A 144,179-nucleotide genomic window follows, 5' to 3' on the forward strand; every position below is an offset into this window, starting at 1 on the left:
CTTTTGGACTGGGGGAGGAAACCGGAGTACCCGGAGGAAACCTGAGAACATGCACACTTCGCACACACAGAGTAATGGCGGGAATTGAACCCTCAACCCTGGTGGTGTGAGGCACCGTGCCCCAGAGTTCTATACCACTGACAGTGATTTTCAGAAATAAAACCCATTCCCCATTACATCCATTCCATGGCTATTAGTATGCTTAACTCTTCACTGGTAAATTGGGGAGTTTATATATCTGCATGTGTTTTGGAGGAAAGGAGATAAAAAAAACAAAACAAAATGGAATTTAAAAAAAAATGTCTGACCATTTCACTAACACTTTTAAAACAACATATGAAATTTCAGCAGTTCTTTAACAGTCAGATTGTCATCTTTATTTGCCTTCTCAAATAGTTCCAGCACACAGCTTTCAAGATGGAGCCAAATACGAATGGGTGATGGCTGAAAAGCTTAGTTTCTGGCTTGGATTTGCACACTTATTATCATTACCGCAAACTGTAATTCACATGTCACTCACGGCCACATCAGCACAGGGGTTGACTTGGCGTGCCGGCAGTAAGCTTTTCTGAATGCTTCCAGGCCTTCATCTAGTTTCCATCATAAATACAAGACAGGGCTGAGCAACATAATAAGAGACAGGGAGAAAGAGAGATGAAGAGAGAGAGAGAGAGAGAGAGAGAGAGAGAAGACAGAGGTAAGCACGGCAGCAACGTTATCATCTCTATCAAAAATAGGCATTATTCTGTTTCGTAATTGTCATACTGTAGGTCCCCCTTCCATAAAACTCCCATTTAAGGAACTATGTTCATATACCAGAAGTTCTTCTTTTCCCTTACTTTTTTTTTTTTATTAAACTGCAGACATTTTTCAAACTCCAGAGACTCTATAATTTAACTTTCCCCAAAGCAAGAACTCATAGACAACATGCTATTTCAATCAAAGACAGTGCCAGTCCCATCACATTGGCTGACAGCATGTGGTTTCTCTCCATGATACTTTAATTCCTCACGGTTCCTTTCCTTTATCAGGGCCACGCAAAATGATTTATTAGAGCAGTCCAGATTATATTTTTAGGAAACGATCCCCCTGTCACTGTTAATAAAGCTGTCTGTTCCAGAGTATGGTAGAAGTCTCGTTGGAAAATTAATCTTTTCACAACGGCCTCTTTATAGGATCAATGTTAGAACCAAACAATGGGATGAAAGCTTCAGACCCAGCCCAAAAATAGACGCTTTGGTTGTAAAGTGATTTCTGGAGGACGCTAGCCAAGCCTCGGACCTCCACGAACTGTGGAAATAATCACCTTGCATACTTCCAATTGGCAAAAGTCCATCTATTACGACTATCATTTACTTCATTTTCGACAAATATCCTCGTTACCTTTGTTTGCTTATTATTTATTATTATTATCCTCCAGTGGCACACTGCAGAGCGTTTTATAGAGGTTAAATTAGGCAGTCTGCTGCCTTTTATTACAAAATTTCAGAAGCTGTTGGGGAGCGTGGTATGTTTATAGAGCCAAGTTTCTGTGATGATAGATGGAGAAATATGAGCACATGGTCTTGCTGTGTTTTGATGAATCGCTCCCCAGCGATTTAAGCTACAGATCCAGAAAAATGATTATAGTGCTTATAAATATAACCTTGAAATCACAGTGACAATACACAAAGCATCGCTGTGACCCCGTAATTACCAAACGAATAAATGGATCAAAGAGGAAATTAGGATATCGGGAGCCGTTTAAAACATATAAAAATTCCTCCTACGGATTGGAGGGAAAAAAAAAAAACCCATGAAAGAATGAAATGATCAGCCTATTAGTAACTATGGTCCGTACATGCAACCGTTCCATATGTTCCACTTGCAGATTTACTAATACAGCCACTACAATAACGCCGTAAAGGATCACTTATCACTACCTACAGTATGCATCACCACGGGAGTTGTTTATCTTTCCTGCAAGAGATGTCTTTCCAGTTCTGGGACAATTCAACAGTAATGAACTTACCATTAATGACATCTCTGTATGGATTGCTACAGCCTCAGGAACACTTTGTGTCATTTGTCTGAAACCTCCTGTCACTTTGGAAACATCGTGTCCTGCAATTAACTTTCACTCCATCTACAATCTTTACTGCAGCTACACTTCCAGATTCTTCTTCAGGCAAATAAAAATATACACTGGTACTTGAAAGTTGAACGAATTTTCTATATTCCTGCATAATTATGACCTAAAACATCATCTGATTTTCACACAAGTACTAAAGCTAGACCAAGAGGACCCAATAAAATAGATGAGACAAAAATATTATACTTGTTCATTTATTTATTGAGGAAAATGATCGAATATTACATACCTGTGAGTGGCAGATGTATAGCAGTTAATTTGAAGGTGAAATTAGATTCGAGAGAAAGTAGGAAACCCACCGACATTCCAGACTTGAAGCTGTTCTGTACTGAGGAACGGGCTAAAACGCGTCCAAGGACTGATCAACAGTTACTGGGAACGTCTAGTTGCAGTTATTTCTGCGCATGGGGGTCACACCAGATACTGAAAGCGACGGTTCACATGCTTTCACCATTCATAGAAAGGTAATATTGGATCATTTTCCTCAATAATCCTGACACAATTCGTAAGCCACGGTAGACTAGAAGTGTGTTTTCAGAATTATCCAATTTATCAAACATAATCAAATGGATTTATGTTCTTCTACGTCCCAAAGAAAAACAGCACAGGGTTGCAGGGGATCCTGGAGCCTATCCCAGGGGACTCAGGGCACAAGGCGGGGGACACTCTGGACAGATCTGGTTATGTATAAAATATTTTTGTACTGTCAAAATTGCATTTGCCAAATGAATGGCAAAAAAAATTGCATATATGCGTACAACCGTCATTCTAGAGAAAAAAAAAAAACCCTCTTTGTACAAAACAACAAACTCTATTTTAGTTTTAGTTGAAAATGGCATTAGAACTAATTCTGTTTAAAAAATACTTGTATGGAGGTGTGTGAATGATGCATCGATGAATGGGTGCCATTTAAAATGGGTGCCAGAAAACCATCTAAAAGAGCTCCACACACACACACACACCCCACCTAATCCTTCCTCTCTTCAACCCTAGTGATTTTCCCTTTCTGAACTTTGGTATTAGAGAGGCAGCGTCAAAGATTTCATCAATTTTGCCGGCCTTTGCCACTCTCCTCTGGTTGCATATCATCGGGTATCACTTTCCAAACTCTTCAAAGATGGCCGGTGTGCCTCTGTCTCCCGAGACTCAAAGACAAATCACCCTCGAACATCAAATGCAGTGGGTTTAATGGGTCATCATGTACTCAGGTATCCGTGATGTGAAATGAGACAAAGAAAAATGCGTGCTTCAGGCATAAACCTCACCGATCACGTTTCAACCAACTGCAGGATCAACCAAATGAGCACAAATAAAAACAGCTATGTAGCTCCGTGGTGGAGAGGCCATCTTTCCAAGGACTGGAAAGAGTTAGAGGGGTCAGGACCTCTGGTTGAGGTTTGCTGTTTTAAGCCTTGTAGTCGACAGGTGGGACGCACAGCCGCGCGTACACATGCGCCTCACAGCATCAGAACATCTTTGACTGATCTACGAGGAGGAAACAAATCATTTAAGCTCCCAACATGTTTTCACGATCAATCAGGGTACATGTAGGCTTAATAGAAGCAAATTAGGAAAGTATTAGACTTTTCTTGAATTAGAAAAGGCTTGCAAATTGTTGATACGATACAAATAAAACTAAAACAATCAATACCATAGTGTAAAAGAAAACCCTGGGTTAAAAAGACAATTGTACAAATTGCTTGATTATATAGAGTATAGACTATTAGGTGAAACCCATATTAAAGTAATCTATGAAATCACCACTTCAAGTGCGTGAGCAGTATGTTTTACTGGACCAGTAGTACTGTAATATATATATATATATATATATATATATATATATATATATATATATATATATATATATATATATTCAGCATTCAGCCTCAAGTCTTCCAAAGCTCTGGAAATATCCCACTAGCACCATTGGACTTACAATCAAAGTGTGCCATTTATAATAGTGTCTGAGCTCAGCCCTTGCCCCCAAATCTAGTGTTGCTCATAATTTGTCCCCTGCTGGTTGGTTTTCTCCAGCAAGTCCCTCGACTCATTGTCTGCACCACTTGTACTGTGAACCTGAAAGCGATGAAACCAGACTCAGAAAGGCTGAGGGTCTGGAAGTGATTTCATTCAATTGCAACGCCGATGAATTGGCTCCAGCAGCGTAAAGTCAACATGGTTGCATGTTGGCCACGCCACAGTCTTCGCGCAATGGTCTGGAGCAGCTTGGTGATGAAGTCATTTCCCTTGAGCTTTGCACTTCGAAAACGTAAAGGCCATTCCTCTTGGACTCTTGGCAAACGTTCCTGTCCCTTTGGTTTTTTTTTTTTTTCCCCCTCCCTCTTTTCGCCTGGTCTTTTGCCCTGAGCCATCCTTTATGGCTTGCACATGCCTGCCTATATGATACAGTAGACATAAAGACTCAAATGGTACACAACATGGTAATTGTTTTCCCAAAAAGTACAAATGTCTATGGGTCTGTGTTCACACTTCAACACCCTCTGAAATATTTATTTCCTCTTTTGCTGTTTCTTCAAAAGTCAGCTGCGGATCGCGTCATACAGCCATCTGTGGCTTCTGTAAGTCATTATCAGAGATGGGTGCTGATGGGAGGATGCTTTGCTTGGCAAGCTCGGTGCTCTGTGGCTGCATTTGATGCTTCTCAGGGCTCAGAGAGCCCCCTTTTTAGGACCTTCAATACACCAACAAGTCTGTTCCCTTCCCACTCTTACAACATCCTTCATTCACTATAGCTCATGCGTTCGTTTAAAATGAAACACAGGAATCGTTTAAGTTATAGGTGTTGATACTCCTGTCAATTACTGCGTCCTGCACACTAAAGGCTCTTTCTGTGTCTAAGATTTCATAGAGTTGTTCATTAATTTGATCTTATCTTTATATAATACCTGTTTTGGTATCTGTTTCGTTGATCCTAATTAAAAAGTATAGGCAAAGTATTTTCTCCATCTACCTTTATTGTACAAAACAGCCTCACTAAGGAATCATTACACGATCACCAAGGAAACATTATGTTTGTTTTGAGAATTTGATATTTAAGACATTGCACTATAAGTCATACTGGCCCGGGACAGAGTTTGCATGATTTTATTGTGGCAATCATACGGTTCATGACATGACACTCAAGAAGTCCACTCTAATAAAACGGCTGGTCCTGAAGTCTGCAGAGGTCTATAAAGACCCTGAGGTTACAGCAAATGGCATGCAAAGTTGCTCCGAATAAACCACATGCTCCGAGTTCCCGTCTTCCTCTATGAACTGAATGGTTCACTGCGAGGTTTACGGCAAACGTAAATGAACAATGAAAAGGGCATTTATGTCTGACCATACACACATGCAAATGTACACACACACACACACACACACACACAGATTCCACAGAACAAGCCCAGTTACACTTCAGACACTAAGATTTTATTCTCATAATGCTCCTGGAAAAGTGACAAAATAATAACTGGTCAGATAATTACATCTTAATAATCATGAATGTACAAAATCATATTTCAGTGGTCATAAATACTGTATTTAGGCATGCTACTTAATATATAGTATGTGTTATGGGGCACAGTTTTGATTATACAGTCCTTGAATGTGCATTGACTTGACATTAATATGCATGGTGAGACGATAGAGTACATCACCTTTATTAATAGGTACTGTTTCAAAGAGGATCAAATGTTTGCTTGTCCAAATATGTCAAAAGAGCCAACAAAAAGGGTGTACTTATTTTTTGTTTTTTTCCCATTACTGTATCTGTATAAATATGCCCTAAAACATCATCAGATTTCCACACAAGTCCTAAAAGTACAAAACAAAAACCCAATTAAACAAACGAGACAAAAATATTATACTTGGTCATTTGTTTACTGAGGAAATTGATCCGATATTGCATATCCGTGAGTGGCAAAAGTATGTGAACGTCTAGGATTAGCAGTTAATTTGAAGGTGAAATTAGAGTCAGGTGTTTTCAGCCAATGGGATGACAATCAGGTTGACAAGAACAGGGATCTATCAAAGTCTGATCTTCACAACATGTTTGTGGAAGTGTATCATGGCATAAACAAAAGGAGATTTCTGAGGACCTCAGAGAAAATGCTGTTGATGCTCATCATGATGGAAAAGATTACAAAACCAGCTCCAAAGTGTTTGGACTCCACCAATCCACAGTCAGACAGATTATGTACAAATGGAAGAAATTTACAACCATTGTTACCCTCCACAGGAGTGGAGACCAACAAAGATCACTCCAAGAGCAAGACGTGTTATAGTCCATGAGGTCACAAAGGAACCCAGAGGTAACTTCTGAGCAAACTGCTGATCACATGGACAAGCCAGAAGGCTATTGGAAAATGTTTTGTGGATGGATGAGACCAAAATAGAACTTTTTGGTTTAAATGAGAAGTGTTATGTTTGGAGAAAGGAAAATATTGCATTCTAGCATAAGAACCCAAAGAACCCATCTGTGAAACATGCTGGTGGTAGTATCATGACTTGGGCCTGTTGTGCTGCATCTGGGCAAGGACGGCTTGCCATCATTGATGGAACAATGAATTCAGAATTATACCAGCGAATTCTACAGGAAAATGTCAGGACATCCGTCCATGAACTGAATCTCAATAGAAAGTCGGTCATGCAGCAAGATAACGACCCTAAACACACGAGTCGTTCTATCAAAGAACGGTTAAAGAAGAGTAAAGTTAATGTTTTGGAACGGCCGAGTCAAAGTCCTGACCTGAATCCAATATAAACGTTGTGGAAGGACCTGAAGCGAGCAGTTCATGTGAGGAAACACACCAACATCCCAGAGCTGAAGCCGTTCTGTACTGAGGAACGGGATAACACTCCTCCAAGCAGATGTGCAGATGATCAACAGTTACCCCAAACGTTTATCTACAGTTATTACTGCACAAGGCAGTCACACCAGATACTGAAAGCAAAAGGTTCACGTACTTTTCCCACTCACAGATACGTAATATTGAATAATATTCCTCAATACACAAATAATGTGTATTATATGCATTTGGTAATAATTTGTTTAGGTTGTACTAGCTGTTCCAATATTAAAATGGTCTCTGGTAATACACTTGTTCACGCATTAAAAAAAAAGAGAAAAAGATCTCATTGTGGCCAGACCTGGAGAAAAAAAAAAAAACATCAACACTGGTTGTTACGCCTGATGAAAATTCCATCAGTGTTTCATCATTAGACACGATCTAATCAGCAATATTTCGAGAGTGTTTGAATGTCAGCATACCATCTGTGAATGATTGGAAAGCTAACACCTCAGCCTTGCTTTCCAGTTGATTCAGTGGTCCCGTCCACGTAATTCCCTCGGGCTGGATAGCCCTTTCCGAGCTGCATGAGCTCATCCAACATTCTCTGAAGCAACACACACAACATCTCACCCCATCTCACGGCATATTATTTTGACTGAAAAGCTCATCGATCTTACTGTCTAGCTACAGTAATTTTCTGAATAAGACTGATTGAAGTGCCTATGCAACTACACCGCATTTGTTTCTGCTATACTTAGCAGGTCCACGATGAGTAGCGTCTGTCATAAGCGATGGCCATTCTTACGATTCAGAAATACAAACTAAATAAATAATATGATTATGAGACCGCAGGAAGTTATATTCTACATTCTGGGGGCAGATCCATGAAATGAGAAACCTGTGGTGAAATTTCTGAAATAAGGAAGAGGAGTCAGTGCATTAGTGTAACAACTAAGATGGGAAGTATTTTGACAGAACATTCCCATTCTTCAGAAACGTCCTGATTATGTGCCTCCTTGAGCTTTCCTCGAGAACTTGAAGCAATTACAGAGATGCACACGATCCCAGGTGTATGCACAGATTCCGATGACAAACTGCAAATGATGTCTGAAATATCAATCTACAAGCAGCTAGCATGATCAGATTATGCACGAATGTCCTCAGACAGAAAAATGTGGCGAGCACTGTCTTTTGAAAGTGATACATGCACAGTACAGCCATTTTTCTTCCTTGTCTTCACTTGTCTTTTGGGGAATCATTACCTTGCATCTCAGATATCTGTTCATATGCTCTTCCTTGGAAATGCACAATATCAAACACATGTCGTCTCCAAATCTTAGAAGAGTTCATGGTAAGCGTAACGCTTCGGTCACGACCGTTTTGTTTGTTTACATGTACGTATTTTATATGGTACCTTTCCCACATTTCCTTTTTTTGTCGTTGTAATAAGAGTGTTTTTGTGGACTTAGGGCTAACAAATCAACGATTGCTTGTTAGTCTGGCCATTTTTAAACTTATCTTCAGTCTCAGTAGGTGCTGAAAAGGCAATTTACAAGATAATTTCCAAACGTTTGCTTGCAAATCTGGCCTTTAAGGGCAGGAGAGTATCCATTCCACTTGGGAAGACACTGTTCTCGTTTCTTCTACCATAATCTAATCAGGTAATCAGAGACAATGCAGAGTTGGGGCCAGGCAGCAGATGAAAAGGCTAAACCGTCCCATTTGTTTATGTGGTTTCACATAAACAAAAATGCAGAAGATCTCAGAAAGTTTATTCGAATTAGTTTAGTCTAATAAACATTATATTAGATCATACCAAATTTACAGCCAGCACCTCATACCAAAGTAGGACTGCTAAATATTAGATTCAAAGCACATTTTTTAATAAATAAAACTCCAACTGTTCGAGGATTTAACGTACGTAGTTGAACAGAAACGCCAATGAGACCAAATTAGTATATAGTTTTACATGAAACTAGCCATCCTAGACACAGCTATATACAACGACCTTAGCTAACTGGCTGAGAGGTACTGCAACTATTTGTAACAATACCGATGATCAGTCTGAAATCATCGCTTATCAGTAACTAATGTAATTTAACATGCACTCATAATACACTACATGCACTTTACCTTGCTGCTGCCTCAGATGTATAATCATTTCACCTAGCCTGCTTTATTGAACTTTGATTTGTTTATACTTTACATTTATGGCATTTGGCAGACACCCTTATATAGAGCGACTTACGTTTTATCACATTTTATACAACTGAGCAGTTGAGAGTTAAGGGCCTTGCTCAAGGGCCCAGCAGTGGCTGGGATTGACAGGTAGTGCTGGGATTAGAACTCACGACCTTCTGATCAGGAGTCCACTGTCTTAACGTCTGAGCTGCCCACTGCCCCCTATACTTACTTACTCATCTCATTTGGCTGACGATTTTGTCCTAAGCGACTTACAACCGAGACAGTATACAACTGGGCAGTTGTGGGTTAAGGGCCCGACAGTGGCAGCTTGGTGATACTGGGATTTGAAATCACTACCTTTTGATTAGTAGCCCAGCAGCCCCAAGCCTTAACCCAGGGGTGTCCAATCTTATCTGGAAAGGGCTGGTGTGGGTGCAGGTTTTCATTCCAATCAAGCAGGAGCTACACCTGATTCCACCTGTTTAACCAGTTGATCTTGGCGTTCAATAGACTCAGGTACTGAATGGCTTCTGCTCCTTTGGAACGGAAACCTGCCCCATATCGACACCCCTCCTTAATCTCTGAGCTCCCACTTCTCTCAGGGTTGCCCTCTGACCCTACAGAACTTGATGAAGTGTCTAAGTGAGTTAACATTTCACTTGTTATAATGTTTACTACTCAAGTGTTGGAGCATAAATGACTTCATACCGTATTCCACATTTCATTGTAAGAGAGCCTTCGTAACTGTTGAAAGCCTCTTATTAAACCTGCTGCTACATCAGCTTATCTCTCCACCCTGAGCCGTTACAAAGCACTTTACACTGGTTCTCATTCACCCATTCACACACTCACTAATGGTTGTAGAGCTGCCATGCAAGGCGCTAACTTGCCATCGGGAGCAACTTGGGGAAAACATTAGACAGAAAATTCAGAGTATTAATTTAGTCAGGAAATTTGATGACTCGTTTTGGACCAACATCTGTATAGCATCCTTCACCCCAATCCAACAGAATACATTTCACTGATTTCCTCATCAAAATCAAAAACCTGTGTACTAGAAGTTGCCTATGCATTTTCTTAAACAGATACAACCAGGTGGAATTGAACCTGACCATTCTGCTCTGACATCATCATCATCATCATCATCAAGGCTCTTCCATCTGCAGAACTGCTGTTCACTGGAAGTTTTTTGTTGTTTGGACAATTATGTGTAAAATCTAGAGACAGTTGTGTGTGAAAATCCCAATTTCCTGAGATGCTAACCAGTGACTGGGGATGCCAACAGCTCTGCTGGTGGACTTCCACCACTGCATTACTTGGAGCATTCTCAGCTTTGGTATCGTTGACTACGTTCACATGCACATCAAATTCCATTTAAGGTCTATATTCGGGTTGCAGCCATATTCCAAATACGTTTCATGTTTACAGTATATGTGTACAGGCATTGGGATATTCTGTATACGTGCTTGTAAGTATATAAGTATGCCTGAGTTGCCATTCCTAAATACCTAGCCTACAGCTAAGCATCTGTTAGCACCCACAATTCCTTGCGGACTGAGCATGCGCACATATCTCCTTTCAGTGGATATTCTGAAGAAATATGCCGATTAAAACAGGCATATTACAGGGGTGGGAATGAGAATTTGGGAATATTGTCTTAATCTGAATCGGGCGATTGAATTGTGGCATTTACATGACTCAATAATAGAATATTGCTCAATTCCGATTGATATTGGAATACTGATGTGCATGTAAACGTATTCACGGTGGGGTTTGGCAGCACCACTGCCAGGGAGAAGAACTGTGTGCTCAGTGCAGAGGATAATAGGCTGCAGCTTCACTGCTACAGGACCATACAAGACATCATCAATGACACTAATTACCCCAGATATAAACTTTTCACCCCTTCACCATCAGACAGGCACACAGATACTTACCACCAGACTGAATGACAGCTCTTTCCGCCCACAGACGTCACCACTGTCTAATAACACACTCTACTTCCCACCGTTATACACAATAATTTAATTTGGAGCATTATGGAATGGTTGTTTTCACATATTTCTTGCTTTATGTTAAACCTAGGGTTATTATATTATGAGATGGTACTCTTAGTTCACTTTCTTTGTTCTTCTCGTATGGGTTGTGTGTGAGCAGGTGTGGTAGACATCCTTGCTGCGTTCTGCCAGCTCAGCAATATTTATAAAGATTGCTGGAAGTGTACGTCGGTATTGAGAGCGCCTGGAGCTGGTCGTTACAATACGTGGCGTCGTTGTTGTTTTAGTGCCAGAGTATTTCATTAACTGCTACTATAGACCATCTACTGGGATGCGTACTTTTGATTCTTCATGGTCAGGGATCTAAATCTTTGTTACATGTGGATTTCTGACAATATAATATTGAATTTAAAAGAGGCGTGTAAGTGAAGAGAAGTTTTCAGGGGACCGTTAATTCCATGAATTTACTCCCACCCTGTACAATTTGGCATCGTCACAATTACCTAACCAAATGAATTGCTTTATTTATTATTATTTCGTTCCCTACTTCTAGGGAAATATGGCAGATGGCATATATGAACCTCGTTCCTTTTGTCCAAGCTGGCACACTTAATTTGTTGTTAATTAGCTCCATAGTAAACCAAATCACGCATCAGAAAACACAATATTATTGCATTTGCCTCTGAGTGTATATACATAAGACCTCTTTGTGTGCCTTGTATTATGAAGGTTGACAAATGCAGAGCATTTTTAAAAAAAATTTTTTTTTATTTTTTACAAGCGTCCTCTTTTAAAATGCAGTAAGTTGTTCCGTAAGATACAAGGTACATACCTGATTTTTTTTTTTTTTTTGTTCCTTTTCATAAGTGCCTGTTAATCCTTCCTTTTTGGTGTGTATGCAAGCAGGATTAACAAGTTCAAGCAAATTGTAAGTTGAGCCTATACACAGCCCTTCAGGACCACTTTACCTTGTGTGCATTGGAGCACGTGAGAATGAACGTGAGACAGCAAAAATCAGCTCCTTTGTTTATTTGCAAGCCAGTTGTAATTACCGGCCACGGTTCTCCTGTTAAACACGGAAACGTCAAAGTCCAGTGTGTGTGTATAAAAAGATACGATGTCAGATGTACAGTAGAAAGGTCGAATAGCCAGGTCTGGGGCTCGCAGCAAGTGTTCTCGACGTGTTTATTTACCTTCTAGAATCAGGAAAGTAAAACCAGAGGACCACCTTGAACTCTAGCAGTAATTTTATATTGATGTTTAAAGATTTAAGACTTTTTTTTAAATTTTATTTTATATAGACCCAGAGTTCCCAATTCATCCTCCACAGGAAGTAGCACATGAGTAGGCCAGCAGATCATTTATATTTTTTCTGCAAACAAGAAGGCACTCTGTCAGATTTTAATTTTGCCACAAGCTAGCATGGCTATAGCCACAACTCCCACTGTGCTATTTATACAGCTCACGTCTACAGACATATTAAAGGCACTGCTGAGTACCTGGAGCGTAGGGCTTGTAGGAGACCAGGCATATTGAACTTAATGAGAAGCAACAGATGGAATAGAGTACTTTAACACTATAAGGTATGCAGAAATTCAGTATGGAAAGCAAAAGTAGGAGTATTTATACAAAATATAAAATATATGGATGAAATTATATCAGCAAAGCTTGAACGGTGGAATAACGGATGGTCGGGTTCAACTGCTATGATTATAATTCGAGCAGCATGTTGTTGATTATCTTCTGAGTGAAGGTATTTTTTAAAAAAAGACTGATTTGTTGGGGCTTCATTTTTTTTTTTTTTTTATCACTGTAGAAAAAATCAATAAAACGATGGAAATATTCCGATACACAGAATTTACTGCGATACCGAGTCTAACCACTAATTTAATTTCTCTTTCATTTAATTTTCACAACTCTGTGTGAAAATCTCCAGGGTAGAAAAGTGATTCGGGACCATTTGTGATATCATTTTATGATAGAATACATTTTACAGATCTTCTGAATTCGCCCAATTCGCTCCAAGAGATTCGGCTTGTATTAGATGAACAAAAGTATTGAAAGGATTTTCGGCAGCTGAGAAAGTACATTGTATGTTCGTATATACCATACAGTGACGTCCACACAAAAAAAGTATGTATTCATAAGTATATAAAAAAAAGATATGTTTAACAAACAAAATTGATAGGGGGGAAAAAAGTCTGGTCAGAAATAATGAGATTTTTTGCAGCATTGCTCATTTTGCAGCGTTTGGCTCATTCCTCTTGGCAAATCATCTTCATTTGCCCAAGGTTATAGGGGTCCCCTGTTTGACTCAAAGTCAAAATTCATTCATACATTTTCAATGGGATTCAAGTCAGGAGACTGGCTCGGCCACGCAAGGCCTTCTTGAATTAATTTGACTGTATGCTTGGGGTCATTGTCTCGGTGAAACATCCATCGCCTCCTCAGATTCAGTTTCTCCTCAGATTTCTTATCTCTCTATTCTGGTACATCTCTCTATTCATGTTTCCTTCAATGACATATAATGCCCCAGAACTATTTGCAGAGAAGCAGCCCAATACCATGATGCTCCCATCACAACTCTTTGTTCTCCAAACATGACAAGCTGTATTGCTAAAAAGGCCTATTTTTGTTTCGTCTGGCCAAAGTATACTGTTCCATGAGAGTTCAGATCGGTCTAAAAGATTTGAAGATTCGTCTGTGAGGTGTACGAACTGACATTATTGCGGTGCAGTTCATTGCTTATTGTTCTGTGTGTGCCTATGGTTCCTGCTGCTTTCAGGTTGTCCTGCAACTCTATTTTGAGTGACTGCTGTCTTCTCTCTTACTTTTCTTATCATTAGTCTGACAGCACGTTGTAAAATATTGCGTTGCGCACATGTCCAGGGATAATTAGTTGTAGTTCTTTGAACTTCCATCCATCCATCCATCTTCTATACCGCTTATGTTTCCTTCAGGGTCATGGGGAAACCTGGAGCCTATCCCAGGGAGCATCGGGCACAAGGCGGGGTACACCCTGGACAGGGTGCCAATCCATGAACTTCCCACCTGCGTATTATTGGACCAGTTATACTGAAAGAGATGTTTATGATATTTGCTATGGCTCTGTAGCTTTTTACACTCAAATGTAGTTAAATAATGTTGACCCTGAGAACTTTAAGAAGCTTCTTCCCCCATTACCATTACCATTATGAGGTTCAGCCACATTGAGAGGTCTACCAATCATCATATGGAGAAGCCATGTGCATGGGCATGACAAGCAAAGGGCATACTGTCCAAGGAATATCGAGATTTCTATTCTTTGCCGAACACAATTGAATGAATCTGCCATAGGATCCCAGTGAAGCCGTGCGTCAATAGAGTTCGATCCATGGTGCATCTATGGGCTTCAAAGAAGCTTTTCATGCAGGCTGTGCTGTTCACAGAGAACAGTTTGCGTTAATGAACGAACAGTGTTATATTGCCGTGAGACATTTTAGGGGAGGCCATGCTTCCTATGTATTCTTAAAGCAATCGCCTATGGTTCAATTGACATCTGAGGTGGTTAACCAGGGAGAAATAACAGGTCATAAGTCATTAGTCATAAATACACTATATTCATGGGGAAAAGAAAGTACAACGCCTACCGTTCTATGTTTTTATTTATCAGGGTTAGGGTCAGGAATATATCGGCAAAAATACCAATCAGCCATAACATAACCAGCCATAACCACCTGCCTAATATTGTGTAGATCCGCCTTGTGCCACCAAAATAGCTGTGATCCATCGACTCCACAAGACCTCTGCTGTGGTATCTGGCACCAAGATGTTAGCAGCAGATCCTTTAAGTTCTGTAGGAGATGGGGTCTCTATGGATCGGACTTGTTTGTCCGGCACATTCCACAGATGATCGATCGGATTGAGATCTGGTGAATTTGAAGGCCAAGTCAACACCTTGAACTCGTTGCCATGTTCCTCAAGCCGTTCCTGAACAATTTTTGTGGTTTGGCAGGGTGCATTATCTTGCTGAAATAGAGCACTGCCATTAGGGAGTACTGTTGCATTGAAGGGGTGTACTTGTCTGCAGTAATTTTTAGGAAGGAGGAATGTGTCAAAGTAACATCCAAGTGAATGCCAGGACCCAAGGTTTCCCAGCAGAACATTGCCCAGAGCATCACACTGCCTCTGCCGGCTCGCCTTCTTCCCATAGTGCATCGTGGTGCCATCTCTTCCCCAGGTAAGCAATGCACATGCAAATGTGATTCATCAGACCAGGCCACCTACTTCCATTGCTCCATGGGCCAGTTCTTATGATCACGTGCCCATTGTTGGTGCTTTTGGTGGTGGACAGGGGTCACTTCTGTGGTATCGGACCAGACGGGCTATCCTTCGCTCCCCACGTGCATCAATGAGCCTTGGGCACCCATGACCCTGTTGCTAGTTCACCGGTTGTCCTTCCTTGGAACACTTTTGCTAGGTACTAACCACTTGCATACCAGGAACACTGCACAAAACCTCCCGTTTTGGAGATGCTCTGACCCAGTTGTTTAGCCATTACAATTTGGCTCTTGTCAAAAGGGAGTCGCGGTAGCTTAGTGGTTAGCACACTTGCCTCGCACCTTCAGTGTTGGGAGTCTGATTGCTGCCCCCGCCCTGTGTGCGCGGCGCTTGCACGTTCTCCCCGTGCTTCGGTGGTTTCCTCCGGGTACTCCAGTTACCTCCCCGAGTCCAAAGACGTATGTTGTAGGCTACATTGTCCGTAGTGTCTGAGTGGGTATGTGAGTGTGTGTGCGATTGTGCCCTGTTACAGTATATCTGCAGTACGTGTATATTATTCTGTGATATTATTACCTGACAACCATTCTAAAGGGTTCACAAACTACTAAGCACCACTCTATGCAGAGCTTTTTACTTTTTCAGATAAATGTAGCGATTGCCCTTCAGATCGATGATATTTATTTAGTTATTCTAAATTATGTCATACTGCAACTGCAAAAAACAAACAAACAAACAAACAAACAAACACCCCCCCCCCACACACACACACACATACACATTGAAAAGTGTTACTTGATCCCATCAGTGGTGCTTTACCTACTGTGATTATTGCACAATCTACTGAATTTTTAGAAAACATATGAATTTGGAGTATTTCGCAGACTTTCTAAACCCTCTTATTGTTGTTATTGCTGTAAAACGGCTTTCAGTCCGTTTTGATTCCAGTGTAAGCCATGCTTCAGAATACTCTAATTGTACTAACCATCCTAATTTAATTTTAGTGGCCAAAAAGCTACTTGACAAATGCATCACTTGTCTATTAATATCCTAATCCTAAGAGTTTATGGAAAATTAATAAGGATCCCCCCCCCCCTTCTTTCCTTATATGGAAAACCGGAACCGGAAGTCTCGCGTGTAGAATCGCAAACAAAAGTGCGTCACCACAACACTGCAGGACTGTCGCTACACGGTTGTGTTTTGGTTACGACAAAACCGAATATAGAATTTTACTTGGTATTTGTTGTTGCACTGGTTTAAGAATATGGTGAAGATAGCGTTTAATTCCGCTCTGGCGCAGAAAGCGCTTGGAAAAGAAGTACCGGTCTCAGAGAAGGTGAGATTTTTTTCCTTTGGCTGCAGACGCTTGCACTGTCATTCTTGGGGAATTTGATATTTTTAGGCTTTATTGTTGACACCGATATATTGTGACCTTAAATATAGATATACATATCGGTTTATATCAAAAACCGAGTTAAACGGACGCATTTGAATGTCGTTGTTGCGTAAGCCGTGCGCACATAAACGCTAAAGCCGAGGCTGAATTCCAAATGGAATATTCTACACTACTTAGGCGCACTACATAGGCTGTGAAATAACAGGTTGTACACTCGCGCTAGTGCCCTTCGTGCTCAATTGCGAGCCGATTGGAACACAGTCTGAGCGATGAAGTTGACTAGGTTTTGGTCCTCCATTTTAAACTGCTGCCAGTTGTAGTGAAACCTTGTTCTCTATCACGGCCTCCTCTGTCGCCAAGTTAACTTTGTTTTTTTTTTTTTTTAAATAAAATATATATTTTTTAAATGCTCGAACATTTCAGTCAGTTCATCATTCATCTGTGTAAAATCAGATAGGTTGATGGGATCAAACACGACATGAATATCTATTAATCTAACCTAAAGTTTGGTAATCACTAATTCACAATGCCTGTAGTACAACTTCACATACAGGATTAATTTATAATTTAAAAAAAAAAAAACACAACGTAGTTTAACATGTCGAAATGGTGCATATTTATTAGGGCCGAGTTTTAAAGGTAGAATACATGTACCGTGTGTTTCTAGGTAAAATTTTGGTGTTGGCTTGGGGACGAGTACAGTTTAATACCCTTTGGCTGTTTAACTGTTTGTTTGTTTTCCCCGGTGTTCTGAGTCTGCTGTAATGCTTGCTGTATTTCTTTTTCTTCATCCACCAGATGTCTTTCTTTGAATGACAAATTCCCAGCACAAAGATACAGACTCATCAGCCAGAAGCTGAAATAGTTCTCATGACATCTCTGTACAACAGCGAATACAAGACAGCCATGCGATCGATTTCAGTTTATTGACTAATTTGTATTTGTTTTGTGACGTTTAATGGCCAGGACCCTGAGACCGGCTCGGTGTACAGCAGCGAGAGTTCCACCGGCCGCTGTCTGCTCACTCTGCTCGGCCTGGCCTTCATCATTTCAGGCCTCGTTGTCGGCGGAGCCTGTGTGTACAGGTATTTTACACCCAAGGTACGTCTCCATCGAGGTTCCTCGTGCACGTATTCCTTTGCACGTGTTCTGTCAATTTTGGAAAATGTCTTTCTCCGCCGTGTTTTTGAGTTCGTGTGCGAATGTGTCTCATGTGGATCGCACGTCTGCAAGAGGATCTCAGGAAATCATACGGGTAAACGGAGGATGTTCAGTTTCCTGGTCCAATACTGTTGGGCGGAAAAAATAATAAATGAATATACATTATTGGCGTGGGTAATGGTAGAAGTATTAAAGATACAGGATGTAGGCCTGAGTTTTACTTGCTCTGGTAGAGTCTTTCAAGCTACTTGGAGATGTTGTGCTGTATTAGGATCATTCTAGGATATTTATTTACTTATTTATTATTATAAATTTTTCTGGTAAATGGTCTGCACTTATATAGCACTTTTCTTTATTTTTTTTATTTTATTTAATTTTTTTTAACCTTAGAGGTTCTGCAAAGCGCTTTACACTGGTTCTCATTCACACACATTGGTGTGTACCAATGGTGTGCATCGGGAGCAACTTGGGGTTCAGCGTCTTGCCCAAGGACACTTCGGCATGTGGAGTCACGTGGGCTGGGAATCGAACCGCCAGTGGACAACCCGCTCTACCACCTGATCCAGAGCCAACCACTTTTTTTTCTTTTTCTTTTCTAATTTTACTAGGCAGGGGCAGAACCTTGTGTTTTCCTTAGTCAGATACACATGAATCTCGATTATAATAAATGAACTCGCATATTAGCTTATTTGGTGTGCAATAAAATAAGTGAGTTGTGATAATAGAAGAAACCCGAATCAGGTAGTCACTTTTAGTATGTTGTGCAATTAGCGCCCCCTTCTGCATATAAAAAAAAAAAGAAAAACGAACAGTTAACGGAGCCGAGTCTGCTTGATGGGTTGCTTGGTTTCTCTTTTAGTGATATAGATTTTTATAACGTGTGGGCTTCGTTTGCATGTTTCGGGGAGTACGTGGATATGACTGTACTGCGTTATAAAGACCGGTTTGATCCAGGTTCCTCTTTCGCTGTCACACTTGAAAGTGTGAAAACATGATCATATATTCTGTCGAAGTTGCACTTCCTTTCCTCGCTTCTAACCTTGTGCCATTTGTGCCATTATTGACTTATCTGGTCTCGTTATCTGCTCTGCAGAAGCTCTATCACGGATCCATGCAGTTCACGGATATCGACAGCGCCGATATGCCCATGGACATGGAGGCCCACGCGCCTTACTACCTACCCCGTGTTGACGAGGACGTGGAGATCCGTGACAACGTGGCCATCATTAACGTCCCAGCTCCTCGCTTTGGGGCTGGGGATCCAGCTTACATCCTGCATGATTTTAAGAGGGTAATCAGTGCAGCCAGGTTGCTAGCAATCAATTGTATGATCTAGTCGATGTTCTAAAGCAGGCGTCAGGCTTTGTAGTGCACGAGTAATGATTTGTATTTGGGGTGGGGGTGGGACTACTAAGCTGCGGTGGTATGGTGGGAGGACCTGACTTATTTAGTATACTTCAATTCATACACTTGAATATTAAATGTGTTGGGCCTGCATATGTGAAGTTGGCCTGTGTTTGTTGTAATCGGTAATTACTGTCACTAGCTGCATGTGATTTTCTGTCAACAGAAGCTGACTGCTTATTTGGACCTAACTCTGAAGACGTGCTTTGTGATCCCACTCAACACCTCTGTGGTGATGCTGCCCCAGGACCTCTTGGATTTATTCTTGCAGCTCATGGTGCGTGCATACGGGGGTGGGGGGTGCTTAAGCAGCTTTTGCAGCTTTTGCAGCTTAAGTGCAAAAGCTGTAAAGAAAGGTGAGAGTGGGGAGAGAAAAAAACAAACAAACATATAAAACTTGTTAACGTTTTCATAAAACACTGACGCTTTGGTCACTTTTGCAGTTTACAGGATGTGAAACTGAGAAACCATACAGTGCTGATAACTTTACCACTAGGTTACACAAGGCCTCTGTGCATACTGAGTCATGGTGCTGCTCACAAACCAGTATATGTGAGCCATATCCATATCCCTGTGTAATAAGATATCACACACGACAGTTTTAGGATTCAAAAATTGCTCTGATTGGTGGATAAAGTAGACCAGGACACGACCCGTCTGGGATGTTTAATGCCATAATTATATGTAAACTGGTTAGCTTTACCCCACATGATATATATAAACAGGTCCGGATCAAATCCTCCAACAAATATCGGTATTTGTCATTTTGTGTAATTACTGAATTACTTGGATAGAGCTACAGTTATTTTATTATTAAAAAAAAATAAATAAAAAATCATTACCTGATCATGTGATGTAAATGGATTTTTGTTCTCCGTTTTCCGTCATCAGTCTGGCTCGTACAAAACTCACTTGGTGCATGAGGATCTGGTGGTGACCGAGCGTATTGACGACCTCACCCCCTTGGGCTATTATATTTACAGCCTGTGTGAGGACAGGCCAACATACAAGATGCAACGCCGCAGCGAGATAATGGGTAAAAGGCTTTGACTGTTTATTTTAGGTGTTGGTGGTTTTTTGGTGTTGGTGCCAACTAACATCCCCACGCCCGCCCCCCTTAGGCATCCGAGTATGACCCGGCACACCAAGTTAAAAACGTATGCGTCATTACATTTATTCATGTATCCTGCAAAATATCCTTAAAACAATATAGAAATACACCAGTCTATTTAATAATGTATGTAAGCACTTATTGAGGGATTTAATTTGGGACACATTGAAGGGTTTCACTGATCATAAAGTAAAATACTCTGGTTAACTCTGGAATGGGACTGGAAGCATATGGGTGTGGTGGTCTGGTGTCCACATACATTCAGCCATATAGTGTAAATCCATCAAGATATAATGGATAAATAGATACGTTATAGATGGATAACTTCTTAAATATCTTAACAGATTTGTTGCCTAGTTCATTTATTTGTTCGAGGATGTATTAAAGATTGAATTGTGTATTTAACGATGGACGTATTTAATTTGGCGTGCTCTGTTGCCTAGCTATACCTAATGCAATATTTTTTTGGGGTCTAAATTGTAATGTTGGTATCTGTTGCAGGCTTCCAGAAGCGCTCCGTGGAGGATTGCAGCATAATCCGCCACTTCGAGAATAAATTCGTCACCGAAACAAGGATCTGCCGAGCCTGAGCAAGCAGGGAGTCAGGAGGGGACAGACATCCAAACACCCCCCCCCCCCCTTTCATTGCAGGGTAGAGAGATGTGAAGTGAGCTGAAAGAGGGAGCAAGGGAGGTCTGAGAGGAAAGGGCCTGTCTTCCATCTCCTGCTGTAGTGTTTAGCATAGGGTGTCTTTTTTTGTATTAATTTCGAGACGGCAGACGTTTCTCTTCTCCCCCTTTGCGGTGTAGTGATGTAGCTCTCCTAAAGCAGTTTGCGATTTCTTACACGTTTGTCACTGTACACCATGATTCCCTCTTCAGCCTGCCTGCAGCTCAAACCTTGTTTTTAGTGTGTGTGTGTGTGTGTGTGTGTGTGTGTGTGTGTGTGTGTGTGTGTGTGTGTGCGCGCGCGCCTTCTTTTCTTTGTCACCATTTTTTTTGTGGGTAATGATTTGTGAACTGTGCAAAATGTTAACCTTGGTGAACTTTTTGTTTTGTTTTGTTTTTTTTCCTTCTGCAGAAGTATTTCTATCTAAGCACACGGCGATGCACCTCTAGTCTAATCTTTTTTTGCTATTTCCCGGTAATTACTTATCAGTGTATAAAGACCCACTTGGTCTCTAGAGGTCTGATCAGCTTGCAGCTCTTAAAATGCGACCCTTTTGCGTTCATGTATTTTAGGAACAAACCACATATGATGTAAAGTGTCATTTCCGCATGTTTTTTTGTTTAAATTTTATTTATTTTTTTATTTTTTTTGGATCTAGCAGACCACTGTAGCGCTGCTTCCTAATAGTGTCCCTGCTACCGTTTATCTATACACGTTATGGTGTCCGTTAGACATGGCTCGATTTTTGTCAATTATACCTCTCGATCCAAATTCTACATGCCTCATAATGAAGGCTAGTCAGTACAAATGCACTACGATAAGATTTTTTTTTTTTTTTAGACGTTTCACAGATTAGGACCGTGAACGGCTTCCTTGCATGATTTCACACATGGTCTAGCCTGACCATCTTTGTCGTCTTGCATCGTATCTCACGAACTCTGGCCTAAAGAATTCTTGTGGTATCACGTTGTAAAATGTCACTGCTGGGGCACAGTGGTGTGTTAACAATCACTCGACTGATCAGCAACTTGAACCCACTACTCAGGCCTTTTAAAAAAATAATAATAATAATAATAATTTTGTTTTGTTTTGGTGTAGGACTTGATGTGCATCCTTCAGCAAAAGGATGTAGCATTGACATGTTACAAATAATTACCAACAGGTTCACCCAACCCACCCACACAGGTCAATATAAACATGTGTTCACTCCGTATTGGTGTAAATATACCCAAAGCCACCAGACCTGTCACCTTTTTTTTTTCTTTTCTCCCCACAATAGTTTTCCATTGCAACATTCTGTCTACTCCCCGCACGGCACCGTGGTTGTTCAATTGTTTTGAAATTCCCCGTGTTCTAAAAAAAAAAAAGTTACATGTATATTTTGGAAAGATCCAGTAGTTTAACTGCTGCTCAGAAAATGACAATCAAGACTGGAGTCTCTGTTGCTGTTTTTTCTGCTCGACCCGATTCAGAAAAAACCGGACGCGAAAGATGCTTGACTGAATAAAAATAATGTACTACTGAAACGTTAAACTGCTGACTGAAGTTTGTTTGGAAATAAAAAAAAAAAAAAATGCATTGCTTTACTTCAAGAACTCTGTGTTCATTGGTTAGAGTTTGGACTGTCATCTGAACATGAACGCATTTCATCAGCAAATCATTTCTTTTTACGTTTATTTACATTTCACTAGGCTTTTTGTAAGCAATCCTTAAATCTTTCAGACATTGGAGCTGTCATTTAAGTTGTTTGAAATTAGTAACTGCATAGCAGAACTACATTTTTGAAAATACCCGTGTGTGTGTGTGTGTGGGTTTTGTTTTTTTTTGTTTTTTTTTTTTCTCCATTCACTTTCATGGAAGTGCAGTAGCCACTAACTTCCTGACAAGGTTGTGTGTGAAGACTAGCCAGCTCTTTGTGGTCAGCCAGCTTCATGCAGAGCTCTTATTGCTCTCTGATCTTGCATCGACTTTGCTGGGCTGTTGACATCAACAACCAAACGAGCACAGGCCCGCTTAAATGAACTGAATAAACCAGCTCTGACAACTGGAGTAGGAGAAAGTCCAATATGTACCTCCAATCAAATCCTAACTTACAGGACTGTTTGTCCGGCACATCACAGACACTCGATCGGATTGAGATCTGGGGAATTCGAAGGCCGAGTCAACACCTTGAACTCTTTGTCGTGTTCCTCAAACCGTTCCTGATCAGTGTCTGCAGTGTCTCAGGGCGCGTTATCCTGCTCAAAGACGCAACTGACGTTAGGGAATACCGTTGCCATGAAGAGGTGTACTCGGTCTGCAGCAATGTTTAGGTAGTAGGTGGGACGTGTGAAAGTAACGTCCACGTGAATGCCAGGACCCAAGGTGTCCCAGCAGAACATTGTCCAGAACATCACACTGCCTCCACCGCCTTGCCTTCTTCCCCAGGTGAGCGACACACACGCACCCACAAAACAACATTTGGTAAGTACTAACCACTGTATACCGGGAACACCACACAACACCCCTGCCGTTTTGGAGATGCTCCGACCCAGTCGTCTGGCCATCACAATTTGGCCCTCGTCAAAGTCGCTCACGGCATTACACTTGCCCATTTTTCCTACTTCCAACACATCAACTTTGAGAACTTGACCGTTCACTTGCTTTCTAATATATATATATATATATATATATATATATATATATATATATATATAAAGTAGTATCCCACCCCTCGACATTATAGGTGCCACTATAATGAGATAATCAACGACATTCACTTCACCTTTCAGTAGTTTTTATGTTCTGTCAGATTGGTGTATTTCTACGTTTATAATATTTACGCCCCATTCCAGCTACAACGTTAATTGCGTAAGTACTAAATAAGCAGGGAAAAAAAAAAATGTCCATGACTGAAAACCTCATACTGAACACTCGTGTAGTCAGAATTTTGCATATCTTTATTGCACCCAGTTTCAGTTTGTCCCTGGTTATTTCCTCCTCCTTCACTTTCCTATTCTTTTCTATCCCTCCCCCCACCCCCATTATTTAGTCGTATATAAAATGTGTCCTAGCTCTAAACCTCCGCACGTTGTGACATTAACTTCAAATTCCCTCAAAGATCCATTTTCACGTCTTCTACCCAAGCGCTAATTTTGAAATAAACACGTACTCCTTCGTCTGAGCATGTAAACTAACTACCGTTGGGTATCTTTTTTTTTTTTTTTTACCACAGAACATCTAGTGAACATTAACAGCCAGTAGACAGTAGTGTATTTTCGCAGTAGCTATTTCATTAGCTTGTAAGAGAACAAGAATATATCCAACGCATTGCAATTGTAGTTCAGCCGTTCACGTGTGTATTTGAATGAACTTTCACAGAATTTAATCGTCACATTTCTTCAGTATTTTCCCCATATTTACAAAAAATGAATATTTGTCTTAGTATTGAAACATCACATACTGTTCACAGTCATCATACGATTCTCGAAATACGCGTGAATCAATCTGCTTTAACAATAATACATAGCTCACACTACACCGTGCAATTATCAGGCCATGACAACATTCAATCATAAATTATTTAACATTGGCTATATTCAGTATTACATTATTGGGCTCAGTGCAGGTTATTCATATTTTTAGGCCTTCATCATAGTCCTTTCCATTGATAAGGACAACGCCGATCCGTTTTAATCTTTGGGATTTATTCTCATTGTTTGTCTACAGTCTTTATGGGATCATACTCTCAGTGTTAATGACAACAGTAAGGCCTTTCCTCTTGTTAAAGAAGTTCACGTCTTCATATTTCATCATCTTGCTCGGACCGCAAAACTTTCACCTCGGTTGTTGAACACGATATCCTGCGGTGCAAATGGAAGCTTTCGGGCAATTCTGGCCTCGAGAGACGCCTCTTGAATTCATCAGTGGTGAAGTAGTACATCACCGGGTCCAGGCAGGAGTTAAAGCTGGCCAGACACAAGGTGATAGGATGGGAGCGTTGGACGGTGTTCTTAAATACGCAGCTCATTTGCTTATTCAATTTGGTTAAAAAGTCCAAAGGAAAGGTGATGTGATAAGGCATGAAACAGAACAGGAAGACACCTGCACAGCTCAGCACCATCTTGAGAGCTTTGCGCTTTTCACCAGCGTCTTGAAGGACACAGTTTTTTTCTCTCAGACTTGCGGCAGTTAACCACGTGCAAGTGAGGACCACTGCTAGAGGTAACAGAAAACCGATGAGTTCTGCCAGTGTGACGAGAGTCACTCCGCTTGCCAAGGATAGAGACACCATAGGTAGCTCTGAGAAGCAGATGGCAGATTCTCCTGACTTGGAGGAGTCGATGTTTTTTCTCAGCAGCGGAAAGGGCAGGCATCCAACACACACGATGAACCAGCCTATCGCGCACCACGTGCGGTCTCGTCGTCGTTTCGTTCCTTTGTATCGCAGTGGATAGATGATAAGCAAGCACCGTCTTATGCTTATGCATGCCAGGAAGTAAATGCTGGCGTACATGTTGACATATTTCAGGTAGAAGCAGAACATGCAGACAGCATGGCCAAAGGGCCAGGATTGGTTCAGGTAGTAGTAGATGCGCAAAGGCAATGAAAGTACTTGGAGCAGATCAGCAATGGCCAGGTTGATCATGAAGATCACAGCTTTCTTGGTTTCCTTCACATACACATGGAAAACCCAAAGTGCCAAAACATTACTGATCAACCCTGGGACCAGGATTACTGTGTAGATGATTGCATAGGTGTAACGCTGGTATTCTTTAATATCCTTGTATATCGTGTCATTTTCACATGCAGGAGTGCTCTCATTCATTTTCCTGTCATTGGTCCCGGTCTGAATGTCTGCTCCAAAGCACTGACGGACGTCAATCCTTATTTGTTTACGCCGCGCTCCTCAGACACCCGTTGTCCCAAATATATTATCCAAACTCGGTGCAAAAAAACTCACGCTGTTCCATTAGGTTGCCATTCGGAGGAAACGAGCAGTCGTCTTAATGTCCTAGAAGTACCATGGTGTCACGTTAGTGTATCCAGTCCTGAAAAACAACATACGTTGACAGATTAGGAACAGTTTGTCTGCAGGGAAAGGAAACCAAACTCCTTGTATGGCCAGTCACATATGCTCTAAACCCAGAATTTGCATAGGTGATGGTTAAATAAGAGCTGGTGTATGTTTCTGAAGAAGGATCGAGGTACGGATTGATACGAATGGCCGATCCATTATTTGCATCTTCTTTTCATATTTCACAAGGGGGGAGGGGGGGGAACATAACACATACTGAGCTCGTGTACATTACTCACATTCTAATATTTACTCGATTACTAATAACATCATGCTTCAGTCATAGCAGACATCACGACACCCTGAGAATTCAATCAAGTATAAATCCAAGCCCCAGTGAGGAAGTGCTGACCTGCACAGACAGTGACACAGACTGTGAATTTAATACACACGTCTGAGAAAACGATCCTAGATATCGAATCAATTCAGCTTTAATGTTAAACACGTCGAGCCGCAGACTTTGAATAGTTACGCCCTGTCGATAGGTTTTAAAAAAAAAAAAAATTAAAATAAATTCAAGTCTATCTTGTAAATAATTAACCAACCAACCAGCTATCGTTTTCCTGTTACAACTAATGTATGCACTCGCGCTGTTAAGAGTAAGAAAGAATTCAGCGGAGGTCCATTTGACTTCCAGTTAAATGGTTTTCTCATAACGAATCTTACTGTTTGTCAGCTTGTGGGCTGTTAAAACAAGTGTTCTTTAAAAAAAAAAAAAAGTAAGTCAGGCTCCTACACTTCACACCTCAGCATAATGGGGCTTTCCATATTCACAGCTGCCTGTACCAATTGTGTTTTTTTTTTTTTTTTTTTTTTTTTTTGCAACCACATGCTCTGCACGTGCTGAACAATATGTTTGGTGGTTGTGGTTGCATTACAGAATTGTGCATTGAAGAGTGTGCTGAAAAGGTGGCGGGACAATAAGGACAACGTTGTGTACTGAACCATTTCGGAATGGAAGATTGGTTCAATCTGGGTGATCTCTTTTTCTGTATTTGGTTATTCGCTATTCGGCACGAACCTACGTTAAATCAAGAGCTGGAGAAAGTCGAGCAATTTGGATGCTGAAATGAAAGAATTGCTTCCGCTTTCTTCGAGTATCACGGCACGAACTATGTTAAATACGTGTGAGTGAAAGCAAACATGGGTCTACCTAATAATCAGCGACGACTAGAGCGCTGTCTCCAAAAATCATCAGAAATTTAAGTTGAACTGGCACGTGGTGCTTGCTTTGACGTTTAACATAAAATTCTGTTGTGATGACCAATGAGGTGGGTTTAAGATGTTTAAGATGGGGTATATCATGAGAATTCTGAAGAATAATCCAGAAACCGATTTAACAACAAGCTCACAAATGCTTAAAGATTACACCACAAGGTGTGAACGTCTCCGCAGCCTACAGCAGATTTCAAGCATGGCGTATTTGAAAGGTCAATCTATCTCATCAGTGAGAACAGATGGATATTGATGCATATTAGACACATGTTGTGGTCTCTGATCAGAGGATTTTTTTTTGGCTCTACGTTGAAACGAAACTGAATTATAATCGATTATGTTGTCTTATTTACTAGATATTGCTCTGGAATCTTTATGGTGATGTTTTACTCTGCACAAAATAACCCAAAATATCGCATTAAGGAAACTGGGGCGTAGTAAAATGGGGGAAAGTGCAAACATGACGATTTACAGTCCGAAGATGCGACAGCTGATTTGATCAGGTGTCAAGTGTAACACCATTTTAGAGTCGTGTTTTGACACTTTTGACCTTCCACACACATACATACATACATACACTCATACATACATATATACACACACATAGCTGATAAGTTAAGCCTAGGAGTAAAGTTTTTAAAGCAATTGGTTATTAGAGCAATGTTTTCTCGTAGTTTGCCCATTAGATTGTACACGCTGGAAAAAAAAAATATGCAGAAGCACTGCATCATTTATGTTAGATTTATATTAACAGTGCTGTCAGTCGAGAAAGATTTACACATGTTTTAGTAAATAATGAAAAAATGCGTCTCATTTGCTAGAGGAGCCTGAAGTCAGAAATCAAACAGAGCAGAGAACCAAAGGTGGAAGGTTGTTCGAAACATTAAGCTGCCTGGTTTAATTCTCTTTTACACCACTTTGCTCAATTTCAAGTAAGTTTACAACGAATATTACAACATTTGAAGATATTTTAAAGAAAAAAAAAATGCTTAACTTATACCGTAAGAGATGATTATATGTATGGTGGCCTGGGAAAGCACTTCACACTGCCCTTTTTTTTTTTTTTTTTTTTTTTTTTTTTTTTTTTTTTTTTTTTTTTAAATGTGAGGTCCATCTGTTGAAGCGAAATTGGACCTTTCAACAGGATAATGATCCTGAGCACACGAGCAAACCCACTGAGGAATGGCTCAAAAAGAAGAAATGGATGGTTACGGGATGGCCGAGTCGAAGCACGGATTTGAATCCGATTGAAATTTTGTGAGGGGATTTGAAACCTGCAGTACATGTAAGAAAACTCTCAAACATCTTGCGACTGAAAGAATATTGCATGGAAGTGTGGTCAGAATTTCCAGACAGCGTGGTGGACAGTTATGCAACACGCCTAAAAGAAGTTATTTCTGCTAAAGGGGGCGATACTAGCTTCTGAGCCAAGGGTGTACTTACTTTTTCCACAGAAGAAGGTCACAATATCTATTGATATTTCTGTTGAATAAATGATTGAAGAAGCTAATTTTCCTTGTGGATTTGTTCAAGTATATCAACTTTATTAATAGGCACCGTTGCAAAGATGATCAAACGTTTGCTTGTTCAAATATGTAATAATCATAATAAAAAAACCGACCATTTCCATGGGGTGTACTTATTTTTTCACACGACTGTATGTCCAGGCACTTCTTGGTTTTTAGTTATTGTCTTCGTGTCACTTTTACATGTGACACACGTGTACCTGTTTACTGTGGGGAGTATGAAATAAATAAATAAATAAATAAATATATACAGTGCGTCACTTTTTCCAAAATGGATTCAATTCATTATTTTCCTCAAAATTCTCAAAAAAACATGAAAGAAGTTTGTTTGAAATCTGTGCAAATTTATTTTAAAAAAAAAAAAAAAAAAAAAAAAGCACATGTACATAAGTATTCACAGCCTTTGCGCAATACTTTGTTGAAGCACCTTTGGCACCTTTCCTGCAAAGAAGAATGGGAGAAACTGCCCAAAAACAGGTGTGTCAAGCTTGTAGCATCATTCTCAAAAAGATTTGAGGCTGTAATTGGTGCCAAAGGTGCTTCAACAAAGTATTGCGCAAAGGCTGTGAATACTTATGTAAATGTGCTTTTTTTTGTTTGTTTCTTTTTTATTTTTAATAAATTTGCAAAGATTTCCAGCAAACTTCTTTCATGCTGTCATTACGGGGTATTGTTTGTAGAATTATGAGGAAAATAATGAATTGAATCCATTTTGGAATAAGGCTGTAACATAACAAATTGTGGGAAAAGTGAAGCGCTGTGAATACTTTCCGGACGCACTGTATATATAATTTAAAAGAGTGACTCCCCAAACCTGCTTGTCTACAACCACCATTCTCAAAACATGGCAGAAGCACTAGTGTTATATTGGCTATCCATCCATTTTCTGTACTGCTTGTCCTGCACAGGGTTGAGGGGAGCCTGGAGCTTATCCCAGAGGACTCAGGGAAGGAGGCAGGGGACACCCTGGACAAGGTGCCAACGCATCACAGGGCACAATCGCTCACACGGCCATTCAGACAAGTTAGAAACTCCCAGACTACTGGGAGAACATGTAAACTGTGTGTGTAGAGGCAGGAATCAAACCCCAATCTCAGATTTGCAAGGCAAACATGCTAACCATTATGCCACTATGCCTCCCTTATATTGGCCAATATTTTTTTTTAATGAAAGTATGAATAAAGAGGTGGCACGCTGGCATAGTGGGTAGTGTTGCCATCTCACAGATCCAGGGACCCTGGTTCAATCCTGATCTTAAGTTACTGCCTGTGTGGAGTTGAACGTGTTCTCCCCATGTTCTGGGATCTCCAGTTTCCTCCATAGTTTTAAATCATTTTTGCTGTCATAAATGGTTATGCCGGATGTGACCACAGAGCCAGTGTTGTCTTGGGTTTGAATTGGGGTCCCTGTGCCACATTTGGGTCAGATATTAAAACTAACATTTGAGTCTTCACCACCTTTGGACCAGCTCTAACAACATTCTTTGTTAATCTACTCCGGTGTTGAACATGGTTTGTGTCAGATCTGTAAAATAATCGGTTTGTGCTATGTGAATCTGGAGAACATGCAGTGCTACATTTGGCCTTCATCCAGCGCAATGTACATTTGTTTTCTAGGTACAATAATACTATAAAAGTAAACAAATAGAAACACACAAGAAATTGAACACTAATGAGGTTGGGTTTGTATGCAACTCATTGGCCAAGGATCTCCACTGGCAAAGAAAAAATATATTGCAAAATGACGGCCTATAATGTTGTGTAGGATTGTTGTACAGGACATGTAGAAATTGTCATTTGGTATGCTAGATTTAATATGTAACATGTATATTTGATCACTAGTAATGGTATATTGAGGCATATTCAATATATTGTATATACTATGTATGGGCTGGAAGGAAAATAAAGCCATCAGGACAAGTTATTAATGTAGATTTTAGATGTTGTACAGAACTGAGCAGACAGTTAAAACACTGTCTTTAGTAAGTGTTGTTGAAAATACTGGGATGGGGGCAATGGTGGCCCGGTGATTAAAGGCTCTGGGGTACTGATCAGGAGTTCATGCCCCAACACTGCCAAGCTAAATCTGTTGGGCCCTTGAGTAAGGCCCTTAACCCTCAATTGTATAAGTGTCAAGATCCCAGGCTGTTTTAGCTGTATAAAACATAAGAAATATCAAAAATTTTTACATTTCTATTTGTTTTGGTTGTTTTGTTGGGGTTGCTATAACATGCTATCATTTTATAATGTTCACTATAATTTTATATATTCACTATACCAGTTGCAATCAAACTTATTCAACTCCCAGTGCAAATCAGGTTTATTGTGAAAATGTACAGACTTTCAGCTGTGTGCGATGAACAAATCAAACAAAAGCGATTGAAACGGACGCTTCAAGTGGTTTCAGTAAATTCAACTGAAAATGCAACTTATAATGACTTCTCCAGTTTCAAAATGATTCAACCCCCTGAATAGAATCCCTCACAACAGCACAAATATGCAAAACAGGTTTTGTCTCATGCACACCTGATGCTAAACTAATCAAGGGCTTCATTAGTTGCACCAGGTATGCCTGAGGTGAAACATATGAAACACCTGAACTGGCTCGGGGCAGGAAATTGATGAAATAGCTGGACGGGGCAGAAAAAGGAGGCTATAAATGGCTGCAGACTGATTTCTGAGAAGGCAGGTTGTGAAAAACCCTCGCGCGACTGCAAGAGACCTGCAGCAAGACTTGGTGTAACAGGCACTGAGGTTTCAGTGAGCACAGTAAGGCGTGTACTAAACGCAGAAGGTTTCCATGCCAGAACTCCAAGACGTTCACCACTACCGACCCAAAAGCGCAAAAAAATTTGCCTCAAAATCATATAAATAAGCCACAGAAGTTTTGGGATTCTGTTCTGTGGAGCGATGGAGCAAAACTGGAACTTTTCGGCACGATGGATCAGCGGTATGTCTGGAGGAAGAAGAATGAAGAAAGAACACTCTGTCCACAGTCGAGCATGGTGGTGGCTCGGTGATGCTCCGGGGCTGCTTTGCATCCTCTGGCACTGGAAAACTGCAGCGTCCGGAAGGCGAGATGGATTCATTGACGTATCAGGAAATCCTAGGAGAAAACGTCATGCCGTCTGTGAGGAAGCTGAAGCTTGGACGTCATCGGACCTTCCAACAGGACAATGATCCCAAGCGTACCTCAAATTCCACCAAGGCTTGGTTGCAGAAGAAGTTCTGGACAATTCTACAAAGCCATATGGGGACTTGAACTCCATAGAAAATCTCTGGTGGGATTTGAAGAAGGCGGTTGCACCACTCAAACCCAAGAATATTACTGAACTGGATGCCATTGCTCATGAGGAACGGGAGAAGATTCCTCAGGAACGCTGTAGAAGCTCTGCATCTTGTTTACAGAAGGTCATAACAGCAAAAGGATGCTCTACTAAGTACTAAAGATGCTCGCCATGAAGGGGGTGAATAATTTGAGACTGGAGAAGCCATTATAAGTTGCATTTTCAGTTGAATTGTGTAGAATTTAAAATCGGGAAAAAAGTATCATTTGGACTACCGCAGCTACTCAGACTATTAACTGAGTACAATTTTGGCACCTCACAACTCCTCAGTTTGCTCACAATCTGACCAGCATGTCATCTTCCTACAGCAAAAACTAGATGTTTTTCTTATTAATGCTCTGTGCGTGGAATATTTCACGAACCTCCCCTGCCCTTTAATCCAGAGGTGTTGTTTAGTTTAGGCAACAGCGATGAGCTCTCTAGTGTCCCGGAGGACAGAAGGCCTTTCACTGATGAAGGATACTCTGGAGAATTCAGAGGGCCAAACAGATTGAATGTGGGGGAAAGAGGAGCCAGAAAGGATGTTTTAAGCAGACTCCCCGGAGCTGAGTTACTGAAGGCTGCCAAAAAACATCCAGATCATTCTGAGAAGCAAAGTGCTCTCTCCTCTACATGTCAGAACAGCGAAGAACTACATTCATTGGTGGTCACATACACACACCCCTTTGGCATAAAAGTTTGAGGCCTAATTGATCTCAACAAGTTGTCTGTGGGAAATCCCTTGCAAACCGTGTTACTTTTTCTGTGGGAGTCTGACACATGTACTCTTTAAATGAATCACCTTTCTTTCCATTTCTGATTACTAGAACAGTACCTTTTTTTTTTTTTTTTTGCTATGGAACATGATATGATAATGAGTTTGTTTGTTTTTTTGGTTCTTTTTTTTGGTTGGGAGGAGGTGACCAGTTCTACTTTCCATCACTGTGTTATAAGCTTTAAAAATAAAATTGGAAATTCTATTTCTATTATACATTAACATTATATGGACTGAATCACCTCTGAAATGTTTAGCCCGTCACAGACAGGGTCTGAATTCATTCTCAGATTTAAGTACAATGGAAATGTCTGACATTTGAAAGGATATGCTGTTATACCAAGGCCTTTCAGGCCTAAAGAAAACACAATGGCATTATTTATTTTCTATTTGTCAGTTGTCAGTAAAATCCTTCACATATAGAGTCCTTCACTTACAAAAAGAATGAAAGAAATGAACAATGAACAATGTTGCCTAAGCGCTTATTCTCAGTGGGGTTGTTGGTGTATCCATATCTCGGCTGTTTCTTGGCCAGTGTCAGATCCCATCCCTATCTCCCCCACTCCCTGCTTCTTCTCCCCCTTAGTACCCAACTCCTGGGGTGTACTGAAATGTTTAGGATTCTTTAGTTTTTTTTGTGTGTGTAGAAAAACCTCAAAAAAGGCCATGGCTCTCCTCGTCAGACCGTCCTCACACAACCTCATTTGTTCTAAAACAGTAACTCTTTTAAAAGTGTAGTGTCTTACCGTATCGCTAGTAGAGCAGAGGTGTTTCGGTTGTTATCGAACAGTCGGTGGGAAAATACGGTGCAAGGTGACATCCATCCATATGATCTCCAACCAGAACTGTAACTGCACGATGACTGAGGCAGTCAAGTCCTTTAGTTTTTTTTCTCTCTCTCTCTTTTCTTCTTTCTCACTCACACTTCCTCTTTCAATTGATATTTGGGTTTCTGGTTGTTGTTTTTTTTTTTTTTAATTATTTTTTTATTATTTTTATATATTTGCTTTTCTGTAATATTTTCAATCTTTTAACTTACGGTTGCCTTTCTTTCTGTTCACCCCTGCGGTTTTCTGGTGCTGTTTGTTGCCTCACACTCATTCGTTTATCACTTCTGATAGAGTTTCCTGCCTCGCTGTGGGGGCGTTCACTGAGGGACGTGACGCTTGCTCGAACTCTCCTACTTCTGCTATTTCTTGATACCCATTTCTTCCTTGTTTGAAAGATGCTTTTCCATGTTTCCTATCACTTAGTAAAAGAAATGTCTCTTGTACCGAGCCATGAATGTGTACTTACATTACGAGAGCAGAATACTGTAAATCAAAAAAGAGCGTTCCTCAAACGTTCCTTTGATCATTACTCCAACTGCTGCTTTAATTCATACGGGGGCTATAACTCCAAACTCAAACCCACTCCGAAAAGCGAAACCTTCTGTTTCAGAGAGAGCCGATTTTACTAAAAGTGTTTAGTGCACAAGTCTTATTTGTAGTCTGTTATTGTTTCTATAGTAACAGCTCCTTCACTGGGACTTGTATAATGGACACTCTACATAATCTATGAAAAAAATAGCTCATTTTAAAATGTTTTCTTAACAAAGAAACTGTTGATATGGTAAAGTTTTATGATATACATGCATCCCATCCCATCCATCTTCTTCCACTTATCCTTTTCAGGGTCACGGGGAAACCTGGAGACTATCCCAGGGAGCATCGGGCACAAGGCGGGGTACACCCTGGACAGGGTGCCAATCCATCACAGGGCACACAATCACACACACACATTTACACACTACGGGCACTTTAGACGCGCCAATCAGCCTACCGTGCAAGTCTTTGGACTGGGGGAGGAAACCGGAGTACCCGGAGGAAACCCCTGCAGCACGGGGAGAACATGCAAACTCCGCACACACAGGGCCACGGAGGGAATCGAAACCCCCGACCCTGGAGGTGTGAGGCGAACGTGCTAACCACTAAGCCACCGTGCGCTCTTGATATACAAAAATTGTATTACTATTATTATGATGATTATTGTTGTTGTTTGTTTGTAATAATTTATAGAAGGAGTCACCTGTGTTAGCACTTCAGTACGTTTGGACTAGGGGAAAGTCTTCGAAATAGAGGACTTTGCAGTTTACGGTTCCTCAGTAACACGACAAGACGCTCTTTTTTGGTCTTATTAACTTCAAGAGCTAGGTGAGGAAACCTATGGTGCAGGAACAACGGTCTATAGCACTGACGAGTGATAACAGGAGCTAACTCGTTTTTGCAGACATTCCACACTATTAACTATAAACCTGATAAAAGATTGCATAATTCTTTAATTAATACAAAGTTTAACTGTTAGCAAATTGTTTGTGGTATAAGAGCTATAATTAAACACTATAGGATGTGTTGGAAATGACATCCCCAAATGTTTTATTTATTACACAATTATTAAACCTGATAAACCTGACCAGGAAAAAGAAGATCAATTAGTGGATAATTCTTATTCATTTATTTAAGTAAGGGTATGTGTATGACTTAAATATGCGAGTGAATGGTCGGAGTATTCCCTCATCAGCCCTACTGACACCCAGAACAACTCAGGACTAATTTTTGGAACGCTTCTTTATTTCAGCCACAAGATGCCGCTGCAGGTCCTTACAGCTAAATTTAACACCTTAGCCTTTACAAACTTGAATTATATTCCAGTGATGGGGAAAAGTTCATGCATATATTCCTGGCTCAAATACAATTAACCTTTTTTTTTCTTTCTTATCCATTGCCCTACACACTGCATCCAAAGACTTGTATTTGATAAAGACACAATGTAACTTTTTGTATATTACCTCTCTCTCTCTCTCTCTCTCTCTCTCTCTCTCTCTCTCATATTCATATATATATATATATATATATATATATATATATATATATATATATATATATATATATATATATATATTCTCCTTGACTACTTTTAGGACTTATGCGAAAAGCTTATGATGTTTTAGGTCATATTTATGGAGAAATATAGAAAATTCAAATTTTCCAGCTCTACTGTATATACACTGTTCAGCCATAAACCGCCTGCCTAATATTGTGTACGTACTCCTTGTGCCACCAAAACAGCTTTGACCCTGTGAGGCATGGACTCCACAAGACCTCTGAAGGTGTGCTGTGGTATCTGGCACCAAGACATTAGCAGCAGATCCTTTAAGTCCTGTAAATCGCAAGGTCGGGTCTCCATGGATCCGACTTGTTTGTCCAGCCGAACCAACAGACGCTCGATGGGATTGAGATCTGGGGAATTCGGAGGCCAAGTCAACACCTTGAACTCTGTGTCACGTTCCTCAAACCGTTCCTGCTGAAATTGGCAAGTTCTTCCACTCTAACCTTGGTCCATGTTTTCATGGAGCTCACTTTGTGACTTTTTGGACCTCACTTGTCATGCTGGAACGTAATGCTACAGCATACAAAGACATTTTATATAACTGCCTGCTTCCAACTTTATAGCAGCAGTTTGGGGAAGAACCATAAAAGGGTGTGATGTTCAGGTTGGCCATATGTCACATGTATTTCATCATTTCTTTCTCAGCTAGTATGTCTTCTGATGCGCTGATTGCAGTGGATCATTACATGTCAAAAGTGTTTATTACAGTTAATATTACACTTTTCATTTTCAAGCCGTTGGGTTATTTCAGAGAATCAGCAAAAAACGATCAGATACTATTTATCTCCTCATACCTTTCCTGTTGAACATACCATCATTTATTTTGCTCACAGGAGGTAGGCAGAAGTGAAAATGAAAGAGTTTTTTTTCTTTTTCTTTTTCTTTTTTTAAACTGTAAGATACTTTCAGATCATCATTTGTTTCATCTGTAAACTTTGTGGCTAAGGTTATATTGTATAGACGTGACAGTGGTTTGGCATTACACAATAGGATCGAAAACATATCACAAATTGTCATGCGACTTTTTTGGAGGTCCGTCAAGCAGCTTTACGATGCCACAGTTGATCAGTTTAATTAAAAGTCAGTGATAAGGGTGGCCGTGTGTGATTTTTCATCTGTTGAAGACAGAGCAGTTCATAGCAGCTTAACTTGGTAAAACTTTATGTTGTTAGATTTTGTTTAACCCTTTAAACCCTCTGTACACACAGGGTCCTTACTCTTGTAATATGTTAATTCACTGTTACTGAATATATATATATATATATATATATATATATATATATATATATATATATATATATATACACACACACACACACACACATTTGCTTCATTTATTCAGTTTAAAGTACATTATTCATTAACACACACACACACACACACACACATATATATAACACCACTGTTTACTGTGTCAATATGGTGCATGTGAGCAAACCAAGTTCATTATTTGCCTGTGTGTGTGTGTGTGTGTGTGCTTGTGAAGTGACAGTTTAACTGTAAACCTCAAGGCTTGGCTCATGTTCAGCTGTTACATGCATGAGTTTACTTTACACAGTCAGTCCTACACAGTTTGAAGTGAAATATGGCACATTTCAGCAATGCGCATGGTTTGCCCACACATTTCCTCCACTTGCACATGTTACGATGTACATGTACACGAAGCAAAAACAAGCGGATGAGTGAGTCACAGCAAAGATCTCAGTAATATCTCATTTTCTATTGAACGCTGGGGTAATCTCCTGAGACAGGTTGGTGGAAAGTACACTCAGGAAACCTGCACCACATTAGAAGCCGATATCTGAGCCTTAATAAAGAACCCAGACAGATGTATCAGCGTGTATTTATCAGATACGTCGGACGAGAAATCACGTATTATATGACAGAAAATCTGGATGCACTGCTTGATTTTATTTACACTGATGCTTACAACCATTTCAGTTTTGATTCATCATTTCAGATAAAGATCTTTGTGCATTTTAAACCGCCTTTCGGTACACGAGCAAAACACTAAACACGACATCAAAGTGACTCTACGGAAAACATTTCCATTTCAATTCACTACTGTCAGTGATTTTATGACACAAGATATGACTATATTCAGCTTTGTATTATCGGAAGCATGTATACTTTCTACAAGTCCTTATTTACAGCACGCTCGTTTATACACGTGCAGTATTCAGAGCACATTTGATCAGGGTTGCCATTTGATGTCTTTCGATCCCTTTAAAGGATGCAATGGATTGGAATATGGAAAAGTCCTTAAAAGCCATGCATTTTAAAACAGAATTGTTTTTCAGTATGATCTATCTGATAAATCCGACCGTGTCTGGCTTTGGTCCTGTGGTTTCCTGCGTCTGTCTCTGTGACGCACTGTGACGCGGTATGACGATATGGTGAAGCATATTGCAGATTAGTTCCTGTACGGTTCTTGCGCAAGACTTTGTTTGTTTGTTGGTGCGCCTACTTTTCAGCAAGTAAACAGTCAATATCTGAGCTTAATCTAATCACAGTATTTCTTCAGTTTTATTGTTCATTGCAAAAAATGTTTTCTCTTAATTCCTTTTGTGTTGTACTTCAATCAACACCATCTCTTTTTTTTTTTTTTATATATATATATAAGGGAGGTGTTCTGTGTGGGGCAATGTGTAGCAGTGAAGGCTCTGGGTGACTGATCGGAAGGTCGGGCGTTCAAGCCTCAGCACTGCCAAGCTGCCACTGTTGGGCCCTTGAGCGAGCCCCTTAACCCTCTCCGCTCCGGGGGCGCCGTATCATGGCTGACCCTGCGCTCTGACCCCAGCTTTCTGACAGACTGGGGTATGCGAAGAAAACAATTTCACTGTGTATTGGTCGCTGTATATGTGACCAATAAAGACTCATTATCATTATCATTCTCCGCCTCTTCATCAGGAAGTTCTTGTCTATATAAAAAGGTGCTCTTAATGCTCATCAGGGAAGTGTTTCTCTATGGGAGGAGATCCTCGCTATGTTCCTCAAAGAAGTGCTTTTCTGTAGGAGGAAGTGCTCTCCATGGCCATCAGGGAAGCGCTTCTCTATACGAAGAGGTGCTCTCCATACTCATCAGCCGCCCTCTTAATATAGAGCTGCCCTGGCGACTGAGCTGCTGCTGGAACTCTGTGGTCAGGAAGTAGTATATGAGTGGATTCAGGCAGCAGTTGAGGCTGGCAATGCACAGTGAGATTGGATGGAACTTGTTAACCGCCTGCTGCAAAGGACAGTGGGTAATGAGGCCCTGAGAAACCATCATGTACATTAAGAAGTTGATATGGTAGGGGGCGAAACAGAAAAGGAACACGCCGGTACACACTAAGACCATGCGCAGGGCCTTTCTCACGTCGTTGACTGAAATACCCGGCCTCGAGCTCTGCTTCAAAGACTGAACGATGAAGTAGGAGCATAAGATGATGATGGTCAGCGGGACCACAAAGCCCAGGAGCTCGGCGAATGACATTATGGCCACTGCCTTTCCCAGGTTCAGCTTCCGCGTGGGCAAGTCCTTGAAGCAGCTTTCAGTTTTATTTGTGTTTGACGAGGAGCTTCTCATCAAGATGAAAGGACTGCAGCATAAACCAACCACCAACCACACAGCTACGCTAATGCGAACATCATAGCGCCGCATCCACCGTCTGGCACAAAAGGGGCGCATCAGAAAGGCACACCGTTGGATACTGATGCAGACCAGGAAGGCAATGCTAGCGTACATGTTAAGATATTTCAGGTAGAAGCAGAGCAAGCACAGCCCCTTTCCAAAAGGCCAGGTGCCGTGGATGTAGTAGTAGATGCGCAACGGCAGGGACAAGACATGGGCCAGGTCAGCAATGGCCAGGTTGATCATGAAGATGATGGCTTTGGTCTTCTTGCTGTAAATCATAGAAGCAACCGAGTGACTTTCTCATATATGATAGTGTAATACTGTCATTAAGTGAATAAAGTGTATCAAACATCATGAGTCAAAATGTTATTAGGAGGCTTAGTCAGGTTTACAGTCATTGAGTAAGTGAGTCGCGGGTGTACGAAGTAGTTCACACGGCAGATCTTTAATATGATTGAGAAGAATCATCAGAAAGCAATTTAAGAGAAACTGACCTTATAAAGCGACACAGCACCCAGAGAGCAAGGCTGTTCCCTATCAAGCCTGGGATGAAGATGAACAGGTAGACGTAGGTGTAGAGCGTATTCATGCTCTCTTGCCACTGTTTATCTGCCGTTTCATTCGTACAATTGGAATCGATGACCTCTATATCTGAGGCATTCGTGGAAGACATCATGACACTGTAGAGTCATTTATCAGAGCTCTTTCGTGATAGCTGGAAGTGCAACAAAAAAAAAGATATCTTTTTTTTCTCATTGCTGCCCCACACAGATCGACATCATTTCATCAATTACACAGAGAAGACTGAGGAAAGTTGCATGAGTACAAGAAGACAACGTAATTATGCAAAAATATGACTATTCATAACATATTGTATAATATCTGTAGAGCAACATTCTACTGAAGTGGTTCGTTTCTAGCGGCTGTATGAAATTCATTCCAAACGAAACATCTCAGAAGCATCTAAAATATAATATTGTACGCCAGCTTATTTATGATGACGTCTGAGAGCTGATGAGACGAGAGAATCCCGTGAGAAATATCTCGTTTGGAACGGAAATATTTCTTTTCCAGTTCCAAAAGTCATCGGTTGAAACGTTTACCTTTGAAATGTAACAGAATATTTGTTGTAGCTTTTGATGCAGAGCGAGAATACAGCGCGGATTGTTCAAGTGTGGTTTCCGCATGCAGTGGAGAACATGTGGGTGTGCTGGCCCTCATTAGCGTGCAGGGACTGTTGTTGAAGTTTAATGTTTTTCTCGTCTTAGTCGGTACATCTTAGACTCTATGAGCATTCACTTTTAACTACTGCTAGGAATGCATTTTTATTTTATTTTTTTTAAAATGTTACTTTTGCAAGGCTCTGGTGTTTCTGTGACATTTTCAGAACAGAATCATGTATACAGTGGAATAAAAGTAATGAATAATTCATAGTAAATGAACGAATAAAAACTGGTTTGTAAAAGGTATTAGTGATTAATGAAAGAAAAGTTAAATAAGCTAAACTAAAAAAAAGAAAAAAAAAATTGTAGTAATGTTGCGTTACAGGATGTTCAGAGTTTTTTTTTTTTTGTATAACCAGTCCTGGCTGAACTTTGTCCATGATACCGCCTTGGTCTCGGTCTCCTCATGGTGCTGTTTGCTGGAATGTTCTGAGACTTAGGAATAGGTATGTTCATACTGGGATCACATGACCCCTTTACTGTGCACTTTGGAATGGTGGTGGGATTGGATTTATGCAATCACAAATATCAGTATTATGGGCACTTTTGTGTAGATTCACAGCATGTAATCTCATATAAACCTTCTGAAAGAACAAAACTGCAGTTTGTTGAGGATTTCGTGGTGCGATGCTAAAACAAAGTCATTTCTAGCTGTCATAAAAACGATTAAGAAAATGATTTGAAATGTCAGACGGACAGTGACGGTTCCCCTACTAGGTTTAAAAGACTTGTTCGCTACAACAGTTTGTGTGATTTGTTGGTTTGTTCTGAAACAATATTTTGTCCTGATTTCATTGGTTAAATGTTCCCTTGCAATTTAATAAGCAATAGTCATAAGCCTATATAGTCTATATGTGGCAGGGTAAGTGATTTGGCTATCCTATTGGCTCTGCTCGGGGTATGGCTTCGGCAGACCAATAGGGTGGGAGCTACCTGATTATTTATGGACCCTTATTAGCTCCCACTGTATTGGTCTGCCGAAGCCATACCCCGAGCAGAGCCAATAGGATAGCCAAATCACTTACCCTGCCACATATAGCAGAGGTTTTCAATAGTATCCACAACGAGCAGGCTTTCATTCCAACCAAGCAGGAGCCACGCTTCATTTCAGTTGTCTACAGTTTTGTTTTTGTTTTTTTTTTTTTGTTTTTTTTTTTTACAATCGCTAGGACTCATTTCTCAATACCTAAGCCACGTTTTCAAAACTCTTTACCCAGCGAGCACAGCAGCAGTCTACATGGGGTAAACTGTGGATCATTTTTCATCCCTTTTGGCACAAAATGCATTCCATGACTACATGTTTCTAACGACATGAATTCTTTTCTCACTTAAACACAACCATCAGCAAAACTCTATTCACCCACAGGCCAATTTGCACATATTTACGTAGGCCTACTCTTTTCAAAACTGTTCAACTTTAGTTCAAAACCCAACACGAACCTGAATGAGACAGCAATTCGCTACATTTCTGTATCGAAACATCCATACATCTTCTATACCGCTTTATCCTTTTCAGGGTCACGGGGAAACCTGGAGCCTATCCCAGGGAGCATCGGGCACAAGGCGGGGTACACCCTGGACAGGGTGCCAATCCATCGCATTGTACAATCACATACACTCACACACCCATTCATACACTACGGACACTTTAGACACGCCAATCAGCCTACCATGCATGTCTTTGGACTGGGGGAGGAAACTGGAGTACCCGGAGGAAACCCCCGCAGCACGGGGAGAACATGCGAACTCCGCACACACAGGGCCACGGTGGGTATCGAACCCCCGACCCTGGAGGTGTGAGGCGAACGTGCTAACATATATTGAAACATATACTCGTATTGAACGTATTGAAACATATACTCTAAATATATATATATATATATATATATATATATATATATATATATTTAGAGAAAGAAGTGAAAGAAGTACACTGAGCAAAGCCTCCAAACCCACTTGCGTGTAACTGCGTTTGTAATTCTGCTCAGGACCTAAGCAGGTTGGAGGTTACAGTCAGGGTTAGGGTTAACCCTAACCCTAACCCTAGCTAGGATGTTCACTCATGTACAGGAAGCTGCACACGTTGAAATGGTCATAAAAACAGTGGCGTAAAACTTATTGAACCATGTCTGATTAATTCCTGTAATATATATTCTGCAGTGAATTTGAAACAGTAAAGAGTGTCATTCTTGTTTTGCAATGAAATTTAAAACAAACAAACAAACAAACAAACAAAACATTGTGTGATGCTCTGTGTTATTAGCGTTTTTTAGGTCTTCGTTTTACGAGTTTATCATTGTGCACGGGTTAAGTCTATAGAGTGCGAAATGTGTGGATTTATCTACTGTATCTATGGCAATGTTTTGCTTGTGTGAGGTGTGAATGTTGATAGCACTATGTGTCGTGTGAACTGAAGTGACATAGGCTGTTGGCCACATTCTACAATCGTTTCAGGTCTTTTGAGTGACATTTGGGTTTGAGTTTGCTTTCCAAACCCTTGCCCACCCTGTTTAACCCTGGCCCACCCGCTATTCCATTTCTGGCCACTCGCCACTCGGGTAGTCCAGTGTAAGATTGATCATGTATACACTACGATCACATTTTCAAGTGTAATGTGCTGGTAATCACTCAGTATGAGTAATGAGTTGATAGCATCATCAAGTTGTAATGAAAGTGTCGCTATTTATTATAACGCCATGTGCTGTGCTGTACCAGGTCTTGTCTGCCCCTCACAGCAGAGGTCCCTCCTCCCCTGAGCTTTACTACCACACCGCTTCCTGTTATCATGAATATGCATAAAAGGACTATAAATAGATGCACACACTTTGTTTTGAACAAACCTGTGCACAACAAGCTGATTTAGAATTTTGTGTTTCCATGTTACATTATAAGAGAAATAATACAATTCTGATTTAAATAACATTTCATAAATCATTAGCTTCTTAGCTATAGCTTACATAAAAATAAGGAATCACTTAAGGGATTCACTTTATTCAGGCATTTTACATTTTGATCATTTTTTAATTATTATTATTTTAGAATTATTAATAAATATTACAGTTGCTTAATTACTATTCACAAGTCGTTATTCAGGATAAACTTCGTGCAGTACAACACATGGTTTTAAAATGATTAATGACACAATGAGTTTATTTATTTATTTATTTATTTATTTCTTTTCAATGCTTGCAAGGAATCAATGATTCTTGTTCAATCGGTTATCGAGCTGTTAAATGACACTTGGTTACCCGATCCGGACGATTTCTAGATGGAAACTGTAACGGAACGGACGCCGAGCACAAACGACTTTTCTTTTTACCGCTCACAACGAATTTACCATGGTCATTTTGAATGGTTTGCGAACAGAGATCGGTTCCATCACGTATGCAAACCCATGCAGCAAAGCAAGGTTACTTTCATTCAACAGAAGCCTTAAATCATATTTCGCAACTGCCAACTCCCTTCCTGCACTGGTTTCAGAAAGGAGGTTTCAGAGCAGTCGGGCAACTGCAGTGTGGCATGAAGAAAACGCACAAGAACATAACCATGCACTGAACATGTATTGCTAGTGTAATGCTCTTGCATTTGTTTGTCATAGTAACGGTGTGTGGTGTGATGACTGCTACAACGCATGGCGCTATTTTGAACTCCTGTTACTATACTGTATTTAAACCATGACAACATGATGCTACAAGACGGTTTCTCTTACTCAAATCGAGCGTTTGATTGAGGTTGTACTGTACACAAGATGTGTGTTTTGCCCAGCCACTGACCTGATTGAGGAACTTGCTCTTCACACAAGCTAACGTCTACTCTCTGAACTTTTGACAATCATTGCTCCAGATTTCAAAGCATTTCTACCCAAAGCCATCTTCTACAGGTGTGCTATCAATTTACTTTTGGATCGACTTTAAAAGGTTCACGTTACGCACTTCGCCATGTATTCATTCGACTGACGTGGACGAGTATGAACGTTATTGAAAAATACCTTGCTTATGAATACACGATTTTGAACTCTCTGGACGTTTTCTCATCGCAGAAATACTCTGTGTCTCGACAAATTTCTGTTCTAAGGCGTTAAGCTTTTTTTTTTTTCTCCTCTCCGTCTTACTACACGTGACTAGAATGAGCAGGTTACCGCAGAAAAAAACAATAACAACAACAACAACAAAAACAAATCATTTTCGTTTACGCCTTCAATCAAAAGATTGATGAATGACGGCTACTTTTAACCTAATCCGCTTTGTGAAAATGGTCGTATGTTCAAATAAACAAAGAATACACAATCGGTTCCCTTTTTAGCTTTAGTTGGTGCTGTCGTGTGTGGTGGAAGCCCTACCTTTCAGGTGCAGAGAGTGCAGAATTCAGAGACTGTGGCTTCCAGCAGTGTTGATGTCAAACACTTACGCGCGAAAAATGCTACCGTTTTCTCTTCACCTCCCCAAAGAGGAAGTGGTGTGTTATCAGATTTACCCCGTATGTGCTGTCTGATGCAGTTTTATTATCTTCTCGAGTGCGTTTTCGTATTAGCAGCCATTGTCCGCAGAGACTGAATAAACGGTACTCCAGAATTCAGCTCCTGCCTCTGCGTGGACCTTCCAAAGATAGAGCACAAATGCCTTTTTAGAGTCTTTATCTCCGAGTGCTCGTGTAACGCCATGTAACTCCCTGCTGCTCCTCAAAGCCTGGCTTTGTTTGTGTCATTGCCTCTGAGCTTTGACTGCATGGCTGTAAAACCGGTTACTAGTTTGTTTAAGTCTCCCACTTGAGTTGTGAGTCACACTCATGAAGGTGAAATACATAAATAATTGTGATTTCTCTGTTCCTGGGACAGGCTTGGAAGCAGCTTTATTCTGTAATTGACAAGACATGATGTCAGAGGTTCAATCATTTTGTCTGAACGCTAAGTGTCGTTGGCAGGTCAAATGGTCAGATTACAAACTAAGCACAGCATTAAAAAGCAAGTCTTTTTCTCATTGGTACATGGTCTCAGACAAGTGATCGCCTTTACATCCATCCATCCATCTTCTATACCGCTTAATCCTTTTCAGGGTCACGGGGAAACCCGGAGCCTATCCCAGGGAGCATCGGGGACAAGGCGGGGTACACCCTGGACAGGGTGCCAATCCATCACAGGGTACAATCGCATACACACTCACACACCCATTCATACACTACGGACACTTTAGACACGCCAATCAGCATACCAAGCATCCTTCCTGAGGGAGGAAACCGGAGTACCCGGAGGAAACCCCCGCAGCATGAGGAGAACATAAATAAGTAAATAAGTCATCATTGCGTTTTAATATGTCAACGATGCCCTTACACGTTATTCTGAGTATTCTGACATCTTGAGTTTAATACAAAGCTTACTGTAAAACATCCAAAGATCCGGCTAGCTATTCTAGCTCGCTCAGCTAGCGAAGGGTTTATCTGTACACCTTTCAGCTATTTAGATGTCGAACCGGGATATGCCGACGTCTCTACTCTGGTTTTGGCCAGCGTCATTTGCAGCTCATTACCATTCTGGGTTTTTTTTTTGTTTTTGCAATTTTAACTGAAGATACCCGATAAACTGAGCATCAACATCCGTCTCCTCTATCTCAGATGTTTCTGCCGATTAAGCATTTTGGCTCCTGAAGTGTCGACTTTCGACATGACACTCCGTTATTTTGATCAGGTCACGAAATTGAATTATTTCAAATGTGCAAATACAGTCTACTGGTGTGACATGCATTGTGTGTATATATATATATATATATATATATATATATATATATATATATGTTTTTTTACTGTAATGGTGTGGGATTTTATTATTTTAAAAACTCAAGTAAAACTACTGTGGTTCTTTATACTATTAAAGAAATACAGATGCAGTGAACCATGCATACTGAAGTACTGTAATGAGTGTGAGAGTGTGTGCTGTGCACTTTACCACCAGTTATATGTGAGCACCTCAGTTCTTCATTTCTAATACTGTATATCAACCTGTTTTATTTCCCTGCTCTTTTGCATTATTAAATAATCAAAGAAATTCCCAAACGTCATGGATTCTCTCGCATGGCAGCCTGAGATACCTCCATTGTATACACTGCAAGTATACACTCACTAGGCTTGCAATAAAGTCTATTTCCTATTGTATTACCGCGATGTAATTCAAGCAAACGAGTCATATATCAAGCTCATGTTGATTGAAATCCTCGTTGTAGAGTGGAAGCTATTTCGACCAGGTCCCGTGAGTATTAAGAACGTCAGAGCCACTACGCTCCAGTATAAAGCCAACGCAATCGTTTCACTGTGTTGACATTCAAATCCTTATAGTGTGGATATAATAAGGCACCGGTGAGGTAGTTCATGTGCTTTTCACTTCATTCCAAAGCTATTCCAATGAAGTGAGGCTTGAGGAAATATTCAGCTCTGTGATGGATAGTGAAGATTAGAAAATTAGACTGTGCAAGAGATGATCTATGACATCACATCCTGCTGTACGTATCTACCGGTAAAGGGTAAACATAGTCACATACAATGAAAATGTATGTGTTAAAAAAACACCAGTCTAACTTATTAGCAGAATGAATCCAAGGATTCATTGGCAAGTCGTTTAGAGCGAATTATGAATGTGTGTGACTGTAGCAACGTTTGTTTTGATGATAACGCAGCCACAGTAGCACATGATCACTTGCCATGTGCTCGTTCTTAGCTGAAAAGTGTTCGACGCAACATGTTCTTTATGTGCTGTAGCCTCTTCTCAAGACCTGATGTGTTCTATATCCATATTGTTATTTTACTATTATAAATATATTATTAGGAATATATCATTCAGAATTCATTGTTCCATCAATGATGGCAACACTTCTCATTTAAACCATTAAAAGTTCTATTTTGGTCTCATCCATCCACAAAACATTTTTCCAATAGCCTTCTGGCTTGTCCACGTGATCTTTAGCAAACCACAGAGGGGCAGCATTGTTCATGTTGGAAAGCAGTGTTTTTCTCCCATGCACGCCATTGTTGTTCAGTGTTCTCCTGATGGTGGACTTATGAACATTAACATTAGCCAATATGAGAGAGGACTTCAGTTGCTTAGAATTACCCGGGGTACCGCAGACTATTATACGTCTTGCTTTTGGAGTGATCTTTATTGGTCTTCACTCCTGTGGAGTGTAACAACGGTCTTGAATTTCCTCCATTGCTACACAATCTGTCTGACTGTAGATTGGTGGAGTCGAAACTCTTTAGAAATGGTTGTGTAATCTTTTCCAGTCTGATGAGGTCCTCAGAAATCTCCTTTTGTTTATGCCATGATACACTTCCACAAACACGTGTCGTGAAGATCGGACTTTGATAGATACCTGTTCTTTAAATGCTCACACCTGATTGACACACCCGAGTGTGAAAAGCTGGTGATGTTTCGGGTCATATTTATGCAGATATATAGAAAATTCTAAAGGGTTCACAATATCTCAAGCAAAACTGTAGCCTTATGTGTTAAGAATGTTACGGATATAAGCCTGTTCTTACTGAATTCTGTCAATACTGTAGTACCTTGATTTGGGCCATAGGCAGCAAGACGTAAGATTTCTGATTAATGTATGAACTCTTGAATTCAGTTACAGCCTATGCGGCAGTAAATGGCCAGTAAAATTTGACGACCAAATTCACCATGAGTTTTGCTTTATTTCTTTCTTTTTTTTTTTTTTACAGCAGAACTTCCCTAATTCTGGTATCTAAGGAAGTTATGTATGCTCACAAACAAGAACAGTGATGTTTAATACTAATACATATACTGTACAAAATAATATACAGCCCCTCCAAAAGTTTCAGAATGGCAAGACCAATTTTTCTGAGACATTTGGGTGTGAGATCAAACAGATGAATATCAGACGATAGATCAGAATATCAGCTTTCTTTTCCTGAAATTTACATCTAGATGTGTTAAACAGTTTTAAAACATGGCATGTTTCGTTCGAACCCGCCCATTATTCAAGTGATATGAGAGGTGTTTCTTGTTGCCCAGCTTGATTGATTGCTTAAATAATTAACAGTTCTGAATGTCTGCTCTTGCTTTGAGCCCTTTGGTTTCACCTGTGAAGACTGCATTTGCTGTTAAAAAAGGATAAACCAACATGAAGATCAGAGAGCTGTCTATGGGAGAACAGCAAGCCGTTTCTGAAGCTGAGGAAAGAGGGAAAATCGATCAGCAACACTGCACAAAAACTGGCATAGCCGACACAACCATTTGGAATGCCCTGAACAAGAAAGAAACCACTGGTGTACTGACAACCAGACATCGAACAGGCTGGCCAAGGAAACCAACAGCAGTTGATGAGTGAAACATTGTGAGAGCTGTGAAGATAAACCCCCAAAACAACAGTCACTGGCATCACACCCAACCTCCACAGGAAGGGCGTGTAAGTATCACAAGCCGCCATTCAAAGGGAAGTTTCACAGCAGAAATATAGAAATGTAAAGAATTAATAACCTAGTTTTCAAGATGACAAGTTTAAAAATAAATAAATAAATAAATAAATAAATAAATAAATAATCTCATCCTTGCAAACTACTCTTTCATTGCGCAACAACTGAACATTGTGGTGTGAGACAGCAGAAACACACTTCTGAGTCATGTCTGGAAGAGCGCAAGTGCACTACTTTTAGAAGTTTGGGGGCAGGGTCTTTTCAAGCTCGGTGGTATTTCAGATGGCTCAGGCGCAGATGTAGATGTAGATGTTTCAACAGGTTGCATGTTGAGCTGTAATATACTCATATGGCCACAGTATGTGTGTGTGTGTGTGCGTTGCGGGGTATTTACCTTACAAGAGAACCAAAACTGAAATCTTTGCAAAACCTGATGTGGGTGTAAACTTTCCACTTGCCTCAGATTGTCAAATATTCTCACGTGAACCTCCCAAGGAGGAACTGTACAATTTTATTTAAAACAACTTGTCTAATGATGGTGCATTTTCACTCCGCCTGCCCTGGAATGTCCGTGTACTTTCCTTCCTACAGATTAGCGTATTCAGTATTTAAGCATTGAGCTACGAAAGATTCAGTTTTATTGCATTGTTGCCAATTACCATGTCAACAATGGCAATTTCCTACGTATCTGATAATACTCTGCCTCTTACTGCTGTTGGAGGCAACCTGAATGTGGGATCCTAACTGAAAATCGCAAAACAATCAATATATTTCAAAATGTCAGTACATGTATAAAAATAAATAAATAAATAAGTGAACACACTGTAATATGTAGTTCAATTATCACTGAAGGGTGCACATCTCACCTGTTTTGCCGGAAAACCTGTACTACTGATGCAACGTGAACGCTGCGGATTCGGTTGCATCCGTAAATCTCTCAAAAAGAGACCACGGTTTACAACATGGTCAATAATTGTGCCCCTTATCTCATCAGAGATAAGACCACTGCTCTTGGTCTTCCTCTCCTTTGTCCTCCATGTATTCTACCTCTCCCTCTCACTCTTCTTTCCACACTAACCTGTTTGAGATTTTCTAGATATTTCGCTCCGGTTACTGCAGAAATGCCCGACATATTGGTCATCGTTCTGTTTTGAATGTGTTTTTAAGAGTTTTTGGGAACCGTGTGTTAGCGTTTGAAAAAACGTGGTGGGGTATGAATGAGAACGCAATGAAAAACGACTGACGGTTTGGTCCGCATACACTTCAGTTTCGCTGACTGTGTGAAGTGTTTTGACAATGTGACTTCAGTTTTGACCGATGCATGTTAGCAATTGGAAACGAAAAAAAAACCAAAAAAAAACCTGTCACATACAAATGTTGGTATAAAAATTGTACAGAACTACATATACGTGTAAACGCAGCATTTCAATGTGAGTCGGTGGTGTCTGCTTAGCTGCAAGCTAACCACAGGATTTCAGTGCTGACATATTTGTGTTTTGTAACCCCCTGTCTGTTCAAGAGAATCAATAAACCGCAAGGTTGCCCAATACTTCTGCGTGTCATGAAGATGTGAGGGCAAAATGACACATTGATTATTATTCATAATTGCATTTAGCGATGCATTATATCGTGTAGAAATGCATAAAATGCTAAGACATGTGAAGTTAATATTCCAGTCGATGATTGAGCTTGATGTAAATAACTTCCCTTCACAACAATGCGACTCAAATTTGAATATCAACTGGTTTCACCTGCTGCAAATTCAGAAGCACTTTGCTTTTTTTTTTTTTTTTTTGGAATGTACTAAGAAGAACATTTTGCACATCAAAAATTTGAGAAACTATTCACCTTTCCTCCAAGAAAGCATATTTCTCATTGTTCTTAGCAATAGCAATGCAGAATCTTTTTTCTTCCTTTGACCTACTCTATTGACCAAATATGTTGTTGCACACATGTACAAATGCAATTGCAGTGCGTTACCAAGGAGACGTTCGACACAAACAAGACATGAGTTTGTTGCTGAACAGTGCTCTATCACTCTATCTATCTATCTATCTATCTATCTATCTTTCTAGACAGTTCACTATATATTTAACCCACAAATTCAAATGGATACAGTAGATAGATTCAAATAGATAGATAGATAGATAGATAGATAGATAGATAGATAGATAATATTTTTGTCTCAATGGTTTTATTAGTTGATTGTTGTCTACATTTAGGACTCGTGTGAAAATCTGATGACGTTTATTGGTCATATTTATGCAGAATTCGAGAAAATTCTAAGGGGTTCATAAACCTTCAAGCACCACTGTATGTAGACTTAAGACAACAATGTAAATAAAAGAAAATAAGAAATTAGGAATCTGTACGGATAAAAAAATTATTTTGTGCTATGAATAGCATTTGATTGTTGGAAAACAGCGCCTCCTACTGACGAGAGAGATGTAATGGAGCTAGAAGGCTTTTCCCATGGCCAATTGTATGATGAAAATGGAAGCAGAAGAGGTGGGGCTAAAACCATCGCTATCTCTAAAAGGTTCTGAATAGGAGAGAAATGATTGTCTTTCAGCCACCAATTAGGGCTAGCTTCAAAATAATCCTTTGGTTTTAATGTATCGGTTCCTGAAAAGGCCTAGAGCTCCATTAAGCTTGGTTTCAGTCTTAAACGTGTTTTCAGCTTGTGAAAACGATTTTCTCACAAATGCTGCTAAGCAGCTTCCTCTTCCAAACCAACAGATGGCGCTATCGGTCAATTTACACTAGTCTCCCGGGAGAAGCATTACACACATTACATTACACCATAATAGAGTAATAGAGTACAGTAATACAGTTTTAATATATATATATATATATATATATATATATATATATATATATATATATATATAAAGAGAGACCATGTTGTAGGCTAGAGCAGAAAATTGTATGCACTCAAGTGGTTATTGGTTATTGGTTACATGGTTATTTCTGCCACGCCCCTATTGATGGAGCCTCTGTTGGGCAACATCTTCCATCATTGATGTTTATGTGTGGTGTCAGGCGGCTGAGACACATCAGCAGATCACGCATCCCTTCCTGGGACCTGTCTGTGGTCCTGGAAGGTCTGTCAGGTGCCCCATTTAAGAAGTATGAGAGCTACAAGCTCTCTCTGTTGCCTCTTCATGCCTTGACTTTGCCCCTGGATTAGCCAAGGCCTTCCTTCTCCTGTCTGTCCATCACAAATTCTCAGGAACCCAAAGTGTTGCTCTCTACTGTCACACTAGCTGCTCTTAAAACCTCCTGTATGGTCGGTGAATTTCTTCCATAAAGCTCATATTTCCACACGAAACACCCTTCTAGTGCGTTTGTAATTTAGCAATGCACGTATACAGATGTGTGTGTCACTCAAACACGAATAAGGTCAACTGATATCAGGTTGCTAAACACCGAGCCAGATATGGATTTTTTTCTTAAGATAAGTTTAGGAGAGTGGGTGGTTTCGTCCAATTTCACTAAGCACTTCGCTCATGTGACTTCATCCAAAGCTCAGAGCAAGTAAAGCATTGTTTTTGGGGCTTACTATGTAGGATCAAACCTGCAGAAATGATAAATAAATAAATAAATACATACATGCATACATACATACATACATATATAAATAACTAGATAGATAAATAAATAAATAAAGGAATAAACAACTTGATAAATCAAATATAATTCATTTTTAATTAAATTTAATCCTACAAGTATTTTTTGTATCACTTTTTTCCTTCATTTATTATTCTTTTATTCTTATTTATTCTTATTTATTCTTTTTTTTTTTTTTAAATCCATTTATTTTTAATATGTATTTATTTATGCGTTCATTTATTTTTACTTTTACCTGTACAATATGGAAATGAGGGAGGCGGTCCCTGCTTGATCAGAAGGTCTGGGGTTCAAGCCCCAGCACTGCCAAACTGCCACTGTTGGGCCCTTGAGCAAGGCCCTTAACCCTCTCTGCTCCAGGGGGCGCTGTATCATGTCTGACCCTGCACTCTGACCCCAACCTCCTAACATGCTGGAGTGTGCGAATGTGCTGTAATGTATATGTGACCGATAAAGACTCATTATCATTGGTCGAGAGCTCATGTATAAGCGTCAGGTCTAAGAGAATGAATCACAAACTCATTATTAACCACACAACACAGACAGAAATGAACACGAATACATGTGAAAGTTGCTGGAAAAAATGGCGCTGGAGAGTTCTTTTCACATCCACCAAACACTGCAAAGTTTCCAGCAGTTTGACGCAGTGAGAGATAAGTTTCAGTAGTGCTTATCCTAAGTAAATAAGAACGACTCGAACTGAACAGATTCTGAATATACAGGGCAACAGTTCAGGCTGTACTTCGACGTTCATATGAGCACACAGCTCTCCTAAAACATCAATAAGCACCTCTACTCTAAATAACACAGTCATCTGATGCCTGGTTATCCACTTCGTCTGCTAAGGGTTGCGCAACTCTCTAGCTATTTGCTATAACTCTCTAAGCGTCCGCCCCGGCGTCACTCCAAAACAAGTGAAGACCCATCGAGCGCACACTTCACTCTTCACACACTTCACGATGGAAGGCAAGACCAACCCACCTAATTACCATACAAGACACAGAAATGTAAGAATAAATGCAAAAACAAATAAAAAATGTTGAAATAAATAAATGCATACATAATCAAAATTGGTGGTGGATGGGGGGGGGATACATGCGGGAGTCAATAAATATCAAAATAAACGAATGCATAAAGAAATATAAAGATAAAAGAATAAACAAATAAAAGTTACAAGGAAATACAGAAAAAAAATAAATGAAGGAAAAATACATTTAGGATTCAATTGAATTAAAAATGATGTATATTTGTTTTATCAAGTCATTTATTCCTTTGTTTGTTTTCCTATTACATTTATTTATTTATTTATTTATTTATTTATTTTTAATTTCTGCAGGTTTGGTCCTCCATAAGCTTTCAGTCATTCTGTTGAAACGTTTAAGTGACCGGACTGTTATAAACTTTTTTGTTATAAGACAAAAAAGTCTTCAGGATTATACCACATGACTCGCCAGTAACTGACGTTAAATCTTTACTTCCTTTCTTCACCCTTTAATATGTGACTTTTCTTCACTCAGTCAGCTCTTACATGTTTAACCAGAGAGCTTGCAGTCCTCCTGGTGTTCGTGTGTGTTCGTCTGGTTCAATAAATAATCATTTACTTGGAGACCGCATGCTAATCAAGTGCAGGGTACGTGCCTGAAAGCACCCATAACAACACGATTAAGAGAATTAAGGCAGCTCCTTGAATCTCAGCACGACTAATCCCAAGACAATAACCCATTGCTGGTATCTTAATAAGCATTTGGGGAACACTGAACTTTTTCCCTTTGCTTTGCAGAAAGCCTGTTATTTATTTATTTCTAATCTCCAACATACACTTGCATGAGTTAGCCATTGTAGAGTTTGTCCTCTGAGCTCTCTTCGGGAAACCTTAAAGTCGTACGATTTCTCCCGGCTTTGCCCTAGATCGGCACACTGGGGGTGGGGATAAGCCTGGGAGTCAGCATGTATACGGATAAAAAATTTTTAAGTGGGCCCCTTCTGCAGCTGCTGGGTGAAGTCGCAGTGATTTAGCTTAGGAATTTCAAATCACAGTTCCTGAACGTATTCGATCTTCACGCTGTAGCGGAATGATAAGACAGACATAATCAGTCTTAAACCTTTTAATTGCCTGAAAACCTACAGCATCTACAGTAAAAAGACATTCAGAGATCCCACGTGTAAAAGTGCTGCTTTGTTAGGAGCCGACAGTTCTTCAATCCTATCTCTCATACAAAAACGTTGATCAGAATAAAAAAATAAGGAACATTACTTCAGTGCATCCGTGCGTGTAAGTGCACACCAACATATTTAAATGTTTAGCGGTTAACAGTCACACACTCTTCATGTATACATGTCTATCAGTTAAGTTAAGGAGTGCTAATTCGTTTAAAAGAAAGAGAAAAAAAAAACGATCGACTAAATATAATCATTAATACACAGCGCCCTCTAGTAATATTGGCACCCTTTTGGTAAATATGAGCAAAGAAGGCTGTGAAAAATTGTCTTTATTGTTTAACCTTGTGATCTTTTGTTCAAAAAATTCACACAAATACTCCGCTCTCACGGATTTCAAACTGATATTTACCAAGGGTGCCAATATTAGTGGAAGGCACTGTAGCATTCGCCACTACTTGTGTGGAGCCACTTTATTCAACATACAGTTGGATGGCATAAAACAGTGTTGGACCTTTACAGTCAAATTTAAATACGGATCTCTGTAAGCATTCAGCCTGAGAGCTTGAAGGCTTCAAATTCCAGACATTTCCTCTGGCTGAGCAAAATACTTAGTGCTAAGTCCTCAGCAAAGCTCCTCTTAATTACTGGTGGATACTGGTGCTGTTGTATATTCCGTCCACTCAGAACTGAGTCTCTGTAACCTGTTCTTTTCCATTGCTGGACACTCTGTTAGCTTCTACTTTTTCAGTCTCTATGTTCTCTTTGCTAGACACAGGCCCTTCAGTGCGTGGTGTACTTTCCAGCTTATTTTGACATTTCCCTGTGGTCAGAGACTTCTTAAAAGACTCTGAGGTGAAGTAGTATACCACTGGATCAAAGCAGCAGTTGAGGGTGGCCACACAGAGCGTTACAGGATAAAGAGTTCGTGCCAATCGTTCGAGCCAGCAGCTTGCCAAGGCTTGGGTGCGCACCATAGCGTAAACAAAAAGAACAGAGTTATATGGCACAAAGCAGACGATGAAGATGGCTAGATGCACCACGATCATGCGCAGGACACGTTTCTTGTTGGTTCCAATTTGGCAAAGTGTAGCCGGCTTACGCAGTGTTCGTAGCACCATGGACGAACAGGCCAGGTTGATGAGCAACGGAATGAGGAAACCGACTACCTCAATGAAAATGGTGATCTTAGACAGGTAGGTCTTCCAGGTTTTCTGGGAGAAGCCCTCGAAGCAAGTGGTGATGGTTTTGGCCTGGTTGGTTGCAGAGAAGAAGGTCACAGACATGCCTCCACCCAGGATCAGCAACCAGATCAGAGCGCATACAATGCCAGCGTTGCGGCGAGTGCGGATGGAGCGCGATCTAAAGGGGTAAACTATAGCCAGGAAGCGGTCCACACTGATGCAGGTGAGGAAGAGCATGCTGCCGTAGATGTTGGTGATGAAGGCTCCTCCGGAGATCTTGCAGAGCCCGTCGCCAAACGGCCAGTGGCGCCTGACGTTATAGTAGATTTTAAAAGGTAGAGTAAATACAAATATCAAGTCCGATAATGCCAAGTTGGTCATGAAGAGAGTGGTCTCGTTGCGTATCTTCATACGACAGCAGAAAACAAAGAGTGAAGCACAGTTGGTGATGAGGCCCAACACAAAGGCAATGCTGTACACTACACCGTACAAGTTGTACTTGAAGGAGTCGTCAATTCCGCAGTCCTCCAGCCCAGTCTCGTTAAGAGCCAGACTTGCCATTGTGGCATCAGAGGACGGTGGAGGAGTTTTGCTTCTGGCGAATTCCCAGCTGTCAGAAAGTGTATTAGCGGCAGTGTACTTCCCAGCCCATCATCGACACACACTCAGATGCGCTCTTATCATCTTTAGTGCGCGTAGACGGTCACTTTTTGCTTTCTGTAGGAGGGAACAAAACAACAAAAAGGACAACTTTAGTAAGTACGCTGAACATGAGCATTCTTGGAAGAATTATGATGTCTGGCCATCTGTGAATTCCCCCCCCCCACCCCCCCACCCCCTATTTACAGAATCATCAGCGAAAGAAGACAGTCTCAAATCTGTCGCGGACAGTATGTTTTAAAGTAATTATTCAAAACTATAGAATAGAATTAGAAACATGACTGAATATGACTTTGGTCCAAGCGTGTTAAGGCCTCAACACTGCAGAGTTTCAGATTCCACTTCATTTAACAAACCAGATTTAACTCATCACCTATCTAAGGCTGTCTTAGGTGGAATTTGGTGTATTAGAAAAGGGAATCAGTGTACGGGAAACTGCTTTAGACTTGCTTTGATCGTTTACACTCATCATCCACTTTATTAGGAACACCTGTACACCTTCACATTCGTGCAGTGATCTATTCAGCCAATCGTGTAGCAGCAGCGCAATGGGGAAAAAAAAAATCATGCGGATACAGATCAAGAGCTCACAGAGTGATCTCTGTGACTTTGATCATGGCATGGTTGTTGGTGCCATGTTGATGGGCTGGTTTGAGTATTTCAGAAATGGATGATCTCCTGGGGAGAGGCTCCAGGTTTCCCCATGACCCTGAAGAATGATAAGCGGTATAGAAGATGGATGGATGGATGGATGGATGGATGGATGATCTCCTGGGATTGTCACACAACACAGTATCTAGAGTTTATACAGTATGGAGCGGGGGGGAAAAAAACATCCTGTGAGCAGAGGGTCTGCAGGCTGAAACACCTTGTTGATGAGAGAGATCAGAGGACCCAATGACCCAACTGGTTTGAGCTGACAGGAAGTCTATAGTAAGACAGGAAGTACTCAAATAAGCACTCTCAGAACTCAGAATACATTGCAGTGAATGGGCTACAACTTTTTTTTTCTTCTTATCTTCTACTGTCCAGTTTCGGTGAGTCTGTGCCCATAATAGCCTCAGATTCTTGTTCTTGGCTGACAGGAGTGGAACCTGATGTGGTCTTCTGCTGTTGTAGCTCATGCACCTCAAGGCTCAGTGTTTTTTGTGCGTGCTGAGATGCTTTTCTACTCACCACAGTTGTAGAGTCATTATTTGAGTTACTATATCCTTCCTGACAGCTCAAACCAATCTGGTGGTGATGATTGGCTGATTAGATAATCGCATAAATTAGCAGGTGTACAGGTGTTCCTAATAAAGTGACCGGCGAGTGTATGTTTATCTTTGTTAGTGTGCATTTATTTCGAAGCTTTTTTAACGTTGGACACTAGACATATGTTACTAATGAATGTCGTAAAGGGAAACTATCATTCAGAATTATTATGATTTCTACCATGGAAAACCGGTGTACAGTCGTGGCAGGCTATGTTGGTAAGTAATTAGCTAACAATTAATTATAGGATTTCCACACCCTGAAGCTGTGGAAATGTCATCTGTTTCTGTACTGCAGCAATTATAACATTTCCTGTAAAAAAAAAAAAAAGAAAAAGAAAAAAAAAAGACAAGGACATGGTTATACAGTCATGTGAAAAACTAAGTACACCCCATGGAAATGGTTGGCTTTTTTGACATATTTGGACAAGCTAACATTTGATCATCTTTGAAACAGTGCCTGTTAATAAAGGTGATACACTCGGTCAAATGACACATAAAATTGACATTTTGTAGTAATTTTTACAATTTAAATGAACAAAAAAATCAAGTACACCCCTACATTTATCACACCTATAAATCTATCAAATTAGATTCAGGTGTTCAGGATTGGGTGCCAGTGGTTAAAACCTGCTTAGGGAGTGCAGGTGGAACCGGTCTTATTAATACCCCTCTCATATATATATATAGTGTCTGGTGTTCCCTTTGTTATTGAGGAGTGTGGTGTCATCATGCCAAGATCTGGAGTTCTGTAAGGCCTTCAGAAAAAAGGTTGCAAATGCCTATGAGTCTGGCAAGGGATTTAAAAAGATCTCCAAATTATTTGAAATGCATCATTCCACTGTAAGGAAAATCATCTACAAATGGCGCAGATTTCAAACTAATGCCAATTTGTCCAGGACTGACCGTCCGAGCAAATTCAGCCCTAGAGCAGACCGTCTGATGCAAAGTTAATTCTCCAAGAACCCCAAAATTTAATCACAGGATCTACTAGTAAGTCTAGTAAAAGTTGGTGTCAAAGTGCATGCTTCTACAATCAGGAAGAGATTGCACAAATCTGACCTGCATGGTAGGCGTGCTAGGAAAAAGCCTTCGTCTAAAAAGAACATTAGCGCAAGACTACAGTTTGCCAGTGAGCATATAGGCAAAGACCGGGCCTTTTGGAATAATGTGCTCTGGACATACGAATCAAAGATAGAGTTGTTTGGCCAGAGTAACAGCAGACATGTTTCGCACAGACCAAAGACAGCTTTTCAGGAGAAGCACCTCATACCAACTGTGAAGCACGGTGGTGGAAATGTTATGGTTTGGGGTTGCTTCACTGCCTCAGGTACTGGACAGCTTGCATTCATTGATTCAACTATGAATTCTGCATCATATCAAAGACTGCTTGAAGATAACGTGACGACATCTGTCCGAAAGTTGAACCGAAAGTGGACCTTGCAACAGGATAATGATCCTAAGCGCACGAGCAAATCCACCAAGGAACGGCTCAGAAAGAAGAAATGGAGGGTTATGGAATGGCCTAGTCAAAGCCCGGATTTGAATCCTATTGAAATGTTGTGGGGGGGATTTGAAACGTACAGTACATGCAAGAAAATTCTGAAACATCTTGCAACTGAAAGAATATTGCACGGAAGAGTGGTCAGAAATTCCATCAAGCCGATGTCAGAGACCGGTGGACAGTCATGCAAAAAGCCTGCAAGAAATTATTTCTGCTAAAGGGAGCAATACTAGCTTCTTAGGCCAAGGGTGTACTTACTTTTTCCATAAAGGAATATCACATATATTTCTGTTGAATAAATGATTGAAAAAGCTAATATTCCTTGTGATTTTATTCAAGTCTACCAACTTTATTAATAGGCACCGATTCACAGATGATCACATGTTTGCTTGTCCAAATATGGAAAGAAAAAAAACCAACCATTTCCATGGGGTGTACTTATTTTATCACATGACTATATATCGTTATATTATTCATCCCATTGTTAATGATTCTCCCTATTTTTACCCTTATAGAAGCCTAAAGCTTTTATGAGACCACATGGTATGGTATGTTCCTCATGGCTGAACGGTACTGTGAAAGAAGAATCAGAAAAGAGACTCAAACAGAGTGTTAACATATTTTTTTCTACATTCTAGGAAGCTACATGTGGGAATACATTTCTACAGAGTGGTGGTAGACATACAAGTATTGGTATTGATTTGGCATTACAATTAATGCTTTTAACCGAAACTTGAGTGGTAGCTTTGCACAGGCCTTTATATAACAACTTAAACCTGTGCTGGAAAGAACGTTTTTTTTTTTTTCTTGGATTCAAAACTGTTTAACTTGTTTACTATCCAGATGACTAAGCTCTTTTAGCATGTCTGACACTGGGAGGATACTTCCTCATAGATTTGCTTTCATGGCACAAAACTGTCAACAGTTTTCCAGTGACAGTAATACAAACAAGCCTCTAGAGCCCCACTAGCCTGCTAAGAAGAAGCATGGCAACTGTATAAAACACATCATCATGCTGACTATTTCTTTGCCAAACTATGGCTGTCTGGCCAAGCCTGTTCTTTCAAGCATTCTGGAAATTCCCTTTTGCAACAGACCTAGTGGCTCCAGACCTTATATAATCAATTGTATGCTATACAATATACAATATTTATTTCATTGTGGACATTTCAAAAATATTGCCAGTAGAGGTAATGAGTTTTTGTACCGTATTTCATTTACTAGTGTGGAGGTTTATTGTTTATTCATATTTTCTGTGGAACTAAAAAGTTACTTACTACAACTTTACGACTACTACGTTATTTACAGTCGTATTCTTATTTGCAGGTCTGGTATGAATCTGAAAATTTGTCATGTAGTAGGTTTGGCCTCTCCAGTCAGAATTTAGCTAGCATTTTAGGTTCTTATTTTGAGAACAATTATTTCAAATTGTAATAGGTAACTTTTAGTCCCTCAGAAAAAAATAAAAAGGCAGAAAATAATGAATAAACAATAAACCTCCATACTAGTGAGTGAATATCAAGTGTAAGAAATGCACTATATAAATATATATGTCTAGTTAATTATTGATTGCTTACATAGCTGGCCAGCTGGCTACTATTTCCGGACACTTTCTAGTGCTACCTACGTTCTTTTCCTTCCTTCTTCTTCCTTCTTACAGTTATACTGCCTTCTCACAAGCTACCAGGCAACACTGCAAGCTGTCTGCTTGACTAAAATCACCTAGTTAAACAATATAACAAGGCTGTGAGTAAAGCCGGAGGTCCTGCAAGAAAAAAGAAAAACGTAGCGTGACTTAGCCCAAACTAAAGCTAGCATAAATACCAGTTTGGATTTTCAGAGGTGCTCTCAGAATTGGCCTTTACTTGCAGAACTGGTAAGTTAAAATTAAAGTCATTTTAAATAAAAACGTAACTTTGTTTTCGAAATTTGTAGCTACAGATTGCTTTATTACAATCTATGTTTGCTAGGTAAAGAAAATTAGTTATCTAGTTCTACAAAAGTGACTGGTTTTAACCCTCTGAGTCTGTGCTTGCTATTTGCAGCACTTGGTTGCTTTCCAGTGAAGCCATGCTACAAGGACAGCTGTCTCGTTGACAGCCTCTTAGCTAAAATTAGCCAAAATCTTTTACCGAGTTAAGCAATAGAACATGACTGTGGCTCGGTCACTTGTATGAGCCAAACACCTGATTACAAAGCAAGTTTGTACGCAGTAAAGTACGTTTGTAATGTACGTGGACTTTTGCTATGGCACGACGTAACAATAATGTTACTGTAGAAGCGCAAACGCATACGTTTTGCCAGATGCATCTGCATCACTTTCGTTAAAAATGAAAACATATAGGCATTGGTCAGAGCTGCAAGTTTGCCCAGTACTGTACGGTGTTAATATGTTAAAATGTGATCATATGGCAAATCATGCTAAAAATCTAGGTCATCATCGTATGAAAATGTAAATATCAGTACATACAGTCTGTCATGCTCAGCTGAGATGTGACATCTTTACTGGGTTCTCACATGCCCCTTACAAAGCCTGTGCTGTACTGTACTATACAATACAGTCAGTGTACTGGTGCAGCCTCCACAAAACGGATCCAATTTAGTCACTCACTGGCAGCCGGCAGCTTTCAAGGTTAGACCATTTGCTCCTAGATGAAGTAAAACCCAAACAACTTGCGCTTCTCAACACTTCATTTGCTGCATGATTCCTCCACAGTGAAAACAGATATGACTGCGTATCACAAAGAAACTACCAAATATTTACCACAGCTCACAATCTTATGTTTTGATTCTTCTTTAAAAAGTTACCTGTGTTTGCCTGTCACATTCAGACAGCTGATGCTAAATAATATCGTCTAGTAAGTCATACGCTGCCTGTCAGTTTGCATTACTGTACCTAATGACTCTTAATATTAAATAAATAAATAAATAAATAAATAAATAAATAAATAAAGGAAAGGTTAGCTGTGAGATGAAAACTCTTCTTAATGCAACACGGGTAGTGACGCCTTCATTATGAATTCTGGGAGAGTATAACGGACATGCCAAGGTACAAATGGTCCTGGTTGAAATGAAAGTGTTTTATTCCTGTTATACCACAGCAACACGTAAACATTAAACGCATCATACTAGTGTCAGTTTGTAGTTAAACTGAATGTCGTGGAACGTCCAGGAGACAGGTTCGTTCCTGTTATCACTTATGTCATTGCACCTATAAACAGTCGTTTCCTCACCTGCCTCTCTTTTGTTTCTCGCTCTTGACGTTATACAGTGTTGCGCAAAAGTTTTAGGCACATGGAAAGAAATGCGGCAAAGGAAAGACGCCTTCAAGAATAAGGAAATGATATTTGGTGTGACGACCCTTTAGTCTCAGGTAGAATTAGTGCGGTTTTATAAGGGAAATGAGGCGTAAGGTTTATCGAGCGTCTTGCAGAACCAGCCACGGCTCTTCTGGAGACTTTGACTGTCGCACTTTATTCTTATTTTTGCAGCAAAACCCAGCAGCCTTCATTATGTTTTTTTTTTTTGTCTGAAAAGTGTCTTTTACCACTTAATATGTGGCGTTCTTTACAGACATACAAACATTTTTCTGTAACGTTGAATTTTGTGCTGGAAAACTAATGTTTGGAAATCTAAAATGTTTTTGTACTGACTCGATAAAGTAGACGTCATGAGATAAAAAAATCTATAACAAAAAAAAATAGGGTGCCCAAGACTTTTGCACAGTACTGTATAAATACACACATATAGATACACAAAACTATTTCACTTGTCATGATACTCACAAACAAACAAACAAACAAACAAGAAACCACAGCATCCTCTGTCTTGAAAACTCTCCCATGGAGGAAAACGTACAAACGCTAACACTGGAGACTCCTTCCAGAAATCTTTTTTTTTTTTTTTTAATGTAATTTTTTTTATTTAAAAAAAAAAAAAAATCTCCTTGCTTCACCATATCAAAGAGATGAATAACCTGTGTACGTTATTATTATTATAGAAAATCTTATCATGCACACTGCTGTGGTATAATCTACTTGACATCATTCCTCAGTTTTAAACGCCAGATTCGTCTTTTATCATGTTTATATTTATGTTGTGCCTGTGGTGACACCTGAGAATTATTTGTCTAGATAAATACATACATCGATAAATAAACAAATCAATAAATACATCAATCAGTCAATAAAGCTAGATGACATGAGGACGTGATGAAATCGTGAATATGGAGTCATAGTAGACTCTCATGGATATATATATATATATATATATATATATATATATATATATATATATATTAATCAATTTATATATCTGAGAGATGAACACCTAGCATACAGAACTTTGTGCTTCAGGATGATTTTTGGCAAGAATGAAATTTAAGGAAAGTATGTCTAAAACAAACAAATAAATAAATAAGTACTGAGCTTAAGGAGGCATTTTAGTGAAATATACAGTAGTTTAAAGCAATTAATGGAACAGTGTCACTTACCTCTGCTCCAGTTCCTTCATGTTGTTGAAAAAGTGAGTGAGCTCTTGAGAGAAGACCACAATTCGATTTGATTAAGCTTCCAGAAATGCACAAAGCATTATGTAGAGTTGGGGTTGTTGTTGTTGTTGTTTTTTTTTTTTTTTGTTTTTTTTTGGAGGGGGGGGTGGGGGGGGGATAATCGGTTGTGTTAAACCTCTGAAGCAGACGGAGCAGAGAGCTGTGAGAAACCGTTACTCTGCTCCTATTGGAGATGTGGAGCTTCTCTCAGCCAAACCAAGTCAAGTGGACAAGTGAACAGCCACAGGAAACGAAACAATAGGACTTTCAGCTGAATACCGAATCGCTCCCTATTGGACATATAGCGCACCATATGACGCAGAAACCATTCATTCCGAGCCGATGGAGTGCACTTATATAGGGAGCAGAGCACGATTTAGGATTGAGCCTCTGAGGTTAGGAGGAGGGGAGGAGCACAAATGAGGCGAGAAGGTGCCTCCAGTGGAGGTTTCCAAGTTAGTGTCGTCCCTCTATAGTAGGCCTACATATAAATAAATAAATAAATAGATAGTTAGATAGATAGATAGATGATGCGCTGCTCTGAAAAATAATGGAAAAGCCCAATTTCATTTCAGTTTGTGGCATGTTGAGGTTTTTAAATGAACTATGATCTTACTGTGCAGGTTATAGTTCTGATTTGGTATGAAATGAATGGCCACATATTGAGATTATATACTGGAGTCATTGCTTAACCCTTGTGCGTCAATTAGAAAACGTTACGCATAGGTCCATAGAGGACAAAAATGTCAAAAACCTGCCATAACAAATATTATATATGAATATTCTCTTTCCGTTTTCACTCTTAGATTTATTTATTTATTTATTTATTTATTTTTACCAGCGTCAGTTCTGATAGTTACCAAACATTCATTCATTTTCAGAATGCTGGTTTGTTTACATAATGCATAATATTCGATTCCCACCGTGGCCCTGTGTGTGCGGAGTTTGTATGTGCTCCCCCGTGTTGCGGGGGTTTCCTCCGGGTACTCCGGTTTCCTCCCCCAGTCCAAAGACATGCATGGTAGGCTGATCGGCATGTCCAAAGTGTCCGTAGTGTATGAATGGGTGTGTGAGTGCGTATGTGATTGTGCCCTGCGATGGATTGGCTCCCTGTCCAGGGTGTACCCCGCCTTGTGCCCGATGCTCCCTGGGATAGGCTCCAGGTTTCCCCGTGACCCTGAAAAGCATAAAGCAATATAGAAGATGGATGGATAGTTAAGAATGAAAAACAACAACAAAAAAAAAATCCTATCATATCCATAAAGGACCTGATTGGACAAGAATGTCCATGTCAAAAAAACTGTCATAGAAATATTATAGCTTATATTTAAAAAAAAATTTCCACTTTCATCAATCAGTTCTGATCAAAGTTACCAAACATTTGTTCATTTTCAGAATTTTAACCTTTTAAACGCCGGCTTCTTTACATAATGCAAAAATCTTCAAAGCTCAGGAAGCTTCTTTGACTCGTATACACGGGGTGGGCTTTGTGATTTCCAGTACGACATCCTTTCTTTCTTTCAGACTGTTGACACACATAAAATCTTCAGTACACACACACAAACAAACCACAACTCGGATATCCATATAAACACATCCACACAATTATAGCTGCATAATGATAATGAGTCTTTATTGATGGCGTATACATTACAGCACGGTGAAATTCTTTTCTTCACATACCCTAGCATGCCAGGAAGTTGCGGTCAGCCATGATACAGCAGAGAGGGTTAAGGGCCTTGCTCAAGGGCCCAACAGTGGCAGCTTGAACCCCTGACCTTCTGATCAGTAACCCAGAAGCCACCACTGCCCCTGCATCATTTATTCAGTTGGTCTACGGCGCTCTGGATTTCTGGATTTTCCCCACAGGATAAACCTGAGAAAATACTACACATTTCAGAATTAATTAATTTTTTTTTAATGTTTTAAAACCTTGTCAACAAAATAAAAGCCTGTTATCACAGAACACATCATTTTGTGCTTAAACGTCACAGGGATTAAAAATTGCAGTTTGAATGGGTTTCAATGGGGCCGTTTTTGTCCTTAAGGTCCTGAGTGGAACTATTTTGCGTACCTAGTTTAAAATAGATTTATGATTCCAGTAAAAATACACACCTTTTGCAAAATCGATGGTGTTTGCATCCATTCTTTAGAGCTATAGTTCTCAAAATATTGTCTGTGAGGCATAGACAGGGGGTCCGTGATTTCTGCCGCATTGTGGTTGCGTAGTGTACCAGATAGTGTTGGTGCCCCATTGCTCCAGGGTCTCTAGTTCGATCCTGACTTAGGACTGGCTACACTAACTCACAGCAGGGGTGGAAGAAGCATGTATACTGTAAGAAATTTCAGACCGCCTGTTGGAATTGTTGGAAAAAGCTCATCCCTGAAAAACGTCTGAATTAATCCAAGAGACAATACACCTCCGTCTCAGCAATATGTGTACATTATGTGATAATGCAAGCTCCATAAAGACATGGTTTTCCAAGGTCGGTGTGTAAGAACTGGAGTGGCCTACACAGAACCCTGACTTCACCTCAACTGAACACATATGAGATGAACTGGAACTCTTCCTTACCCGACATCAGAACCTACCCTCAGTGGCTGAATGAGCCACTGAGCCACGCTCTAAAATCTAACGGAAAGCCTTCCCAGAAGAGTGGAGCATTGTTATAACAGCAAAGTGGGTCCACATTAATGCTCATGGGTATGGAATAGGATGTTCAAGGAAAAATTTGGGTGTAAAGGTCAGGTGTCCACAAACTTTTTACCATATATTGTATATGTATGAAAGACATACCTGTAGGAGTAATGGACCTGGGGTAGTAAGGCTTATTTCAACTGCCACCCATATGTCCAAACCCTTACAAACCTTGAATAATAAGCTTTACCTCAGCAAACACTCGACTGTGTTTTTCTCAGATGAAATGCTGAGTTATTTTGAGTCTCACACTAATTTTAGGTGTGACAAATCTGTCCCAAAATAGCCGATTAAAACCTACCATTAACTTCCACTTCTGTAAAACTGTAGTAAGCTAATCTAAGCGCTCTATTTATAGCCTGCCATGGGGTGTTTTTGGAGAAGTTCCCATTGTGTGATAGCCAGCATGGGTCTGAGAGTGATTGTGAGTCTATATGTGTGTGTGTGTGTGTGTGTGTATGTGTAGTAGTAGGGGGTTCGATGACAGACGGGATGTTGTCCTTGAGCCCGGGACTCATGTAGGCAGAGATTCTGCACAATGGTGCTGGAGAGCACAGGACATCCTGTTCTCCACTCACCTCCAGCCCTATTCTGCAAACCGAGCCTTCCGTCATGGCTGTCCTCTCTGTCTTGCTGTTTCAGTAGAGAAAGCGCACCAAAAAGAGAAAGGGCAGTCAATCCGAGTGTAACTGAATGTAAACAGTTCTTTTCGAATTCTAAAGCAGATTTGCTTTGGAGTCACAATTATACCAAGATGCAGCATCGCATAAATACAACTGGAAGTACACAGAACAACCGGTAGTATAATCATAGCATGTGAACCAACTACTACCAAGCCATCATGCTGATATACACTATATGGCTATATAAGAGACTATATGCTGTGAGAATGGCTGGGAATTATACACCCTTCACGTGCCTTCATTTGTTCATTCCTGTGAGTGAATCTCTCTGAGAAAGACCCTGAGTAAGCTTTTTGAGGTGGACCAGGGAGGCCCCAGATGTCAAAAGATTGATATCAGGAAGCATGCATTGAAAGCCTGGTGTCTTTTATTGCTTGTTTTCATGGAAGTCCGGGTTTGGCGGGATCTGTTTTCTTGGCAGATGAATTCCCAGTCGAGGGGGCTGGAGCCTACGCTAGTTTACCCATGGGTGTTAAACACTTTATAAATTCCCCCTTGGAAATCTTGGCTTTCTTTTGAGTCATGACGCGACATATTGGCTTTAAGAAGTTCATCCTTTTTCAGATTTGCTCAGCGCTAACCAGAGAAAATGCTTTCACCAGACTCCTACACTAAAGTGTTAAATCATCCCTGATAGTCTTTTGCATTGTTAACTGTTTCATAATACAAGCGCTAATATTCTGATGATCGTCTTTCCTGTGTCCAGTTCACCGAAACACAACCAAAGCTCGACTGTAATCAAGGGGATTTAATGGATTATCAACAAAAACAAGGGCCAATTATTTGCAAACCTCTGCACGAAGAAAGGATTCATTGTTTAACCGAGCGCAGATTTCCATAAAAATGGAAATCGTTCAACAGGCCTGTAGACAGACCATTCTAAAGTCCCGTAAAGCAATTTCTGTAGTGCTTTACGGATTTGATATGATCACGAAATGAACTATGTTTGAGTCTTTGAGTTTAGAGAATACTGCACTCGAGTCGGATCCAGCTGTCTCTAATCTTGTTTACAGCATCCAGATGCAAAGATTTAGATCTGCTTTAACTTGTTTACTGGAAAAATATCAGTCAGCGTGTGTAAATTCTAGTGTGTACGTGTGAAACTGGAACTCCTGAGCGGGGTCAACGCCGCGGATTTATCTTTCAAACATAAAAAGACATTGATATAAGACGTCTAAGGGATGTTTTCTTTTTTAAGAACCCAATACGGTCATAAGGAAAACACAGAATAGTAGGAAGAAGCAATGTTGGGGCTGATTTCTCTCTAACTCAGACTATAAATGCATACAGCCTATCAGTGATAGTCATGTCAGGTGATCCCACCCCTAGATTTGATCTCCATTTGGGCTGATATTTTTTCCAGACCATTTCGCTAACACACCCATAACATCAGCAGTGACCGATGTCTGTTTAACATGTTTGGTTTGGTATTCAGAGTAAACACAGCATGAAGCCAGTAGGTCCTGGTATGAATTTAAAACACTTAAAATGTATAAATCATGAATGGAGCGGACTATTTGCTTTGTGTGTAATAGTTTGACTCACATCATTCTTATTATATCATCGACTCTTTATGATGTAACGCATTGCTCACCTTAATAATTTCATTGTTGAACTATTGAAAGATTTAGATCAAAAGAATTCGATTTTCACCCTCCCATCTAATATCTTGACCAGCCATCGCTGAATATGGTTCATTGTAAGAGAGACCCATCAAATGTTATGGACACAGACGTACATTCACTGTTAATGCATGCATTAACAGTTTGGGGGTTTTTTTTGAACACAGACACCTGAACTGTTCCCTTGTAACAGTCTGAGTACAGCAGGTCCTCTGTTTGCACTTAGCTCTTGCTGCCCACAAAGTCCACACAGTTCTCCTTCTCTAGCTCTAGCAGTACAGTATATTTGACTGTTTGGATGTCAGTTAGTGCTTGGATTCGAAATACCGTGCCACAGACCACCATTCCCAAGCTGTCTACATTTGCACACATAGTTTCAGCTTGAGAACATCTTTAAAAGTTGAGCTTGAACCGACCCGTGAGCTTGTAAAGGCTGACATTTGGGGGTTGCCTGTGATTCAGCAATGCGCCTTGGGTTCAGCCAACATTCTTTGTTCAGGTTGATTTGCTTATCAATGCAGGTGCACGTCCGTCCTTAGATTTTAGTCAGCGTGAAAGTGCAATAAGCCAGGAGTTCACTATTTAAAAAAAAAAAAAGAAAAGCAATCATATTTTAAGAGTTATTTACCAAAGTTATTTACCAGAGTAAACGTTAAAAGTTATTTACCAAATCCACACGTCTATGTCACGTTACACTTTTCATACTGCCGCTGTGTCCTCTAGTCCTGAGGTGTCAAACGCTATCTGGACCAGCCGGATAAAGTTTCTAATCTGCCCCACCAAATGAATTTAGAGCGAAATAAAACCCTCCTATGAACTTTAAATGAATTAAAAGATTTTGGCAGAAGGGGGGCGCGGGGGGATGGATTGGGGAGAGGGTGGAGGTTGGGGGATGGGGGGAGGCGGGGGTCTCTGTTATTCCATTAGGGGGTAAAAAAACAGCAATAAACCCATGGTCCTAAGCATAAGCTAGTGAGAAAATGTGCTAAAATATGTAATTCTTCATTAGCAAGCAGAACATTTGATGCAGTAACCATGTTTCTTTTCAAAAGAACCAAAACGGGGGTTTAATGATCCAACTTCAGTATAATGGGTTTTATTAGCACTTTATATATATATATATATATATATACATAATGAGCTGCAGTGTGTTCATGTGTTTTGTAGGTGATATATAGATTTAATCCATTTGTGCATTCATAATGCAGCTTTCAGAATGCTGATAAATGGAAGCATTTAAGTGGAGTTCGACCAATGGAACATCTCGACATTGGACTTAGTGTAATGTGGACCATTAACAAATAAAAAACAGGTCGGTCCAAGGTTGGATTCACTGTCCGTGAGAGCGATTCGTCGAATCGACGACTCAGTCCATGGTACTGTTCTGGTGGAACAATATTTCATTCCTAACATTCCCACTGCATGTGATGAGAGGAATGAAGAAGACTTGACTCCTGGTAAATATTGCAAAATGACTATTCATTTTGATAATAATAGATCATCTATGGCGTGTTACTCCATTTCATCGGTATCTCAATAATACAATTTTGAACACCCCTGACCTAAATTGAAGCGCAAGCTCTTTTCCTGGCTGATAAGATGCACTGCTGGGATCGTGGCCAAAGGCAAAACTCTCTAGATTCCCGTAGTGGCCTTTATGTATTTCAAGGGATGTTTGTATACGCTGCAAGGCTGCTTGGGATTTGGGATAGAGGCACTTGACCTCCATGGCAGCTTTTTGGTTTTGTACATAGGGTCTAAGGTTGGGTTGTGTGTGTGTGTGTGTGTGTGTGTGTGTGTGTGTGTGTGTGTGTGTCTGTGTGTGTGTCAGGGCTGGGTAGTGACCTAATGGGGGAGATCTCGAACGAAAGGGGAAGCTGAAACAATGAGAGCGGTGGCCCATGTGTCTCTTGCTTACATGATACATTACAGCAGTTTAACACGTAGATAGATTCCCGAGGCCTAACATGGTGTATAAACAAATCCTGACAAAGTAGAGCTGTATATTTATACGATTTCCTGCAAAATTTTCGTGAGAGCATTTGGATGGATAGAAGAGGAAAAGGAGATGGGGGTGGGGGGTGGTTGGGGGGGGTATTTGTGTTTGTATACAACCTACCAAGGTCCCAGGGTTAGATTGGGTTGAGTGTGGAATGAGCTCTTCAACAGTGCTTAAAATCTCTTTGGTCACCAGGGGCCACTCACGATGAGGTCAAAGGTAAGAAGTGATGAAAGAAAACTACCCATTGGCCAAGTTAAAACTGCCAGCAGCTGCTCACAGCTGGGGGGACTGTAACGCATCGATGGTGCATACGCAGCCTTTTGTTCCCACTATTTAAACATGTTCTAGCATGGACTTGAAGATTTGGGATATTAAACCCAGGTGTGTGGTGTTCTGGGTACTGGTCTCATCTAGGGGGTCCTGAGAGTCACACCTAGAGCCAATATATTGCACTTTGTACTTTATTGAAAGTATTTAAAGTAAGTAAGTGTGCATTCTATATAGCTGTACACAGGACTTAGATGCCTGATCTGATGCACTGTACCTCACTGATTTATCCTGATTCTTTACTCCTGCTTCTTCGACTAGACATTTATGCACTCGTGACTGTAGTTGTGGATAATCTCACAAGGATCTGCGCACCCCCCCCCCCCCCAAAAAAAAAAAAAAACCCAGTTTATGCTTCAATGCATAATCCCCCCATCATAGGCATGATAGACTTGTACCTAAAAACTGCTGCTGTAGTCATAAACACTATCCTATGTTCATCCCAGGATCCCTTTTAATAATAAGCTCAATCATTGTGCATCCGTTTAACATATTTAGCATTGCTTGGTTTTACTTTACTTTACATGACTGTATACCGTAACGAACCCAGAAGAGATCTAATGTTCCCTTTTTGAGTCTGGTTCCTCAAAAAGCTTCTTTCTCTGTGGGGTGTGTGTGTGGTTTTTTTCTTCCCACTGTCACCTCTGGTGAGAGTGACACACATCACAGCTTCGTTGTGATGATGTCTACAGTTTAAAAGCAATTGAAAATGAATTGTCAGAAGAATGTCAGTGAAATCACAAGCCTGCCAGAGATGCACTGCTCTATAAAAGGATCCACCAAACAATAAATGTGGTGTAATAAATATACAAGCAGGAATACTGTATTGTAATGTTAATGCTGTGGGATTTTATCGTCACTTGAGGTTTCGGGCCCTTGCTGTGCTTGTTAGTATGCCTTGGCACCTCATCGTTAAAGACAAAGGCTGCAAACGCAGCTGGTTTTGATGTTAACTGGTCTCTGATTATGTTGGATTTGAAGTTAAAAGTGGTGGTAAAAGTTCAGACGGGCTAACGTTTCAGCCTTTCTCATTGTGCTCTTAGACCAGTTAGCATTCCGATATGATGTGAGGAAAGACAGAGTTGCTGAATAGACTTGTGTCATTAACGCCTTCCTTTTGAAGTAAGCCTTGTTGTTTGTCCACGACATTGCTCCGGTGATTTCAAAAGACTTTTACTGGGGTGACAACCGAGACGCTGATAATTAGGGGAAGCCGAGACGAAGGTTTTATCCTGGATTCCATGAGCATTTGCACCGAGCGTTTCACTTGAAAAATATAGCAGGACACCAGCTGTTCTTGGGTTCTGCTTACAGAAAACGTTCGGAGCTTCCCAGGAGATGTGCGATCGCTGGGGTAGAGAGCAGAAGAGAAGGTCGTGGAATTCTAGTTCTGTGGGTCAGAGGCTGAGGTGAGCTTCCCAAGTGCCACACAGGTTCCTGTCCATCAGGATGTCAGCTTTGTGTGTTAGTTAGTTAGTTAGTTAGTTAGTTTGCAGCATAATCACACAGACATCAGAAATCACGATTGGCATATATAAACAACATACACAGTATCATAAATAAATAAATAAATAAATAAAAGAATAATGAATGGAATGAATGAATGATGAGACCAGCTGGTCATCAGTGGACAACTATTAAAAGAAGGATTTAAAAATGTAACCGCTCGAGCGATAAAAGATCATCTGGACCTGTTTTTCATACAACTGCGAACACAATACCGTTGACCAGACGGCAACGATTCGAAAGCAGAGGCCGAAGGATGCCTCCTGTCACTCACGATATCATCTGCCTTATTTAACACTCTCTCTTTATAAATGCTTTATATACTCGGTAACGTAATCAATAACAATTAACTTGCCATAGTTACCACTTTCCTTGCTGATATCTTCTGCACCTCGGTAGCATTAGCGTACCAATAAATAATACAGAATGTCATAACACTTTCACTAAAAGCACCATTAAACATCAAAAGCATTCTGTTGTGGACATTAAAGACATATTTTGTGTCTGCTCATTTATATAATTGGTCCACATGTCCCATATAAGCTTGTGGTCAAGCACTATATCTAGGTATTTATAAGTTTGAAAGATTTGGCCCCCCAAATGGTAAATGGTGCACTTATATAGCGCTTTTATCCAAAGCGCTTTACACCGTGTCTCATTCACCCATTCACACACACACTCATACAGCAACGGTAGCAGAGCTGCCATGCAAGGTGCTAACTTACCATCGGGAGCAACTTGGGGTTCAGTGTCTCGCCCAAGGACACTTCGGTATGTGGAGTCACGTGGGCCGGGAATCGAATCGCCAACCCTACGATGAGTGGAGAACCCGCTCTACAACCTGATCCACAGCCACCCGTCCTAATTCATGTAGGATGTGATATTTTTTGCTGTCTGAAATCAATAGACATCTCCTTTGTCTTCCAGATGTTTAGGAGATTTGAAGTAATCATTTTTTTAAGAAGTAGACCCACCTGTCTTAACCTGCTGGGTTCTGGAACTAAGGAAATCAGTCCCTGTTTAAATGCCTTATACAGTACTGAATGATCATAGCATGGTGACTTTCTCAAGTGCTGCTTGGCTCACTCTTCCTCCACCTCAGCTCTGATAACCGCTCCCTGATCGTGATTTCCATGTCTACTTTAGTCAACCTCTATCATATTCTAATGTCACCACTCCTACTAACTTCTCATGCCATGTGGTCTATTATTTTTTTTGCAGACCTGGAGAATGACAGGGCTTTGAGAATTGGTATAGAAACTACAGAGGACCAGAATGAACATATGAAGATATGATCGAAGATATAAATGTGAAGGATCTGGAGAGATTCTGTACGGAGGAACGGTCTCAGATCGCTCGCCATGTATTCTCCAACCTCATCAAACATTATAGGAGAAGACTCAGAACTTCTTATTTATGAAGAGTGGTTATATAAGTTCTTCATGGAACCTTCTCTGATAGAACTCCCAGTTGTGAGTTCTATTTAGATGTGTGGGGTATTTATTGGCTATGATTCGGGACGTGTGCATGTCTGATAAAAGCACGTAGCTAGAAATGTCGCACGTTTTGTGAGATTAAAATTTTATTTCATTTTTCAAGGTTCTACAGTGCGTAAAACATTCATCGGATGGAAAACTGTAGTGCCTTTAAGGGTGGAATATGTAACGCTTGATTTTGTAAACTTCAGTAAGCAGGAGAACCTGGGACAAGGTTTTTTTTGCTTTCCAGTCTCCAGTGACGAGCCAATTTGCAGAATGTCAACCCAAACCTCTGCTGAATAACAGATTCTTTTTGTATTCCTTATTACACCAATGAAGTGGAGCTTTTCTCTTTTTTTCTTTTTTTTTTCTTTTTCCAAACACTACTCATCTTAAGTTAAACACGTGACACGTTGCTGAGCTAATGCTCTCAAATTAAATACACTACACATGGGAGGTGGCTGACTTACTTTTCCAGTGTGCTGTTTCCTCTGCTGTTCTGATCTGCGTTACTAGACCAGAGTGGGTATTTATAACCCCTGGCTGCCAAGGTCCATCTCCTCTGTTCCTTGTTGTTAAGGGTGGCTCTCTTTTCCTGTCATTCAGACCTGATCTCTGACCTGCCCAAGGATGGCGAATTGTCTGAAAACAATTCACAATGCCATGAAACGCAAAGGCATTGGCATTCACTAGATGACTCAATGCTACAGTGCGCTCTACTAATATTGGCACACTTGGTAAATATGAGCAAAGAAAGCAGTGAAAAATTCTCTTCATTGTTTAACCTTTTAATCTGTTGTCATGGAGATCAAACAATTGCGAACAAAACACAGGTTTATATAAAAAAAAAAATCTCCTTGTTAAATATGGGTGTGCATCAATTATTGGCACCCTTTTAGTCAATACTTTGTGCTACCTCACTTTGCCAAGATAACAGCTCTTAGTCTTCTCCTATAATGCCCACATACCCTACTACCATTCTGAAATACTCAGTGGATATTGTGTGTGTGTGTATGTGCACATGCTAATATACGCCTCTAAAATTCCCTCACATGACACAGCCCTGCGTCTAGTCATAACACGGGAGCCGTATTTAGTGAAAAGGATATGAGTAACATGAGGAAACCTAGTGGGCCTACCCTACCCTGAATGCTGAATACAGCTTTTCCCCTTCCCTCTATAGACACTAGTTCTCCACGCCCTTCCCATCCAGCAGGATCTCAGGCTCAAACTGCTTACAGAGATACAAATGTGTGTTGTGTTGTTAATTACTGGCAGATAATAATCCAGTACGCGCTGCATCTTATACAATAAAGCAACATACTCTGGCTATATTTTATCATCAGCCTCTATCATTTAATATGTATCTACCACAAACATGTAGCTAATTTTTACCGTAGTTTTTGCCATTCGTCACACATGACAGACGCAAATAAGCGCTTCACTGATCATCACAACCATTTGAGCGAGTAATACACATCAAGTTTGTGACAATCCTAGACATTTTTTTTTGTTTACATTTCAAAAGATTTACTCCTAAATTCAGATCATTGAATCCTATGACAGAGTAAGTATTGAGTAATATTAATGAATGCAAGAAAACTGCATGGAAATGCCTGGGCATGCCATGAAACTATCAAGCTCTTCACGAGCAGATATAGAAGCGCCGTGGAACCCCTTCAGATGATTCAGAATGCAGCAGCACGCATCGTCTTCAACCAGCCCAAAAGAACCCACGTCACACCCCTCGTCATCTCCTTCCACTGGCTTCCTGTAGCCGCACGGATCAAATTCAACGCCTTGATGCTCACGTACAAGATCTTGTCTGGAACGGCACCGTCCTACCTCGACACTCTCCTGAAGGCTTACGTTCCCTCACGCAACCTGCGATCGATCAGTGAGTAGCGCCTACTCAGCGTGGCTCAAGGTCTCTTTCCGGAACCTTCACACTAACTGTCCTTCCAACCTCAATCCGGACGGTAGAATCTGTCACTATCTTCAAAAAAAAAAACCCAGCTAAAGACCCACCTCTTGCGTGAGCACGTAACTAACCCCCTAAAACGCCAACCCTCACATTATCCTTTAAAAATAACCAAAATAAAATATAAAAATACTTACTCTGGCTCTTACACCTCTACCCTGCGCACTTTGCTTTTCTAGAATTAAAAGATCTTGTACGGTAGCCCTACTTGTATTGTTCTCCGCTTGATATATCGCTTTGCTTGCATTTTCTCATTCGTCAGTCGCTTTGGATAAAAGCGTCTGCTGAATGAATAAAAGTAAACGTAAACGTAATGTAGAAGAACATTAAACCACACAAAAATGCAACGAAGAACCACAGCTGTAAAGCAAGTCTTCTAAAAATACTTGCTTCATCATGCTAGCTGTGTCTGCAAAGCTTCAGATGCGTACTGCTCACCAATTTGTGTGAAATAAGCCTTAAAACATACTAACAACAACAAAAACTTTCTCAAAAAATGAATGCTGGAGAAATTCCAGGCTGAACAGAATAGTCGTAGTGAAGAGAAAGATGCATCTTGAGGCTGTACACTACTTAAGACGTTAGCATACCGTACCACTTAGGCTACTATTGTCAGGCCCTAAAAGAGCATACAGAGAAAAGCATGATTCTACCCACAACCCTCCCCCCAGGCCCTCTCTTTAATGGATTTGTTCCGGGAACTCGTGAACAATTCTCGCTCTGTGGTGGCCATGCTAATTGGCACGGTAACCTAGCAGCAAGGACAGAATGGACAAGTACACTAACTCCTTAGCTCTCGGTTCCTGGAGGCCACTTAAAGATCACACACGTTCGTCTTGGATTAAAATATCGATGTCATTTAATTCAAACTTTTTTTTGTAGCCATTTAAAAATAAATAAATAAATAAATAAATAAATAAATAATTTGTCAAATAAATTTCCACCCCTCAGATCCCCTCCAAACTTTTCGACTATTAAGAACATTATTTAAATCTATCCAATAATAATCTGCCTATTTATTTAAGCTATAAAGCTTTTTATTCCTGAAATTCCTGCCAAAAAAAACAAACAAACAAAAAAACACATTAGGCCCAAGTTCACATTAGTTTTAAGCCTACGGTACATGTTTTGGGCTTATCCATCCATCCATCCATCTTCTATACCGCTTTTCCTCTTCAGGGTCACGGGGAAACCTGGAGCCTATCCCAGGAAGCATCGGGCACAAGGCGGGGTACACCCTGGACAGGGTGCCAATCCATCGCAGGGCACAATCACATGCACATTCACACACCCATTCGTACACTACGGACACTTTAGACACGCCGATCAGCCTACCGTGCACGTCTTTGGACTGGGGGAGGAAACCGGAGTACCCGGAGGAAACCCCCGCAGCACGGGGAGAACATGCGAACTCCGCACACACAGGGCCACGTTGGGAATCGAACCCCCGACCCTGGAGGTGTGAGGCGAACGTTCTAACCACAAAGTGTTTTGGGCTTATTGAGGTTCAAATCACATGACCAGCTACATATCAAAGCTAATATCTCTACAGTAAATATAAGAACTCAACAAGTACTGTAATAACTTCCCCTCCATCACTCTAACAATGTAAAAGAAGAACCACAAATGAATTTTCCACTTGCTAATAATCCATTCTTGCTTAACTTCATGTCCAGCAATAACAATGCCCGTCTCCTAACACACACCGTCCACCAACACACATTCGCACGCACATGGACATTCATTAGATCTCTACTGATGCTGAAACTCTTTATAGGACTCTCTGAAGTACGAGCTTTTACATCAGATTTGATGTTTACGCGTCTTTAGTGGGGATTTCAAATCCCTCTGCTCGCCTGCATGTTTCTGCTTCCCCCAGCATTCTTCTCTTATCATTCTCTCTCGTTCATCTGTCCATATTACCCGGGTCACCTTAACTGACTCTCTCATCCTGTTATTTATTTATTGATTTGATTGTTTTTTTCTTCAGTTGAGCTTAAAAATGTGCTCCCTCTTTCCTCTTGGAGTTCATCCTTTCACATCATCCCTGAAGAACTGCTTTATCTAATGGCCAAGGAAGACCTTGTGAGAACTGGGAGTTGAATAGGTCATCTGGGGGTTTCAGAAAACCATGACATGTTATTCTCGTACTTCCTTTCTTTTCACCCCATTCAGTTTGAGCCAACTTGGTTCAAAAGCCACTGCATCATTTTTTATTTTATTTTTTTTTAATTTTTTGCAGAAGAGACAGTATTAGAAAGTTCTTGAGACTTTTGTTGAACTTCCAGTTGTCCAGTAGAGGGCAGGGTGAGCACACATTTTAAGATTTCATCAGTTTTGTTTTTTTTTTGCTTCTTTCTAGTCAGTGCTTCATGATTCAGAGAGCATTGCCCCCTCTAGAAGTTCTTTGGACTATATAAGGAAATGTGCCTTTTGGTTTGTGTTCCTTGGCGTACATTCAAATTCAGATGAGAAAAGGAATATCAATATTTAGTTAAAGCGTATTGGACCGTGAAACTAGAAGGTAAAGGATAACCAAATCTGACTTCAGCATTACAGGAATGATTAAAGGTGATAAGGAAATAAGGAAATTGTACAGCATACAGCAAAAATCCCCCCAGCGCTTAATTAACATCTACAGTGTTCACATAAATCAGCAACTTCATGAGGTATGCCTAGATCCAAACTGTACATGAGACATTGGAGCAAATGAGTAATCTTTGAGAGAATGATTTAAAAATAAATAAATAAATAAATAAATAAAATCCTGTATATTGCCTAAGCTGACAGTAAGTCAGTTTGGAGATCAGTTGGGCCACTTCTGTGGTTGCTCTAATAACGCTCAGCCTGGAGTGATGAAGAGCTCTAATGAGGAATGGACTCCTAAGAAGATGGTGCATCAGACTTGAGGAACAATTCGCTGTTTGCGTTGACAACAAATATCACAAGAGGAGTCTCAAGAGAGATACGTTCTTCATTCCTAAGAGCATGTCTGGGTCCCTTTATCGTTGAGTCGCACTTTGATAACCAGAAAGCTCTGCAATAATATTCATAATGGATTGTTGTGTTAGAAACGTTGCCTACTTTGTCAATGCTATTTATCTAAACAAGACAACATTAAAAGAGCACTTTAGTCTGACAGAACAGCACCACGCCTTTGCTCTGACTGGAACAAAAAGGCAGGGCAAACCAGAACATATCTCTCTCGCGACTTATCTTGTGATATTTGTTCCATTATGAATATTATTGCAGAGCTTTCTGGTTATCAAAGTGCGACTCAACGATAAAGTGACCCAGATATGCTCTTAGGAATGAAGAACGTATCTCTCTTGAGACTCCTCTTGTGATATTTGTGGTCAGTGCAAACAATGAATTGTTCCTCAAGTCTGATGCACCATCTTCTTAGGAGTCCATTCCTCATTAGAGCTCTTCATCACTCCAGGCTGAGCGTTATTAGAGCAACCACAGAAGTGGCCCAACAGATCTTCAAACTGACTTACTGTCAGCTTAGGCAATATACAGGATTCCATCCATCCATCTTCTATACCGCTTTATCCTTTTCAGGGTCACGGGGAAACCCGGAGCCTATCCCAGGGAGCATCAGGTACAAGCTGGGGTACACCCTGGACAGGGTGCCAATCCATCACAGGGTACAATCACATGCACACTCACACACCCATTCATACACTACGGACACTTTAGACACGCCCATCAGCCTACCACGCATGTCTTTGGACTGGGGGAGGAAACCGGAGTACCCGGAGGAAACCCCCGCAGCACGGGGAGAACATACAAACTCCACACACACAGGGCCACGGTGGGAATCGAACCCCCGACCCTGGAGGTGTGAGGCGAACGTGCTAACCACTAAGCCACCGTGCGCCCTAATATACTTTATTATTATTAAAAATAAATATAATATTATTTAATTTAAGATTATTTGAGATCATTTGTTCCGATGTCTTATGTACAGTTTGGATCTAGGCATACCTCATGAAGTGTTTACATCGACATGCTTTATAATCAATGTTGGCTTTATTCTAGCGCTGTGTAGGTTTACGACATTTTTAGAACAGGAGAGTAATGTTTGCATGAGACCTCAATTTAATTACGTTGTTATTTCAGAAAGCAACATTCAGTTATGTCAAGATCTCAAGACAGTTATCCAGCACTGGAGGAAAACATTTGTTGTGATAATGATGGAAGTTGAGATTACAGGAATACATTTGGTGAACCCCTGCCTTTTCCAGAGCTTACCTAATAGAAGCCTTTATTTGTCACGGATACGTTGGAGCATAGTGAAATTCTTTTCTCCGCATATCCTGGCTGGTTAGGAAGTTGGGGTCAGAGTGCAGGGTCAGCTATGATACGGCACCAGTGGAGCAGAGAGGGTTAAGGGTTAAAGGTTTTGCTCAAGGGCAGCTTGGCAGTGCTGGGGCTTGAATCCCTGACCTTCTGATCAGTAACCTAGAACCTTAGCCGTTGAGCCACCGCTGCACCAGTCACGTTGCTATTATTCTCAAATGCGGTCATAATAATCAAAAATAAAGAAAACTCTGCCATTGATGAACAAAACCCTAAAGAGCATTTTTATTTTCAGTCATGAGACTACTTCTATCAAAATATTAATATCTCTTGTGAAACTGTCAGCATCTAAAAGGTGAGATGGGATGAGTCAGGATGAGTCACGCTGTTTTGTTTTGTCAAACACTGTCAAAACACCTACCGTGCAGGTTTCAATAGGCCTTCCCTCCGGGTGATAATCTTATTTGAATTAACTGTTTCCATTTGTACAGTATTTTTGTTTACTTTGAAGCAGGTAGTTCCATTTGTCATTGTTTTCTGTGTTTGGAATGGCAAAAGTCTTGTTCGACTAGTAGAACATAATGTCCTTTTAGATAATTATGGTGATTATTATGATAATAATTATGAAATACTTTAGAATAGAGGTCATCAAATAGTATCTTCGGTATATCCAGGCCACCCATTTAAGCCATGCTAAAACCAGGTAGGTTGAATATAATCGCATGAGTTACATTCAGTTCAGCGGAAATCGTTGCATCTGCTGATTTACAGTCTGTGTTTTGTACACAGATTTCACTTCTGAGGTTTCATTTCAGAGACTTCTGAGAGAAATTTCTTCAGTAAAGTAATAGTAAAGCAGCTGTAAATGGGCTGGGCCTTTGTGGAGCAGCAGACTTGGCATGGTGTGTTGGGACGGTAGAGCAGATGTGCACTATATTTATTTCATCGGTGTGTTTTACTTCATGAAAGGGAACATCTACGAGCAACAACAGCTCAGCCACCAAGCTGTAAACCATGCAAAATCATAGATCAGGGCCGATCTCGCAAAGGCATGTTTGAATGAACGGGCAGAAATTCCCACAAACACACTCCAAAATATGCTATGCCTTCCCACATGATTGGAGTCTGCTATAGCTGCAAAAGAGGACCAAATCCATATTAATGGCCATAGTTTTAATTTTGGGATGTCCAACAAGCTCCTATAGGTGCGATGGTCAGGTGTCCACATACCTTTGGGTAGATAGATAGATAGACAGATAGACAGACAGATAGATAGATAGATAGATAGATAGACAGACAAATAGGTTAGATAGATAGATAGGTAGACAGACAGACAGACAGATAGACAAACAGATAGATAGATAGATAGATAGACAGACAGACAGACAGACAGACAGACAGACAGATAGACAGACAGACAGACAGACAGATAGATAGATAGATAGATAGACAGACAGACAGATAGATAGATAGATAGATAGATAGATAGATAGACAGACAGACAGACAGATAGATAGATAGATAGATAGATAGATAGACAGACAGATAGATAGAGAGATAGATAGACAGATACTTTAGATAGACAGACAGACAGACAGACAGATAGACAGACAGACAAATACTATAGATAGATAGTTAGACAGACAGATAGATAGAGAGATACTATAGATAGATAGATAGACAGACAGACAGATAGATAGATAGAGAGATAGATAGACAGATACTTTAGATAGACAGACAGACAGACAGATAGACAGACAGACAAATACTATAGATAGATAGTTAGACAGACAGATAGATAGAGAGATAGATAGAGAGATACTATAGATAGATAGATAGATAGATAGATAGATAGATAGATAGACAGATAGATAGATACTATAGATAGATAGATAGATAGATAGATAGATAGACAGACAGATAGATAGAGAGATAGATAAACAGATACTATAGATAGACAGACAGACAGACAGATAGACAGACAGACAAATACTATAGATACATAGTTAGACAGACAGATAGATAGAGAGATAGATAGAGAGATACTATAGATAGATAGATAGATAGATAGATAGATAGACAGACAGACAGACAGACAGATAGATAGATAGATAGACAGACAGACAGACAGACAGACAGATAGATAGATAGATAGATAGATAGATAGACACTTAAAATACCTTCACTGACAGAAACTTGGATTAGACCAAATGAGTATGTAGCATTAACAGAGGCTAGCCCTCACGCATACAGCTATTTTCACCACCCTCTCAATAAATCCATACATTTAGACACAAATTTAACTCATTTGAAGTACTTTTTTTTTTTAGCAAACAGAGCCACAAAAAAGATAAGTCTCAATAATTTCCAGAAGGCTTGATTTGTTAATTATTATTATTTTTTTTTTTTTTTTTTACAAAAATTTCAAATTTTGTTGTTTCAGTAGAAAAAGCAGCAATCGTTCGAGTCTGCGGTTTCATTCTGAAAATCCACAAGACTGTTTGAGAGTAGTGTTTGTGTCTATAATATACTCAGAAGGGGTCGATCAGAATATAACAGGAGGCACTCGTTACAGCCAACTCAGCCTTAATACTGACATTTAGTACAAATATAGAAAACACAATCACGGGGTGGGGGGGGGGGGGGGGGGGGAAGAAAGCATACCCTCCTTCACTTCAATGTCTTTATTTATCAGGGGCTAAATAACTATTGGGTGGTCCTCACCAATTTCTACAAGCTAACAAATAACCTCAACTGGCAAAAACACACACACACACACACACACACACACACACACAAGAGATTGCACTATATTTCAAAACCAACATTCAGAAACCAGTTGGGAAAAATTAAGTACACCCTTCCTACTTCCACAGTCATTAAGAGAGAAATTAGCAGCCAGGTGTTACTAATGAAATGCACAAGATTAGTTAATCATCAAACAGTGTGACTACCTCTTTAAAAGCAGAACTTTTGGCACTTCTGGAGCACTCAGGTGTGTGTCTATATCATGCCAAGAAGAAAGGACATCAGCCATGACCAGACTTGGGTATAACGCGCTACTGTATTCTAATGACTTTTTCTGATAATGCAGTAATGTAAGCCATTACATTTTAAAATGTATATAATTTGATTAGAATATTATTGTGTCTGTGTGTTCCATTGGGAATTGTAGTCATCGGCCATGTTTGCAGTTTGCGGTGCTTTCTGGGATATGGAGTCTCTAGTTTGCGGTGACATGATACGCAATAAAATTAAAAAAAAACAAAACAAAACAACAACCTATAAATAATTAATAATTTGTCCCCTGTTTTTTGGATCTTGATAAACCTTTACTACTGGAAATAAGTGATGTATTGCAAAGCATAGTGGTTGTGTTTTGTACTGGAAAGGATCTGTACTGTAATTACATTTTTTACCATTTCTGATCTGGTCATATGTCATATGTCTTATATTCATATGTCTCATATGTAACACTCTTTGGTATTCAGACCCCTGACCAGTTCTCTCATGTTACTGAATTACATGTTACCCCTGTGTTGTGGAAGTTCCCAGTTTACACGGCTGAAAGAAATCGCCCTAACGAGGACGCGATAACCTTACCATTGGCATCCACTTGTGAATTATTAAAGTTTCGGTCACATTTTCTGGATTAAAACCCCACTGTTGAACCCTCATTGGTCAGGCTGTGAATCTGAAGGAAAATGAAGACCAAAGACCATTCTACGGAAGTTAAGAGGAAAAACTAATACAAATGCATATATAGGAATAATGTGACTTGGGAATAATATCCAAGTGCTTGGATATCCCAGTGAGCAAGGTTGGATCAATAATCATTAAGTGGAAGCTGTAGTACACCACCTAGGCACTTCTAAGGAAAGTCCAACCCTCGAAACAAAACAAAACAAAAAAGGCATGATAAAACTGCGCTGTGGGAAAAGGGTTTGTGATTAGATAAAACCAAGATAGAGCTTTTTGGTCAAAGCTCAGAAGTACTATGTGTGGTGAAAACTAAAACTTCTGATGCCTACATACACCATCCCACCAGTGAAGTACGGTGGTGGCAACATCATGCTGTGGGGAATCTCCTCATCAGCAGGGAACAGGCATCTGATTAGAACTGAAGGAAGAATGGATGAAGCAAAATATAGGGAAATACTGCAAGAGAACCTGCTTCCGTCTGCTAAAAAACTGAAGCTTTGGTGAGAAAATTTACATTTACAAAGCAACGTTGGAGTGGCTCAATGTTCTACAGTAGACCAGTCAAAGTCCTGATCTCAATACCACTATGTGGCGCTATTTGAAAATTGCAGTCCACAAGCATCACCCAAACAGCCTGAACAATCTGGAGCAAATCTGCCAAGAAGAATGGGCCAAAATCACCGTGTGCAAAACCGGTATATACGTAAAGCAAGAGACTTAAAGGTGGTTCTACCGAATATCATGTGTGGGGGGTGAATACTTATGGAAGCAAGTTATTTCAGGGGTTTTTCCCGAATATAAATCCAATGTCACCTTACAATAATTCATTTTGATTTTCGGTGTTTTAAAATAAAATATCAAACAGAATGAAATTTCAATGTACCATCTGTAAATATATTTGTATACAGTGGTGCTTGAAAGTTTGTGAACCCTTTAGAATTTTCTAGCATTTCTGCATAAATATGATCTAAAACCTCATCAGATCAATCAGTGCTTGTCAGATATTCCTGCAGCTCCATTAATGTTGCCGTAGGTCTCTTGGCAGCCTCCCTGGTAAGTTTTTGTCTTGTCCTTTTATACATTTTGGAGGACTTTCCTGTTCTTGGTGATGTTATTGTGGCGCTCCATTTTCTCTATTTATTGATGATGGCCTTTATAGTGTTCCATGGTACAGCTAATGTTTTGGAAATTCTTTTATACCCCTCTCCTGATAGACCCCTTTCAACAATTTCGACAATTTCCTTAAAATGTTTCTGATTGTTTTTCACTTTACAAACATGTTTTAAATCTTTTTGAATAAATATTCATGCATGAAAGGGTCAAAGAAATTGAGCCAGGTTTTATGGTGGGGAAAATGACAAATCTGAGCAGAACATACTGGTTGAACTGGAAATGTAAATTCAACTCCACCAACACAGAGAAAAAAGGTAGAATAACAAGTTACACACTGTCTTAATCAGGAAATGTGCAGGCAAGTTTCAATCAGGAAGCACTGTAATTAGATATTAATCTCTGAGAGAGCTTTCAGCTGCCGGCAGAGGAAATGTGTCTGATTCGTATCTGAGAATAGAGAGAATAACCCATGCTAAAGTATAAGGTTCATGAACAATGTATTGTACAACTAGTGCACTATAAAACCTAAGAATCCATTTTTAGAAATCTCAATATATTTGGTTTTCTATTGGTTGATGTATTGGGTGTAATGTTTTGCCACATTTGGTGGACGTTAAGGTAATCATGAATTGGTCAGAGACCAGTTTTTCTACCTCTTTAACCTTTAAGTTCATGGCGTTACTGTAGACCGGTTATTGTTCCTGCTCACAGATGTCATGCTTCAGAAAGAGAGTATAGTGTTACTAAGCAATTAAGATCACACTGCTGCTTTTTGAGCTATTGTTTTGAAATGTATGCTAAACCGAGGGTTTTACAATTCCAACTAAATCACTACATTTGTATGTATGCATGCAGAGTATATGGTAGCATATGTGTATGCTATGCTAGAGGTTTGAGTTGGTTAAAATAATAATAATAATAATAATAATAATAATAAATGAGCTCATGTTACACTGATTTGCTTGCTGTTCAAAAATCTTTTGATGATGGAGAAAATGTAAAATATGAAATTGATGAGTAAAAGACGCCGTCACACTGCCACAGCTATGTCCTGTTTAGAGTGCTCGGGAGAGTTGCCATAAGACCCACATACACACAAGGTCAAGTAGCAAAGTCTCTCAGTTTATTCAAAAAGACAAGAGTTTATACATATATATATATATATATATATATATATATATATATATATCAGACAATCAGACAGTCAGGTGCCTCAGCAACAGTGTGCTCATCGTTCAAGTTAAAACCGTGGGCCGTTAGTACATCAGTAGCATGTTTTTGCAAGATAAGAGAAACTAGGTGATATGGGTTGCCGAGGAGACAAGAAAAAGGTTCTCAAGAGAAAGCGAACTCACATAAACTCATGAGCTAAAGTAAGAGAGCATGCCATATTAACATTTATCACTCACCTTTCTAGATGTCCCACAGCTTCCATAGCGACATTAATGCACCTGGTGGTTAAAAATGAGAACTGCAACAAGTATGTGTTTTTAAACTCACAAACCTTTACTAAATTAGTGCCTGACCATGTTTATTTTATTTTTTTTAAATATATTATCCATGCAAAGACTAAAAGCAGCTTCAAAACACTTTTGTATTCTTTCATGTAAAAGAAAAGCCAGAAATAAATCTCCTTTTGCAGCACACGTGAAACATCTTTAATCCTCTCGCCAGGATAAACACTGCCTTCTGTTCTCTGTTCTCCTCCACCACTGGAAACATCCTCTTCTTAGTAAATATAGAACGATCTCTTCCGTGTAATAACATTTAAATAAATATAATAAAATGCAATACAATAAAAAATAAATAATAATAATAATAATAATAATAATTTTAAAAAAAACAAAAAAAAAAACACCTCTGTTAGTGTCAGTGGTAAGCTGTGCATTTTTGGTGTAGGCCTTCAGTACGCTCTATAAACATAAGAAAATGGCTTTAAATCAAATATATAACAATGTGTATTGTGTAAATATTTAGGCACCCTAATATTGTACATGAATTTCGTCTTGAACGTTTATTTTATGCTTTCTGCATTAATGTGTCAGTATACAGCGCTGTGAAAAAGTATTTGCTGATTTCTTCTGTTTGTGTGTAATGTATACATCATACTAACCTGAGTTAACACACAATCCAGTGTTTATTGATTGATTGATTGGTTGATTTATCCATTCGTTCATGTTCAGTAAGAACTTTATCCTAGTCAGTCCATTGCAGGGGACCATGCACAGATACAATCACACACTCCTTCACACCTAGGGGCAATTTAAGGCAGTCGGTCCACCTACAGCGATGAATAATTTAAAGCACACGCTCGGGATGAATAGCCTGCATGTTATCTGCAAAATCAAACAATATATACACCATGAAGCATGCAATGTCATCATGTATATGCACACCTGTGTTAAATGGGAGCTAGAGGCGAGATATCCACACCTGGTTTAGTTTTAAGGCTTGTCTACAGGTTGAAGTCCATAGTAAGGGGCATATCAGGTATTCCAGGTTAAAATAAGGGATATCTGTAATCATATATAAGAACAGACAGGCAGAGATGACCAGAACAAAGCGAGAGAGCTAGAATTTAGACAAAAGATTATCGAATAATAGTGGCTATTGGCTGAAAATCATCCACCAGGATGATGAAGATGAGACGTGGGTGGAGCTTCCAGCAGGACAACGATCCAAACAATACAGTAAAGGAAACTCTCAATTGGTTTCAGAGAAAAAAAAAACATCAAGGTGTTTAGAAGAACGGGCCGAAAATCACACCTGAATACAGCGGCCCGTTCATTTCTTCATACGGGAAGCGTCTTGACGCCGTCGTTACAAACAAAGGCTTCTCCACTAAGAATTAAATACATTTCAGTTAGCGTGTTCAGTACTTTTTTCCCGTCTCATTCCGCTTTATTACACATAACTTCATTTATGTACTTTAATATTGTGAAGTCTTTATATTTTCAGATTTCTTGAGTTAACATCAAAGTCTGGCGAAAATCTCATGTCAACTGCGTTATTGGAAATATATTTACTGGAAAAAAATGTTGACGCGTCCAATACTTATTTCCCCCGCTGTAAGTCCAGGTTAAGTCACAGGTGCTCTAACCTTTAAATCTAGGTCAAGGCATCAGTACATAACTACAAGTCAAGTGCAAACAAATGCACCCAGTTCATGCAGAATGAGTCACATCCTGGCATGAAATGTTTATGTGGTCTCTACTTATACCGTTATGCAGGTTCCCTTACAACTGGCAAGTGCGTGTGGGGGGTGGGAGGTGGGTTTGAAGGGGTGGGCTATGCCATAATTAACTTGAAGATACTGCAGCCTTAGTAATGACAATAATCCGCAAGACAGGAATACGACACATGAATAAATAGTGTTAAAAGCATCATTTCATCTACATGGGTAATAAATATTCGCTGACGTGGGTTAAGGATGTCTTCATCTTGATGAAAGGGTGAACACTCAGCATAAATCAGAAACCACATCCTTCAACAAACAGGCAATAGAATAAAAACATTTTTTTTTAAAAAAAAAAAGTACTCAGACACAAAAAATGCTTCTTTTTTTTTAATGATGATGTAATCATTCCTGCATATTACAGTTGTAAAGAATGGTTACGTAGCCTTCCTGTCAGCTTGAAGCGGTCTGGCCATTTTCCTCTGAGCGCTCTTATCACTACGGCGATTCCACCAACAGAACGCTGGATGTTTTTGTTTATTTTAGCACCCTTTTGTGCTAACTTTTTTGCGTGCGTGAAATTTGTCCAGGGTCTCTGGTTTGATCCTGAGTTTGTATTACTATTTTTGTCAGACGCGAATCGTGACCATAGATTCTAGAGACATTATTAACAACATAGCCTTAAATAAAATGAGACGCTATCACACTTTTAATCTTGTGAATTTTTTTGTCTAATCTCATAATTTGCAGTCATCCAGAATATGGCCTAGCAGCACGTTTTGAGTCGTTTTAGACGTACCTTTGTTCAGTGAATATTATTAAGCAGGGTTTACAGGTTTCAGCAAAATTTCCAGCCTAACTACATCTCAAAAACCATACAAAAGAAGCCTGAAACTAACCCGATTATTTCCTTTTCTCAGCCTTTGTGTCACGTATCAAGAAACTCTGGACTTCACTTCCCATCAGCCACTGCACTGCACTAGCTGTCACATGACCACCTGCACCTGACTCACGTTTGGTTAATGAGCGCTCGTGTGTGTGTGTGTGTGTGTGTGTGTGTGTGTGTGTGTGTGTGTGTGTGTGTGTGTGTGTGTATATATAGTCCTTGTCTACACTGTTTGGTTGTCTTTCGTTGTCCTAGACTCTGGTTGTATATGTCTCGGTGTTTTGTGTCATGCCACGGTGTTATTCCAAGTTGTCTTAGTGTCTTTGTTTCATCGTCCGTTTGTTTCAATAAATGTCATTATCTGCACTTGCTTCTGGCTCAACCTCGATTCGTGACAGAACGAAAGACCCACTATCAGAAGCAGCAGATCGCCAAGATGGACGCCTGGTTTGTAGCATATGCGGAGTGGTATATAGGACTATTGGAGCAGGGAAGAAGGACAGATGAACTGCTCGCTCAGAATAACCGCATGCTAGACCTGCCGCAGCTGGACAGACCATGCTCCAGGCCACACCCGCCGTTCATAAAGGACTATGCCATGCCACGCCGACAGGAGGAGGAGTCTGTGGTCAGGGTGGAGACCAACTCCCACCCTCTCTCCCCTCTTATGGCTCTCGCTCAGCCTCCCTGTTCGGCTGAGGTCGTCGCTCAGCCTCCCTGTTCGGCTGAGGTCGTCGCTCAGCCTCCCTGTTCGGCTGAGGTCGTCGCTCAGCCTCCCTGTTCGGCTGAGGTCGTCGCTCTGCCGAGGACTTCGCTCAGCCTGCCGGCCCGGCTGTGGTCGTCGCTCCGCCTCCCTGCTCGGCTGAGGTCGTCGCCCCGCCTCCCTCCACCGACGAGGACGTCGCCCCGCCTCCCTCCACCGACGAGGACGTCGCCCCACTTTCATGCTCTGCCGAGGACGTCGCCCCACTTTCATGTTCAGCTGAGGTCCAAGTCAAGTCTCAAGTTCCTGAGGTCATGTCCAAGCCTGCTGATCCAGTTGACCAAGCTCCGCTAATATCTAAGCCTAACGACCAAGTTCTGTCCACGCCCAAGTCTACCGACCCGGTCGCCCAAGTACAGACCACGCCCAAGACTACCGACACGACCACCCAAGTTCTGCCAAAGCCAGAGTTTGCTGAAACAAACAACCAAGCTCTGCTCATGTTCCCGTCTGATGACCTGACCCACCAAGTTCTGCTCACGCCCCAGTCTGCTGACACGCACAGCCAAGTTCTGCTCACGCCCCAGTCTGCTGACACGCACAGCCAAGTTCTGCTCACGCCCCAGTCTGCTGACACGCACAGCCAAGTTCCGCTCACGCCCCAGTCTGCTGACACGCACAGCCAAGTTCTGCTCACGCCCCAGTCTGCTGACACGCACAGCCAAGTTCTGCTCACGCCCCAGTCTGCTGACACGCACAGCCAAGTTCTGCTCACGCCCCAGTCTGCTGACACGCACAGCCAAGTTCCGCTCACGCCCCAGTCTGCTGACACGCACAGCCAAGTTCCGCTCACGCCCAAGGTTCACCTGGTGACCTCAGAGCCTCAGCCTCCCTGGTCAGCTGTGGTCGTCGCTCAGCCTCCCTGTTCATCTGTGGTCGTCGCTCAGCCTCCCTGTTCAGCTGAGGATGTATCTCAGCATCCCTGTGCCGTTGTGGAAGCCGCTCGGCCTCCTGGTTCTGCTGGGGACGTTGTGCCCAGGGGGCCAGGACCACCAGATGGAGGACGTATAATTTTGGGCGCTCCGGGAGTAGCGCCCTTGGGGGAGGGTTCTATCACGTATCAAGAAACTCTGGACTTCACTTCCCATCAGCCACTGCACTGCACTAGCTGTCACATGACCACCTGCACCTGACTCACGTTTGGTTAATGAGCGTGTGTGTGTGTGTGTGTGTGTGTGTGTGTAGTCCTTGTCTACACTGTTTGGTTGTCTTTCGTTGTCCTAGACTCTGGTTGTTTATGTCTCGGTGTTTTGTTTCATGCCACGGTGTTATTCCAAGTTGTCTTAGTGTCTTTGTTTCATCGTCCGTTTGTTTCAATAAATGTCATTATCTGCACTTGCTTCTGGCTCAACCTCGATTCGTGACACTTTGTGTGGGCAAACAAGTATTTCACATGGATTTCTGATGTACATCTTTATTATCCACTCCAAATTGCCCCTTACCTTTTCCCAGGAAATTATCAGCGTGGATTATCAGGAGTCTGATCGTTCATTTTTTTTAACGATATCTTTCTTTCTTTCTTTTCATGCCCCCAATTCATCTATGTTCATCTACTGTTCATCTTTCTGAGAATTACTTCTTACAGTTTTCCTGTACGAGTGGTCTTCACACACTTTTGTTCTCAGACTGGAAGTACCTGATCTTGTGTGATCACACGCTGGGTAAAATATACCCAGATTAGTGAATGCTTCGGAAAAGCCTTTTGGAAACATGAGTCTCTACAAATGTATCATTAAGTTTGACATAAAAGCAAGAATAAGCCAGCTCAGTTGTGTAGAAATCACCATCAGCTATTATAATGCACTATTACCATCAGCTATTATAATGCACATTTCAACAGTACAGACCTCTGACAGAAAACTGTTAAGAAACATGCTTCAGTGTAGCTCACATGGATATCTATGTTGAAATATGAGTCCACTTTATGCTTAATGAAGCTTCTTGTGTAGTCACACCCTCCTTACTGAGACTGCTGGACAAATCCCTGTGTACTGAAAAAGGTGTTGTGGCATAGGATGTGGCATCCATTAAATGCTCCATCATTTCACTGTTAAAGGAGAGTAGGTTTTGCCTCAGAAATGGAAGAAAAACAGAAATCACCGCCCAGAAATTGCACCCCTAGAGTTGATTGTGGATAGTATCAGGCAAAAACGTAGGAATTTTAAATATGATTACATACATCAATATCCCTCTTATAGATATAACATCTTATATCTATGTTTTTGTTTTGTTTTGTTTTTAAGTTCTAAAGAGGCAGTGGAAAGAAAACATACTGCACTGATTTCTCAAACTCTTCCTCACAGCTAAAGCAAAAATTGTTGGTCAAGTAGCCACATAACAATGTATTAAAAATAAATAAATAATAAACGCTTAGAGGGCAATTCAAATTTCATGAGAAATATAATTATGCAAACATCTTAAACTGTATTGTCTCTTATTTCGATTTAAAATAAAGAAATGTTCCATTACTGGTGCATTTCACAAAAAAAAAAAAAAAAACGCTGTAGGTTGGATTTAGACATGGATCGAGGATTGTGATATGTACTGGGGTGGAGCTTAGTGGTTAGCACCTTAGTGGTTAGATTCCTGCCTCCGCCATGTTCTCCCCGTGCTTCAGGGTTTCACTCTCTGGTTTCTGGTTTCCTCCCCCAGTCCAAAGACATGAGCTGTAGGTTGATTGTCGTTTCCAAATTGTCTGTAGTGTGTGAATGTGTGTGTGATTGTGCCCTGCGATGGGTTGGCACCCCATCCAGAGTGTCCCCTGACTCGTGCCCCATGTTCTCCAGGCTCCCTGTGACCCTGTGTAGGATAACTGATACAGGAAATGGATGGATGGATGGATGGATGGATGGACATTAGTAAAATGCTTTGGCATTTTGAACCATTTGGAACCACATTAAACCACCTGCATTTTACCCATACACAAATGCCAGTAAGGCTTTTTCAAATACCTTTTACATGCCAAACGACAAAATGAATCCTTCCAGAAAAGAAGCAGTAATCGTTCGGTTATGTATCTCAAACAGAGCAGCTAATGAAAAGACCGATCGTTCGAAAAATGCAGACATTAATGCTTACAAAGGTCTTGATCACCTCACTCTCACCCAGATTAAACCAGTTCGAAATGAAAAGTACAGAAAGACCCAATTAACCACTATTTAATCAACGTTAGTGTGCTAGTACAAACAGTTTAAAAACAAGACTTCTCAATGTACTGCAGACTCTGATGCATCTTTCTGTCGTCTTTTTCTAATCATTATTAAAAGCTAAAGTGAAAAACAAATATTTCTTGACAATAAGGAGGACATACTGACCGAACAATTCAGTTGCAATTACAATAACAATCACGATATAGGCTGCAGGTCGGGGTGAAGCGGCCCATGATTAGCGCTAAATACCTTACTGTGTCACTGTCGTTGTGCTCATGCTAACTGGAAGTTGCGTTAGGAATAGATCTTCGTTTTTTTATCTCAAGAAAATGAATTCTGTGCTTCTTTTATTGCTTCTCACAGCCCCTTTGTTGTTTTTGACTCCACGCTATACATACGTATTTCAGAAATGGTGACTTGACTTCACAGTTCGTGGCTCTTTGCGTAAACACGACGTGCGTTATGTGACTGAGTTATATCTCTAACCACATCATATTCTCTGTGTGCTTTATCTCAGTGATCTTTTGCTGCTCTAGAAGGTGCCCCCGTTAATCTTAACATAGAAACTTGTCTTGTAGGAAAAAAACTGCCGCAGTGGGGATTTTTATTTTCTTTCAACTACGCTAATTTATTCATGCTTTGTCCTAGAAGTGCACCAGTTTGCTGATATATAAAAAGACAATCTGATAAGGTGTATTCTCAAAGGTCACTCCACAACACTAAAAACAGTGTAACTTGATTGTTTGAGAGTTCGTTGTACAACTGCACTCGCTGCCCAATCAGTTGGTGGAAAGTCCACGTTACAGCATATATCACAGTTAGCGCCTTTAACAGCTTTACTGTCGGTCGGTTGGACATTCCTTCCTGTACAAAAAGGAACTTTAATTGAAATGCTTTGCCTGTTTTATTTCTCGTCCCGTGCTCACCTGACGCTTCGGAACCCGTCTTAATCGACAAGTTTAGCGCTGAAGTGAATATTAATATAAAGGTCTACCTAGAAATGAAACCAGCATATATCATATCATATATATAAATGATTACATAAATCACATAAATATTGCATGGTTAAATATCCTGATATCTAATCAAGCTCACAAGTTTGTCCTAGTTTAGGTTTGTGCTGAAAGTTATATGGAAATGAATGAGACTGACTCTCTAATGACTTCTCCATTAGTGCCCATTAGGCAAGAATGCTTAACGCAAACAAGCCATACAGTAATTAGATCAAGGTCGATTTATCAACATTGTGAGAATTTTCCTATGGATGTGCCGATGTTTTAGACGCACAGACATGGAACCCCATGTCGTCTGCTGTCGTATTGTGCGTTCTGAGATGTTCTACTCACCAAGGTCGTAGAGAGCAGTTATTTGAGTTACCGTAGCCTGTAAGCTCGAACCGGATTGTCCGTTTTTCCTTTGACCTTTCTCATCAACACGACGTTTCATCGCACAGAACTCCCGCACATCGGATTTGTTGTTGCTGTTTGTTTTCTCGCACCATTCTGTGCGAATAATGCTAGAAAAGGTTGTGCGCGAAAATCCCAGAAACTTCCGAAAGCAGTTTCTGAAATACTCGAACCCACCCATCTGGCGCCAACATCATTGAACCAAATCACATTTTTTTTTTTCCCCCATTCTGATGTTTGATGTGAGCGTTAAATGAAGTTCCCGAGGCGCATGATTTTATGCACGGATATTCCTAGTTCATGAACATGAACATGTTCAAGGCCAGTAATTATTCTACCTGGTCTTCCCAAAAAGAGTACAGTATAAAACACAACCCAGAGAACAAGAGGTGTCATTAACCAGAGAAAATGAATCAACCATGTTTTTAACAGCGACGGTATATTCTCTTTACAGTGATGAGGAATGTATGTGAACAGCTGCACAGCTGAAAGTGTGTGAAATATACATTATTAAAAAAATCTCCTCTCCATATACGGCATAATTATAGCTGGGCTCTAGCATTCTGCTCCAACGTTCTTTTACCACAAATATAAACTATACGTAATTTTACCAACAGGCAAAGAACTTAATGGAATTGATGAGACTCTGAAAATCAATAATTATACACCCCAGACAATCAAAGCCAAGCACTAATTTGATTACAACCCACTAGTTTCCAGAAAGTTCATCAGAAGTGCACACGGGCTAATGCACCATTTCCACTCGATCGTTTCACTATTAATATACAGTCAGAGTACTTCGCTCTTATGTGTGCACATGCTGATGCTCCTGAGACCTGTTTGTTTTGCTGGGTTCAGTAAGATGCTACCGTGACGTTCACTTTGCATCGTGCCTTTCGTTGCTGAATGTAGATTCTTCTTATTGAGTTTTAACTTCGGCAGCTAAAAAAAACAAAACAAAACAAAGCAAAACAAAACAAAACAGTTTTACTATTCTACTGAGGTTGCTCAAATTGCAGGAAATGCAATGCAAATAGCTGAACCACTTCTTTTTTTTTGTTTGTTTGTTTGTTTTTTACTCTATCATGCACAATTTATCACCTTGTGATACGAAATACTTATAGGTATTAGAGCAGTATAATAAATCTGCAGTGCTGGAAAGAGTACAAAACCTACTGACTTAGACAGTAAAAGTACTTCGACTGAAGTAATAATTCACTTGAGTAAAAAAAAAAAGTAAAAGCAATAAATATTAGTAATAACAATGAACTCTCTCTATATACTGATAATCAAGTTGTCCTTAACACACGTAAGATTTGGTACCGATTTAGACGGCGCTTTAAATTTGTAGGTGCGTCCTCTTTGGGTCCTTTAAGCAGCAACCACTTATTTCCTCCATCGTGTTTGGACTCTACATTTGCAGTGTGGTATGACAAGGGTATTAAACAATTCAAAAATCTGTATGCCGATGGTGTCTTTGATCGCTTTGCCAATCTGTCATCTACTTATGACCTCCCCGTGACGCATCTGTTTCGTTATTTTCAAATTCGGAATTTCCTTTCTAGATGTTTTCCGGATTTCCCCTCGGCGCCTCCTGAGCAGGCTTGGGAAAGCTTGTTTTCAAACAATCCACATCAGAGAGGAATGATTTCTAGGATATATGATTTTATTCTGGCGCTAGGTAGTGAGGCGAGTACCAAAATTAAGAATGCGTGGGAAATGGAGTTAGGAGTACAGATAAGTGAAGGATACAGTCTACCACTTCCTGCGCTCGTCTTGGGCTCATCCAGTTCAAAGTTTTACACAGAGTCCATTTGTCTAAGTCGAGACTTTCTGTAATATATCCAGAAGTAGAGGACAAGTGTGATAAATGCCATGGCTCTCCCTCTCATCTTGGCCATATGTTTTTCATCTGCCCTGATCTCTATGGGTTTTGGTCTGGTTTCTTTACTATCATGTCTACTATTCTCAGAGTAGATTTAAAACCTTGCCCATTCATTGCTATATTTAGGATTCCTGATCCCTCAGTTCCATTACGCTCTGCACAAAAAGATACGATCGCTTTCACATCCCTAATAGCAAGACGTTCCCTACTGTAGCAAGTTGTTTTTTTTTTTATATAAATGGCAACCCTTTATTTCATATTTTATGGAGTTACAGACACTTCCCATTTGAATTTTTGTGCCTGTTGTTGGGTTTTACAATATATACATAACCAGGCATAGATATTGGTTAGCCATGATGAGCAGGGGTGGGGTGGGAGGAGGGGGGATTGTTTAGTTGATTGTATTTTTTGATTTAGTTTTTCTTTTCTACACTATGTATGTATGTGTGTATATGTAAGTATAACAAAAATGAGAATGGTATTGTTGCTATGTGACAGGAACTTGGTTTTCTTTCTCAATAAAAATATTTTGGAAAATAATAATAATAATAGTAATAATAATAATAATAATAATAATAATAATAATAATAATAATGGGTAATTACTGTACAAATGACTTTTTTATGACTACAGTTGGCACAACTAATCTCAAAATGTTCTATTTGTTATAATCTGTTCTTTGTTTATATATAATAACCATAACAAACGTTATGAACATAAACCAAATTTATTCTGGCAATATATATATATATATATATATATATATATATATATATATATATATATATATATATAGTTTGGGATATATATATATATATATATATATATATATATATATATATATATATATATATATATATATATATATATATATCCCAAACTAGCCAGTACTGCTCAGATTTTCAATATATTAAAGAATTCATTAATTCCAAAAAAATTTTTCAACATGGGCTAAGAAGTTCTAAAGTAGACCTACCATACAGTATCTATCTATCTATCTATCTATATATATATATATATAAATAAATTCTGAAAATGTTGGGACAGTAGGTGTGCAAAATGCAAAATGCAAAAAAAAAAAATGCTTATTTCGAGAATTTTTTTTTTCTTAAACAACATAAAATTACCTGCCAATAGAACAAAGAAAATGTTAAGCTTGAAATTAGTAAACATGTCAAGAAATGAGCTTAGCTGCCTTAAATTCGTTATAAGAATAATCTCATAATGAGAAATATTACATGTTTATTTCCTTCGTTCAAGATGTCTTCACTTGCTCAGATATCATTTTTGTACTGTGGCAGCACACTTTGGCGGCTTAGGTATTGATTTTGTTTATTTCCGAGAGACTCTCAGACCTCTTGTGTTTTTATTGGCATTGGTCTTTCCGTTCGCTTTAAGGACACAGTGATGTAAGATGTCTCACATCCCTACTGTCTTGTTGCCGTCTCTGGAAGCCAGAGTCCAGAGATTTAGAGTGTTGTCTATAATTATTCTCAGCTAGTGGTTTGGAACACAAAACATCTGATAGTTCAAACTTTTTTATATATAAACATATATATATGTTTATATATATATATATATATATATATATATATATATATATATATAACACTTTACTGCTTTTCAGATTAGATAATAAATACATAGAAAACAGATAAGGTAATATGATATGTAAATATACACCCATGCGAGTTTAAACAAAGAAGCAGATGAACAGCGTATGGGGCTGCTGCCGTATAAACTTGCATACAAATTGCTCTCAATGTCTGTTTTGAGCGATGATCTGATGTTTAGAAGTGTTTGGCGATCATATTGCATGATATTGTATTATTTTAGAAATCGAATAATACGACACAATAAAAAGCTGTAGAGTTTGCCCAGAGCTCTCACCAGTGTAGCTTTCTTGCGGTGCACCGGAACTCATCGTATGTGTCTTCATATGTACATATTTTGTATTGCACAGCTGTGGGGTACCTGAGCCTCACAACAAGCATTTCGATGTACAAATGTCCCTGACATTTTGTGCACATGACAAATAAACTTTGAACTAGCCGGTTAGAGTCTGCTGCTATGTCTACATGTTTAATCTGGGACTTTTTAAAGTATAGCAGTATGACCTTTGTTGTTGTTTTGTTTTTTTAAAGATCACTTCTCAGGTGAAGTGAGCAGGAAATGGTGTGGGGAAACTTTGTGCTGATTTATGATTTATTTAGCAGAACAGATGGTTTTTATTCTGGTTTCTAACAAGCGATTCTCTCTTTGTTATTGTAATGTGATAACGAGTCTTTATTGATCACGTATACATTATAGCACATGGAAAACCCCAGCATGTCAGGAGGTTGGGGTCAGAGTGCAGGGTCAGCCATGATACAGCGCTTCTGGAGCAGAGAGGGTTAAGGGCCTTGCTCAAGGGCCCAACGGTTGCAGCTTGGCAGTGCTGGGGCTTGAACCCCCGACCTTCTGATCAGTAACGCAGAGCTTTAACTGTCGAGCCACCGCTGCCCCTGCGTCTGAACACATGTGCTTGTTGAACATCCCATTCCAGATTTATTCCCCATGTGCTCTTATAATATCATAGATGGCTAAGTGAAATGAGATTTTTCAACAGGTATGGAGGCATTCATCTTTACTTCTAATCCTGTTACAGAAATTAAAGTGCTGTTGAGTTCTTGAATGCAGTAAACATGGTTAAAAAGCAGGATTTTACAGGTCTTTACTCAAAAGACTAAACTCCAAGTTTTAAACTTCAAAAGCAGCTGATTTTCAAAATGATTTGTGTCAAGCATAGCTTGTTTGAAGCTGAAAAGCAGCACTGAAGAGCCTCTCACAGGCTGCTGAGGCAGGAGGAGGTGTGTTGACTCTGATGAGAGTCTGCATGTGACTGTTACGACACGCCAATATCCTTACTCAAACCATAGCCGTTCTAAAGGCGAGTTGGTTACATATCTGCCAATCTTGGGAAAGTCCCAGGGATTAATTTTTAAATGGCGTGTGAACTCGGACGAGAGCTCCTAAACCGTGAGCAGAAGAAGGCGGTCTATACCGCTTTATATTCTGTAAATTACTGAATTTTAGACACAGAATAGCCTTCACTTTGGGATTTGGGTTTGGTTCTATCTGGATTATTTATGATTTGGATGTAAATCTGTAAACACCCCCCCCCCCCCGCCCCCTTCACATAAACTCCAACTGATTAACTGAGTTAACATGTAGCTGCAAAATCTCTGTCCACAAACTCTAAACCCCCCCCCCCCCCCCCCCCCGCCAATCGCTGCACATTATTAGCTTTGAATAGTAACATGAGACGGTCGACTGTATTTATAATTACTTGAAAATTAAAGTCAAGTAAACCAGTATCCACGATATGTGTGAACCATGCTCCCGCTTTAGTTGCCCTGATGCTAACAGAGTGTCACCCAGGCTAACGGTACCATCAAGCACAAGGGTAACCATTGGTACCGTTGTGTAGTGTCATTAACGTTAGGTAAACATTTTCTGAACGATTACAAAACCAAAAACTTTTAGCCAGGCAAGCTCTAGTTTGTAGAAAATCTGCTCCCAATTCTGCATTCTGTTTCCCTTCGAGTGTTACTAATTCTTTTAGAGCGGGGGTGTCTAATCGTATCCGGAAAGGCCCGGTGTGGTATCGCTTTTCATTCCAGCCAAGCAGTCCTGTTTCCATTGTGTTCTTTTCAGCATGTCTCGTTAGATTTGACTTGTGTTCTCAAGTTGTATGTTGGAGTTTGTGTTCTTGTTTCCGATGTTTAACTTGGGGTTGTGTTTTGTCTTTTCGATTCTGTATGTTGGATTGTGCTGAGATTCTTACAGTTTGTTTAGTGTACTACTACAGTGAAATGTGAATCATAAAGTACAGTCTTATCAGTTGTTTTGATGGTTTTTTTTTTTTTTGGTAATTCTGTAATTGTAATTTTTATCAACTGTTGCACCATGGTCCTGAAGAAATAACATTTCGTTCCAATGTATACAAGCTATATAGAGGAATGACAATAAAAAAACCTTTGACTTGACGTAACTTTTATACTCTGGAAAAATCGAAACATATATATGAAATAATAAATGATGAAAAATGATTGCCTTGTGGTACTTAAAAGTTTTATTGATTTGAAATCCATACCTGTGGCTGTAAGAAATGAATTGCTTATGTTATAGAATATATTGATGAAGTGTAATCAATATGTGTAACTACAAAGTAGTTTAAATCAATATGTGTAACTAATATTTGGATATGTTAATAACGTATAATCTAATATGTATAACCAACATTTCGAATTGTTACTTAGCGGCATAATCTAAAACCATAAAACACTGTTAATTGTTAAAGTTATAATCGTTTATATTTAAAACTATAAAAACACTTTTTCATCAAAAACCATAAAACACTTTTTTAAGCAAGTTATATTCTAAGCGTGTAAATTGAGTTAGAAGAACCTTGTGTTTTTTGTCTAAAGCAGCTTTACTCTATGGCAATAAATGAGCAATTAGACATTCACCAGAACTTTGTTTCCAATCAAAGCCCTTTAAGCTTGAAAACCAGTGTTAAAATAACAGATAAGACTTCCTGGAGGAAGGGTACCAGGCTCGGACTATAGGGTGAATTATGGGACAAAGTAAAAACCATGTCCTGATAAAACATTTTCAACTGACAACACATGCGCCACAAATGTAAGGTATCATATAGATATGAATAATTAATCAAGCCAATGGAAATTGGTTTGTTTCTTTCCGCAGACTGTCGCACTTTGTTCTTTCAATAAAGTTTCATTACTTTTTGACATCTACAAACCCTCTGTTTCTGAAGTTTTTTTTTTGTTAGGCTGGAAAGATTGTTCGCCACGACAATGTTTGACCATATTTTCATAACTTGAATGACTATAAACATGATCGTAAACAATGATCCAGGGGGAATGTTTGGAGGATGTTCACAAAGAGATCAAATAGAAACTTCCCTTGACATTTTCTTTTACTAACTACGAAAAAAAAAAACATAATTAAAACGTTTTTTAAAAAACCGGATGTTTTGAATGTTCAGAGAACATTCAGAAATAATATTCTCTTAACGTTTGCAAAATGATCGAATGAACGTTCCCTTAACGTTTTGTCTATCGTTAGAAGAAGAAACATTCTTAAAACGTTTTTTTTTTTTTTTTTTTTAAACCGGACATGTTCAGAGAACATTCAGAAATAACGTTTTCATAACTTAATGGGAACGTTAGCGAAACGTTTCGTTTTGGTTCGCTGGGTAGCCTGTGAGTTCATCATCTTCAATGAGCTTCTCATGACGAACAATGTAGTTAAAGTTACTGCAGCTATCCGAGTGTGTCTGAATATAGAAAAGCCACTGGACTGCAGTGTTGAACCTGAGGATGAGTGACCCTGGCCATACCTCAGTAGAATATTTCAATATTCTGAAATATTGAAATGGTATAAGAAGAGACACATGTAACATGAGATTCCTCCTTTGCCTCCCTTGAAAGCATGAACTCCATCTCATTTGTAAAAGCACGTTGAAGTAAGTTTAGATAATGTGCTAATGTACATCTGGACGTGTCAAACAGCATAAAACATAGAACCTTTTGTATCAGACCATCCAATTTTCAGGTGAGCAAAAGTATAGGAACAGATAAGTCTTGAAGTAAATTAAAATAAAAGACACGTAATATTTGGTTGCATATCCCTTGTTTGCAATAATTCCATCACTTCTGTGACATAGTGACATCACCAAATTGTTGGTTTCTTCTTTTGTGATGATTTTCCAGGCTTTTACCGCAGCTTCTTTCAGTTGATGTTTATTTCAGGGGGTTTCTCCATTCAGTCTCCTCTTCAGGAGGTGAAATGCTGCTCAACTGGGTTAAGGTCTGGTGATTGACTTGGCCAGTCTAAAACCTTCCACTTTTCCCCTGATAATGTCATTTATTGAGTTTGGGTCATTGTCTTGCTGCATGATAAAGCAGACTAAATGTTCCTGTACACTTCTGAATTCATTCTGCTGCTACCATCATGAGTTACATCATCAATAAAGATTAGTGAGAATGTTCCAGAAGCAGCTGTGCAAGCCCAAGCCATGACACTACCTCCACCATGTTTCACAGATTAGCTTGTATGTTTTGGATCAAGAGCAGATCCTTTCTCCCTCCACACTTTGGCCTTTCCATCACTTTGGTAGAGGTTCATCTTGGTTCCAGAACTTTTGGGGCTCATCTCTGTAGTTCTTTGCGATTTCCCAAACTGGCTTTCTGATTCTTACTGCTGATGACTGGTTTGCATCTTGTAATATGGCCTCTATATATACACTTCTTTGATGGTGGATTGTGGTACCTTCACCCCTTCCCTTTGGAGCTTGCTGATAATTTCACTGAATGTTATTTTGGGGGTTTTTCTTCACAGCTCTCACAACATTTCTGTCATCAGCTGTTGTTGTTTTCCAAGGCCGACCCATTCTGTGTCTGTTGCTCAGCTCACCGGTGGTTTCTTTCTTTTCAGGACATTCCAAATTGTTGTAATGGCTATGACCAGTGTTTGTGCAATGCCTCTGATTGGTTTTCGCTCTTTTCACAGCTTCAAAATGCGATCTTCAGGTGCAACCGAAAGCTAAAACCAAGGGTAGATATTCAGAGCTATTTATTGGTTAAACTATCAATCTAACGGGATACACCTTGGGAACAAGAAACACCCGATATTTTTGCTCGCCTACAAATTGGGTGGTCTGATGCAAAATGTGCTATGTTCTAAGTTGTTTAACACGTCTACATATAAATACCAGTAAATAAAAGCTGAAATTCTAAACTCACTTCTCATATCCATCTTTTGATCTCAAATCCGAATGTCTTCAGTCTACAGCGACCTTCTATTTGGCAAGAGGGACGATTCAATCAACAGCGATAATTCCATGTTTGGTTTGGCATACACAGAAGCCTACTTGACTGAGTCATCAGGATGAGGATGCAGCCAGGCACAATTTCAGTGTTTAGATAAACGATTTTCAAAGCCATCATCCTGGACCAGGAGTGCTGAGATATCATAGCTTTCCATGCTGTCACGTTCCTCATCAGTGTCTTCATAAACAGTATCATCAGAAATGGGCTTTTTTGTTTTTCTCAGTCATCATTTCTTTTGTTCTCTTCTACAAAAATGCTGAAAACTTTCAGGAGGTTGGACCCACTAACTGTAGGTGGTGCAAACGATCTTGTTACGAATGTCATATTTGGAGAGAATGTCATTTTTTTGCTGGCCAAAATATTGAATGTATGCAAGTTTCTGTGGGGAATTGCAGCGAAATATGTTTCAGCACTTTTGAGGTTGACCCAGTGAACTACGAAACCTTTCCTTTTCTATCTGTCCAGCAATCCGTTGTTGTCACTATCCGTTTAATTCCGGGCATTGCAACAGTTACTTTCTGCTTCATGATTGGCGTACCCCCAATTGTTTTTGATCGCAAAGTAGGCTTGGTAATGAGAGAAGTGCTAGGGTGCAGAGCCTTGATCAAGCCCATTTGATTGATGCCAAGCATATAGTCATTGGCTGGATGAAAGGAGAGACCTTCAAGATTTGTAACGTTGAAGGTCTAAATAGAAATGTAAGAAGTAAAAAGTGGGGTTTTATTACTCTTGGAAATTTAATTAAGTAAAAGTACGTGAATTCGGTAACACTCAAGTAAAAAATAAATACCACAGATAATAATTAAGTCTATTAGCCATTACTACTACTACTACTACTACTACTACTACTACTACTAACAATACTACTACTACTACTACTGCTACAACTACTACTACTACTACTTCTACTACTACTACTACTACTACTACTACTACTACTTCTACTACTACTACTACTACTTTTTCTACTACTACTACTACTACTACTACTGCTACAACTACTACTACTACTACTACTTCTACTACTACTACTACTACTGCTACAACTACTACTACTACTACTACTACTACTACTTCTACTACTACTACTACTTCTACTACTACTACTACTACTACTACTTCTACTACTACTACTACTACTACTTTTTCTACTACTACTACTACTACTACTACTGCTACAACTACTACTACTACTACTACTTCTACTACTACTACTACTACTGCTACAACTACTACTACTACTACTACTACTACTACTACTTCTACTACTACTACTACTACTACTACTACTTCTACTACTACTACTTCTACTACTACTACTACTACTACTACTTCTACTACTACTACTACTACTACTTTTTCTACTACTACTACTACTACTACTACTGCTACAACTACTACTACTACTACTACTACTACTACTACTACTACTTTTTCTACTACTACTACTACTACTTCTACTACTACTACTACTACTACTACTACTACTTTTTCTACTACTACTACTACTACTACTTCTACTACTACTACTACTACTACTGCTACAACTACTACTACTACTACTACTACTACTACTTCTACTACTTCTACTACTACTACTACTACTGCTACAACTACTACTACTACTACTACTACTTCTACTACGACTACTACTGCTACTACTACTTCTACTACTACTACTACTGCTACAACTACTACTACTACTACTTCTACTACTACTACTACTACTACTACTACTACTACTTTTTCTACTACTACTACTACTACTACTTCTACTACTACTACTACTACTACTGCTACAACTACTACTACTACTACTACTACTGCTACAACTACTACTACTACTACTACTTCTACTACTACTACTACTACTTCTACTACTACTACTACTACTACTACTACTACTTTTTCTACTACTACTACTACTACTACTACTACTACTTCTACTACTACTACTACTACTACTGCTACAACTACTACTACTACTACTACTACTACTTCTACTACTACTACTACTTCTACTACTACTACTACTACTACTACTACTTTTTCTACTACTACTACTACTACTTCTACTACTACTACTACTACTGCTACTTCTACTACTTCTACTACTACTTCTACTACTACTACTACTACTACTACTTTTTCTACTCCTACTACTACTACTACTACTACTACTACTACTACTACTACTTCTACTACTACTACTACTACTACTACTACTTTTTCTACTACTACTATTACTACTTCTACTACTACTACTACTACTGCTACTTCTACTACTTCTACTACTACTTCTACTACTACTACTTTTTCTACTCCTACTACTACTACTACTACTGCTACAACTACTAACAATACTACTACTACTACTACTACTACTGCTAATAATAATAATAATAATATCCTCATGGTTATTTTTTTAACCATTCAAGTCCTAAGTATACAATATACTACAGCACATCAGCTGTCATATCTTTATGATTTTATTAGATGTAATTTCCAAATAGCCACTGATCCCTTATGCTGTTAGAAATGTGTTGTTTGGCACCAGTCGCAGTAGATATCTGCGAAAGACGTGAAAGAAACAGAAAATGATCACAAAATAGATCACTTTGGCTTTTTTCTTAATAATTTGTCATCATGTCATTTAGTGTTCGGTGTAAAAAAAACATTGTGTAAACATGGATATGCGTCCCAATAATTCTGCTTATCTGAGGTACGCTCAACCTTCCAAGTTTGTTCTTCACTGTTTTATTTGTTTGTGTTGACACAGATGTTAAGTACAAACTTCCTTATTTCCTGGTTTACTCTGGATGTTCTGTCCCTGTAGCAGCTTCAGTGTAATGACTTATTTACAGTACAGTGCCTTGTACAAATATTATTTTTTAATATGTGTTAGAACTCATAAATGGAAAAAAATTAATTAAAAAAAATCAATCGGAGGCGCGCTCGGGGGGGGGGGGGGTGGTTTGCGCGGTGGTTCTGTCAATATAGTTTGCAAACTAAAAGGAAATTGCATGAGTACGTGAAACCCCTCGTGCGACTACTTCTTATAAGAAGACACATAATCACTTGAATTATTACTAATTATTAGTCATATAATTATTCCTCTTGTGTGCAATTTAAAGTGCATTATGTAGGATTCGCCCACATTTGCCAAGATTAGGTCTCTGAAGATTAAATAGATGGTGCTAGATAAGATTCGATTGCTTTTTTTTTTATACTCCTTGAACCTGCCTCCATTCCCACCCATGTACCCAAAGCTCTGCCGCAGAGCCCACAGTGGTTCATCTACAGATCGCATGATAACTAGAGTTAGCATTAGCAAGAATCTTTTGGCTCACAAGAGAGATACCTGGCTGCAGTGGGCACTTGCTGATTTGAGATAAATGCGGTGAAGTGAAGGTTTGTTATGGTTAGGGTTAGTCTCGATAAAATGACTGACAAGAGAACCATTCAAACACAAAGAAGCACGCTGGACCAGAAGGCAGTTTTCCAAATGGGTTTTCTCAGCCACAACTGCGCTGGAGGCCATGACTTAAACCATTATTCGTTTCTACATTTCTACCATTGCACCTTTAAAGTGTCTCTTGTTGTCAATATACTATACACCTGTTCCTGGAAGGCCCAAGCATAATGGAAAACCATGGCGCTATCAATCAGTATTTGGTTACGGAAAACATCCCATAGAGCACCCACTTTTAGTAACCACTTCAGCCTGGTCAGGGTCGCCGTGGATCTGGAGCCAATCCCTGGACATGAGGCAGCAAAACACCCCGGATTGCAGGGTTGCACGCATACACACACACACACACCTTCAACACACAGATATGAATCTGAGGAGGAGTTTATCGCTAAACAAGGAGCTATGTCGACAATCTGGAACTGGTTCAGGTAGAAAAAAATCACTTTTTTTTTAAGATCAGTGTTTGTGTTTCTCAAGATCACAGCTGTCACTTGTAGCTAAAAACACTGGCGCATGGTGCTATAGTTATATCGTCACTGATATCGTTATCGCGATAAATACCAGAAAATATCGTGATATAGCTGTAAGTCCATATCGCTCATCCGTACTGTCACTTCTTTACCAGATCCCAGTGCTATAAACAGAACCGCCTCGAAAATGTTGGAAAACGACGACTTTTTAACCTCACCGTCATTTCTGAGCACAGGATCGAAATGTCTTTTAGTTCAAATTAAAGCATCACATTAAGGCAATGTTTGTTTTGGGGTTTTGTTTTGTAAAGCATATTTCATTCCTCTTATTTCACCGCTACCTGTCATCTCAGCTTGACCCTGAAGTGTGAGCGCTGCACCACAGCGGGCGCCACGTTGACCATCTTACTGTGAAAAAATAGGAGAAAAATGCGTTTGTTTTGGTTTTTTTCACCCTCAGATATGTTCAGACATCATTTCCTAAAGTGCCTAAATATCTGTTAGCGCAATACTAACTACATCGTGACAATATCTATTTAGAAAAATCCTAATATTAAACATAATGTTATGATGTTTTATGACTCATAGCTTGGAATAGTGTTCGTTGTTGTTGTTTGTAATTTCAACAATTAAAATAACAACATGGAGGGCTCCCGTAATGTATTGTACATTCAATTCTGCTAAATTACTTAGTATTATAACTACACAGGAGATAACGCTGTCCTTTCGCATACTTTAACTGACGATAGTGACAGTATGAACGTTTGCTTGTAGTGAGACTCTGCTTAATAGTTGTTTAGCTAAGTTAGTGAACACAAATCTACAGGATTTACAGATGAGAAGTCGTGACCTGGTCGGTAATTTTCTTACATTTTCGCTGCTTCTTTTTAGAGGGCTTTCGTTTTGCGTGCCCTTTCGCTGTCTGCTCCGCCGGCCCGCTTCCTCTCGATCCTCGCTCTGTGCGGCGACGACTCTGTTCCAAACCGTCCGCCGGAGCTGAGGAGAATGGTAGAGTTGCAAGTCAAAACGAACAGGTTCATGGTTTATTATCGATTTATTATCAAAAAACGGAACGGAACACTCGAGTACATAGGACACGCAATAATATAAAATAATATTTAAAAGAAAACAGCAGGGCTAAATCGGTCGTCAGGCCAGCAGGAATTCTCCCGGTGCTCCCGATGGCCAGTCCGGCCCTGCAGCTTATTGTTAGCACAGTCTTTTCCTCGTTCTACTGATATAACCCAGTGTGTATAGACACAAAGGTTGGAACAACCAATCAGATATCTCCTCAGAGAAGAAATTTATGCCATGGACCGTAAAAATTCAACCAGTCAGGACGAGGAGTTTACTTGCCTGGCAAACACGCTCGCTGACAAGTTTGAAAAATGTCCCAAATGACAGAATTTCTTCTGCAGAGCATTATGAGGTGACAAATTGTGCTGGTGAAGCCATACAAACTGTGGGAATTCCTTTTTTTTTTTCTTTTCAATTTGTTCAGTATGCCGTCCGCAACGTTGATAACCGGGGGATGGGAGTTATTGTTGTTGTTGTTGTTGTTTTTTGAAGGTATCAAAATTCTTCAGTAAAAATACACGAGACGGTCAATTCTTTCATACTGTCCATCCATCCATCCATCTTCTATACCGCTTATCCTTTTCAGGGTCGTGGGGAAACCTGGAGCCTATCCCAGGGAGCATCGGGGTACACCCTGGACAGGGTGCCAATCCATCGCAGGGCACAATCACATACTACGGACACTTTGGACATGCCAATCAGCCTACCATGCATGTCTTTGGACTGGGGGAGGAAACCGGAGTACCCGGAGGAAACCCCCGCAGCACGGGGAGAACATGCAAACTCCGCGCCACGGTGGGAATCGAACCCCCGACCCTGGAGGTGTGAGGTGAACGTGCTAACCCACTGTTAGCGCCCCCTGTATAATGGTCAACATGCTAATCACCAGCATGGCATGCTACTGTAGGTTTTACACACGCTCCTCAGAAAAGCTCTGGGACTGAGATTTAGATTTATAGCAGTGCTCGGACACAAAAGCAGTCCGTCCAATAAGAATAAAGAATAAAGTACAGCGCTCAGGGGAAAATATACTGGATTGTGTGTATGCTGTGCAAAAACCGAATAAAGATTACAACAGTATATTAAACTGTAGGAGTTGAGAAGTGGGTCTGGCGCTGTAAGAATAGCTAGCTTCTGTTAGCCTGTATAGTAGCGAGTAGTGGAAAATATGTGAAAATAACGTGAAAATAAAACGTGAAAACGTGAACAAGTTAAGCTGTGCAACGCCCAGTTAATGTCTGGCCATGTGCATTAGTAGACTGAATTAGTAGAAGAATCAAGGTAGAAGCACGTGAGCATGCACAACGTGTAAATAACAGCCTTCATTTCGCATTGCATACTGTTGACAGAGCAGTTGTTGTTAAACAGGACTTGAGTTCTTAGTGAAAGCCTTGACAGCACCATTGATTGCATGGAGCACGTGGTTCAGTGCGCCAGGAATCCGCGCGCAGAACCGAGGACGTTATTCGTGCGCGCAGAAGTGCCACAGGCTCGCGCTCAGTGCATGCAGAGACGCGCGCGTCATTAACGCGTGCTCCTCTATCCCACAGCGCCTTTAATCAGACGCGATCAGACCCGTTCATTTTACAGTACTGAGTAGGAGAGGCTTTCTGATCAGATGGTACAGCAACACATCGGACTGACTGGATAAACGACTCAAAGATTCAACATACCGGGTAAACAATCTTCTCAGTCTTTAACTTTTACATGAACGGACTAGTTTATTATTTCTCGTTTTGCCGGTTTTAAAAAGTTATGCAGATTTATGCACGTGCGTCGTTTATGAGTGGGGTCTGGCATGCACGTGAACTTGAACTCTGGCTTTAGCCTACATGTAAATAAATAAATAAATAAATAAATAACAAGGCAATTATTCTGAAAGTAAAACTGAAATGTTAAACAAAATGGTTTAGTTTGGACTATCCGTGATATCAGATTAGAAAGGGATGTGTGTGTGTGTGTGTGTGTGTGTGTTGAAGATGGACTGAATAGTGACTTCAGAATCCAGTGCATCAGATCTGCATGAACACTAGTGTTTACAATAAGAGCAGACTAGAACCCCAATGAGCTGAAGATCAGTTTGGAACATCCACTTGTTATCCATCCTACTGAACATAGTTGCATAGAGTTTAGTCGGATCGATGATCTGGCAGACTTGTGGTGTTTAGGAAGATCACAACAATTATAGGCATGCAGATGATTAGGGTATTTAAAGACAGAAAGCAAGGAACGTGTACGCACCACCTAATGAAGGGTGGTTCTTCCTTAGAATTGAAGCGCAGCCAAAACTAACATGCATACATTAGAACTCCTTTGTTTGTGGTCCGTCACGGGACATGGTAGACTGTACACAGACGTTCACGTTCACGTTGACATTCACACGCAGGAGCGGTTTAGATGTTTAAGTCAGACACTATTGGATCTTTCTTCAGTTTAACCGAGTCACACCGTGAGGTGGGGATAGACCCGGAATGGGAGACCGGTCCGGTTGAACTTCCCCATGACGTTCGTACATTATTACTATTGAGTGTCACTACTTGCAGTGTTTTAAGTGTGGGACTTGTGGGTAATCTGTGTAATCTTTTGTGTAATCGCTTTTCGTTTTTTGTTTTGTTTTAGAGAACCCAGACAATGGCAAATAACACCACCGAGTTCTCCTGCCCCTCAATTGACGACTTCCGTAACCAGGTCTATTCCACCGCATACTCCATCATCACTATTTTGGGCCTGGTGGGTAACGGCTTTGCGCTGGTGGTGCTCATCAGGACCTACCGCCAATCCTCTGCGTTCCATGTGTACATGCTGAACCTGGCAGTGGCGGACCTGCTGTGTGTGTGCACGCTGCCTTTCCGCGTGCTCTACTATGTGCAAAAGGGCCACTGGATACTCGGTGACTTCCTGTGCCGCATCAGCTCGTACGCGCTCTATGTAAACCTCTACTGCAGCATTTTCTTCATGATGGCCATGAGCTTCACACGTTTCCTGGCCATTGTCTTCCCCGTGCAGAACCTGCGCTTGGCCACTGAGAAGCGGGCGCGGGTCGTCTGCGCCTGCATTTGGGTCTTCATTTGTGGCACCAGCTCACCGTTCCTGATGTCCGGCCAGCACTTCGACCCGAGGACCAACAAGACCAAATGCTTTGAGCCGCCAGCGGAATCGGGCAGCCTGAAGAAGCTGGTCGTGCTCAATTACTTCTCACTGGTCGTGGGTTTCATCATACCCTTCCTAGTAATCCTGGTTTGCTACATTGGCATTGTGCGGGCACTGTTGGGCAACCCGAATGCAAAGAAGCAGCAAAACACGCGTACTAAGGCCATCCGCATGATCGTAGTTGTCATGCTGGCCTTCTTGGTCAGCTTCATGCCTTACCATGTGCAGCGTACCGTGCATCTCCACTTTAAGAAGCAAGGTGCCTCGTGTGATGAGATCAACTACATGCAGAAGTCGGTGGTGATCACGCTGTGCCTGGCGGCCGCCAACTCCTGTTTCGACCCCATGCTTTACTTCTTTTCGGGCGAGAACTTCCGTCACAGGCTCTCCACTTTCCGCAAGGTATCGGTGAACTCCCTGAACATGAAGCGCAACCGCAAAATGCCACCATCTGCCCAGCCTCTACAGAAGAGCGAGCTGGAGAATTGACCCAGCTCAAGCAAACTCGGGTAGGGCTGAAGATGACAGTTCCTCCTTGATAAACGGACGTGCAAGCAGTGAGCAAACATGAAGTGCTTGGATTTTATTTAGGGTTCATAGAAAATTTATTCATACGAAATGGCATTAACCCGGCCATTAAGGTTGAGAATAATCTTAACTTGTCATATGAATTCACTTGTGCAAACCACTGCTTTAGGGAATTAGTAGTGATGAAGAGTAGTCGTAGGGAAGAGAAGCGATGGTTACTCATTACGGAAACTCAGGCTCAGACTGAAGGACAAGGTAGGGTGATCAATGAAGTAAGCTCAGTATTATCATGGTCCAAGAGGTGAAAATGTAGCTTTCCCTTTCTGGATATTAATTAGCAAAAAAAAAAAAAGAAAGATAACGGCTTATTCTATACGACTTACTGTAAATGGACTAATGCACAAAGCAGCAGCCTGCTTACAAAATAATGCGCACTGTATTAATGATGCTGCTTTAAATCTGCAAGATTTAAATGACAGATTATGATTGCCAGACATCTTTTTGTTTTATTATTATATGTAAATATTATTAGCGATTAGGGCTAATGTGCTTATATTATATAATGTATCTACTGTATGTTACTGTATGATAGTGAATGCTAATGTATTATGTATGTACCATGTGCAAATGCAGCAAGGCGTATTTATATACGAGACAACTTTTTTAAAGTCAGAGTGCTTCTGATGGTCCTTTAGCGACATCTAGTGGCTGGACTAGTAACTGAATGGGAAGATACATTTGGACAGTAGAGTAGCTACTGCATTCAATAACACAAGAACAATAGAGTGCTTGAAAAGTATAGTACGTCATGCTATTTAGTAAGAGTAGCTGGTAGTAATTAGTCTATTATAACAATGTAGCGTTAATCAACTAAAAGTTGTAGCATGAAGGCGTACTCAGATGGCTGACAATAGTCTGCAGTTTGGGTGTATCCGTCCAGGGTGTCCCCAGCCTCGTGCCCCAAGTCCCCTGGGATAGAGTCCAGGCTCCGATGCGACCCTGTGTATAGGATAAGTGGTACAGAAAATGGAGGGATGGAGTGATTCATTTTCTCGTGCTTTCTTCAGCCTCAAAACCACATGTCCATAATTAATACTCCGACCAAATCGATACATAACAGGGGAGGAAAAAAGTATTGAACACGATAAGAAAAAGTAGTTCTCCAAGGCAAGGTAAGGCAAGGAACCAGCTGAAATCCGTAAGTAATTATACCCCCTATCTGTGAAAATTAATATCAGCTGGGTTTGTTCAAGGTGTTAGAATGGCTCAATCAATCACCTGACTCGAATCCAATAGAACAAGATTTAAAGACGATACGTTTAGAACGGGCCAAAATCACACCTGGATACTGCGTCCCATTCATTTCTTCATACAGGAAGTGTCTTGAAGCCGTCATTACAAACAAAGACTTCTCCACTAAGTGTTAAATACATTTCACTTAGCGTGTTCAGTACTTTTTTCCCGTGTCATTCCCGTGACTTTATTACACATAACTTCATTTATGGGCTTTAACGTTTGGATTTCTTTATATGTCTAGCTATCTTGCATTAATACCAAAGTCTGTTGAAAATTTCATGTGAATAACCTCATTGGAAATATATTTACTGAATTTTTTTTTTTTTTTTTTCAACGCTTATTCCCCCCACTGTATGAGGGCAAACTGACACAGAGTATAGTACTGTAGATTCTGTAGACACTTAAATCCACATGAATGACTGCTACCGTCCCAACACTCCAAAATAATTCACTGTGCAATAACATCCTGTGCCGATTGCCGCTCATGTTCATTTACGTTTGCTCCTATTGTACAGTTAAAAACATACAAAGTAAGATGTTCATTGCGTATTGTGGGCTATACCGTAGGCTATTTGTGCACATGACAATAAAAAAATGTAAACATCAGGCAAAATCATCTTCATTAAAGAAAAATAATAAAATAGAAGAATCAGAATCATTTTATTAGCCATATATGTTAACATGTATTAGGAATGTTTCTTGGTGTTTGGTCACAACACAATACATTCAACACACACACACACACACACATCTCAGACAACACAACACAGTTACCATACTAATATTACAAATATTGCAACTAATATACAGATATACAAATATATCTCAGTGGTTAAGACGGTGGACTCCTTATTGGAAGGTCATGAGTTCAAATCCCAGCACTACTGTACCAACCTGCCCCTGCTGGGCCCTTGAGCACGGCCCTTAACCCGTGACTGCCCAGGTGTAGCCTATAAAAGGAGATAAGTCGCTCTGGAGATAAGCGTGTCTGCCAAATGCCATACATGTAAATGTAAATATTGCACTAGGTCTTGAAATTGATGTGTTGGAAGCAGGAAAAATGGGCAAGTGTCAGGATCTCAGCAATTAATATATACATATATATATATATAAATAAATAAACGGGCGCACGGTGGCTTAGTGGTTAGCACGTTCGCCTCACACCTCCAGGGTCGGGGGTTGGATTCCCGCCGTGGCCCTGTGCGTGCATATTCTCCCCGTGCTGCGGGGGTTTCCTCCGGGTACTCCGGTTTCCTCCCCCCGTCCAAAGACATGCATGGTAGGCTGATTGGCGTGTCCAAAGTGTCCGTAGTGTATGAATGGGTGTGTGAGTGTGTATGTGAGTGTGCCCTGTGATGGATTGGCACCCTGTCCAGGGTGTACCCCTTGTTCGTACCCCTCGTACCCCTTGTGCCCGATGCTCCCTGGGATAGGCTCCAGGTTTCCCCGTGACCCTGAAAAGGTCTAGAAGATGGATGGACATATATAAATACTTACAAAGTAAGACCTACACATCCAGAATAAATCTAAACATTTGTCTGTATCTCCTTGCTGAAGACATTTTCCCCCATATATATAAAAAAAAAAGAAAGAAAAGGAAAAAAAAAAAAAAAAAGAAGTGTGGTATTTAGAAAAACATCATCACACTGTACAGAACAGTGCTGGGATCCAGTCAGGGATCCATTCAACCCCTGATATGTGCTCTGGTTGATTCAGACACCCGCGCTTTCGCTTCAAACTTTCCTTTCCTCCTTCCTCCCACTATGGGAAGACCCGGGTCAGGCGCACGGAATTTCGCTCGCATTGCGCATGCGCCCGCAGAGAGCCTGATGGCGATGTAGAACCGTAGAGATCGGGAATTCAGCTCAGATGTCCCGTCTTTGAGCCAAGTGGAGGTTTGTGCTGGGGGATGAACGCGACGCAGGAGGAATGCGTGCGGAATAACGCGGACGTCTCGGGGAATCGATTTGCGACGCATCGGCACGTCGTATGATTAATCACGCGCGAGCTGCGTCGTCCATGTCGTCTCCGTTCCGGCACTATTGCGGTAGGCAACGACTTATTTCCTCTCCAGCACGCGCATGTAGCGAAGCGGCGCCGCTTTGAAGCCAACGCGTGGTGTGTGTGGGTTTTTTTTTTTTTTTTTTTTTTTTTTTTTGTATGGTTGGGGGGGGGGGGGTCCCTGTCCAATTTCCATTTTCCAGACTACTCCCTCCTTTATGGTCACCGATTCAGACTACGCCCTGTACGTCATTAACTGACCCTCAACTTCCGCTTTGATCCGAAGACTTAATAGTTAATACTTGTCATTGTATCCAGCGGTATCGGTGTATCGGGGGTTGGAGCCAAATTAAATACGTGGCACCGTTATGTTTGTTTATTTTCTGTACTGGATGCAAGCACAAACATTTGTCCAAACACTTCTGAAGTAAACTAGCCGTGTGTTTAGCTCGTTTAATACAATATTATTGGAAAGAAGGCATTCTCTTTTTTTTTTTTTTTTTTTTTTTTTTAATAAAGAAAAACAGCAACAACAGAAAAAAAAAATAAAACAAGCCAGCCACATCATACACCCATCCATCCATCCGCTTATCCTACATCCTACAGGGTCACGGGGAATCTGGAGCCTGTCCCAGGGAGCGTCGGGTACAAGGCGGGGTACACCCTGGACAGGGTGCCAATCCATCACACACACATTCACACCCCCGTTCGTACACTACGGACACTTTCGACATGCCGATCAGGCAACCGTGCGTGTCTTTGGACTGGCGGAGGAAACCGGAGTACCCGGAGGAGACTGTGCGCACACGCACAGGGCGAGCCACGCGATCAGTGTGGAAAGGTTTTTTTCAGGTTTAAGGTTAACACAACGTTTACGTTTGAATGATCTAGCGATCGCTTTTATACAAGGTAAATATACACTCATGTCTAAGGGTTAAGGACCTTACTCGAGGGACCGACAGTGACAGCCAGGGCATCAGTCTTTTCTTTTCTTTTCTTTTCTTTTCTTTTCTTTTCTTTTCTGATGTTTTATTTTTTTAATTGAAATTGTGCTACTCGTAGATACAAGGTTTGCTAGCAAGGCTAAGAAATAAACATCGGAGCCATGTTGTGACAAAGAAAACTCTGGATAGATTTGATTCCGCTTTTGCAAATGTTATGTTGTTTAACGAAGAAATCAAAAAGGAGGGGGAATGATTATTTATCAACGTAAATATATCATGATACTTGACACGTGTTTAACACAAAAGAATGGGAGGGGGGGATAAATTCAATCGTACGCAAGCTGAAATGTTGACATTAAACGTGCTGCTTTCAAGCATGGTCGGTAATCGTTACTCCAAAAAAATAAATAAATAAACAGCTCCGAAAATTTTACCCTGACCTAATTGATCACAATCTGGATATTGTATTGTCATATTTTCCAGCTCTGCTCAACGGTCTATAACATACGTGACGTAATATTCATACATCGATAGAGATATCATGCTCCATATACGGGTGCGTCTCGAAATAGTAGAATATCGTGGAAAAGTTCGGTTTTCCCCGTAACTGAGTTCAAAAAGTGGAACTTTCACATATTGTAGATTCATTACACATACAGTGGAATATTTCAAGGCTTTTTTTTTTGTTTTTATCGCGATGATTACGGCTTACAGCTCGCATAAATCAAAAATCCAGTATCACAAAATATTAGAGTGAAGAATTTATAATACAGAAATGTCGACCTTGTGAACGGTATGTTAATTTATGCGCTGATACTCGGTTGTAGCTTTAATCTTTTTGTTCTGCATCGATGCGGCGTGGCATGGAGGCGATCAGCCTGAGGCACTGCTGAGGTGTTCTGGAAGCCCGGGTTGCTTTGATAGCGGACTTCAGCTCGTCTGTATTGTCGGGTCTGGTGTCTCTCGTAGGTTCTCTATGGGGTTCGGGTCAGGCGAGTCGGCTGGACAATCAAGCACAGTAATACCATGGTTGGTAAACCAGTTACTAGAAGTTTTGGCACTGTGGGCAGGTGGCACGTCCTGCTGGAAAAGGAAATCAGCATCTCCATAAAGCTCGTCAGCAGATGGAAGCATGAAGTTCTCTAAAATCTCCTGGTAGACGCTGCATCGACTCTCGACTTGAGAAAACACGCTGGACCAACACCAGCAGATGACACGGCAACCCAAATCATCACCGACTGTGGAAACTTCACACTGGACTTCAAGCAGCTTGGATTCTGTTCCTCTCCACTCGTCCTCCAGACTCTGGGACCTTGATTTCCAAATGAAATGCAACATTGACTTTCATCTTCCCCGTGATTGTGGTCGCGTGTACTGAACCAGACTGAGACATTAAAGCCTCAGGAAACCTTCGCAGGTGTTTCGAGTTAATTAATTCGCTGATTAGAGTCTTCTCAGGTCGACATTTCTGTATTATAAATTCTTTATCCTAATCTTTTGAGATGCTGGATTCTTGATTTCCGTGAGCCGTAAGCCGTGATCGAGATCAAAACCAAAAAAAAAGCCTTGAAATATTTCACGTTATGTGTAATGAATCTAGAATATATGAAAAGTTCTACTTTTTGAATTAAATTACGGGAGGGGGGAAAAAAACGGACTTTTCCTACAATATTCGAATTTTTTTTGAGATGCACCTGTATAGAAACATACTGCCTATGCAGACTCCTAGTACATCTTTAGTGTACACACATCTGTCTCTGAGTCTCCAACGAGCTCAGGGTTTACAGATGTTCTTTGCTTTCTCTTTCTGTATATATAAACATTCATGGGGGGGGGGGGGGGCCCTCTTTTATTGGTGGATCAACAGGTAGTACCCAGTTTCAGTGTGTCCTGCTCGCACATCTCCTCTCTACAGTAACTACTCCTGGTGGATTCACGGCAGTGCGACTCAAACTACTCCCTTACACAGAACATCACACGATAATCAGGTTGTTTTTTTTGGGAAAATAAATAAATTAGTAGTAAAATCGATGCATTTTTTTGGCCACGCCAATCTAGCCTAGCACGAATAATAATAGGGTTAGTGCATTAAACAGACTAGAGGTGGATCACAACGGTGGGAGTGTTAATAAATCATTCCCAGGAAGTCTGTTCTGTTATTGTGCAAGGTTTCTGTCCACGCAGTAAAATCTCCACCGCTGAATGAACACATGCAGGTTGAATTGATACCTACAGGGGTGTATTAGCTTGCACAGTGCTCATTTAGGTCCAGATGGATGTGTCCTGTACAGTAGGTGTTCACTCCGAGCTGTGGATTGTGCTGTGTATACTGTTATTGACTGTGAGGCCTCTCGCAGCTCTGATACGAGGACAAATTACACACCGTAACCCTGAACTACGCTGTAGAGCGACTGACAGTCGGTTAGGAAACTGATATTTTCTCTTAGCCTCGTTAAAAAGCTGGGTTATTTTTGCACGTGGCTAACGATGTATTCCGGAAGAGGGGAGAAAGAACGTGAGAGGATTGGTCACAGGAAATGGAGAATCTTTTGTCTGACACGGATTTGGTTTCCTCCGTATCCCACGCCCGGTGTCGCACCTTTCAGAGGCTGGCCTCGTGCTGGATGTCCTGAGGGCATCTACACACTCAGATTTTTTTTTCCCCGCTTTAACTCGTTCTCTCCCTGTGACACGGCCAAGCCGTAATATATCTCGGAGCTAATTCAGTCTGTTTTTATTAGTACCTGTTTTTTGGACCGCGGGTCTAAACGACAGCTTGTAACTAGCGAATGCGTATTATATGGTCGTAAGTATTTGGACACCTGACCATGTCACTCATATAATTAGTCACGTATACATTACAGAACAGTGTTAGGAACGTGTTAGGAATCTGGGGTCAGACGTGATACAGCGCACCTGGAGCGGAGAGGGTTAAGGGCCTTGCTCAAGGGCCCAACAGCGGCAGCGTGACAGTGCTTGAACCCCCGACCTTCTGATCAGTAACCCAACGCCTTAACCGCCAAGCCACCTCTGCCCCTACATCCAAACATATGTGCTTGTTGAACATCCCATTCCAGATTTATTCCCCCTGCGGTCTTATAATAACCTCCACTCTTCTGGGAAGGCTTTCTACTAGAAACCTTAACGCTACAGCATCCAAAGACATTCTAGACGATCGTGTGGCAACAGTTTGTGAAAGAGCCACATGATGGGTCCGATGGTCGACAAACTTTTGCCCATGTAGTGTATTAGTCTATAAAAGAAAAACAAAGTGGGAAACGAACATATTGAGTTGAAAATCGGATATACAAGACTCCAGGGGTGTACGACAGTGGTAAAAAACGGCATCAGGATCCCCTTACATTACAGCCACTTGTTATTGTTATAAACACACTGACGATACACTTTCCGAAGCATAAAAAGGAAGCGTATTGAGACTTTATCATAATATTGATATAATATCGTCATATCACCCAGGCATTATATATGATTGTGTTAAAAATAATAATAATAATAATAATTTGCATGTTATATATTTAACTCAATAAAGACTTTTTTTTTTTTTTTTTTAATTTAAGCGTATAAAGCTTAGTCGTATAAAGCGACTCATTAAAAAAAAACAAAAACAAGATGTGAATAATATGATATTAGCAACTGAATTAGCATTGGCACATGTCTGTGCAGGAGTAAACAGGGCTTGAGGTGCTTCATTCAAGAGCAGCTGTTGAACAGAGGCGAATGGAAGGACCCAGCGCCCACCGATGTCAAAGAGTTATTGTGTGGCGCTGGTGCCCTCGGCTAAGGGGTGCCTGGCACTGCCAGCGCTCTTCACCCACAATCCCACACTAAGCTCTCAACACTTATTGGTCCTCTATTAGCGTGAGAGAAACAGAAAGATAAAGAGACACACAGGAATAACTGAGTCTTTATTATTCACACGATTTTGCCTTCTGGGAAATATGCAAATTTCTTATGTACCTCATGAAGGGAGGTACTAAATGAAAAATAAAAGGTCGTTAAACAAAGTAATAACAATTTATCATCCTGTTCAAAAGGTTATGTGAACCAGCTTATTCAGGGCGGGACTAAATAAAAGAACAAAAACAAAGTGCAATTTTTATGATCCCGCTCATTTATTTATTTATTTATTTATTTATTAACATTTAGCAGATTCTGCAAGGCGTACGTAAACTTATAACCTCAGCTTTAAGGTTTCAGAAGTTGACTTTCGCAAGTGAGCGAATATAAAAACTTTCCTAACACCACGATTCCACGAGTCCTCTAAGCCTTAAGTACTTGGTGTGATGGATGCTGTTTGTCTGCACCGAGAACAAAAAGGGGAGGGGGGCGGGGGGCACTTATTTACGTTTAGTATGGAGAACGTTTTTTTACACTGTAAAATTACAAAATAAATAAATAAATAAATCCTGTAAATTTTATCGTAATTGCCACTAAAGTACTGTCAATAATTTACAGTAAACAACTGTAAACATATTTACGGTAAAGTACTGTAAATATCGTACATCGTCTAAAATATAGCGTATAATCCAGTACATCGATGGCAAAAAAAAAAAAAAAATAAAAGCAAGTGATGCCGGATAAAACTGATCTGAATGTTTAAGTTCTTTCTCTCACGGAGGATTTATTTATTTATTGTAATTTATTTTTTTAATTTTTAAAACACCAGCCAAATGAGCAAATGTACTGGATTATGTGTTATTTATTTCACTGTAAATATGTTTACTGTTGTTGTTGTTTTTTGTTTTTTTTGTACAGTACTTTCTTGGCAACCCTGTTGGCAGTAAACTGCTGTAAAATTCACAGTTGATTTTGAAAAATATTTTGATGAGTATATTAGTCTTTAACAGGGACGTGCCGAGAGTTCCTCAGGGGCAGGGGCTCAAATGGTAAAATAAATAAATAAATAAATAAATAAACAAATAAATAAGGGCTATATCACCAAAGAGCTTACTGCTTTATTACTTTAACTTTAATTTAACTCCGCGTTCTTATCACGCTGGTCGACGTTGTAAACAGACCGTGTGTGGTCACGATCATGAATATGAGAATGAGAAATAGGAGACCTGTGACAGGGTTTATAGCTGCTATAATGTAAGTGCTAACAGGAACGAATGTGCTTTGGGAATGTTACACAACGTTAAGCAGAACTATAAATGGATAAAGTGTCGTTCTTTAATTATTGGTAAAAAAAAACAACAAAAAAAACTGGCTTTTCTTTTTTTTTTTTTTTTTTTTTAAAGTTATTGGAAAATAATCAGCTTCATGATAACGTCCGCCGCGTCGCACCCACCACTGTGCCGTCGATTATTTCCCGAAAAGAGCACACCAGACATAATGCATATCTAACCTATTGAACTCACATTCTTTCCCAACCTTTCCTATTCGCTTTAATGTAGGTACTGTATCACGTCTGATAATTACCGTATAACACTGTATCCTTAATACTAAACTATGATAAGACGAATAAGTGGAACGCTAAGCTTAGACAATTAGACAGTGGGCATTCGTAAGACTGATAGGATTGCAAACTGTAGTACTTATCCATTTTTCTCCGACCCTCCTGGCAGACTCTCTCGCTCTCTCTGTCTCACGCAACATCCTATAGGCCGGTAGATTTGTCCGAGTATACCCATGAGGCAAGTGTGTGTGGTCTGAGCCGTCAACTATGTGCAAGCACAGGTCATTTCGTGCCCTGGCGTCGTGCAGGCTTTTCTGTCACATCACACGTGTTCACCGTGTTTCCTGTTTACAGCCTGGGCTGAATTTGTACCGAGGAGCGTGAAGTTATTCACTCCAGATGGGAAATGGAGCTGAAAGTCTGGAGCGAGAGAGATAAAAAAGAGACTCAGACGACATCACAGAAGTCCATCAGCCTGTTTTTGTTGTTTGTTTGTTTGTTTGTTTGTTTTTTATTAAAACCGGCGTTTCCATGAAGAGGAACGTCAACCTCTGCAGAGATCAAATCGGTCCGGATATGAAGGAAGAAGTCCAGCGTCACTTTTCCAGATTTCTCAACCTCTGAATAAAAGCTCGGCTTGTTTCGGACGCGGATCACAATGAGGAATATTGTTCTGTCCCTTTCCCTTTAGGTGGAAAATTCCTCGTTTAAAAATGGATTCTAGTAAGAACGTGATATCCTTCCGAGAAACAAAACGTCAATAGTGACGTAAACGTATTTTTTTTTTTACGCATCTATATGTACAACATTCACATGTATGAGGTCTGTGGAGTGGCTGGTGATGTGTGAAGGATATCATGATTCTGAATGGTGTTTCAGATTCATTGTTACCCAGCATGCAATGCATCCGGTCATTTTATTGCATTTGTATAGTGAGCTGAATAACCCTCTAGGATGTTGCTGTGGCTAAATTTATTTATTTATTTATTTTTTAAAATTTATTGCCTGTCACGTATCTTCCACCTTGATTTGCTAAAATAAAGTTGGGTAAGGGGCCAGTTTAACAAATGTGGTGGTGAAAATAGTCGTTTTTTTTCTCCAAAACCTTGCTAACTAACGCGGGATTTCCTCTCAGAGTAACCGTTAGGTTTGACCGACATGTTGGATGTCTATGTGAAATGACAAAATCGATATAAGCCTGGTGTTTAGCGTTGGTGGTTGCGGTTGTCACATCTCCAGGGTTGGGGGTTCGAATCTCGGCCGCTTCACAATAACGCTCACCCCCCCCCCCCGTGCTTCATGGGTTTCCTCCGGGTACTCCGGTTTTCCTCCACTAATCCGAAGACATGCTTTGTAGGCTGTTCCCAAATTGTCCGTAGTGTGTGAATGAACGTGTGTTGCGATTGTGCCCTGCGATGGGTTGGCATCTTGTCCAGGGTGTCCCCCGCCTTGTTCCCCGAGTCGTCTGGGATAGTCTCCAAGCTGCCCGCGACCCTACATAGGATAAACGGTAGAGCAAATGCATAAGTGGACATAAGTCCGAGGAAACTCTGATTTAAATGTGCTGTTTAACATCTAAAATGTTATGTTAGGTATATAAATGATCTATCTTATTTATTATGCGTTAAATCAGACGTAACCGGAAATCAATAAATCGTCAGTGAAAATAGGCATACACTGCTAGCGGTTTAGTTGTCATGGAGATATGAGCAAAAGAGAGTTCAGGAAAGCCTATAACTTTCAGAACTATATAGTATCAAATGTTCCACGGTAGAGGTTTCTCCCAGGCTCCTACGCACTTAGAGCGTCATTCTGTAATGTTTACATGTCGAATGTATTTATCCTGCGACCGTGACATGGCATCGGCAGTTAGACGCTCAATCTCGCAGTGTTAGACTAATTTATTGAGAAGCCACTGTTATATCATACTCGGGTCTTTCGAAGGCCCGGTAACGTTCTCCTCATTTACATTCCGTCCCGCTTTTAAAAAAAACAAAACGTGACTGCCGTGTCGTGATGGTATTCTGAATGTTCCAGGTATTGAATCGTCTTTCTGTTCTCGATCGTCTCATAGGAGTTGGTGTCAATGAACGCTCTCTTCGGCCATGATGACAGATCAGCACCTCCCACTTTTGGAGGCCACGCCCATGTTGGCTGAAATGCCCCTCCACCAGCACGTGTTCAGCCGAGACGGCATGCAGCAGGTGAGTGACCCAGAGCGAGGCGAGAAGTCGAGATCTTCAGATAGCGAGCTTTTCTTTCGTTTGTGACCGGGAACAGACACTCAGGGACACGAATGCTAACTTTTAGGACGGTGGATTGGTTCCTGCATAAAGTAGATTAAATAAGAAAGTAAGATGAGATAATCTACATGTATGTGCTTCACGCTCCGTTCTCCACTCTAAGACTGAGCCTACTTTTTTTTTTTTTTTGTGAAAGATTAATAATGTCCTTCCTGTAAGATTTCACAGGATTTGGATCTGAATGCAGGGTTTATAAGAAGCAAAGTCAGAGTGATAAACAGGCACAGGCTCAGATGATCAGCAAGCAGATTAAACCAAGGATTCAGCGATTTTGCGAGCGCAGAAACGAACGCGGTATTCAGACGAGCTCGCACATGAGGACGTGTCAAGACACGTCACGTGACGTCATCACCACCCTTCAATTCACCACACGAGTACAGCTAAAAGTTCTCATTTACCGACAAACGTCACTGGAAAAACTATTTCGGGCTATTGCATTTTCGCCAAATTCAAATCGTTTTTCTGCAAAACGACAACAACAACAACAACAAAAAGCACACAAAAGTGTAGCGCAAATTTTGGGAAAAGAACAGAAAATTAAAAACGCAGCAAAATCGAGCATTTTTGGCCTGCAATAGCCACAAACAGTGAAACTCCATTGAAAACTCATGCCGTATCAAAGCTGTGAACTCTTTGGGGTTGCTGTGGATCAGGTGGTAGAGCGGGGTGTCCACTAATCGTAGGGTTGGCGGTTCGATTCCCGGCCCACGTGACTCCACATACCGAAGTGTCCTTGGGCGAGACGCTGAACCCCGAGTTGCTCTCGATGGCGAGTTAGCGCCTTGCACGGCAGCTCTGCTACCGTGAGTGTGTGTATGAACGAGAACCAGTGTAAAGCGCTTTGTAGAACCGCTACGATTAAAAAAAGCGCTATACAATCGCAGTGGTACATAGTAAATTTGGCCTGTTTTAACTCCTAAGTCCTAGCCTGATCTCTTTAGGCTGGTTGTAAACAGCGCACTTATAAACTTAGTCTTTTAAACACTGCGTGAGACGATCTCAATAGCACCTTGAGCCGAATTCCAACTATAACAGGTCGTGTGATAACATGTTATCTGTCGGTTTATATACTACAGAGCCAAACGTTTGTGGACACCTGACCATCACACCCACAGCAGCTTCATGAGCATCCCATTCCAGATGTAGTCCCCGTTTTTGCTATTTTTGACCCGGAAAAAGATCAAGAGCCCTACAACAAAGTGTCAAATCTTATATTTGAGAAATCGAATGGTTATGGTCATTAGAAAGTGATTAAATAGTGTGTTCGTGCGGGGGGTTTTTTTTGTTCTCCTGCTTAATTCAGAGCAGCAACATCATCAAACCATTAGGCAGCTGTTTTCTTAAAGGATTAGTTCGAAATATGTCGGGGTTTTTTTTGTTTTTTTGGTTTTGTTTTGTTGTTTATTATTTATCGAATCACTTCAGAAATCCGCCGTCCAGCCGAGTTTTCGCGACCGGTAAAGTTTCCGACTGCACAGCTGATAATATTATTACGCACCCACCCCGTACTCTCCCTAAAACGGAAACGGTGGAAATACTCGCTTTCCCTGTCTTTTAGGGTAAAGCGATCGGGGCGATGAAATTCTGAACGCTTACGGCGATATCTCCAAAATGGAAACGCTCACTCAGGAAAATAAATGTAAAAAATGATCACCATTATAACTATAACAATAATAATATATCGTACAAGCCTAGTTCGAAGCGGTCTTGAGGTAATAAGGATATTTTTGTCTGTCCCGTTGTCTCGTTTATGTTTATTTTTATTTATACGTAGTCGTGCCTGTGCTGCCGTCCTATTGGTGGCTTGTAGATGAGTGTCATAGCAGCAGTCACACTCGTTCGCAAAGATTTCTATTACCGTGTATCACAGCGTGCTATCGTCTGCCGTAAACATCGCCGGGACGGAGATCGGACGCTGTAAAGCTGGCATTATTTGAACATGTTAATTATTAACAGCTGAAGCTACTCGTATCTCCTGTGTGTCGTTGGGAGGGATTTGTGCGTGCATGTGCATGGTTTTGTGGGTGGTATATGAGTGCTATTCGCATTATGTGTACTTTTTTTTTTTTTCTTTTACATACTTGTTATCGATATGATATCTTTTTTCTCCACCCGGGTGGATCTCTAACGGATTCTTAAACACTCTTGAGACAAAACTTTGGGCCATGCGAGAGCTGTGGGTTTAGCCAGGCTGAGACGAGAGAGGAGAGGAGAGCAGAGGAGAGGAGCGTTCTGCATTCCTGACAGCCACACTCTGCCAGCAGAATTTCCAGGAAGAGGAGGCGAAAATGGGGGAGGGAAAGGGACTGGAAGCGTACACATCCGGAACTCGGTCCTGATAGCCTCCGCTGATGGGAGGGTGTCGGTGTGTGTGTGTGTGTGTGTGTTTGTGTGTGTGTTTGTGTGGGTGGGACGTGTGTGCTCTTCCCAGCATGTGTTTCTTTTTCACAGTTACTCTCATCAGTGTGTGAAGCAATAGTCGGTATGCCGTATATTTATAGTGTTTATTGTCCTACAGACGTTCTGTAAAATAGTATAATATCTATTTAGAGAGGAAAAAAAAAACCCAAAAACAATTATACGAGCTTTAATCGTGGAAGGTTTTCATGGACTAGAAGATAAAACCGTGTAAAGTACACCTTCAGTTATAAACAAGAACAAGAAAAATGACATTCAACTAGGTAGATATTAAGAAGATACAGAATATAATACGTAGACGCGTGGTCATCATGAATGTTGTGTTGAGGAACTGCATGCGTGGCCCGGCGCGTCCGTTCCGTGTGAAAAAGCACGCTCTTGTGTAGCTACAAGAAGAAGAAGAAGAAGAAGAAAAAGTGTGGGGAAAATCTTTTATTCATTCATGGCTCCCCCTTGAAAAAGAAAGGCACATTCCATGCCTGCTTTCCCATCGTTTGGCCTCTAGATCAAAGCCTGCTGGGAGCTCGAAGGCCACACAAAGAGCAGGAACGAGAGCGTCGGGTTGAGTCGTGGCTTTTGAGCAACTTTATCTCCTTGAGAGCGCCCGTCAGATCAGCCTCGAGCGGGTCCAGGTCACTGCGTCTCACCGTCGTGTCCATCGTTCGTGACGAGGAGGGAGGGATGGAGGGAGGGGGAAAGGGGGGACATCCAAGGTCACCTTTTCAGCTTTCAGACTTTCTAGTTTTCCGTTAAGTTCTCCGTCGCCTTCACGACAAAGACTCCCCGATGCACCGGGAAAATGTACCTGAGGAAATGAAGGTACGTAGGCAGTTACCGGTTCATTGGAAGCACGTAGCAGAACTTTGCCGAAGGGCATTAAGGATACGCGATAGATTATTCATCCTAATTAAGCCTGGGATATGTGACTCAACCCGGGCAGTGACTGAACTTTCCAACACTCCCACACACAGTTTACCAGAAGCTGTGTTTTTTCTAACAGTGACTCGATGTGACACTGACTGGCTCTGGTCTTGAAAATATTCGTTGACGGTGTGGATCACATGGTGTATCCATGTGTGATGGTTTGTGTGTGTGTGTGTGTGTGTGTGTACCTGCTTTACAGCACTTTGTGCTTTTTGACGAATTCAGATCCCTAAAGTCCGTGCGCATGTTGGATCTGCTGAGGACCGATCTATTTTATCTTCGCATTCTACGTTCTCTTGCTGAAGTGGGAAAAAGTCCAAATGTTTACCCTTGCGCCTTTAAGACTGCTTCCTCAGCCCAAACGCATCGGCGCGATTGTTTTCTTTTGTTTTGGCCCAGACGAAGCAGCCGCTTGACGTCGTTTGTGGTTTTGGGTTCGAGATCGGACGCAGCCTGGATGTCAGTCCGGTTTAGTAAATTCATCATCCTAACTGCTATGCTAACGCTGCTGTTACTTCACCTCTCGAATGGCGTATCATTTGTCAGCGTTTGCTCGGTTTTTATTGCGAGTCACAGTCACAATGCACCGCACACACGGGTTCTCAAAGCCAGGAAGGTCTAACCCGGGGTAGCAGGGAAATAATTCCTGTGAGTTAAAAATAAACATATTCGAATGATCATTAATCATGAATCACACCTCTGAATTACAGTCGGCAGTATTGCCAGAGCTGCATGTTGTTATGAAGAAATGAATCAACGCTTTCTGACCAATCAGATTTCAACGGTGTTGTGGTACAAGTGCTAATTAAAGTATGGTATTTTGTGAACGTATATATTTCATATCAGACTGAATTTTTTCTAAACATTCATCAGGCATTGATAATGTCTGTGCCTTGCTTTTTCCTTTCCTCCTACTACCCCCACCCCACACTTGTCTATCCCTCCCTCTCTCCCTCCCTCCCTCCCTCCCTTTTTCCTCACCTCTCGGTTTTGGCTCCCAGGGACGGCAATGGCTTTGGGGGCTGGTCGGGGCATTCCATGCATACTTCTACCCCTCTTCCACCGTCTGTATCGTGCATTCCTCACATACTGCCCCTGTCTGCTTTCCTCCCCCATTCTCTCTCTCTCTCTCTCTCTCTCTCTCTCTCTCTCTTTTCATTCCATTCACTTTATCTCTCTCTCTCTCTCTCTCTCTCTCTCTCTCTCTCTCACCTTGTTCCTTTTGTCTTTTGTAAACAGAGACTTGATTGTTTTTAATGTTTTGTCATGGATATATTTCGGTTCTGATTCCCGTTGGGTCAGTGCAGGAGACGGACGTAACGTCCAGTCTGGTTTACATTTCCCACGGAGGCGTAGTTTGTCGAACAGGGCCGGGGCTTTGTGCACACACTCTGCAGAGGAAGGGAAACAAACACGCGCTCGTTGGAGTGTGTGGACGAGTGTTTGCTCTGAGCCGGACCTCGCCTCGGCTGGGAAGCGTCCGGATAAAGCTGCGTCTCTGCTCACACGCTGGACTTTAGATATGAGCTATTAGAAAATACTGTGTAGAAAGTAAAACATGTCTGGGCATGCTATTATAAGAAAAGAATCAATGTTGTAGTGGTGTAATGTGGCATGTCCGGTAACAACAACGACAACAACAGCAGCGAGTGTTTTATTCCTATGATACCACACTAATTTGGAACTCCATAGATGTTAAACGTCTCGTTACGGAAAACTTCACCGCATCAAAAGACGCTACGCTTTTGTTTTGCTTATTATAGTTAGTAACGTTACGTACGTCAATATAAACCCGAAATAAAGGTTGAAGGTAGGTCCAGACCTACATTCCTCACTCTTCTACCTACATACATTTTCCGTATATTGTTTACACTGGAATCATTTGCAGTAGTTACTAAATACTGTGCTTTAAGGTCAATACTTCGTATACAGTTGCGACAAAGCCTTTTGTTTGGCAGTAAAGATAAAGATGCGCGGCAGAGCTCTGAATACGTATTTAAAGAGCGAAGTGTTATTTCACGTCACATGGCTCACATCGTGGTGCAATCCGTCTGACCGTACTGTCTGTTTGTGTTTTGTTTTGCAGATGGTCTTGGTGCAGGTCAATCCAGGAGAGACATTTACTGTACGCACAGACGATGGCCAGATTCAGTGCATTACAGGTAAACACACACATACTGTACATACGCACCAAGCCGTACACACCCAGGCATGCTTCAGGTTTTGTCCGTGGTCCTTAATAGACTCTGCTGCATTCTGTGTATGTTCAGGTCCAGCACAGGTGCCCATGGTGTCCCCTAATGGCACCGTGCCTCCCATTTTTGTGCCTCCAGGTTACATATCTCAGGTACCATCCATCGCTCGCGTCCTCATCCTCATCACGATTTACTATGCCGTAAAATGAACGCAATAGTGTTTGAATTAATAGACATTTCAAGCAGAAATATTGATTGGGGGACTAATAAATACAAGAAATGTTTTGTGGTCTTGGGTGTCTCCTACAGGTGGTGGAGGAGAACGGCATGTGGAAGGTGCTGGTTCTGCCTCATACGATGGACTTTCATCACTCTTTACCCCCTGTACCTCCACATTTCCCACTGTACACCCAGCCACAACCAGCCATGCTGCACCACCCACACTTTTACCCCACCGAACTCTCTCCTCACTACATTCACCAGCTGCCTGCACTTCCTGTCTACACTGAACAAGGTGAGCAGAAGCACACACACTCCCACACACACCTATTAATAATATTGAATATATACAGTATATGCACTACAGACTCTCATTAGCAAGCTAGTGGTTGACCCATGGCAGGAAAAGTTAGCTATTGGTAACCGGCCAACGCGCCGGCCAACGCGCCGGCCAACGCCATATCAACCTGCCGTTCTCACCTGGTGTCCCACTGAAGATAAGCAGGGTTGAGGCTGGCCAGTACCTGGATGGGAGACCTCCTGGGGAAAACTAAGGTTGCTGCTGAAAGTGGTATTAGTGAGGCCAGTAGGGGGCGCTCACCCTGTAGTCTGCGTAGGTCCTAATACCCCAATAGAGTGAAGGGTACACTATACTGTAAAAACAGCACTGTCTTTTGGATGAGAGGTTAAACCGAGCTCTTGACTATCTGTGGTTGTTAAAAATCCCAGGACAATAGTAAAAGAGTAGGGGTTTAATCCCAGTGTCCTGGCGAAATTCCCCCAGTGGCCCTTCTCTATCAAGGCCCCCTAATAATCCCCATCTCTGACTTGTCTACATCAATCTCTCTTCCCCTCCACTAATAATCTGGTGTGTGGTGAGCGTTCTGGCGCACTATGGCTGCCGTCGCATCATCCTGGTAGATGCTACACACTAGTGGTAGTTGAGGAGAGCCCCCCCCCCCCATACCATGTAAAGCGCTTTGAGTGTCTAGAAAAGCGTATATATAAATATAACTGTAACTGAGAAAAAAATCTTGATTGCTCAGTGACCTAACTACTAAATTTATGGTTTGTTCATTCCTGAGATATGTGTGTGTGTGTGTGTTTGTTTGTCTGTCTGTCTGTCTGTATGCACCCAGACATGATGTGCCACAGTGTGTCAATGCCCATCCGTGAAGAACGTGCAGTGAAAATGCAGGAGCAGCTACAGCGGAGGCTGAAAGGTGGGCATCTGGGTTCTGCTAACGGCATGCCACTCACTCACAACGGACATGGCAAAGTCCGGACAGGCATGGCTGCCTCTCCAACACCACCACGGCTTAAACACTCAGTCCGGAACAGAGCCTCCCCTCCAAGTGACTATGAGGTTAAAGGTAAATTATGCAAACACACACACATGTTGACATATACTCACCATCCGCTTTAACAGGAACACCTGTACACCTGCTCATTTATGCAGTCGTCCAATCAGCCAATCACGTAGCAGCAGCACGATGCGTACAATGCATCATGCACATACAGGTCAAGAGCTTGATCGTGGCATGGTGGTTGGCACCAGATGGGAAGGTTTGAGTATTTCAGAAACTCTTCATCTCCTGGGAATTTCACACATGTTTAGACCAGGGGTGTCCAAAGAGCTTATTTGGGTGCAGGTTTTCATTCCAACAAAGTAGGAGAAACACCTGATTCCACCTGTTTAATCAGTTGATCTTGGCTTTCAATAGACTCAGGTGTGGCTTCTGCTCGGTTGGAATGAAAACCTCCACCCACACCGGTCATTTCCGGATAAGATCGGACACCCCTGGACTAGGGTTTCCACAGAATGTAACGATGAAAAACATCAAACATCGAGTGGGCGAAAGTTCTGTGGATGGAAACGCCCTGTTGTTTACCGTCGTTGAATTAAAACGGCCAGATTGGTAACGAGCTGCCAGGAAGGATACCTCAAATAATCACTCTTTACAACCATGGAGAGCAGAAAAGCATCTCAGGATGCACAAAACATCGAACCTTGAGGTGGATTAGCTGCAAAAGCAGACGACCACGTCAGGGTCCCACTCCTCTCAGCTCTGAACGGAAATCCGAGACCATCACGTGCACGGACTCACGGAAACTGGACGTTTCAAGATGTCCTCTTGTTCTTGGCTGAGAGTACGACAAAACCCCATGCAGATAATACAGACAAATGAAATGGCAGACCGATCTTCGGAAATACGATGCAGAAATATGAACGCAGTCAGTGTCACATGACCTACATCACTCATTTCCAGTCACTCGCTATTGTACAAACATACACGTTTCATCAACAGAAAAACCAAACATGTAAAGGCTTTGTAGTATATTAGCTCTATAGCATTCCATTTTTTTATTGCTAGTATTAATGTAAAACCAGACAATGGGATATGACATTCTTTATAACGGAACTGTTACAGCTGCAGATCCAGAAGAAGAAATGAGGCAAGTACAGGAGCTGCTATCTACTGTATGCAAACCAACAGTGAGTGATTTACACTTATGTACATGACAGCCTACTAGTCAGATTTCAAATACTATAGTTCTATTATAATACTTCATCCTCTCTCTCTGTCTGTCTGTCTCTCTCAGGTGGGAAGTGTCACGTCACACTCTGCAGTTCTCTCCTGGCGTCCTCCGCTCCCTATTCTGTCAGAAGCAGATACACACTTACACTCGCACCCTGCCCTGCCGCTCAGCTACGAGCTGGCCTTGTCTCAGAGTGGCACAGAGGGAGATTTCAAACTTGTGTACCAGTGAGTATCTCTTGCTTCCACGATATACAATGCACACAGATATGCACAAACGGACACTTGACCATCACATCCATATGTGGGTCTTGTCGTTGAGCATCTCGTTCCAGATTTAGTCTCGCCTTGGCTATTATAATAACCTCCACACTTCTGGGAAGGCTTTCCACTAGACTTTAGAGTGAAGCTGAGAGGATTTGGTCATTCATATATGAGAGCATTAGTGAGGTGGGGTTCATCCCAAAGCTGTGGGGTTGAGATCAGGGCTCTGTGCAGGCCATACTAGGTTCTTCTGCTCCAGCCTTGGCAGACCATGATTTTATGGAGCTGGATTTATGTACAGGGACATTGTCATGCTGGAACATGTTTGGGGCCTCTTAGTTCCAGTGAAGAAGAAGAATATGGCCTTCATTTGTTAAGCACATTTGGCCCCTTGTGTGTCTTTGTCCAAATTGCTTGCATCCTTTCTAATGTTGAATCTTCTTCCAGAGGGAAAGACACTACATGTAGACTGGAAGAGCTCAGACCTGCTACACACTATCACGTCAGGTGAGACTTTGTTCTGTTAAATTTATACAGAAAGTCGTCATTCAGAGCCGGTTCCTGAGTATATTGGGAGGTTGTGAGTTTAGCAGCCAGTTACACCAGTTAGATTGTCTGATCAGAACTCAGGGTGTAAATTCGATCCTAAATCCTAAGTTTTAAACTCGTGCCGTGTAGAATTTTGTTCCCACCCCAGGCACTTGCGTGTGTACGAGTAGTGTGTAAAATAAGCATCGATCCAAAACTTTGTAACTGTAGATCAAAAGAGTGATATTACACCATCACCGGCACCAATCAGAAACATGATCCAACATTAACAGGAAGTTCTACACCCTTGACCGAGACACAGGGAGGCGGTTAGTGGGTGTAGCATTTCCTTCAAGCAAGGTCTATAAAAAAAAAAAAGAATCCAAACAAACTGTTCTTTACAATAAAGCCGTGACTCATATTGTCCGTCTCTTGTATTTCTATTTTAGATGCTTGTTTGGCAACAATAACATTTCAGCAATGAACCATAACAATAAAATTGACCTTAATCTCCATTTGACGTATTGAAATTGTGACTCCTCTGACTGCAAAGCGCTGAACAGAGACACTCAGGAGACAGGCAGTGAAATAGGGTTGGTTTATTTTAAATTGTGAAGAGGGGGGGGTGAAGAGGGTGCGAGCTGGGAGGCTAGTGAAAAGGTATCAGGTGGCGTATCAGGTCTTCACGTCGTGGGGAGCGGCGATCTGTCTGGAGCTGGCTCGGGGCGGGACCGAGGGACGTATCTCAACTCTCTGTACGTGCGTTCACGTGCTTTCAAGTAATCTGAATTTGATCTATGACATTCAGTGCATAAGTGCTCATTACACTGCCTGATATAAAATATATTCCATGTGTAGTTTATCCTACGATCCTTGATCTTTATGTCTTCTATACATACGGCGTATTTTAGTGAGGTGGGCCATGATCATAAACCATATGAAATATTTCTCGAATATCGAATATATTTCTTAAATATATGTTCAGACTAGCTTATGATGGAGCTTACGTTGCACTGTTGCGACCAGCTGATCGGCCGCTCCTGATCCCTCGACCTTTAACCCTTAACTTCCCAGCTTTGTTCTTGGGTTGTATCGTGCATTAGTTTTAAGTTGAAATGTCTACTGAATAAATGGAATTGCGTGGAGTACATTTAAAGTCGCGTCTCTCTTTGCGTGTGTAAGGGTCTGTGTGGCGTGTAGGTCGATGAAGGGAGCCCCATCAGAGAGTGTAACTTTCACGACGCTGTGCAGCGTCCCAGACGTTCCTGCAGTCCCCCGACTTATCCAGCACACCACGAGCTCCATAAGCCTTCAGTGGAGAGTATGCCTTACGTTTTTTCGTTATAATTTTTTTTTTAAAATCGTATAATATGCAGCAGCTCCTATTCAGTTTCTTCATTCTTGTCTGTCTTAGTCACCCAATGACAATGGCTCAAAAATCACTGGCTTTTGCTTGGAATACCACGAGGTAAGGATGTGACACTAAACAAATACGTATTAACTTTTCCATACCAAATCGTGCTTTTCTCAGGTCATGTCTGCGTGCTGTGTGTGTGTGTGAATGTGCATTTGGTCTGATTAGCAGGGAAAACAAAGTGCATTTAAGGAGATTTACAGTGGCCTTGCCAAGCAGTACAAAGTTGTGCACCTCATGCCTTCAACAAAATATGCCTTCAGACTTGCTGCTAAAAACGATGTAGGAATGAGGTAGGTGTTTCTTCCTGTAGATCTCAGTGAAGTGAATTTAGTGCTCCTTCAATTACTTCAATCGTTGGCGTTAACGGTCTGTTTCATTCTAGGATAAGTTGCGGAATGTAAAAATACAGAATTATTTCTAGTCCCGGTCTAGATCAAGGATTCAGATGCCGACTTATTTGTTTAACAAGAAGTGTGTTCATCTATCTGCTCGCTCCAGTGCCTTCAGTGCTGTTTTGAGTTGTTGCACAGCCAGCTGTGTCATGTCTCCTCCTGCTCCTCCACCTCCACCTCGTCTGATGGAGGCTGGCGTAACATGGCTGAGTCTAGACTGGAGCACCCCCTGTGGGACAGCCAGCCGAGACACACTCTCTTACATTCTGGAGATGGAAGAAATTGGATCGGTGAGCGTGCAGATGGCACACAATACACACATGCGTTTAGTGTTCATTACTAAATACGTAAATTGCGTAAGTATTCCCTTCCTTGAACTTTTCCACATTGTATAGTGTTACAACCCGGAACTGAAATGGACTTAACTGAGATTATATATCACGAAGCTACACAAATTGCCGCATAATATCGAATAGTATTTTTGTAATACGATGTTAGTTCTGGCGCTGTCATGTCATGTTGGCGAAGACGAACAGGGACCAGCAAGCTTGTCAGGGATTCAGACGCTCGGCTGTACACTTGATATTCTAGTTCTTGTGGTCTGTGAAGATTACAAAGAAATGAGCGGCACCTTCTAGCCAATGTCACCACTCCTCCAAGGTGAGTTTGATGGCTAACAGTTCCCGGTTGCCGACATCGTAGTTACACTTGGCTGGGGATAGTTTTCAGGAGAATAAGGCGACAGGGTGATGCTTAGGTTCTTCCCAAACCTATTGTCAAACCATTGGGAGACGATGACCCCGACTACCTTTTCAGAGGTGTCTGCTTCTACAACAAAGAGCATGGTTGGGTTATGATGCTTAAGGATTAGGGCCATGGTAGATGCCAACTTGATGCTGAGTGAGGGCCTATTCAGCTGCAGAATTCCACACCAGGTGCTTGGGAGCCCCACAGAGCAGCAACGTCAAGGGGTGAGCAAAGGAGCTAAAGCCCCGGCTGAAGCGCCAGTAGAAATTGATTCTCTTGAATCAGCCACTTTAGATTGGTCCATTGCGAGTTCATCAGGGCTGATTATGTAGCCCAGAAGTGAGATGGTTTGCTGGTGAAACTCACATTTCTCACCCATGTCGTATAGCTGGTGTCGCAGGAGACGTTGTAGGACCTGGCGAATGTGACAGACATGATCGTCGACGGAAGGGGAGTAGATTAAGATGTCATTGATGTTGACAAGATGTTGTTGATTAGGCAGTGGTACACTGAGGGGGCACTAGAGAGCCCATACACCATAACACAGTACTCATAGCGACCAGAGGAGGTTATCTGTATTTAACCGTACACTGTTTGAGGCCTTCGTGGTCGGAGGCCACCCCTCTTTCTTCCAGCCGGTGATGGAGATATGACTGGCTGGATATAACCTTGCTTGAGCACTTCCTGGATGTATTCCTCCATAGCATGTTGTTCAGCTACTGATAAGGGGTAAATGCGGCTACGAGGGGAAGTGGTTCCAGGAAGAAGCTCAACAGCGCAGTCATGGCCACTGCCTTTGCTTTGCTAAATAGCTCTCTCAGATCCTGGTACTCGGGGGGATGACACGGAGGCCAGGACAATCTCATGGGCTCAGAGGCAGTGGTTGTGACCGTATGGAGACTATTGTGTAAGCTGCATGTCTGCCCAGGATATAAGGATGTTATGATGTTTCAGCCATGGGATCACAGGATGTTTGGCATAAATGGTGACCAGCAAGGTGATGAGTCCGTGGTGGAGCGCGCCGACCTGAAGGGGTCATGATCCCCCGTCGAGCCGGTTCACCGTTAATGCAGTTCACCATATCTCGATCTATAAAGTTGCCTGCCGAACCCAAGTCAATCTTGGTGAGATAAAAACTGGATATGACTTACGGGTTGCAAGCGGGGGTCAGAAGATCTGGGTTGGTGTGGGTCTGGAAGGTACACCGTCCAATGAGGTGATCAGGTCGGCCGCAGTAGAAGCACTGGCGCTCCCTGTACCAGCTCTCTCTCTCCTCCTCTGGGATCTGTGGTGTCTGACAGGTACAACCAGTTGCCATAAGAAGTCATATAATTAGTTGAATGGAGCCAACCTGTCTGCAGTTAAAGTGTCATGTAATTTCAATATAAACACAGCTGTTACTGGAAGGACCTAAAAAAAAAAACCCTGCAGAATGAAGCCTAAGGAGCTGTTAAGTATCATTCAGTGTTTAGTCATAAAAAATAAAACCCACTAAATCTATAATAGAGAAAAAAAAAATAGAAAGAATATGGCACAAAAGCAAGTCTGTCTAGAGGAGGCCATCCTGCCAAACTGCTATTCAGATGTACCGAGAGATGACCAATATTATTTGCAACGTAATACTTGACCCTAACTTTAGCTACTCACTTCCAAATGCATGAACCCCAGTATACATTTGGAATATGGTGCAGTGTGCCTAATTAGATACAGATGTTTGAGGCTATCTATGCATATTCCTCATACTTCCTTCTCACACATTTCCTCACACATCTCTCTGTGGACCAATCCTGCTTTACCACGGTGGCATGCTCAAGGATAAAAAATAATCAAAACAACACTGGTTGGCTTTTTATTTTCCGTTTTCCTGGGTAAAGGCCAGGAAGTGACTAGCAACATAGTAATGTTGTTTGTAAAATGTTCAAGAAATGATGTTGACAGGAGGGTTGTTTTTTTCTGTACAGGGGTGTGGCTTTCAGCCGAAGCATAGAGGAGAGGAGCAATCATGTGTGGTGAAGGAGCTCAGGAGATACACCTCCTATCGATTCAGGGTGAGTGTAGGCAGTTTTCCAGACACTACCGGAACTTCAAACGGGATCGGGTTCTATGGTCAGATGAAACCAAAATAGAGCTTTTTGGTAATAAAGACCAGAGGTGGTTTTGGTGCACACAGAAAGGTAGCCATATGGAAAAGTACCTCATGCCCACGGTTAAATATGGTGGTGGATCTTTAATTTTTTGGGGGGGCTGTTTTTCTCCCAGAGGACCTGGACATTATGTTAGGATACATGGCATCATGGACAAATATCAACAGATATTAAATATAGCTTTTAGAACCATATATAGTAGAAATTGGCAAAATTTCATCATGTGAAGGGTTTTCCCAGACCACACAGCTGAACACATACACTTCCGGTCAAAAGTTTGTGGACACTCGACTGAAATGTTTCTCACGGTCTTAAAACGCTTTCGATCCGAAGGTGTGTGATTAAATGTTTGAAATCGGTGTCGTAGACGGGAAAATACGATCGTGCCGACGTGCTCATTTCTTTCATTAGAAAACTAAGATTTTATTTACCAAAAAATCTGTTTTTAAACGGACGACCCGGAGCGAAATATTCCGAAAAAGCAGCCGGTAAGAGTCCGGCGTCGGTGTGAACTCCTTTAATACTGTTTAAAAATCATCTCGGGGAAATTCCTCAACAAATCGGGTGAGAAAACGCCAAGAATACATTTCTGGAAATTTCTAGGCGAAACATGTCTACTTTGAAGATGCTAAAATGCTCAATTGTTTTGATTTATTTGGGATTTTTGATCACAACATAATTCCCATAGTAGACCCATAGTAGATATATACATGTACATTTATGTCTCTGCTTGCTTAAGCAGCTCTTGTGGTCCATCATTTTCTTGCGTTTAAACAGGTGTCTGTGGCTGGACCAGAGGGTCACAATGTGTCTAGCGCAGTAGTGGACTACAGAACACTGCCAGACCAACCAGGCAGCCCAGGAAAACCAACACTGCACGGTTCTGTACACCCACACAGTCTGCACGTTGTCTGGGGTAAGCCATGGTTAAAGTCTACTAGTACTTGCCTAAAAGGTAATGGATGTCTACAGTGAAAGCATGTCCTGTGAGTAAAAAAGTGTCGGTATGCGATCATTTACTGCACCATCGGTCCACACAGCTTTTCTCAATTATGTATCCAAATCCAAGTGGTGACTTTAAACAGTTCAAAAGTTTAACCAAAAGAACGTAACTCAAATAACTCAAAAGGACTGAGTGTACCGAAGTAAACAGGAATGAAGTATAAGTAAATAAAATCCGTTGATTAAATTCTCCACTTCGAGTGACTGTCAATATGCCCAAGTCATATGGAACTTCAACTACTATGATGCCATATTGTGATGAAGTAGGAAAGATCTAGTTAACATACCACACTGTACTGTACTATATTTCATCATTTTATCCTCAGTAACGGCTTTATCCTGGTATCCAGATTTAATCCTGGTGCGAGGTTGGAATGCACTCTGAATGGGACGCAAGTCCATGTCAGCCCACATACTAACAGGTATAAGCAATTAAGCGTAGCCAATCTACCTGCTGGCATTCAGGGAGGTCAGGGGAAACCAGAACACGTGGTGGAAACCCTTGCAGACCCGGGAGAACATGGAAAAACTCTGGAACCCTGGAATATCCTGATGAGTCTGCTTCATGTAAAAGTGCCAAAGCCCAATGTTCCAAGCACCTCAAGCAATGTGATTAACGTATTTATATACCAAAGGCACTGTTGAGTTCTTGAATCCGATCGGTGCTGATTCCTTTTCTATAACAGCAGCTCTGACGGTACTTCCAGCTGTGACTCAAATCACAGCTCGATATTAACGTAATATCGTGTATCGCGGACACGTCATATAAGGTGAAGTTTTGAGTAAACAGATGTTTATTTCACTTTTATGAAAGGAGTCTTGGGTGCCTTGAGAGTCTTTGCCGCTTTTCGCAGTTTCTCGGTAAAAAGACAAGCTGCATTTATTTATTATTTTTTTTTATATATAACTTCGAGAGAGAAAAAAGTGAGGCTGGTCAGAGTCTAGACCATCACTGAGCTTGTTCATTAAATGCGACAATTAAATGGTAAAAACATGACAAGTGTATACTTACTGAGCATAAATGATCATATAAGTAAATAACTATTGGACGCGTCAAGATTTTTATTTTTTTTTTTCCAGTAAATATATTTCCAATGAGGATATGCACATGAAATTTTCAACAGACATCCGTATTAACTCAAGAAATCTGGAAAAATAAAGAATTCACAACGTTAAAGTCCATAAATGAAGTTATGTGTAATAAAGTCACGGGAATGACTCGGGGGAAAAAAGTACTGAACACGCTAAGTGAGACGTATTTAATACTTAGTGGAGAAGCCTTTGTTTGTAACGACGGCTTCGAGACGCTTCCTGTATGAAGAAATGAACGCGCCGCAGTATTCAGGTGTGATTTTTGGCCCGTTCTTCTAAACGTATCGTCTTTAAATCTTGTTCAATTGGATCCGAGTCAGGCGATTTGACTTTTTACTTTTTTCCCCACGTCGTTCCACTTCATTACACATGACTTTATTTACGGACTTCGATGTTGTGAAGTCTTTATATTTCCAGATTTCTTGCCTTAATACTGATGTCTGGTGAAAATTTCATGTGAACAGCGTCATTGGAAATATATTTACTGAAACAAATGTTGACGCGTCCAATACCTGGTTCCCCCGCTGTGTATTGGCTGCTTATGTTTTGTGGTTTTTTGATTTTATTTTATTACTTGCACATCAGAGGCGCCAGAGGATGACGGAGGCTTGCCGATCGCTCTATATATACTGGAACTCGGTCAGAGTGGTGAGAGAAGCTTCTGGCCTTAAATCACACCATCATGAAGTCATCATGTTAGACCCAGAAAGTATTTAGCAACATATAAACTGATCAAATGTTTGAGGTTTCTAATTCATGCATGTGTGTGTGTGTGTGTGTGTAGACCACCAGTGGGACGTTGTGTACCGTGGGCCTCTTAGGCAGCATGTGTGTGAGGGCTTGCAGGAGGGGAGATGGTATAAACTGCGCGTGTACTGTGAGAGTCTGGGAGGTCAGAGTCAGGTAAGGCCATTCCGATATTTTGGAATGATGGGTTTTATGATGTAGCAGGGATATTTGTTCGTGTCCTGATCGAAGAACGTCTCTTTGTTCCCTTCAGGTGTCAGAGAGTCTGTGTGTGCAGACGGCTCCTCTGCCTCCTGGACCGTGCCAAGCCTTGCACCCTGCAGAGGGAGCCACCTCCTCAGAGATCTCACTATCTTGGGGTGACGCTTCTTACATTTTTTTTTTAAAGATTACACAGAGGACATTAATATGAAAACGGAAAAATTCCTTTCGTTTAATTATAAGCATTTGAATACAGATGCCTCGGTTGTGTGTTCCAGATCCTCCAGTGTGTGACGGCGGGGCAGAAGTGTCTCAGTACTGTGTGGAAATGGCTCAGTCAGGAGGAGACTCCCAAAAGCAGGTGTTCCAGGGCTCAGATCCCTACTGCACTGTGGGCCAACTTCTTCCTGGTACAACGTACCTGTTCTGGGTGAAAGCGTACAATGCAGCAGGGGTAGGTTCATACCAGAGAGCTATGTGATGATGATGTGTATTGTGATAATACTGCAGTGCTGCATGGTTTTCTGTGAGTAAAACTGGCATAGCATATATACTATATATTGTCCTTCAGTTGAGTCATAGTCACGTTTGTGTACAAAAGAAACCATGAGACTCTGCATCGAGATTCAGGAGCCTCAGGGCAAACCACACGCTTGGGCGATTCAGAGACACTCTCTCGAACACCTGATCCGAGTTATTAAACGAATCAAAAATCTAGAAATGGAGTTCAAAAGAACTACCAGAAGATACGTAAGAAAACGTACAGGATTTATATTCATGTCTTCTTTCTTTCATCATTCGTCACCACGTCTGTTGGAATCGTGGTGATGTTGTTTCATTTTCATGGAATGTGTGTACAAAAAAACAAAAAAAAAAAACCCTGTTATTCGACTTCACTGAAATCACTTTATTTATTATACATGGCCAAAAGTATGTGGACGCCTGATCGTCACTCCTGTACGTGCCCAGTCCAAGCCCATGGGCATTAAGACTTGAGTGCGTTCCACTTTGCTGTCATAACGACCTTCAGTCCTCTGGGAAGGCTTTCTACTAGAGTTTGGAGCATTGCTGTGGAGATTTGACCGTTCAGCCTCAAGAGCATTAACGAGGTTTCTCAAGTGAGAAAGCCTGGTACGCAATTCAGTGTTCTAATTCGTCCCGAACGTGTCAAATCGGGTTAAGGTCGGGGCTCGCAAAAAAAAAAAAAAAAAAAAGAAGCCTTCATTTGCCACGTATATATAATATAGTACAATGAAATTCATTTCTTCGTTCGCATATCCCAGCTTGTTAGGAAGTTGGGTTCAGAGCACAGGATCAGCTTTGTTACAGCACCCCAAGAGCAGAGAGAGTTAAGGACTGAACAGTGATAGTCCTGGGTCTCAAACCCCGGATCTTCTGAGCAGTAACCCGGAACCTCGACCGCTGAGCCACCGCTGCCGACAACTAAAGACGAACGAACGTCGCCTGCTAAATGCTTTCCATTTATTGGCTCGCTATCGCAACACTTGCATAATATGTATATTAAGGAACTTGGGGTGTGTCGTATGCTTAAACAATGGACTAGTGAGAGGGAGCTGAGGCTGCTTCATCAACTTCACGAATCACTGCATGTTTTCTGCGTTATTCTGTGCGCTTGAATCTGCTGTCATGTCTATGCAACTGCATGTTTACATCAGCGTAACGACAACGAAAGGACTAATTAATTCATCGTAGATCCCGTCAGTACTAAATAATAGATTGTGGTCAGAGATGCAGGTTTGATTTTACAGCTTGTATCTTGACAACTTTAGACACCATTTTTTTCTTCTTCTTTAATTACGACATATAAAATGAATCCTACATGTTTAAAATGTTGTTTTTTTTTGTACCATTTATCGCTGTGATTTTTTTCCCCCACAGTGGGGTCCCCTGTCAGATGTGTGCCAGGCTTCCACGACACCAGGAGCCCCAGAGCAGTGCAGTGTCCCCAGTCTTACACTAAGCACTTGCAGTAGTGTACTGGCCACCTGGGAGGTGAGCAGCCATACTGCGTTAGTTTTTCTTCCTTCTGACTGGTAGAAGTATGAAAAATGATTATATATATATATATATATATATATATATATATATATATATATTTTTATCATTCTTATTACAGAGCCCAGCCTGTAATGGATCAGAGGTGTATGAGTTTCAGATGGAGTGGGGCCTGGAGGAAAGTTCTCTGGAGTTACTGTACTCTGGTTCTTCATCTCAGTATGAAGTGAGAGACTTGCAGCCAGCCACACAGTACTTCTGCAGAGTGCAGGTAGGAACTAAATACTACACTGTGTTATAACTTGTATATTCCTTTGGACAAAATGACCCATTTCAACATTTTACAAAGGTGGAACATCACAAATAATTACCATTTCAACACAGAATATAAAGCCCTTGGTATATTATTATTATTATTCTTTTATTTATCTTTTTTTACATTATATACAGTGCCCTCCACTAATATAGGCACCCTTGGTAAATATGAGCAAAGAAGGCTGTTATCTTGGCAAAGGGAGGTAGCACAAAGTATTGACTATAAGGGTGCCAATAATTGTTGCACACCTATATTTAACAAATATTTTTTTTATATATATATAAACCTGTGTTGTGTTTGCAATTGTTTGATATCCCATGAGAGCAGAGTATTTTTGTGAATTTTTTTTTTTTTTTTTTTAACAAAAGATCAAAGGTTTAAACAATAAAGACACTTTTGGACAGCCTTCTTTGCTCATATTTACCAAGGGTGCCAATATTAGTGGAGGACACACACTGTATATATATATATATATATATATATATATATATATATACGGTAATATTATTCATCCGGCCCTGAAGCTAACCAGGTAAAATAAGTGTTGAAACATGATTTGTTGTAAGAATTATTTAACAGGAAGTTGGCTATAGTCCTTCTGACATTACTACGTTTTATGCGCACTCGTAGCGGTGCCAGAGTCGGGCTAGTAATGTTG

General features: G+C 40.8%; 6 protein-coding genes across 8 annotated transcripts in view; 3 read left to right on the forward strand and 3 right to left on the reverse strand.

Annotated features, from left to right (window-relative positions):
- The first annotated feature begins 16,495 nt into the window (after positions 1-16,495).
- LOC128611200 (integral membrane protein 2A-like) lies at positions 16,496-22,689 on the forward strand. Of its 3 annotated transcripts, XR_008386527.1 has the most exons (7): positions 16,496-16,698; positions 17,725-17,859; positions 19,013-19,210; positions 19,490-19,600; positions 19,767-19,875; positions 20,215-20,359; positions 20,936-22,689. XR_008386527.1 is itself a non-coding variant. In XM_053630541.1 (6 exons), the coding sequence occupies exons 1-6, from the start codon at positions 16,627-16,629 to the stop codon at positions 21,022-21,024; spliced, it is 750 nt and encodes a 249-aa protein (XP_053486516.1). In that variant the 5' UTR covers positions 16,498-16,626; the 3' UTR covers positions 21,025-22,689. The 3 variants fall into 3 exon arrangements, 2 of the variants coding, with proteins under 2 accessions (XP_053486517.1, XP_053486516.1); XM_053630541.1 differs by lacking the exon at positions 19,767-19,875 and having other exon boundaries at positions 16,498-16,698; XM_053630542.1 differs by lacking the exons at positions 20,215-20,359; positions 20,936-22,689 and having other exon boundaries at positions 19,490-19,679; positions 19,767-19,867.
- A 1,675-nt stretch (positions 22,690-24,364) lies between these two features.
- gpr174 (G protein-coupled receptor 174) lies at positions 24,365-34,528 on the reverse strand. Its single transcript, XM_053630540.1, has 2 exons — positions 33,747-34,528; positions 24,365-26,133 (listed from the first exon to the last, which is right to left on the reverse strand). Exon 2 carries the CDS (start codon positions 25,908-25,910, stop codon positions 24,885-24,887), a length of 1,026 nt encoding a protein of 341 aa, XP_053486515.1. The 5' UTR covers positions 25,911-26,133; positions 33,747-34,528; the 3' UTR covers positions 24,365-24,884.
- A 2,720-nt stretch (positions 34,529-37,248) lies between these two features.
- On the reverse strand, positions 37,249-45,515 carry p2ry10 (P2Y receptor family member 10). Its single transcript, XM_053631539.1, has 3 exons — positions 45,104-45,515; positions 40,036-40,256; positions 37,249-39,809 (listed from the first exon to the last, which is right to left on the reverse strand). The coding sequence occupies exons 2-3, from the start codon at positions 40,215-40,217 to the stop codon at positions 38,966-38,968; spliced, it is 1,026 nt and encodes a 341-aa protein (XP_053487514.1). The 5' UTR covers positions 40,218-40,256; positions 45,104-45,515; the 3' UTR covers positions 37,249-38,965.
- Positions 45,516-54,905: 9,390 nt separating this feature from the next.
- lpar4 (lysophosphatidic acid receptor 4) lies at positions 54,906-64,481 on the reverse strand. Its single transcript, XM_053631458.1, has 2 exons — positions 64,066-64,481; positions 54,906-56,873 (listed from the first exon to the last, which is right to left on the reverse strand). The coding sequence occupies exon 2, from the start codon at positions 56,715-56,717 to the stop codon at positions 55,656-55,658; it is 1,062 nt and encodes a 353-aa protein (XP_053487433.1). The 5' UTR covers positions 56,718-56,873; positions 64,066-64,481; the 3' UTR covers positions 54,906-55,655.
- A 45,353-nt stretch (positions 64,482-109,834) lies between these two features.
- Positions 109,835-112,810, forward strand: cysltr1 (cysteinyl leukotriene receptor 1). The gene is made up of 2 exons (XM_053630293.1): positions 109,835-110,394; positions 111,338-112,810. The coding sequence occupies exon 2, from the start codon at positions 111,350-111,352 to the stop codon at positions 112,355-112,357; it is 1,008 nt and encodes a 335-aa protein (XP_053486268.1). The 5' UTR covers positions 109,835-110,394; positions 111,338-111,349; the 3' UTR covers positions 112,358-112,810.
- Positions 112,811-114,763: 1,953 nt separating this feature from the next.
- Positions 114,764-144,179, forward strand: part of LOC128611061 (fibronectin type-III domain-containing protein 3A) — a 38,110-nt gene continuing 8,694 nt past the window's right edge. The window contains exons 1-21 of the mRNA XM_053630299.1: positions 114,764-115,739; positions 124,131-124,260; positions 129,788-129,863; positions 129,972-130,048; positions 130,206-130,410; positions 131,255-131,488; positions 132,548-132,612; positions 132,720-132,883; positions 133,367-133,426; positions 134,630-134,768; positions 134,862-134,915; positions 135,030-135,154; positions 135,363-135,546; positions 137,965-138,051; positions 138,925-139,063; positions 140,827-140,889; positions 141,026-141,144; positions 141,242-141,347; positions 141,468-141,643; positions 143,089-143,202; positions 143,327-143,476. Coding sequence (XP_053486274.1) covers positions 124,162-124,260; positions 129,788-129,863; positions 129,972-130,048; positions 130,206-130,410; positions 131,255-131,488; positions 132,548-132,612; positions 132,720-132,883; positions 133,367-133,426; positions 134,630-134,768; positions 134,862-134,915; positions 135,030-135,154; positions 135,363-135,546; positions 137,965-138,051; positions 138,925-139,063; positions 140,827-140,889; positions 141,026-141,144; positions 141,242-141,347; positions 141,468-141,643; positions 143,089-143,202; positions 143,327-143,476 — 2,436 coding nt within the window. The 5' untranslated portion in view covers positions 114,764-115,739; positions 124,131-124,161. The remainder of the gene's footprint in view (positions 115,740-124,130; positions 124,261-129,787; positions 129,864-129,971; positions 130,049-130,205; positions 130,411-131,254; positions 131,489-132,547; positions 132,613-132,719; positions 132,884-133,366; positions 133,427-134,629; positions 134,769-134,861; positions 134,916-135,029; positions 135,155-135,362; positions 135,547-137,964; positions 138,052-138,924; positions 139,064-140,826; positions 140,890-141,025; positions 141,145-141,241; positions 141,348-141,467; positions 141,644-143,088; positions 143,203-143,326; positions 143,477-144,179) is intronic.

Source organism: Ictalurus furcatus, chromosome 8 (genome assembly GCF_023375685.1).
Source record: "Ictalurus furcatus strain D&B chromosome 8, Billie_1.0, whole genome shotgun sequence".
Taxonomy (NCBI): Eukaryota; Metazoa; Chordata; class Actinopteri; order Siluriformes; family Ictaluridae; genus Ictalurus; species Ictalurus furcatus.

Excerpts from the sequence above, each read along its gene's own strand:
- gpr174 (XM_053630540.1), bottom strand. The coding sequence starts at position 25,910 with ATGAATGAGAGCACTCCTGCATGTGAAAATGACACGATATACAAGGAT.
- p2ry10 (XM_053631539.1), bottom strand. The coding sequence starts at position 40,217 with ATGATGTCTTCCACGAATGCCTCAGATATAGAGGTCATCGATTCCAAT. Across the intron at positions 39,810-40,035 it reads GTGCTGTGTCGCTTTATAAG|CAAGAAGACCAAAGCCATCA; the intron begins GTCAGTTTCTCT and ends TATGATTTACAG.
- cysltr1 (XM_053630293.1), top strand. The coding sequence starts at position 111,350 with ATGGCAAATAACACCACCGAGTTCTCCTGCCCCTCAATTGACGACTTC.
- lpar4 (XM_053631458.1), bottom strand. The coding sequence starts at position 56,717 with ATGGCAAGTCTGGCTCTTAACGAGACTGGGCTGGAGGACTGCGGAATT.
- LOC128611200 (XM_053630541.1), top strand. The coding sequence starts at position 16,627 with ATGGTGAAGATAGCGTTTAATTCCGCTCTGGCGCAGAAAGCGCTTGGA. Across the intron at positions 17,860-19,012 it reads ACAGGTATTTTACACCCAAG|AAGCTCTATCACGGATCCAT; the intron begins GTACGTCTCCAT and ends TCTGCTCTGCAG. Across the intron at positions 19,601-20,214 it reads ATTTATTCTTGCAGCTCATG|TCTGGCTCGTACAAAACTCA; the intron begins GTGCGTGCATAC and ends TTCCGTCATCAG.